A 144,179-nucleotide genomic window follows, 5' to 3' on the forward strand; every position below is an offset into this window, starting at 1 on the left:
CATACTTATCAACTTAAATAATGATCAAGAGCACGAAGAACATTTGAGAAAAGTGCTAGAGTTGTTGAGGAAAGAAAAACTGTACGCTAAGTTTTCAAAGTGTGCATTTTGGTTGGAAGAAGTTCAATTCCTCGGTCACATAGTGAACAAAGAAGGTATTCAGGTGGATCCGGCAAAGATTGAAACCGTTGAAAAGTGGGAAACCCCAAAAACTCCGAAGCATATACGCCAATTTTTAGGACTGGCTGGTTACTACAGAAGATTCATCCAAGATTTTTCCAAAATAGCAAAACCCTTGACTGCATTAACGCATAATGGGAAGAAGTTTGAATGGAAGGATGAGCAAGAGAAAGCGTTTCAATTGTTGAAGGAAAAGTTAACTACGGCACCTGTATTGTCATTGCCTGAAGGGAATGATGATTTTGTGATATATTGTGACGCCTCAAAGCAAGGTCTCGATTATGTATTAATGCAACGAACGAAAGTAATTGCTTATGCATCTAGACAATTAAAGATTCACGGGAAGAATTATACGACGCATGATTTGGAATTAGGCGCGGTTGTTTTTGCATTAAAGACTTGGAGGCACTACTTATATGGGGTCAAAAGTATTATATATACCGATCAAAAAAGTCTCCAACACATATTTAATCAGAAACAACTAAACATGAGGCAGCGTAGGTGGATTGAGTAATTGAATGATTACAATTTCGAGATTTGTTACCATCCGGGGAAGGCAATGTGGTAGCAGACGCTTTGAGTAGAAAGGACAAAGAACCTATGCGGGTAAAAGCTATGAATATAGTTATTCGTACTAACCTTACTACTCAAATAAAGGAGGTGCAGCAGGGTGTCGTAAAAGAAGAGAATTTGAAGAATGAAATACCCAAAGGATCGGAGAAACACCTTAATATTCGAGAAGACGGAACCCGGTATAGAGCCGAAAGAATTTGGGTACCAAAGTTTGGAGATGTGAGAAAAATGGTACTTGGGGAAGCACATAAAACCAGATACTCAATACATCCCGGAGCGAGAAAGATGTACAAGGACCTCAAGAAACATTTTTGGTGGCTGGGTATGAAAGCCGATATTGCGAGATATGTAGGAGAATGTTTGACGTGTTCTAAGGTCAAAGCTGAACATCAGAAACCATCATGTCTACTTCAACAACCTGAAATCCCAGAATGGAAATGGGAAAACCTTATCATGGATTTCATTACTAAATTGCCAAGAACTGCAAGTGGTTATGATACTATTTGGGTAATAGTCGACTGTCTTACCAAATCAGCACACTTTCTGCCAATGAGAGAAGATGATAAAATGGAGAAGTTGGCGTGATTATATTGAAATGTCCCGTTCATATTGATTATAAACGTTGGGTATTAATTGATTTGTTGCAAGGTTTTGACCTCTATATGAGACATTTTTCAAAGACTGCATTCGTTTTTAAAAACAAACCATAACCTTTATTTTACCAACAAGGTTAAAAGGACACCACCTAGATTATCAGAAATGATAATCTAAAAAATATCACACTTACACACTACCAATACATATTGGTTTAAAATATTAATATGTTACAACAAAGTAAATTTCGAATGCAGTTTTAAACAATATTATACAAGCATGCTGACTCCAAATCTTGTCCATATATTAGCATGCAATAGCGTAAGCTCTTAATAATCACCTGAGAATAAACATGCTTTAAACGTCAACAAAAATGTTGCTGAGTTATAGGTTTAACCTATATATTTATCAAATCGTAATAATAGACCACAAGATTTCATATTTCAATATACATTCCATACATAGAGATAAAAATCATTCATATGGTGAACACCTGGTAACCGACATTAACAAGATGCATATAAGAATATCCCCATCATTCCGGGACATCCATCAGACATGATATAAAACTTGAAGTACTAAAGCATCCGGTACTTTGGATGGGGTTCGTTAGGCCCAATAGATCTATCTTTAGGATTTGCGTCAATTAGGCGTGCACTAATTCTCAAAATTAGTGATGTTCCCTAATTCTTAGGCTAACAAGCAAAAGGGGTATATCCGGCTTCGATCATTCAACCATAGAAAGTAGTTTCATGTACTTGTGTCTATTTTTTAAAACATTTATAAAGCTGCATATATTCTCATCCCAAAAATATTAGATTTTAAAAGTGAGACTATAACTCACTTTCACAGATTTTTACTTCGTCGGGAAGTAAGATTTGGCCACTGGTCGATTCACGAACCTATAACAAATATGTACATATATATCAAAGTATGTTCAAAATATATATAAAACATTTTTAATGCGTTTTAATGTTTTAAATATTTTCAGTCAGCTGTCCTCGTTAGTAACCTACAACTAGTTGTCCATAGTTAGATGTACAGAAATAAATTGATATATATTATCTTGACCCAATCTACGACCCAGTGTATACACGTCTCAGGCTAGATCACAACTCAAAGTATATATATTTTTGGAATCAACCTCAACCCTGTATAGCTAACTCCAACATTACTGCATATAGAGTGTCTATGGTTGTTCCAAATAATATACAGGGTTGAGGTTGATTCCAAAAATATATATACTTTGAGTGTCATATAGAGTGTCTATGGTTGTTCCAAATAATATATATAGATGGGTCGATATGATATGTCAAAACATTTTCATACGTGTCTATGGTATCCCAAGATTACATAAAATATTAGAATACATGTATAATACAATATAAGTTAGCTAGGATATGAGTTACAATATTTCCCGTAGCTACAACAATAAAAAAATATCCAATCTTGTTTTACCCATAACTTCTTCGTTTTAAATCCGTTTTGAGTTAATCAAATTGCTATGGTTTCATATTGAACTCTATTTTATGAATCTAAACAGAAAAATTATAGGTTTATAGTCATAAATATAAGTTACAAGTCATTTTTGTAAGAGGTAGTCATTTCAGTCGAAAGAACGACGTCTTGATGACCATTTTGAAAAACATACTTCCACTTTGAATTTAACTATGATTTTTGGATATAGTTTCATGTTCATAAGAAAAATTATTTTCCAAGAAATACAACTTTTAAATCAAAGTTTATCATAGTTTTTAATTAACTAACCCAAAACAGCCCGCGGTGTTACTACGATGGCGTATATCCGGTTTTACGGTGTTTTTCGTGTTTCCAGGTATTAAATCATTAAGTTAGCATATCATATAGATATAGAACATGTGTTTAGTTGATTTTAAAAGTCAAGTTAGAAGGATTAACTTTTGTTTGCGAACAAGTTTAGAATTAACTAAACTATGTTCTAGTGATTTCAAGTTTAAACCTTCGAAAAAGGTAGTTTTATATATATGAATCGAATGATGTTATGAACATCATTACTACCTCAGGTTTTTGGATAAAACTATTGGAAATGAGAAAAATAGATCTAGTTTCAAAGGATCCTTGGATGGCTTGAAAGTTCTTGAAGCAGAATCATGACACGAAAACAAGTTCAAGTAAGATTTCCACTCGAAATAAGATTGTTATACTTATAGAAATTGAATCAAAGTTTGAATATGAGTATTACCTTGTACTAGAAAGATATCTTACTATAAATAAGAAATATTTCTTGAGGTTGGATGATCACTTTACAAGATTGGAAGTAAGCTAGCAACCTTGGAAGTATTCTTGATTTTATGAAACTAGAACTTATAGAATTTATGAAGAACACTTAGAACTTGAAGATAGAACTTGAGAGAGATCAATTAGATGAATAAAATTGAAGAATAAAAGTGTTTATAGGTGTTTTTGGTCGTTGGTATATGGATTAGATATAAAGGATGTGTAATTTTGTTTACATGTAAATAAGTCATGAATGATTACTAATATTTTTGTAATTTTATGAGATATTTCATGCTAGTTGCCAAATGATGGTTCCCACATGTGTTAGGTGACTCACATGGGCTGCTAAGAGCTGATCATTGGAGTGTATATACCAATATTACATACATCTAAAAGCTGTGTATTGTACGAGTACGAATACGGGTGCATACGAGTAGAATTGTTGATGAAACTGAACAAGGATATAATTGTAAGCATTTTTGTTAAGTAGAAGTATTTTGATAAGTGTCTTGAAGTCTTTCAAAAGTGTATGAATACATATTAAAACACTACATGTATATACATTTTAACTGAGTCGTTAAGTCATCGTTAGTCGTTACATGTAAATGTTGTTTTGAAACCTTTAGGTTAACGATCTTGTTAAATGTTGTTAACCCATTGTTTAATATATATAAATAGATGTTAAATTATTACATTATCATGATATTATGATATATTAATATATCTTAGTATGATATATATACAGTTAAATGTTGTTACAATGATAATCGTTACATATATGTCTCGTTTCGAAATCATTAAGTTAGTAGTCTTGTTTTTACATATGTAGTTCATTGTTAATACACTTAATGACATGTTTTCTTATCATTTATCATGATTAAACATAGTGTATTAATATCTTAATATGATTCATATGTATTTAGTAAGACGTTATAACGATAATCATTATATATACCGTTTAGAGTTTCTTAATTCAATAAACTCAATTTTATGTATATAACTTATTGTTAAAATACCTAATGAGATACTTACTTATCATAATATCATGTTAACTATATATATAATCATATATATGTCATCATATAGTTTTTACAATTTTTAACGTTCGTGAATCACCAGTCAACTTGGGTGGTCAATTGTCTATATGAAACCTATTTCAATTAATCAAGTCTTAACAAGTTTGATTGCTTAACATGTTGGAAACACTTAATCATGTAAATAACAATTTCATTTAATATATATAAACATGGAAAATTTTGGGTCACTACAGTACCTACCCGTTAAATAAATTTCGTCCCGAAATTTTAAGCAGTTGGAGGTGTTGACGTATCTTCTGGAAATAAGTGCGGGTATTTATTTTTTCATCTGATCTTCTCATTCCCAGTAGAACTCGGGTCCTCTATGAGCATTCCATTGAACTCTAACAATTGGTATCTTATTTTGCTTAAGTCTTTTAACCTCACGATCCATTATTTCGACGGGTTCTTCAACGAATTGAAGTTTTTCGTTGATTTGGATTTCGTCTAACAGAATAGTGAGATCATCTTTAGCAAAACATTTCTTCAAATTTGAGACGTAGAAAGTGTTATGTACAGCCGCGAGTTGTTGTTGTAATTCAAGTCGGTAAGCTACTGGTCCAACACGATCAATAATCTTGAATGGTCCTATATACCTTGAATTTAATTTCCCTCGTTTACCAAATCGAACAACGCCTTTCCAAGGTGCAACCTTAAGCAAGACCATCTCTCCAATTTCAAATTCTATATCTTTTTTTTAATGTCGGCGTAGCTCTTTTATCGACTTTGGGCGGTTTTCAACCGTTGTTGAATTTGGATGATCTTCTCGGTAGTTTCTTGTATTATCTCCGGACCCGTAATCTGTCTATCCCTCACTTCACTCCAACAAGTTGGAGACCTGCACTTTCTACCATAAAGTGCTTCAAACGGCACCATCTCAATGCTTGAATGGTAGCTGTTGTTGTAGGAAAATTCTGCTAATGGTAGATGTCGATCCCAACTGTTTCCGAAATCAATAACACATGCTCGTAGCATGTCTTCAAGCATTTTTATCATCCTTTCACTCTGCCCATCAGTTTGTGGATGATAGGCATTACTCATGTCTAGACGAGTTCCTAATGTTTGCTGTAATGTCTGCCAGAATCTTGAAATAAATCTGCCATCCCTATCAGAGATAATAGAGATTGGTATTCCATGTCTGGAGACGACTTCCTTCAAATACAGTCGTGCTAACTTCTCCATCTTGTCATATTCTCTTATTGGCAGGAAGTGTGCTGATTTGGTGAGACGATCAACTATTACCCAAATAGTATCAAAACCACTGGCAGTCCTTGGCAATTTAGTGATGAAATCGATGGTAATGTTTTCCCATTTCCATTCCGGGATTTCGGGTTGTTGAAGTAGACCTGATGGTTTCTGATGCTCTGCTTTGACCTTGGAACACGTCAAACATTCTCCTACGTATTTAGCAACGTCGGCTTTCATACCCGGTCACCAAAAATGTTTTTTGAGATCCTTGTACATCTTCCCCGTTCCAGGGTGTATTGAGTATCTGATTTTATGAGCTTCTCTTAGTACCATTTCTCTCATATCTCTAAATTTTGGTACCCAAATTCTTTCAGCCCTATACCGGGTTCCGTCTTCTCGAATATCAAGATGCTTCTTCGATCCTTTGGGTATTTCATCCTTTAAATTTCCCTCTTTTAAAACTCCTTGTTGCGCCTCCTTTATTTGAGTAGTAAGGTTATTGTGAATCATTATATTCATAGCTTTTACTCGATTGGGTTCTATGTCCTTTCTGCTCAAGGCGTCGGCTACCACATTTGCCTTTCCCGGGTGGTAATGAATCTCAAAGTCGTAATCATTCAACAATTCAATCCACCTGCGCTGTCTCATGTTCAGTTGTTTCTGATTAAATATGTGTTGAAGACTTTTATGGTCGGTATATATAATACTTTTGACCCCATATAAGTAGTGCCTCCAAGTCTTTAATGCAAAAACAACCGCGCATAATTCCAAATCATGCGTCGTATAATTCTGCTCGTGAATCTTCAATTGTCTAGACGCATAAGCAATTACCTTCGTTCGTTGCATTAGTACACAACCGAGAATTTGCTTTGAGGCATCACAATATATCACAAAATCATCATTCCCTTCAGGTAATGACAATATAGGTGCCGTAGTTAACTTTTTCTTTAACAATTAAAACGCCTTTTCTTGTTCATCCTTCCATTCAAATTTCCTCCCTTTATGCGTTAATGCAGTCAAGGGTTTTGCTATTCTGGAAAAATCTTAGATGAACCTTCTGTAGTAACCAGCTAGTCCTAAGAATTGGCGTATAGTTTTCGGGGTTTTTCACTTTTCAACAGTTTCAATCTTTGCTGGATCCACCTGAATACCTTCTTTGTTCACTATGTGACCGAGGAATTGAACTTCTTCCAACCAAAATGCACAGTTTGAAAACTTAGCATACAGTTTTTCTTTCTTCAGCAACTCTAGTACTTTTCTCAAATGTTCTTCGTGCTCTTGATCATTCTTCGAGTAAATAAGTATGTCATCGATGAAAACAATGACAAACTTGTCAAGGTATGGTCCACACACTTGGTTCATGAGGTCCATGAACACAGCTGGTGCGTTAGTCAACCCAAATGGCATAACCATAAACTCATAATGACCGTAACGCATTCTAAAAGCAGTCTTCGGAATGTCATCCTCTTTCACCCGCATTTGGTGATATCCATAACGTAAATCGATCTTTGAATAAACCGACGAGCCTTGTAGTTGATCAAATAAGTCGTCGATTCTCGGTAATGGGTAACGGTTCTTGATGGTAAGTTTGTTCAACTCTCGGTAGTCGATACACAACCTGAATGTACCATCTTTCTTCTTGACAAACAGAACAGGAGCTCCCCATGGTGATGTACTTGGTCGAATGAAACCACACTCTAAAAGTTCCTGTAACTGACTTTGTAATTCTTTCATTTCATTGGGTACGAGTCTGTATGGAGCACGAGCTATTGGTGCAGCTCCTGGTGCAAGGTCTATTTTAAATTCAACGGATCAATGTGGGGGTAATCCCGGTAATTCTTTCAGAAATACATCGGAAAATTCTTTTGCGACGGGAACATCACTGATGTTCTTTTCTTCAGGTTTAACTTCCTCGATGTGTGCTAGAATGACGTAACAACCTTTTCTTATTAGTTTTTGCGCCTTCAAACTACTAATAAGATTTAACTTCGCGTTGTTCTTTTCTCCGTACACCATTAAAGGTTTTCCTTTTTCACGCATAATGCGAATCGCATTTTTGTAACAAACGACCTCTGCTCTTACCTTCTTCAACCAGTCCATGCCAATTATTACATCAAAACTCCCTAACTCGATTGGTATTAAATCAATCTTAAACGTTTCATCACCCAGTTTAATTTCTCTATCCCGACATATATTATCTGCTGAAATTAATTTACCATTTGCTAATTCGAGTAAAAATTTATTATCCAAAGGCGTCAATGGGTAACTTAATTTAGCACAAAATTCTCTACTCATATAGCTTCTATCCGCACCCGAATCAAATAAAACATACGCAGATTTATCGTCAATAAGAAACGTACCCGTAACAAGCTCCGGGTCTTCCTGTGCTTCTGCCGAATTAATATTGAAAACTCTTCCACGACCCTGCCCATTAGTATTCCCCTGATTCGGGCAATTTCTAATAATGTGGCCCGGTTTTCCACATTTATAACAAACAGCGTTGGTATTACTTGCTCCGACACTATTTATTTCGGCATTACTTGTTCCGACATTATTTGTTCCTTTAGTTCTGTTAAACTTTGGTCCGTAGACCTCACACTTTGTCGAGATATGACCATTTCTTTTACACCGGTTGCAAAATGTCGTGCAAAACCCTTGATTATTTTCTTCACACCTATGACATGGCTGTTTTTGGTTTTTGTTGCCGTTGTTGTTATTGAGGTTGTTGTTGGGATTGTTATTATTGTTGAAATGGTTGTTGTAGTTGTTGTTGTTGTTGGGATGTTTGTTGTAGTTATTGTTCTTATTGCGGTTATTGTTGCGATTGTTGTTGCGGTTGTTGGGATAGTTGTTGCGATTGTGGTTGTAATTGTTGTTGTTGTTGTACTGGTGACTCTTGTCACCGTTTTCCTCCCACTTCCTCTTGAGTTATTTCGTGTTGGCTTCTTCGGCCGCCTGCTCTTTAATTCTTCCCTCAATCTGATTTATGAGTTTATGAGCCATTCAACTTGCCTTCTGTATAGAAACGGGCTCGTGGGAACTCACATCTTCCTAAATCCTTACTGGTAACCCTTTTACAAATGCGTCAATCTTCTCTTCTACATCTTTGAATGCTCCCGGACACAATAGGCACAACTCTGTGAATCGACATTCATATGTGGTAATGTCGAACCCTTGTGTTCGTAACTCTCTAAGTTCTGCCTTGAGTTTATTGACTTCGTTTCTAGGACGGTACTGCTCGTTCATTAATTGCTTGAATGCTGACCACGGTAGTGCGTAAGCAGTATTTTGTCCTACCTATTCAAGATAGGTATTCCACCATGTTAACGTCGTACCTGTGAAGGTATGCGTAGCGTACTTAACTTTGTCCTCTTCAGTACAATTACTTATGGCAAACACCGATTCGACCTTCTCGGTCCACCGTTTCAATCCAATTGGCCCTTCGGTTTCATCAAATTCTAAAGGTTTACAGGCAGTGAATTCTTTGTAGGAGCATCCTACACGATTTCTTGTGGAATTAGTTCCACTACTAGATCCAGAGTTATTGTTATTTTGCATCACAGCCTGTACTGCGGCTATGTTTGCTGCAAGGAAACACGGAAGTCTTCCTCACTCATGTTCAAATTCTGACGAGTTGCTGGTGCCATTTCCTTCAAAAATAGCCAAAAGAATCGAGTTAATCATACAGAATATTAAGAGTAGTCAATAGTATTTCGTAGCATAATATGAACTCATTTATAAAAGCTTTTTCTTTATATTAGCGTTTTATAAGTTTAACTTCGGGTACTAGCTGTAGTGACCCGAACTTTTCCATGTTTATATATATTAATTGAGATTGATATTTACATGATTAAATGTTTCCAACATGTTAAGCAATCAAACTTGTTAAGACTTGATTAATTGAAATATGTTTCATATAGACAATTGACCACCCAAGTTGACCGGTGATTCACGAACGTTAAAACTTGTAAAAACTATATGATGACATATATATGGATATATATATATATATATAGTTAACATGATACTATGATAAGTAAACATATCATTAAGTATATTAACAATGAACTACATATGTAAAAACAAGACTACTAACTTAATGATTTTTAAACGAGACATATATGTAACGATTATCGTTGTAAAGACATTTAATGGATATATATCATATTAAGAGATATGCATACATGATAATATCATGATAATATAATAATTTAAAATCTCATTTGATATTATAAACATTGGGTTAACAACATTTAACAAGATCGTTAACCTAAAGGTTTCAAAACAACACTTACATGTAACGACTAACGATAACTTAACGACTCAGTTAAAATGTATATACATGTAGTGTTTTAATATGTATTTATACACTTTTGAAAGACTTCAATACACTTATCAAAATACTTCTACTTAACAAAAATGCTTACAATTACATCCTCGTTTAGTTTCATCAACAATTCTACTCGTATGCACCCGTATTCGTACTCGTACAATACACAGCTTTTAGATGTATGTACTATTGGTATATACACTCCAATGATCAGCTCTTAGCAGCCCATGTGAGTCACCTAACACATGTGGGAACCATCATTTGGCAACTAGCATGAAATATCTCATAAAATTACAAAAATATGAGTAATCATTCATGACTTATTTACATGAAAACAAAATTACATATCCTTTATATCTAATCCATACACCAACGAACAAAAACACCTACAAACACTTTCATTCTTCAATTTTCTTCATCTAATTGATCTCTCTCAAGTTCTATCTTCAAGTTCTAAGTGTTCTTCATATATTCTACAAGTTCTAGTTACATAAAATCAAGAATACTTTCAAGTTTGCTAGCTCACTTCCAATCTTGTAAGGTGATCATCCAACCTCAAGAAATCTTTATTTCTTACAGTAGGTTATCATTCTAATACAAGGTAATAATCATATTCAAACTTTGGTTCAATTTCTATAACTATAACAATCTTATTTCAAGTGATGATCTTACTTGAACTTGTTTTCGTGTCATGATTCTGCTTCAAGAACTTCGAGCCATCCAAGGATACGTTGAAGCTAGATCCATTTTTCTCTTTTCCAGTAGGTTTATCCAAGGAACTTAAGGTAGTAATGATGTTCATAACATCATTCGATTCATACATATAAAGCTATCTTATTCGAAGGTTTAAACTTGTAATCACTAGAACAAAGTTTAGTTAATTCTAAACTTGTTCGCAAACAAAAGTTAATCCTTCTAACTTGACTTTTAAAATCAACTAAACACATGTTCTATATCTATATGATATGCTAACTTAATGATTTAAAACCTGGAAACACGAAAAACACCGTAAAACCGGATTTACGCCGTCGTAGTAACACCGCGGGCTGTTTTAGGTTAGTTAATTAAAAACTATGATAAACTTTGATTTAAAATTTGTTATTCTGAGAAAATGATTTTTATTATGAACATGAAACTATATCCAAAAATTATGGTTAAACTCAAAGTGGAAGTATGTTTTCTAAAATGGTCATCTAGACGTCGTTCTTTCGACTGAAATGACTACCTTTACAAAAACGACTTGTAACTTATTTTTCCGACTATAAACCTATACTTTTTCTGTTTATATTCATAAAATAGAGTTCAATATGAAACCATAGCAATTTGATTCACTCAAAACGGATTTAAAATGAAGAAGTTATGGGTAAAACAAGATTGGATAATTTTTCTCATTTTAGCTACGTGAAAATTGGTAACAAATCTATTCCAATCATAACTTAATCAACTTGTATTGTATATTATGTAATCTTGAGATACCATAGACACGTATACAATGTTTCGACCTATCATGTCGACACATCTATATATATTTCGGAACAACCATAGACACTCTATATGTGAATGTTGGAGTTAGCTATACAGGGTTGAGGTTGATTCCAAAATATATATAGTTTGAGTTGTGATCAATACTGAGATACGTATACACTGGGTCGTGGATTGATTCAAGATAATATTTATCGATTTATTTCTGTTCATCTAACTGTGGACAACTAGTTGTAGGTTACTAACGAGGACAGCTGACTTAATAAACTTAAAACATCAAAATATATTAAAAGTGTTGTAAATATATTTTGGACATACTTTGATATATATGTATATATTGTTATAGGTTCGTGAATCAACCAGTGGCCAAGTCTTACTTCCCGACGAAGTAAAAATCTGTGAAAGTGAGTTATAGTCCCACTTTTAAAATCTAATATTTTTGGGATGAGAATACATGCAGGTTTTATAAATGATTTACAAAATAGACACAAGTACGTGAAACTACATTCTATGGTTGAATTATCGAAATCGAATATGCCCCTTTTTATTAAGTCTGGTAATCTAAGAATTAGGGAACAGACACCCTAATTGACGCGAATCCTAAAGATAGATCTATTGGGCCTAACAAACCCCATCCAAAGTACCGGATGCTTTAGTACTTCGAAATTTATATCATATCCGAAGGGTGTCCCGGAATGATGGGGATATTCTTATATATGCATCTTGTTATTGTCGGTTACCAGGTGTTCACCATATGAATGATTTTTATCTCTATGTATGGGATGTGTATTGAAATATGAAATCTTGTGGTCTATTATTATGATTTGATATATATAGGTTAAACCTATAACTCACCAACATTTTTGTTGACGTTTAAAGCATGTTTATTCTCAGGTGAATACTAAGAGCTTCCGCTGTTGCATACTAAAATAAGGACATGATTTGGAGTCCATGTTTGTATGATATTGTGTAAAAATTGCATTCAAGAAACTGATTTCGATGTAACATATTTGTATTGTAAACCATTATGTAATGGTCGTGTGTAAACATGATATTTTAGATTATCATTATTTGATAATCTACGTAAAGCTTTTTAAACCTTTATTTATGAAATAAAGGTTATGGTTTGTTTTAAAAATGAATGCAGTCTTTGAAAAACGTCTCATATAGAGGTCAAAACCTCGCAACGAAATCAATTAATATGGAACGTTTTTAATCAATAAGAACGGGACATTTCAGTTGGTATCCGAGCGTTGGTCTTAGAGAACCAGAAAATTTGCATTAGTGTGTCTTATCGAGTTTGTTAGGATGCATTAGTGAGTCTGGACTTCGACCATGTTTTCTTTAAAAATGATTGATTAACATTTTTGTTGGAAACTATATATTTTTAACATATGAATATTATGTGATATATTAATCTCTTATCGTGTTTGATATTATGTGATAGATGTCTACCTCTAGAACAAGTCCCATTGACTCACCTAATAATAATGAAGAGTCAAATGTAAATTGGAATGATTCGTGGACTGATTCACAAGTTCCCGAAGAGGAACCGGAAGAAGAGTCGGAACCGGAAGAAGAATCGGAACCGGAAGAAGAATCGGAACTGGAAGAAGAAATAGAACCGGTGGGGGAAATAATAAAACGGTTAAGTAAAAGAGAATCCTCAACCAACCGACCAAGGTTAATTATGGTCAATGGTGTTTCCGCCAAGGAAGCAAAATATTGGGAGGATTACCAATTCTCCGATGAATCGGATTCCGACGAGAATTCCGATGATGTTATAGAAATTACCCCAACTGAATTTAAAAAGGCAAAAGAAAATAATAAGGGAAAGGGCATAAAAATAGAGAAATCTAATTCCAACCCCGATGAACTTTATATGTATCGTCAACCCCCGAAGTCCTTAAGTTGTAACAATGACCCGGGAACCTCTAAACCACCAGGTTTTTCTAAACCAATGTGGATAACGACGGCTCGTATTAGGGGAACATCATATATCCCTAGAAACTTGGCAAAACGAACCAAAAACGAACAAGAAGAAACGAGCGAGTCGGAATAAGATAGTTATATTCGTGTGGTGTAATATATGTAATATAGTGTGCTTATGCTTTATGATATATGTAAAAAAAAAAAAATTGCTTGTATTAATAAGTATTTTTTTTATGAATCTAACTCTTGTCTATTTTACAGTATAAAAACACAAAATGGATAGACAACCCAATATTTTAAGAGACCTACCCGGAGACATGATTGATGAAATCTTGTCTAGAGTCGGTCAGAATTCCTCGGCACAACTATTTAAGGCGAGATCAGTTTGTAAGACATTCGAAGAACGTTCCAAGAATGCCTTGGTTTATAAAAGGCTTTCATTCGGAAGATGGGGGATATCACATTGGGAAACCCATAAGTTACGATGTGTTTACTTTGACGCATATATTGCGGGGAACCCAAATGCTATTTTACGCAACGGGTTAAGAAATTATTTTGACTCAGTATATCCGAATATAGGACTTCGTGATTTAGAAAAAGCGGCTAACATGCACCATAAAGAAGCATGTTATGCTTACGGGTTAGTAATGTTCGCTTCTCACCAAAGTGAGAACAAGAACATTGGGCTACAACTATTAAACAAAACGTTCCCACAAGTGACGAAGTCGGTAATTGGGGTAAGAAATGAGGTTTTTAGGTTATTACGAGACTGTTGGTCATTACGTAACCCTCGTCCCTTTGATGACGTTACAACACGCTGTCTTATCAACGGCCATAACGGTTATGTTCCACAAGACCAAGGATGGGAAGTAGTCCTAGTAAAACCAGAATGCATGACTTGTTTCTGGACGTATGAATTACGTGTCTTTATTGCCTTTGCTGAACGACTTGTGTACTAGCTAGAATTATCTTCACAACTATCTTGTATCAAAGTTATTGTGTGCTATATTTCATGCTTTATGTAAAATAAGCGGTATTGTAAGTTTGTAAAATATTGTATAAAAGTTTGAACGCGAAATATTATTATAATCAGTTTTTCATATAGAATTGTAGTAGTTGAATTGTATATTAGCTACTAAGTATGAACTTAACGGGTAGGTACTACCCGAATTTAAACTTATAAAACGCTAATATGAAGAAAAAGCTTTTATAAATGAGTTCATATTATGCTACGAAATACTATTAACTACTCTTAATATTCTGTATGATTAACTTGTTCCATTTAACTATTTTGAAGGAAATGGCACCGACTACTTGACACACCGTGAATATGAATGAAGAGGAATTCCGTACTTTTCTAGCTTCAAACATAGCCACAGTACAGGCTGCGCTACATACCAACAATAACCTTGGATCTAGCAGTACAGGAAATCGTGTAGGATGCACCTACAAAGAATTCACTGCCTGCAAACCTTTGGAATTTGATGGAACCGAAGGACCGATCGGATTGAAACGGTGGACCGAGAAGGTCGAATCGGTGTTTGCCATAAGTAAGTGTACTGAAGAGGACAAAGTGAAGTACGCTACGCATACCTTCACAGGTTCTGCGTTAACATGGTGGAATACCTATCTAGAGCAAGTGGGACAAGACGATGCGTACGCACTACCGTGGTCAGCATTCAAGCACTTGATGAACGAGAAGTACCGTCCCAGAACCGAGGTCAATAAGCTCAAGACAGAACTTAGAGGGTTACGAACCCAAGGATTTGATATTACCACGTACGAAAGATGATTCACAGAATTGTGCCTATTGTGTCCGGGAGCATTCGAAGATGAGGAAGAGAAGATCGACGCGTTTGTGAAAGGATTACCGGAAAGAATCCAAGAAGATATAAGTTCACACGAGCCCGCCTCCATACAACAGGCATGTAGAATGGCTCACAAACTAGTGAACCAGATTGAAGAAAGAATTAAAGAACAGACTGCTGAAGAGGCCAATGTGAAGCAAGTCAAAAGAAAGTGGGAGGAAAACAGTGATAAGAATCACCAATACAACAACAACAGCAATTACCACAATAATCGCAACAATTATCCCAACAATCGCAACATCAATCGCAACTACAACAAACGGCCCAACAACAACAACAACAACAACAATAGCAACTACAACAATCATCCCAACAACAATAATAACCGCAACAACAACAACAATCAGAAGCAGCTATGCCAAAGGTGTGAAAAGTATCACTCGGGGTTCTGCACCAAATTTTGCAACAAGTGTAAAAGAAATGGTCATAGCGCGGCGAAGTGTGAGGTCTACGGACCAGGGGTTAATAGAACGAAAGGAACAAATGGTGTCGGAATGAGTAATGGCGGAGCAAGTAGTGTCGGAGCAAGTTATGCCAATGTAGTTTGTTATAAATGTGGAAAACCGGGCCACATTATTAGAAATTGCCCGAACCAGGAGAACACGAATGGACAAGGCCGCAGAAGAGTTTTCAATATTAATGCGGCAGAGGCACAGGAAGACCCGGAGCTTGTTACGGGTACGTTTCTTATTGACAATAAATCTGCTTACGTTTTATTTGATTCGGGTGCGGATAGAAGCTATATGAGTAGAGATTTTTGTGCTAAATTAAGTTGTCCATTGACGCCTTTGGATAGTAAATTTTTACTCGAATTAGCAAATGGTAAATTAATTTCAGCAGATAATATATGTCGAAATCGAGAAATTAAACTGGTTAGCGAAACATTTAAGATTGATTTAATACCAGTAGAGTTAGGGAGTTTTGATGTGAAAATCGGTATGGACTGGTTGAAAGAAGTGAAAGCAGAGATCGTTTGTTACAAAAATGCAATTCGCATTATACGAGAAAAAGGAAAACCCTTAATGGTGTACGGAGAAAAGGGCAACACGAAGCTACATCTTATTAGTAATTTGAAGGCACAAAAACTAATAAGAAAAGGTTGCTATGCTGTTCTAGCACACGTCGAGAAAGTACAAACTGAAGAAAAGAGCATCAATGATGTTCCCGTCGCAAAAGAATTTCCCGATGTATTTCCGAAAGAATTACCGGGATTGCCCCCACATCGATCCGTTGAATTTCAAATAGATCTTGTACCAGGAGCTGCACCAATAGCTCGTGCTCCTTACAGACTCGCACCCAGCGAGATGAAAGAACTGCAAAGCCAATTACAAGAACTTTTAGAGCGTGGTTTCATTCAACCAAGCACATCACCGTGGGGAGCTCCTGTTTTGTTTGTCAAGAAGAAAGATGGTACATTCAGGTTGTGTATCGACTACCGAGAGTTGAACAAACTTACCATCAAGAACCGCTACCCACTACTGAGAATCGACGACTTATTTGATCAACTACAAGGCTCGTCTGTTTATTCAAAGATTGACTTACGTTCCGGGTATCATCAAATGCGGGTGAAAGAAGATGATATTCCAAAGACTGCTTTCAGAACACGTTACGGTCATTACGAGTTTATGGTCATGCCGTTTGGTTTAACTAATGCACCAGCTGTGTTCATGGACCTTATGAACCGAGTGTGTGGACCATACCTTGACAAGTTTGTCATTGTTTTCATTGATGACATACTTATTTACTCAAAGAATGACCAAGAACACGGTGAACATTTGAGACAGGTGTTAGAAGTATTGAGGAAGGAAGAATTGTACGCTAAGTTTTCAAAGTGTGCATTTTGGTTGGAAAAAGTTCAATTCCTCGGTCACATAGTGAACAAAGAAGGTATTAAGGTGGATCCGGCAAAGATAGAAACTGTTGAAAAGTGGGAAACCCCGAAAACTCCGAAACACAAACGCCAGTTTTTAGGACTAGCTGGTTACTACAGAAGGTTCATCCAAGACTTTTCCAGAATAGCAAAACCCTTGACTGCATTAACGCATAAAGGGAAGAAATTTGAATGGAATGATGAACAAGAGAAAGCGTTTCAGTTATTGAAGAAAAAGCTAACTATGGCACCTATATTGTCATTGCCTGAAGGGAATGATGATTTTGTGATTTATTGTGACGCATCAAAGCAAGGTCTCGGTTGTGTATTAATGCAACGAACAAAGGTGATTGCTTATGCGTCTAGACAATTGAAGATTCACGAACAAAATTATACGACGCATGATTTGGAATTAGGCGCGGTTGTTTTTGCATTAAAGACTTGGAGGCACTACTTATATGGGGTCAAAAGTATTATATATACCGACCACAAAAGTCTTCAACACATATTTAATCAAAAACAACTGAATATGAGGCAGCGTAGGTGGATTGAATTATTGAATGATTACGACTTTGAGATTCGTTACCACCTGGGGAAGGCAAATGTGGTAGCCGATGCCTTGAGCAGGAAGAACAGAGAACCCATTCGAGTAAAATCTATGAAAATAATGATTCATAATAACCTTACTACTCAAATAAAGGAGGCGCAACAAGGAGTTTTAAAAGAGGGAAATTTAAAGGATGAAATACCCAAAGGATCGGAGAAGCATCTTAATATTCGGGAAGACGGAACCCGGTATAGGGCTGAAAGGATTTGGGTACCAAAATTTGGAGATATGAGAGAAATGGTACTTAGAGAAGCTCATAAAACCAGATACTCAATACATCCTGGAACGGGGAAGATGTACAAGGATCTCAAGAAACATTTTTGGTGGCCGGGTATGAAAGCCGATGTTGCTAAATACGTAGGAGAATGTTTGACGTGTTCTAAGGTCAAAGCTGAGCATCAGAAACCATCAGGTCTACTTCAACAACCCGAAATCCCGGAATGGAAATGGGAAAACATTACCATGGATTTCATCACTAAATTGCCAAGGACTGCAAGTGGTTTTGATACTATTTGGGTAATAGTTGATCGTCTCACCAAATCAGCACACTTCCTGCCAATAAGAGAAGATGACAAGATGGAGAAGTTAGCACGACTGTATTTAAAGGAAGTCGTCTCCAGACATGGAATACCAATCTCTATTATCTCTAATAGGGATGGCAGATTTATTTCAAGATTCTGGCAGACATTACAGCAAGCATTAGGAACTCGTCTAGACATGAGTACTGCCTATCATCCACAAACTGATGGGCAGAGCGAAAGGACGATACAAATGCTTGAAGACATGCTACGAGCATGTGTTATTGATTTCGGAAACAGTTGGGATCGACATCTACCGTTAGCAGAATTTTCCTACAACAACAGCTACCATTCAAGCATTGAGATGGCGCCGTTTGAAGCACTTTATGGTAGAAAGTGCAGGTCTCCGATTTGTTGGAGTGAAGTGGGGGATAGACAGATTACAGGTCCGGAGATTATACAAGAAACTACCGATAAGATCATCCAAATTCAACAACGGTTGAAAACCGCCCAAAGTCGACAAAAGAGCTACGCTGACATTAAAAGAAAAGATATAGAATTTGAAATTGGAGAGATGGTCATGCTTAAAGTTACACCCTGGAAAGGCGTTGTTCGATTTGGTAAACGAGGGAAATTAAATCCAAGGTTTATTGGACCATTCAAGATTATTGATCGTGTCGGACCAGTAGCTTACCGACTTGAGTTACCTCAACAACTCGCAGCTGTACATAACACTTTCCACGTCTCGAATTTTAAGAAATGTTTTGCTAAGGAAGATCTCACTATTCCGTTAGATGAAATCCAAATCAACGAAAAACTTCAATTCATCGAAGAACCCGTCGAAATAATGGATCGTGAGGTTAAAAGACTTAAGCAAAACAAGATACCAATTGTTAAGGTTCGATGGAATGCTCGTAGAGGACCCGAGTTCACCTGGGAGCGTGAAGATCAGATGAAGAAGAAATACCCGCATATATTTCCAGAAGATTCGTCAACACCTTCAACGGCTTAAAATTTCGGGACGAAATTTATTTAACGGGTAGGTACTGTAGTGACCCGAACTTTTCCATGTTTATATATATTAATTGAGATTGATATTTACATGATTAAATATTTCCAACATGTTAAGCAATCAAACTTGTTAAGACTTGATTAATTGAAATATGTTTCATATAGACAATTGACCACCCAAGTTGACCGGTGATTCACGAACGTTAAAACTTGTAAAAACTATATGATGACATATATATGGATATATATATATAGTTAACATGATACTATGATAAGTAAACATATCATTAAGTATATTAACAATGAACTACATATGTAAAAACAAGACTACTAACTTAATGATTTTTAAACGAGACATATATGTAACGATTATCGTTGTAAAGACATTTAATGGATATATATCATATTAAGAGATATTCATACATGATAATATCATGATAATATAATAATTTAAAATCTCATTTGATATTATAAACATTGGGTTAACAACATTTAACAAGATCGTTAACCTAAAGGTTTCAAAACAACACTTACATGTAACGACTAACGATGACTTAACGACTCAGTTAAAATGTATATACATGTAGTGTTTTAATATGTATTTATACACTTTTGAAAGACTTCAATACACTTATCAAAATACTTCTACTTAACAAAAATGTTTACAATTACATCCTCGTTTAGTTTCATCAACAATTCTACTCGTATGCACCCGTATTCGTACTCGTACAATACACAGCTTTTAGATGTATGTACTATTGGTATATACACTCCAATGATCAGCTCTTAGCAGCCCATGTGAGTCACCTAACACATGTGGGAACCATCATTTGGCAACTAGCATGAAATATCTCATAAAATTACAAAAATATGAGTAATCATTCATGACTTATTTACATGAAAACAAAATTACATATCCTTTATATCTAATCCATACACCAACGACCAAAAACACCTACAAACACTTTCATTCTTCAATTTTCTTCATCTAATTGATCTCTCTCAAGTTCTATCTTCAAGTTCTAAGTGTTCTTCATATATTCTACAAGTTCTAGTTACATAAAATCAAGAATACTTTCAAGTTTGCTAGCTCACTTCCAATCTTGTAAGGTGATCATCCAACCTCAAGAAATCTTTGTTTCTTACAGTAGGTTATCATTCTAATACAAGGTAATAATCATATTCAAACTTTGGTTCAATTTCTATAACTATAACAATCTTATTTCAAGTGATGATCTTACTTGAACTTGTTTTCGTGTCATGATTCTGCTTCAAGAACTTCGAGCCATCCAAGGATCCGTTGAAGCTAGATCCATTTTTCTCTTTTCCAGTAGGTTTATCCAAGGAACTTAAGGTAGTAATGATGTTCATAACATCATTCGATTCATACATATAAAGCTATCTTATTCGAAGGTTTAAACTTGTAATCACTAGAACAAAGTTTAGTTAATTCTAAACTTGTTCGCAAACAAAAGTTAATCCTTCTAACTTGACTTTTAAAATCAATTAAACACATGTTCTATATCTATATGATATGCTAACTTAATGATTTAAAACCTGGAAACACAAAAAACACCGTAAAACCGGATTTACGCCGTCGTAGTAACACCGCGGGCTGTTTTGGGTTAGTTAATTAAAAACTATGATAAACTTTGATTTAAAAGTTGTTATTCTGAGAAAATGATTTTTATTATGAACATGAAACTATATCCAAAAATTATGGTTAAACTCAAAGTGGAAGTATGTTTTCTAAAATGGTCATCTAGACGTCGTTCTTTCGACTGAAATGACTACCTTTACAAAAATGACTTGTAACTTATTTTTATGACTATAAACCTATACTTTTTCTATTTAGATTCATAAAATAGAGTTCAATATGAAACCATAGCAATTTGATTCACTCAAAACGGATTTAAAATGAAGAAGTTATGGGTAAAACAAGATTGGATAATTTTTCTCATTTTAGCTACGTGAAAATTGGTAACAAATCTATTCCAATCATAACTTAATCAACTTGTATTGTATATTATGTAATCTTGAGATACCATAGACACGTATACAATGTTTCGACCTATCATGTCGACACATCTATATATATTTCGGAACAACCATAGACACTCTATATGTGAATGTTGGAGTTAGCTATACAGGGTTGAGGTTGATTCCAAAATATATATAGTTTGAGTTGTGATCAATACTGAGATACGTATACACTGGGTCGTGGATTGATTCAAGATAATATTTATCGATTTATTTCTGTACATCTAACTGTGGACAACTAGTTGTAGGTTACTAACGAGGACAACTGACTTAATAAACTTAAAACATCAAAATATATTAAAAGTGTTGTAAATATATTTTGAACATACTTTGATATATATGTATATATTGTTATAGGTTCGTGAATCAACCAGTGGCCAAGTCTTACTTCCCGACGAAGTAAAAATCTGTGAAAGTAAGTTATAGTCCCACTTTTAAAATCTAATATTTTTGGGATGAGAATACATGCAGGTTTTATAAATGATTTACAAAATAGACACAAGTACGTGAAACTACATTCTATGGTTGAATTATCGAAATCGAATATGCCCCTTTTTATTAAGTCTGGTAATCTAAGAATTAGGGAACAGACACCCTAATTGACGCGAATCCTAAAGATAGATCTATTGGGCCTAACAAACCCCATCCAAAGTACCGGATGCTTTAGTACTTCGAAATTTATATCATATCCGAAGGGTGTCCCGGAATGATGGGGATATTCTTATATATGCATCTTGTTATTGTCGGTTACCAGGTGTTCACCATATGAATGATTTTTATCTCTATGTATGGGATGTGTATTGAAATATGAAATCTTGTGGTCTATTATTATGATTTGATATATATAGGTTAAACCTATAACTCACCAACATTTTTTTGACGTTTAAAGCATGTTTATTCTCAGGTGAATACTAAGAGCTTCCGCTGTTGCATACTAAAATAAGGACATGATTTGGAGTCCATGTTTGTATGATATTGTCTAAAAACTGCATTCAAGAAACTGATTTCGATGTAACATATTTGTATTGTAAACCATTATGTAATGGTCGTGTGTAAACAGGATATTTTAGATTATCATTATTTGATAATCTACGTAAAGCTTTTTAAACCTTTATTTATGAAATAAAGGTTATGGTTTGTTTTAAAAATGAATGCAGTCTTTGAAAAACGTCTCATATAGAGGTCAAAACCTCGCAACGAAATCAATTAATATGGAACGTTTTTAATCAATAAGAACGGCACATTTCACTATCTACCCGTTAAGTTCATACTTAGTAGCTAATATACAATTCAACTACTACAATTCTATATGAAAATCTGATTATAATAATATATCACATATAAATATTCTTCAAACTTACAACATCGCTATATTACATATAACATGAAATATAGTACACTTTGATACAGGACGATTTTGAAGATAAATCTAGTTAATACGCAAGTTGTTCAGAAAAGGAAATAAAGACACGTAATTCATAAGTCCAGAAACAAGTCCTGCATTCTGGTATTACTAAGACGACTTCCCATCCTTGGTCTTGTGGAAAATAACCGTTATGACCATTGGCTAGACAGCATGTTGTAATGTCGTCAAAAGGACGAGGGTTTCGTAATGTCCAACAACCCCGTAATAATCTAAAAACCTTGTTTCTCACCCCAACTACTGAATCCGTCACTTGTGGGAAGGTTTTATTTAAAAGTTGCAATCCGATGTTCTTTTTCTCACTTTCGTAAGAAGCGAACATCACTAACCCGTAAGCATAACATGCTTCTTTATGTTGCATGTTTGAAGCTCTTTCTAACTCACAAAATCTTATGTTGGAATATGTTGAGTCAAAATAGGTTCTTAACCCGTAGCGTAAAATTGCATTTGGGTTCCCCACATTTAATGCTTTAAAGAAAACACGGCATAACTTACGGTCTCCCCAATGTGATATACCCCACCTATCAAAGGAAAGCCTTTTATAAACTAAGGCATTTCTGGAAAGTCTTTCAAATGTTTGACAAGTTAATTTCTCCACAACTAAATGTACTGATGAATTCTGACTGACTCTAGACAAGATTTCCTCAATCATATCCTCTGGTAGGTCTTCTAAAATATTCGGTTGTCTACCCTTAACGTCCATTTTGTTTTTATACTGTAAAATAGACAAGGATTATATTGGTAAAAGATAATTAACAAACAATACAAGCAATTTTTACATAGAACATAAAAGTACAAGCACACTACAATACATATAATATACAACATGATTACAACCCTCTAATCTGAATCACCGGTTTCTTCTTCTTCGGACTTGGTTCGTTTTTCTAATTTTCTAGGGATATATGGTGTTCCTCTAATATGAGCCGTCATTTTCCACAATGGTTTAGAAAAACCTGGTGGTTTAGAGGTTCCCGGGTCATTGTTACATTTTAGGAAATACGGATGTTGCCGATACATATAAAGTTCATCGGGGTTGGAATCAGGTTTCTCTATTTTTATACCTTTTCTCTTATTATTTTCTTTCGCTTTATTAAATTGGGTCGAGGTAATTTCTATAACATCATCGGAATCCTCATAGGAATCCGATTCATCGGAAAATTGGTAATCTTCCCAATATTTTGCTTCCTTGGCAGAAACACCATTGACCATTTTTAACGTTGGTCCGTTGGTTGAGGATTTTCTTTTATTTAATCGATTTACTGTAGGTATCAATATTTCTTCCTCCAAAACCTCTTCTTCTTCCGATTCCTCCTCTTCCGGTTCCTCTTCTTCCGGTTCCTCCTCTTCTGATTCCTCTTCGGGAATTTGTTAATCTTCCTAAAGTATATTCGACTCTTCATTATTATCAGGTGAGTCAATGGGATTTGTACTAGTGGTAGACATCTATCACACAATATCAAACATATTAAGAGGTTAATATATCACATAATAATTACATATAGTTTCCAACAAAAGTGTTAAGCAATCCTTTTTAAAGAAAACACGGTCGAAGTCCAGACTCACTAATGTATCCTAACAAACTCGATAAGACACACTAATGCAAATTTCTGGTTCTCTAAGACCAACGCTCGGATACCAACTGAAATGTCCCGTTCATATTGATTATAAACGTTCCATATTAATTGATTTCATTGCGAGGTTTTGACCTCTATATGAGACGTTTTTCAAAGACTGCATTCGTTTTTAAAAACAAACCATAACCTTTATTTTACCGACAAGGTTAAAAGGACACCACCTAGATTACCAGAAATGATAATCTAAAAAATATCACACTTACACACTACCAATACATATTGGTTTACAATATTAATATGTTACAACAAAGTAAATTTCGAATGCAGTTTTAAACAATATTATACAAGCATGCTGACTCCAAATCTTGTCCATATATTAGCATGCAATAGCGAAAGCTCTTAATAATCACCTGAGAATAAACATACTTTAAACGTCAACAAAAATGTTGGTGAGTTATAGGTTTAACCTATATATTTATCAAATTGTAATAATAGACCACAAGATTCCATATTTCAATATACATCCCATACATAGAGATAAAAATCATTCATATGGTGAACATTTGGTAACCGACATTAACAAGATGCATATAAGAATATCCCCATCATTCCGGGACATCCATCGGACATGATATAAAACTCGAAGTACTAAAGCATCCGGTACTTTGGATGGGGTTCGTTAGGCCTAATAGATCTATCTTTAGGATTCGCATTAATTAGGCGTGCACTAATTCTCAAAATTAGTGATGTTCCCTAATTCTTAGGCTATCAAGCAAAAGTGGCATATTCGGCTTCGATCATTCAACCATAGAAAGTAGTTTCATGTACTTGTGTCTATTTTGTAAAACATTTATAAAGCTGCATGTATTCTCATCCCAAAAATATTAGATTTTAAAAGTGGGACTATAACTCACTTTCACAGATTTTTACTTCGTCGGGAAGTAAGACTTGGCCACTGGTGGATTCACGAACCTATAACAAATATGTACATATATATCAAAGTATGTTCAAAATATTTTTACAACATTTTTAATACATTTTAATGTTTTAAATATTTTCAGTCAGTTGTCCTTGTTAGTAACCTACAACTAGTTGTCCATAGTTAGATGTACAGAAATAAATTGATATATATTATCTTGACCCAATACGACCCAGTGTATACACGTCTCAGGCTAGATCACAACTCAAAGTATATATATTTTTGGAATCAACCTCAACCCTGTATAGCTAACTCCAACATTACTGCATATAGAGTGTCTATGGTTGTTCCAAATAATATATATAGATGGGTCGATATGATGTGTCAAAACATTTGCATACGCGTCTATGGTATCCCAAGATTACATAATATATTAGAATACATGTATAATACAATATAAGTTAGCTAGGATATGATTTGTATAGAATTGTTACAATATTTCCCGTAGCTACAACAATAAAAAAATATCCAATCTTGTTTTACCCATAACTTCTTCGTTTTAAATCCGTTTTGAGTGAATCAAATTGCTATGGTTTCATATTGAAATCTATTTTATGAATCTAAACAGAAAAATATAGTCATAAATATAAGTTACAAGTCATTTTTGTAAGAGGTAGTCATTTCAGTCGAAAGAACGACGTCTTGATGACCATTTTGAAAAACATACTTCCACTTTGAGTTTAACCATGATTTTTGGATATAGTTTCATGTTCATAAAAAAAATTATTTTCCCAGAAGAACAACTTTTAAATCAAAGTTTATCATAGTTTTTAATTAACTAACTCAAAACAGCCCGCGGTGTTACTACGACGACGTATATCCGGTTTTACGGTGTTTTTCGTGTTTCCAGGTTTTAAATCATTAAGTTAGCATATCATATAGATATAGAACATGTGTTTAGTTGATTTTAAAAGTCAAGTTAGAAGGATTAACTTTTTTTTGTGAACAAGTTAAGAATTAACTAAACTATGTTCTAGTGATTTCAAGTTTAAACCTTCGAATAAGGTAGTTTTATATATATGAATCGAATGATGTTATGAACATCATTACTACCTCAGGTTTTTTGGATAAACCTACTAGAAATGAGAAAAATAGATCTAGCTTTAAAGGATCCTTGGATGGCTTGAAAGTTCTTGAAGCAGAATCATGACACGAAAACAAGTTCAAGTAAGATTTTCAATCGAAATAAGATTGTTATAGTTATAGAAATTGAATCAAAGTTTGAATATGAGTATTACATTGTATTAAAAAGATATATTACTATAAATGAGAAAGATTTCTTGAGGTTGGATGATCACTTTACATGATTGGAAGTAAGCTAGCAAACTTGGAAGTATTCTTGATTTTATAAAACTAGAACTTATAGAATTTATGAAGAACACTTAGAACTTGAAGATAGAACTTGAGAGAGATCAATTAGATGAAGAAAATTGAAGAATGAAAGTGTTTGTAGGTGTTTTTGGTCGTTGGTATATGGATTAGATATAAAGGATGTGTAATTTTGTTTACATGTAAATAAGTCATGAATGATTACTAATATTTTTATAATTTTATGAGATATTTCATGCTAGTTGCGAAATGATGGTTCCAACATGTGTTAGGTGACTCACATGGGCTGCTAATATCTGATCATTGGAGTGTATATACCAATAGTACATACATCTAAAAGCTGTGTATTGTACGAGTACGAATACGGGTGCATACGAGTAGAATTGTTAATGAAACTGAACAAGGATGTAATTGTAAGCATTTTTGTTTAGTAGAAGTATTTTGATAAGTGTCTTGAAGTCTTTCAAAAGTGTATGAATACATATTAAAACACTACATGTATATACATTTTAACTGAGTCGTTAAGTCATCGTTAGTTGGTACATGTAAATGTTGTTTTGAAACCTTTAGGTTAACGATCTTGTTAAATGTTGTTAACCCATTGTTTAATATATCTAAAGAGATGTTAAATTATTACATTATCATGATATTATGATATATTAATATATCTTAGTATGATATATATATATATATATATATATATATATATAGTTAAATGTTGTTACAACGATAATCGTTACATATATGTCTCGTTTCGAAATCATTAAGTTAGTAGTCTTATTTTTACATATGTAGTTCATTGTTAATACACTTAATGACTTGTTTACATATCATTTATCATGATTAAACATAGTGTATCAATATCTTAATATGATTCATATGCATTTAGTAAGACGTTGTTATAATGATAATCGTTATATATACCGTTTCGAGTTTCTTAATTCAATAAACTCAATTTTATGTATATAACTCATTGTTAAAATACCTAATGAGATACTTACTTATCATAATATCATGTTAACTATATATATAATCATATATATATCATCATATAGTTTTTACAAGTTTTAACGTTCGTGAATCACCGGTCAACTTGGGTGGTCAATTGTCTATATCAAACCTATTTCAATTAATCAAGTCTTAACAAGTTTGATTGCTTAACATATTGGATACACTTAATCATGTAAATAACAATTTCATTTAATATATATAAACATGGAAAAGTTCGGGTCACTACATATATTTAAAGGAAGTTGTCTCCAGACATGGAATACCAATCTCTATTATCTCTGATAGGGATGGCAGATTTGTTTCAAGGTTTTGGCGGACACTGCAACAAGTATTGGGGACTCGTCTAGACATGAGTACTGCTTATTATTCACAAACTGATGGGCAAAGTGAAAGGACGATACAGACCTTTGAAGACATGCTACGAGCATGTGTTATCGATTTCGAAAACAGTTGGGATCGACACCTACCGTTAGCAGAATTTTCTTACAACAACTGCTACCATTCAAGCATTGAGATGGCGCCGTTTGAAGCACTTTATGATAGAAAGTGCAGTTCTCCGATTTTTTGAAGTGAAGTGGGGGATAGACAGATTACAAGTCCGGAGATAATACAAGAAACTACCGAAAAAATATCCAAATTCAACAACAATTGAAAACCGCCCAGAGTCGACAAAAGAGCTACGCAGACAGTAAAAGAAAAGATATAGAATTTGAGATTGGAGAGATGTTCATACTTAAGGTTTCACCTTGGAAAGGCGTTGTTCGATTTGGTAAACGGGGGAAACTAAATCCAAGGTGCATTGGACCATTCAAGATTATAGATCGTGTCGGACCAGTAGCTTACCAACTTGAGTTACCTCAATAACTCGCGGCTGTACATAACACTTTCCACGTCTCGAATTTGAAGAAATGTTTTGCTAAAGAAGATCTCACTATTCCATTAGACGAAATCCAAATCAACGAAAAACTTCAATTTACTAAAGAACCCGTCGAAATAATGGATCGTGAGGTTAAAAGACTTAAGCAAAACAAGATACCAATTGTTAAGGTTCGATGGAATGCTCGTAGAGGACCCAAGTTCACCTGGGAGCATGAAGATCAGATGAAGAAGAAATATCTGCACCTATTTCTAGAAGATTCGTCAACACCTTCTACACCTTAAAATTTCAGGACAAAATTTATTTAACGGGTAGGTACTATAGTAACCCGAACTTTTCCATATTTATATATATTAAATGAAATTGATATTTACATGATTAAATGTTTCCAACATGTTAAGCAATCAAACTTGTTAAGACTTGATTATTTGAAATGAGTGTCATGCAGACAATTGACCACCCAGGTTGACCGGCAATTCACGAACGTTAAAACTTGTAAAAACTATATGATGATATATATATATATATATATATATATATATATATATATATATATATATATATATATATATATATATATATATATAGTTATATATATATATATATATATATATATATATATATATATATATATAGTTAACATGATATTATGATAAGTAAGTATATCACTAGGTATATTAACAATGAGTTATATACATAAAAATGAGACTACTAAGTTAAGAAACTCGAAATGATATATATAACGATTATCGTTATAAGTCTTACTAAATACATATGTATCATATTAAGATATTGTTACACTATATTTAACATGATAAAATGATAATTATATATATCATTAAGTATATTAACAATGAACTACATATGTAATACAAGACTACTAATTTAAGAATTTCGAAACAATATATATACATAACGATTATCGTTGTAATAGTATTTTAACATATATATATGATGTTAAGATATATACATACACCATGTTATCATGTTAACATAACAATTTAACATCTCATTTAAGTATAATAACAATGAATTAATTACATTTAACAAGATCGTTAACTTAAAGGTTTCAAAACAACACTTACATGTAACGACTAACGATGACTTAATGACACAGTTAAAATGTATATACATGTATTGTATTAAGATGTATTTGTACACTTTTGAAAGACTTCAAGACACATATCACAGTACTTCTCCTTAACAAAAATGCTTACAATTACATCCTCATTCATTTTCATCAACAATTCTACTCTTATGGACCCGTATTCGTACTCGTACAATACACAGCTTCTAGATGTATATACTATGGGTATATACACTTCAATGATCAGCTCCTTAGCAGCCCATGTAAGTCATTAAACATGTGGGAACCATCATTTGGCAACTAGCATGAAATATCTCACAAAATTACAAAAATATTATAAATCATTCATGAATTATTTACATGAAAACAAACTTACACATCCTTTATATCTAATCCATATACCAAAGACCAAAAACACCTACAAACACTTTTATTCTTCAATTTTCTTCATTTAATTGATCTCTCTCAAGTTCTATCTTCAATTTCTAAGTGTTCTTCATAAATTCTATAAGTTCTAGTTTCATAAAATCAAGAATACTCTCAAGTTTACAAGTCTACTTCCAAGCTTTCTAATCCATTTCAAGTGATCATCTAATCTTAAGAAATCTTTCTTATTTATAGTAAGATATCTTTATAATTCAAGGTAATACTCATATTCAAACTTTGGTTCAATTTCTATAACTATAACAATCTTATTTCGAGTGATAATCTTACTTGAACTTGTTTCGTGTCATGATTCTACTTCAAGAACTTTCAAGCCATCCAAGAATCCTTTGAAGCTAGATCAATTTTTTTCACTTCCATTAGGTTTACCTACTAAACTTGAGGTAGTAATGATGTTCATAACATCATTCGATTCATATATATAAAACTATCTTATTCGAAGATTTAAACATGTAATCACTAGAACATAGTTTAGTTAATTCTAAACTAGTTAGCAAATAAAGTTAATCCTTCTAAATTGACTTTTAAAATCAACTAAACACATGTTCTATATCTATATGATATGCTAACTTAATGATTTAAAACATGGAAACACGAAAAACACCGTAAAACCGGACATACGCCGTTGTAGTAACACTGCGGGCTGTTTTGGGTTTGATAATTAAAGACTATGATAAACTTTGACTTAAAAGTTATTCATCTGAGAAAATGATTTTTATTATGAACATGAAACTATATCAAAAAATCATGGTTAAACTCAAAGTGGAAGTATGTTTTTCAAAATAGTCATCAAGATGTCGTTCTTTCGACAGAAATGACTATCTCTTTAAAAAATGACTTGTTACCTATATTTCCGACTATAAACTTATACTTTATCTGTTCAGTTTCATAAATTTCAGTTCATTATGAAACCATAGCATCTTGAATCACTCAAAATGGATTTGAAACGAAGAAATGACGGGTAAAATAAAATTGGATAAATTTGCTAGTTTTAGCTACGAAAATTTTGTAACAAATCTAGACTAAACATATCCTAACTAATTTATATTTTATTATACATATTATGTAATCTTGGGATACCATAGACACGTATACAATGTTTTGACATATCATATCGACCCATTTATATATATATTTTGGAACAACCATAGACACTCTATATGCAGTAATGTTTGAGTTAGCTATACAGGGTTGAGGTTGATTCCAAATTAATATATATACTTTGAGTTGTGATCTAGCCTGAGACTTGTATACAGTGGGTCATGGATTGATTCGAGATAATATACATTGATTTATTTCAGTACATCTAACTGTGGACAACTAGTTGTAGGTTACTAACGAGGACTGCTAACTTAACAAACTTAAATCATAAAAACGTAATAAAAAATGTTGTGAATATATTTAAATCATACTTTGATATATATGTACATATTTGTTATAGGTTCGTGAATCGACCAGTGGCCAAGTCTTATTTCCAACGAAGGAAAAATCTGTAAAAGTGAGTTATAGTTCCACTTTTACAATCTAATATTTTTTTTGGGATGAGAATACATGCAGCTTTATAAATGTTTTACAAAATAGACACAAGTATGCAAAACTACATTCTATGATTGGATTATTAAACCGAATATCACCCTTCAAGTCTGGTAACCTAAGAATTAGGGAAATGGCCCCTAATTGACGCGAATCCTAAAGATAGATCTATTGGGCTTAACAACCTCCATTCAGGTTATGGATGGTTTAGTACTTCGAGATTATTATACAGACGAGAGGTTCTGTTTTGGGGATATTCTATGCATTAAGTTAACGTCGGTTACCAGGTGTTCAACATATGAATGATTTTTATCTCTATGCAGTTTGCGAAATGCCTGATATGAGATGTGTTATAAAAATGAAATCTTGTGGTCTATTATTATGATTTGATAATATATAAGTTAAACCTATAACTGACCAAAATTTTTGTTGATGTTTTAAGCATGTTTATTCTCAGGTGATTATTAATAGCTTTCGATGTTGCATACTAAAATAAGGACAAGATTTGGAGTCCATGATTGTATGATATTGTGTACAAACTGCATTCAAGAAACTTGTTTTTGATGTAATATATTCTTATTGTAAACCATTATGTAATGGTCGTGTGTAAACGGTATATTTTAGATTATTATTATTTGATAATCTACGTAATTCTTTTTAAACCTTTATCGATAAAATAAAGGTTATGGTTGCTTTAAAAATGAATGCAGTCTTTGAAAAACGTCTAATATAGAGGTCAAAACCTCGCAACGAAATCAATTAATATGGAACGTTTATAATCAATATGATCGGGACATTTTAGAATATGCCCCTTTTTGCTTGGTAGCCTAAGAATTAGGGAACATCACTAATTTTGAGAATTTGTGCACGCCAAATTGACGTGAATCCTAAAGATAGATCTATTGGGCCTAACGAACCCCATCCAAAGTACCGGATGCTTTAGTACTTCAAATTCTTTTTTATAATGTCCGAAGGATTCCCGGAATGATAGGGGATATTCTTATATACATCTTGTTAATGTCGGTTACCAGGTGTTCAATCCATATGAATGATTTTTGTCTCTATGCATGGGACGTATATTTATGAGAAATGGAAAGGAAAATCTTGTGGTCTATTAAAATGATGAAAATGATCGATTATGTTAAACTAATGAACTCACCAACATTTTGGTTGACACTTTAAAGCATGTTTATTCTCAGGTATGAAAGAAATCTTTCGCTGTGCATTTGCTCATATTAGAGATATTACTTGGAGTCATTCATGACATATTTTAAAAGACGTTGCATTCGAGTCGTCGAGTTAATCAAGATTATTATTAAGTCGATTATAGTTGGATATATTATGAAATGGTATGCATGTCGTCAACTGTCGAGGTAATGAAAGTTTGTCTTTTAAAAACAAATGCAATGTTTGTAAAATGTATCATATAGAGGTCAAGTACCTCGCGATGTAACCAAATGTAATGTATTCGTCCAGATGGATTAGGACGGTTCCTTTCATTTGGTATCAGAGCGGTGGTCTTAGCGAACCAGGTCTTGCATTAGTGTGTCTAACTGATAGTTATTTAGATGCATTAGTGAGTCTGGACTTCGACCATGTCTGCATGTCAAAAGTTTTGATTATCATTTCGTGTCGAAAATGTGACGACCCGGAAATTTTCGATCAAATTTAAACTTAATTTTTATATGGTTTCGAAACGATAAACAAAGTCTAAAATATTGAGCCTCAAAATTTTTGAACTGTTTCATGAAATCATTTGACCTTCGACCAGTTCTGACGATTCACGAACAACTGTTTGTAATTAGATACATATATATTTAAATATATATATATATATATATATATATATATATATATATATATATATATATATATATTTATATACATATATATATATATACATATATACATATATACATATATATATATACATATAATAATTTGAAATATTATTTGATATAATATATGATTTAATTGTAGGAAATAAATATGCAAAATAATATGCGATGTAATAAAAACTATTATGTTATTAAATATATATACATATATATATTTATATGTATATATAAATATTACTAGTAAATAGATAATGTTATATTTTTTCTTTTGTTTAAAAAGATATAATTAATGTATTTCTTTACTTAATAAAATTTGTTAATTAATATTATATATATATATATATATATATATATATATATATATATATATATATATATATATATATATATATATATATATATATATATATATATATATATATATATATATATAAGTGTATATTGAATATGAATGATTTCGAGTAGATTTAGTCAACGGTGGTAATACTCCGTTGACATTTCGTTAGTGTTCATATAGATCTAAAACGAGTTCATGAAGATTTAAAATAAAAGTTGGACTGTAAATCGATTACGAAGATTTTAGATTTGACGAAAATATTTTTTACCTTTTTAGTTTAAATTTTAGTACTCCGTACATATTATTTGGTACATCAAATAAATAATTATCGAACCCTTTTGATCAGGTTCCAAACAGTTAATGACTGAAATAATTAAATTTATTTAAACTAAAAATTTGGAATTTTTAGGAACACTTCTATACGTTAGCTGTTTAGCAATGGACACGATATAGCCAACCGGGAAAAACTGTCGGTACATATAAACAAATTCACCCGGCTGCTATACTGTGTGAAAAGTGTTACATGTTACTGTTTTTAGATGTTTCATCTCACTCTTTCTATTTTATATGCACATACATTAATATGCATATATACACAAGTATATCCATATCTTTTTAACCATCACACACCAGAAACCCACTCAAGAGAGCCACCATTCCATCGATTTTTTTCTTTCTTGCTGTTGCGATGGCCGAAATCATCACCAAGCCAACACCAAAACTACTACTCGAATGATTTTGTAAAGTACTACTGCTACATCCTTTTTGATTTTGCTGTATCTGCAACCAATCGAACACCACAAACCCATGTAGACCACCATCATCAAGTCACCATAAATAGCTCGATACCTATTTCTATTTTCTTGCTGTCTAAAACCGTAACCCACTTCAACCCATCAAGCCATCATCACCACCATGATCATTATTTCCCTACTGCTATTGTTCGTTTAAATCGCCAACAAGACCCATCTTCACAAATGATTAACCACTGCCGGTTAGTTCCTATTTTGTTACATAAACCACCACCTTCATCATGTCATGATTTTCGTACCCTAGTTCACTGTTATTTCTGTTTGATACTATTATTCGAAAACCACCTTTGTTAGTCACCGAGACCACCTGCAACCACACCATCATTACTACTATGCTATTACCTATTTCTATTTTAATAACAACCAAAGATCACCACCACATTTCGATCACTATTACACGTTCACCACCTCATTTTTCTATCTCTCGTTCGATCACAACTAATCACCACCTTCAAACAGCTCACCACCATCTTCATCTAAATATATTTTTTTTTCCTTTTCCTTCTTCATTTCTATTTCAGACGAACCTAAACCAATCATCACTGCAACTTATGTTTTCCGGTTTCGATTGAACACAAACCCACTTATTTTCTTTTTGAACGTACGTACCCTACAAGTTCAATATTTCGAATACTTGTAATCTATCTTGATATATCTGTTGGAAATAAAAAGCATTATCAAAATGGAGACAAAATGAATTGCATGTGGAGTGATTCACAAACTTTATGGTAGACCAAGTTAGTGGAACAATGAGCTGGACGTCTTTTAGCTTCAATACCTAAACAACTAATTGCAGAATCTCGCTATTTGATTGTAAGTGGGCCGTGAATTTAAACAATGAATTGATGGGTCGTGTCCCAAAGTGTTTCCATTGGGCTAACATGTTTATTAGTTTCTTGAGCTGTGAACTTAGTTAATAATTGGGCCAATATGCAATTTATGTTTCTGTCAGCCGAAAATGTTATTTATATTGGCATGATGATGTTAATAGATGATATACAACTAGGAAGATGATAATGATTATCATAAACGAACATTACATGATGATTATGATATTGATTGTCGTCGATGATAGCATGTATTAAGATGGTGATGATAGGAACGCGACATGAATGATGGATGATGATAGTGTCAGTAAGAGGAAGCATGATGATGATGAGAGTGACGTACTAACATGATAATGATTCATGATTTATGTATAGATTATGAAAATGATGATGCTTGTGAAGACGTTTCTGTTATTACTTGATTATATTTACAATAGTGATAGTGATTATGACGTTATACGGGATGATGATAGGGTGAGGTCACAATGATGAAATGATTAGGATTTTAATTTTGATTATGATCATGATCATGACATGATAAAATTGAGTGATGAGGTTAATGGATTATGGGGATGACAATAATCGAATGACATAAAAAGATTATGGTAATTTAGTTAAGTAAGAAGAATATGGAGTCAGTTAGATAGGTTTAATAGGATTAAACCGGGAATTAAATCAGAAAAAGTGTGATCAGAGGAGTGGCTAAGGACATATCGGGTTAGCGGAAGGTCGCGGGTTCAAACCCGGACTTGGGCATTTTTTTAAGGGCTATTTCATTGAGGTAGTTTACTTATTACTCATTATTATTATTATTATTATTATTATTATTATTATTATTATTATTATTATTATTATTATTATTATCATTTCTATTAAAAATTATTATCCTTGATATTAAAATGATTAATAAAATTATTGTTATTATTATCACTAACATTAATATTAGAATTAACATTATTATTATAATTATCATTTAGGTTATTATTATTAATATCATTATTATTCGCCTTAACAATATCACTATTAGCATTTTTATTATTATTATTATTATTAATAAATCATTATTATTATAAAAACTATCATTTTAAAACAAATAAATATTTTGTACATAAAATATACTTATTACGTATATTGAATTTTTATTAAAATTTCACATTAATATATATATCAAACCTATTAATATTATTTATATAAATACGTACAAATAACAAACTATCCATTTTTTTAAATATAACATTAAACAATTTTGTATATAGATATGAATATATTAATCTAACTATATAAATATTAACCATTGTGAATATATACACAAATTAAACATACATAATATATAAATTAAAGATATAATAAATGAATTTGTTCAGTTACGATTATATGTTTTAATATATATGAAAATAATATAGGCTCGTGAATCCGAGGCCAACCTTGCATTGTTCAATGTTGTCATATGTATTTTTACTACAAAATACAGTATTGTGAGTTTCATTTGCTATCTTTTTTAAATGCTTTTGCAATATATATTTTTGGGACTTAGAATACATGCGCTGCTTTTATAAATGTTTTACGAAATAGACACAAGTAATCGAAACTACATTATATGGTTGAATGATCGAAGCCGAATATGTCCCTTTTACTTGGTAACCTAAGAATTAGTAAACCAGTCTACTAATTGACGCGAATCCTAAAGATAGATCTATTGGGCCTAACGAACCCCATCCGTTGTAGCGGATGCTTTAGTACTTCGATGTTGTTTTATCATGTCCGAAGGATTTCCCGGAATGATAGGGGATATTCTTATATGCATCTTGTTAATGTCGGTTACCAGGTATTCACCATATGAATGATTTTTTGTCTCTATGCATGGGACGTATATTTATGAGAACTGGAATTGAAATTCTTGTGGTCTATTAAAATGATGAAAATGAATGATTATGATAAACTAATGAACTCATCAACTTTTTGGTTGACACTTTAAAGCATGTTTATTCTCGGGTATGAAAGAAATCTTCCGCTGTGCATTTGCTCATATTAGAGATATTACTTGGAGTCATTCATGACATATTTCAAAAGACGTTGCATTCGAGTCGTTGAGTTCATCAAGATTATTATTAAGTCAATTATAGTTGGATATAATATGAAATGGTATGCATGCCTTAAACTTCCAATGTAATGAAACTTTGTCTTTTAAAAATGAATGCAATGTTTGTAAAATGTATCATATAGAGGTCAAGTACCTCGCGATGTAATCAACTATTGTGAATCGTTTATAATCGATATGAACGGGTCCTTTCAGAAAATTACCTGCTTATCATTCTTAGAGAATCACTTGCTTATCATTCTTAATCTAGACATATCTTACTGCCTGGATTGCATGAATAGTGTATAGACAAAATTCATATCTTAGCGTATCTACTACGTCATATCTTAGCGTATCTGTTACTGTAACTTAGCCTGACATATTCCGTAAACTCCTCCGTAATCTACGAAATCTTTTGTTCTATATATATATAGATATTCTATGTAATTAGAATACCATCCAATAGCCGAAAATCATTTCATATCGAAAAATCCTTTACTCAATCGTACGAAATGAAACTCGTCACTAGTTCAAGTTCTTCAGAACCCGACAGCTATTCTGATATGGAGTTTCACCTAAGCTCTGAAAGCAGTGTCACCAGAATAAATCAACCAATCATTCATCCCCAATTCATCGGCACCAACTGTACCATCAGTAACAGTACCAGTACCATCAACAATCCATGCCTCAACATCTCATTCTGTACCTCGAGTATAATCATCATTCTATGTGTCGTTCTATATCAAATATCTTCGTTCTTCCTGGCGATTATGTAATCTCTAATGTTTTAGAGATTATGTATTCTAGTTCTAACGGTAAATCAAATGAGATTAATATTATATTAACTCATTAAATCCATAATTACATCTGAAGAAAATATATATGTAAGTATATTTTTATAAAGATTGTAATTAAAACTTCTTTCGTACAAACTGTTAATGGTGAAAATATTTTAACGGGTAGGTAATACTCGAGAAATATTTAGATTTCACATTAATAAATTACACTATACATTATTCGAAGCTGATTCAACAGTCATTTACTATTCTACTTACATCCACAGATATACGAATCCGTTCACCACAGAATAACCATTTTCATTCAATTTTATATTTGAATTTTGACCTATCAAAATCCAACAAGTGGCATAATGAAGAAAACATTGGACAAAATAAAATTTGTTAGAAACAAACAAATCAACTATGAGAAATTTTGTTAAGAATCCACGCTAACTGTTCCTAGCTAACTGATTACATTTTATTTATCGCAATTTATTTCTCGCAATTTATATTCTCGCAATTTTATTTATCGTCATTTAAATTCTGTTATTTATTTTACGCACTTTAAATATCGGGACACGTATACAAGGTTTTGACATATCATATCGACGCATCTATATATATTATTTGGAATAACTATAGACACTCTACGTATTAATTAGCTATACAGGGTTGAGGTTGATTCTACAATAATATATATACTTTGAGTTGTGATCGAGTCTGAGACATGTACACGGGTCACGATACGTATTAATTAATTTGAATATTATATATTAAACTATATATGAATTATTGGACTGTTACTGTGGACTATCGACTGTGGACTAATAACATTAGACAATTAAAATGAATTAAAATATTGATTATAACATATGAAACTGAACATTTCTTCAAGTTTGCCACTTGATCTCATCTTAAACCTCATTTGTATCTTGACGATTACAATCTGCGTTCAAACCTTTCATGATTCTTGAAAACACCTCAATCTGGAGGATGAACCAACAGCACTTCATCTACGTAAGAAGAGATTGATGCATATAGTTATGCACTTGAAAACTATATGTGCATATAGTTATGCACTTGAAAACTATATGTGCTAATCTCGGAACTTGAGTAAACGTTTAACACGTATATGTGCTAATTCCTTCAGTGTTATTATTACCCAAAATAACTTGGCAATTCCTTTCAAAGTAGCAAATTTTGTCACAGCTCCAGCAAGTCAACTTCGACTTTTCGTTCGAAACAACCTTATTATCATCTTGATTTATATGTAAGGTCCTTTATTGTTACCAGGGAACCTTTTATATTTCACCATACTACCATCAGCGTTTAATCATCTAAAAACACAATTCTCCTGAAACCACCTCGGATTGATAACCGATGATTCAGATATCGTAGCATTAAATGCAGAAGAAACAGAAAAATTGTAAATGGTCTAAACGGCCAAAAGTTTGATGATAAGGAAAGGAGTATTAGGAACGCTCGATAGAAAATTTGGTACTGAAAAACAGATTGAGCAAACTATGAAGGAGACCAAGGCCAAATACATGGACCATACCATATATTCAAAGAGACCAGGTAATTCTGGATTCGATGAAACCTTCAACGAATATCTAGCTCCGTACTCATATTAAAATCTTGCAAAAAAATCTTTCTTCAATAACCATCGAACTTAGAAATTCTAAAATATCATCATAAATATCTTCGATATTTCTGAGGATATTTTCATAAATATTCTCATTCGAAATTATTTATTTCTTCGTGCTATCTTTATTACATCATAAAGGAAACTACTTTAGTTTCTAAATTTCTTTAAAATTCGAGTTTAAAATTATGAATGTTTTTGAAGTAGTGTTGGGGATTGATGCATGAGTTAGTATAATATAATGACACTTGATCAACGTGATTATATTACAATAGGTCATGCTGAGTTTCTAAATGGAACGTGATGATTCACAGATCATAACGTCATCATGTGCCATGTTACACGACTCTTGTATTCTACTTAATCTCTAAACATATCAAGAAAATATTTTCTTGATGATTCGGTCTTTTTCGGATATTCTGGTAATTTAACAAATCAAGATCGTGCCATTACAATTTTCTTCTTAGAACATTAACTATATTCATTCCGAATTTTATATCTACAAATTCTGGACCATTATTCGCTTGACTTAGAGTCGAGAAGAGAATAAAAAGGCAAAGAGCTCCGAAATATAAGGGAGAATATAAAACCCGATAACAACATATAAATTACAAACCGTGTATATCAATGTTTATCGCAACATAAAGACACGGGAGAATTAAAAACACTATAACCCCAAGGGCGAAGTAGAAGTAAACATATTCCTTCAGTGGAAGTTGGAAAAGGAGAATGATTGTTGCGATAGTCAGGATAAGGACAAGGATCAGAACTGGATTAAGTATTTTCACAATCTTTTGGATGTATGAACTAAGAAAGAAAGTATAGGAATGGTGATAATAATGGAACTGAAGAGTTTAATTTATAAAGGAAAAATCAGACGTAACAATCGAGACAGATGACCGCATTTAATTAAAGAGATCCTAATTCCCTCAAATCCTGAAGAATCAGATCTTATAGATTTCGAAGATTTTCTTTGATTCCTTGAATCCCGGAAATCTACCGTAACTACATCATCGGTTAAGACACATATGCATTTACTAATTTCACTCTTTTGTGATAGCTTCACTCGTACTCTTCACAAAAATCAAATTGTTTTATCTATATTACTCAATAATGATAAAACTCTAATTACCAGCTCATATTCGTCATGAAAAAATTTTTATTGTTAGCCATGACCACCACAATCAAATTTCGGGGACGAAATTTCTTTAACGGGTAGGTACTGTGACGACCCGAAAATTTTTGACCAAATTTAAACTTAATCTGTAAATGATTTCAACACGATAAGCGAAGTCTGTAATGTTGAGTCTCATAAATTTTGAGCTGTTTCATGTATACATTTACCCTTCGACTGCTCTCGACGATTCACGAACCACTATTTGTAAATAAATACATTTATATTTAAAATATATGAATTTGAAATATAAATTTAAAATATTATATGACGTAATTGTTAGAATTAATAATGTAAAATAAAATAATATATAATAACTATTATTTAAAATATAACTATATATGTAAATAATGTATAACGAATATATATATAGTTTTAAATTTATTTTGTAAGCAACAAAAACGCTCAATTTGTCATTCGATCGATAATAAGTAAGTTAAAATCAAACTTATATTATTTTAAAATAAATTGTGATTCGAAAATGAGTTTTACAAATTATAGACTTATTAAAAATGTATTTAGGAACTATTTGTTGAATTTTAAAACTTTTTATATTTTACTTGGGGTTGGGAGTGAATAATTAATGTAATTTTTATTTAATAGTTAAGGACCAAATTTCATACCATAATGATCAAAATAAATAAATATAGTTAATTTAAAATTTTGGGATTTTTAGGAACACTTTTCTATATTAACTGTTTAGTAATGAACACGATATACTCCTCGGGCTAAAAGTGTCAGTAGAGTGCATACAAAAAAAGAGGCTACCATTCTATAGTAAACACGTTTAATTTTCAATTCAATGAATTAACTATATTATATTTAATTGATACAGTTTCCTTGTTGCCATCTCACTATCTAATCTATATTACAATATAATATATATGTACACAACATAAGTAAACATAGACCATCATCACTCTTTGATCTTCTCTTGTAGCCAAGACCCAACCAAGGTCACCATCGTTTCTACACAAAATCGCCACCACAACTCCAACATCATCAAATGTTTATTGCTTCTTACTATTTTCCATACATGACCATGTACCAACACCAACACTATAACAACCATCACTAAATAAACTGCTTTTGTTCAACGTATATGTTTCTGATCAAGCAAGAACAACCTATGAACTACACTTCCATGTTAATGTTATGCCGTATATTACTCGATCAAGTAAGCTACTGTAACCAAATTTATTTTGAATCGAAGAATTTTTTTCTGTTTTCGTTTGTTTTCCTTGTTATCGAAATCAAACTCAACATCTTTAATATTAACAATTTCTGTTTATATCCAAATATACCCACACACAACTGTCATACCCCGTCCTAATTCGTCTGGACGAAGTCACCAACATCTGGTTCCATTGCGATGATCGACTCCAAATAATGTCTTTACAATGAGCAAATGCACAGCGGAAGATTTCTTTCAAACCAGAGAATAAACATGCTTTCAAGTGTCAACCAAAAAGTTGGTGAGTTCATAGGTTTATCATAAAACAATAAAATTCATCATTTTGATAGACCACAAGATTTAAATCCTGCATGGTACAAATGGGCCCTAATCCTATACCCACCTGTAATGTACATGCGATATCTTTTAAATACAGTACACCTTTCTCGTGTACGTAATCATCTTTCATAAATCTTAGTAATCGTACACATATCTTGTGCACAAAAATAACATACACATAACCTGTGTATAAAATCATTCTCTCGATACATAACATTCATATCAATTGGTGGCAATTATCATGTCCACATAATTCAATGGTGGCAATTATCATATCCACATAATTCAAAGGTGGCAATTATCATGTCCACATAATTCAATGGTGGCAATTATCATGTCCACATAATTCAATAATAATCCGCAGAACTTCTGTCTACATAACAATTCATTCGAGGAATGTTTTGCTTGTGTCTATCTCGTCAAACATTTATAAAAGCATTTCATGTATTAGCAGTTCAAAATATATTTCAAAAGCATTTAATAAAGTAGTTGTAAAAATAGCGCATGTATTCTCAGTCCCAAAAATGTAAAGAGTAAAAGGGAGCAAATGAACTCACCTAATGTATTTTGTAGTAAAAATATATATGACTATATTGAAAAAAACTGAATAATGCAGGGTTGGCCTCGGATTCACGAACCTATATCATGTATTTATATATTAACACATATAATGGAAATAGAAAAAAAATTATGTATTATAAGTGATTTAGTGATTTAATTGTTGTCTTAATTATGTGTTTCATTAATAACTTACTTAAATGTATTATTTTGTATACTTTAAATAACTAAAAAATTTAATATAGTTTTGTTAAGTATATTTTTATATGATAAATTTTAATTGTAGTAATGATAATAATATTAGTAGTAGTATTGATAATAATACTAATAATAATGATATGATTTTTATAAAAATAATAATGATACTAGTAATTATAAATAATAATAATGTAAAAATTATAATATTAATGTTAAAACTAATAATAATAGTGATAATAAATTAATAATGATAAAAATAATGGTAATATAATAATAATAATGATAATATTGAAAATGATACTTTTAATGACGATTCTAATAATAATGATAATTCATTTAATCATGTCTTAATTATAGTTATAGTCATAACCAAATCTTATATTATTTTAATCATAATCTATATTATTTTCATGTCCTGAATATCTTTTAAATCATAAGCTTAACACTAATCCACGTAATCTTAACGTTTTGATAATATTTAATCATAATTATTATAATAATCATAACAATATTGATACTTAATATTATCATACTTATAATAATAATAATAATAATAATAATAATAATAATAATAATAATAATAATAATAATAATAATAATAATAATAATAATAATAATAATAATTAAAATAATAATACTTGTAATAATGTCAATTACTAATAATAAACATAACAATAATAATCATAATAATAATAATAAAAATGATAATATTAATATTAATAATAATAATAAGGAGGCTACCTTAAATGTTTTCCAAAAAGAATGGCAACAACCGGACTCGAACCCATGACCTCCCGCTTAACCCGAAACACTCATAAACATCTGAGCTATCCAGTTTTTCTAATTATATTCATCCAACACTTTTATTTAACCCTTAGATTCGTCACGACCCAATACATTACAGGATTACGGCCCAACATGCCCACACCCATATACAGCTTTTATTGGAATAAAAAAAAAATTATATGCACACTCCTGGTTTCGAACCCAGGACCTCTAGATACTCACAAACACCGCTAAACCATCCTTCCATCCCTGTTTTTCTGAATTATAACCCAATTAAATTTTATTATACCCTTTTCTGTTTCATCGTCTTCTTCAAAAACCAAAACCCAGGACTGTTCATCATCATCTATATCTTCATTCTAATTATATCAACTCATCATCGTTATCATCTACTTTTATTATGTATATCACTATCTATATCATTATCATGGATCGATCATCATCAACATCAAAGATCATCACGTATCAACTTCCATCATCTAACATCGCCATCGACTAATATTATCATCACCTTCATACGATCATCAACAATACCGTATATCCTTATCATCAAAGTTTTACCATGTATCCTTATCATTATATCGCTATCGTTAACATCATAAAAAGAAGAAAAAAAAAATAAGGCTGTGGTGATCATTAAGCGAAAAATAAAACCATAGCAACGAACACCAGTTTCATAAATAGTTTTTGATGAGTTTGAAAACGAATAGAAACTGATGGAATAGCAGCTGCAACAGATAATGAAACAATTCGTTCATCTCCTATTCACTGTTCATCGTCTTCTCCATAGTCATCTCACGGTTGCAGGTGATGTTTTTTCAAGTAAAAACAAGTCATAGCAGCAGCGGTATGTAACAAACAGAAGCATGAAACACTAGTTATAATAGTTGGTTGATCGAATAAAAAAATATATATAATAGTTATACGGTGGTCTAAGTGGTTGTTTCTCCAGCTGTTTATAGCTATAAAGGAAAATAGAAAAGAGACATGTGATCATAGCAGCAGCAAGAAAAGGCTGTGAATTGAACTCGTTCAGCATTTCGAAACAACAAAATAATATATATATATATATATATATATATATATATATATATATATATATATATATATATATATATATATATAGTAACAGTGGGAATTAAACGGGATTATGGTGTTTTACGGTTGTTCGTGATGATCCTTGTAGTTAAAACCAAAAATGAATGGAAACAGAAAAATGGAGGTGATATAGTTTCGAGCAAGGTTGGTGATGGCTTGTATGCTTAGCCTATCTCTGTAAATATATTATGTGTATATATATATATATATATATATATATATATATATATATATATATATATATATATATATATATATTATATCTTTATTATTTGTTTTATGGTTAAGTCAAAAAGAAGCACAGTAATCCCTATTACAAATCTGTGAAACTTTCTTGTTTGAGTTGTATGAATGTGTCTATCATTTGTCAAAAGTAATTAGGTTGATAGATAAGTTTAACTGAAAGTAAAAGTGAAAGAATATAATGTCCCCTTTGTTTAAATCAGACAAATAGAAAAGGAAGTGGGTGTGATGATCGTGCTTTTCTAATTATCTCAATTATATGCATGTATTAGTGGAAATGGGTTAAGTGATTTCATTCACTTCAATGACTAGGTTCCTTCACTAGTTAACATTGTATATATATATAAATAGATAAAGATATTGATAGATATTTAGTGGAAGCTGGTTTTTTTTTCAATATGTAGGTAACCATATTTATTTATTAATATATACACTCCGTAAGTTAGAGTTGAAAAGAGATGCAACAAATTCAAACACTAATCGTGCATCAACTAATTCAATTAAAGCACAGTGCATTTCATTCAATTCTCATCAATCATCAACAGTTTAGTATTCGTGATTTTAATGAGCCTCTAATTTATATAACTCATTTTCGAATCACCATTTTTAATTTTAAATCACAAAAGTTAGAATTTTAATTTTCTTAATATCGATCGAATGACAATTGAGTGTTACTGTCATTTACTAAATAGATTTGAAATGACAAAATATATATTTAATATACATTATTTATATATATGTATTTTAAATAATAATTATCATAATATCATATTTTATTTTATTTTACATAATTAATTTTAAATACAACACATATAATACTTCAAATTATATTTCAAATTAACATATATATATATATATATATATATATATATATATATATATATATATATATATATATATATATATATATATATACCCACATATCTTTCTACAATTAAAGGTTCGTGAATCGTCGAAACTGGTCGAAGGTAATTGAATACATAAACATAGTTCCAAAATTTTCGAGACTCAACTTTACAGACTTTGCTTATCGTGTCGAAATTATATAAGAATAAAGTTTAAATTTGGTCAGAAATTCCCGGGTCGTCACAGTACCTACCCGTTAAAGAAATTTCGTCCCGAAATTTGAGTGAGGTGGTCATGGCTAACAATAAAATTGTTTTCATGACGAATATGGGTTGATAAATAGAGTTTTATCATTATTAAGTAATACAGATAAAACAATTTGATTACTCGAAGAGCATGAATGAGGCTATCACAAAAGAGTGAAATGAGAAAGACAAGTTTCATCATAACTTTTGACTAGTCATGGTTGAATTTAGAAAATAAGGTGCGTCTTAACCTTTGACGTGGTCACGTTTGAATTCCGGAATTCAAGAGATTTAAAAGGAAATCTTCGAAATCTAAAAGATTTGATTCTTCGGCGAGTAAGGAAATTAAGATCTCTATAATTAAATGCGATGATCTGTATCGATTGCTTTGTCTGGCATCTTCACTATAAATGAACTTCTTCCGTTCCCTTATTTTCATCATTCCTATACTTTCATTCTTAATTCTAACTTCTAAAAGGTGTGGAAAATGCTTCATCCAGTTCTACTCCTTGATATTTTCTTAATTATCATTTCTGTTATCCTTCTTTTCAATCTTCCACCAGAAGAATCTGTTTACTTCTACTATTATCTTGGGGTGATACTATTCTTAATTATACCGTATCTTTATATTGCTATTCGTATTAATATCCACGGTTTGTAACCTCCGTGTTGTTATTGGGCTTTATATTTTCTCTTATATTTTGGAACTCTTTGCCTTTTTATTCTCCTCTCGACCTCTAGTAAAGCGAGTAATAGTCCAGAATTCGTAAGTATGGAGTCTCGAATGAACTTAATGTTCTAAACGAGAAAGAACGTAATAGCACAATTTGATTTGTCAAATTACCAGAGTCACTGAGAATAGAACTATCAAGAATATATTTTCTTGATATGTTCAGAAGTTAATTTGAATGGAAGAGTTATGTAACATGGCACATGATAACGTTATGATCTATGAATCATCATGTTCCATATAGAAACTCAGCATGACTTACTGTAATATAATCATGTTGATCAAGTGTCATTATATTATACTAACTCATGCATCAGTTCCCAACATTACTTCAATAACATTCATAATTTAAGCTCGAAAGTTTACAGAATATAGAAACTAATAGTTTCTATATGATGTAACACTGATAGCACGAAGAGATTATTGATTTCAGATAAGAATAGTTATGAAAATATCTTCAGAAATATGGAGGATATTTATAATGAAAGATACGATGATATCTTGGAATTTCTAATACCGAAGGATGGTGAAGAAATTTTTTTTTTTCCGCAAGATTTTGGAATCAGAAGTAAGGTATTCGCTAAAGATTTCATCAGAAACAGTATTATCAGAATTCTTAATGTACAAGTTTAGTCCTTGTAATTTGTTCAGAGACTCCTTCCTAGTTTGCTCAATCAGTTTTTCAGTTTCAAACTTTTTCTGAGCTTTGCCAACATACAATTCTTTATCATCAACTTTTGGTTGTTAAGGCCGTTTACAGTTTTTGGTTGCTTCATTCAACTTTTCAACATTCCGAGTAGTAATTTGCAGACTAGGTGCTTTTCAGAATTTCAGAATGGAAAATCTTAATTCCAAGAGATAAATGCTATATGTATACATTTAACTGTTGATGTAGAGACATTGCAAGATTCAAAATACTGATTGCTATTTCCCGGTAATTGGTATGGTAATTCTCGTTATCAGATGCAGATGAGTAGATGATAGGGTTTCAATGAATATAATAACTTTTCATAAAGTCAAAGATCAACGAAGTTGTTGGTAAGTTTACTGTTAATGTGGTGGGATATAAACGGTTCCCCGGTAACGATGACGAAAGGCGAACTTATATATCAAAGTTATAGTAGAGTTCATTCGAATGAGAAGTTGAAGTTGATTTGCTGAAGCTGTGACAAAATTGGCTAATTTGGAAAGGGATTGTAAAGTAATTTTCGGTAATAGTAACGCTAAAGGAATTAGCACAGCTACGTGTTAACGTTTACTCAGGTTTCGAGAGTTTTTCAAGTGCTTAACTATATGAATCAATCTTTTCTTCTGTAGATGAAGTGCGGTTGGTTCATCCTCTCGATTGAGGTGTTTTCAAAAATCATGAAAGGTTTGAACGCAGATTGTAATCGTCAAGATACAAATAAGGTTTAAGATGAAATCAAGTGGCAAACTTGAAGAATTGTTTAGTTTCATATGTTATAATCAATATTTTAATTCATTTTAATTGTCCAATGTTGGTAGTCCTCAGTTGATAGTCCACAGTTATCAATTCAACAATTCATATATAGGTTAATATATAATATTCGAATTAACTAATACGTATCGTGACCCGTGTACCTGTCTCAGACTCGATCACAACTCAAAGTATATATATTATTGTAGAATCAACCTCAACCTTGTATAGAGAACTCGATCATTACTGCATATAGAGTGTCTATGGTTATTCCAAATAATATATATATATGCGTCGATATGATATGTCAAAACCTTGTATACGTGTCCTGATATTTAAAGTGCGTAAAATAAATACAGAAATTAAATGACAATAAATAAAATTGCGAGAATTAAATTGCGATAAAATAAATTGCGATAAATAAAATGTAATCAATTAGCTAGGAACAGTTAGCTAGAATTTTTGTTAGCGTGGATTCTTAACAAAATTTCTCATAGTTAATTTGTTTGTTTCTAACAAATTTTATTTCTGTCCAATGTTTTCTTCATTATGCCACTTATTAGATTCTGATAGATCAAAATCCAAATATGAAATTGAATGAAAAGGGTTATTCTGCGGTGAACGGATACGTATATCGGTGGTTGTAAATAGGATAGTAAATGACTGTTGAATTAAATTTGAAAGAACGTACAGTGTAACTTATTAATGTGAAATCTGAATATTCCTCGGGTATTACCTACCCATTAAAATATTTTCACCATTAACAATTTGTACAAAAAAAATTTTTAATTACAATCTTTATGAAAATATAGTTACATACATATTTTCTTCAGATGTAATCATGGATTTAATGAGTTAATATGATATTAATCTCATTTGATTTACCTGTCAAAACTAGAATACATAATCTCTAAAACATTAGAGATTACATAATCGTCATGAAGAACGAAGATAATTGATTTATAATGATACGTAGAGCGATGATTATACTCGAGGTACAGAATGAGATGTTGAGGCATGGATTGTTGATGGTATTGGTGCTGTTACTGATGGTATTGTTGGTGCCGGTGATGTTGTTGAAGCAGGTAAATTTTGCACCATATTCTCCAAATTGATTACTCGAGCGCGAAGTTCGTTGACTTATTCTATTATTCCGGAATGATTGTCGGTCGGAACGAGCGGATGAATAAGGTTTAGAATTTTGGATAGAATATAATCATGATGAGTTATCCTGGAAATAAGAGAGAAAATGGTATTTCGGACAGGTTCGCCGGTAAGCGCTTCAGGTTCATTGCTGAGAGGTGAATTTGGTTGATGGAAATGATCACTTTTTTTTTGTCTCCAATGATTAAGTAGGCTACTAACCCATCAGATGAATTGGTTGATTCATTCTGGTGACACTGCTTTCGGAGCTTAGGTGAAACTTCATATCGGAATAGCTGTCAGAATCTGAGAAATTCGAACTGGTTGAGGGATTCATCTCGTTATATCAGATGAAGGATTTTTCGATAAGAAATAGATTATAGGATGTAGATTAGTACTTTGCAATACATAATTTACATATGCATATATAATACTAAAATCCCATAAGTTACGGAGAAATCTACGGAAGCTATCAGGCAAAGGTAACAATAACAGATACGCTAAGATATGAATTTATCTATACACAGTCTATGCAATAGAGGCAGTAAGACATGTCTAGACTTTAAGGATGATAAGTAAAACTTTTGACATGCAGACACGGTCGAAGTCCAGACTCACTAATGCATCTAAACAACTACTAGTTAGACATACTAATGCAAGACCTGGTTCGCTAAGACCATCGCTCTGATACCACATGTCATACCCCATCCTAATCCGTCTGGACGAAGTCACCAACATCTGGTTCCATTGCGATGATCGACTCCAAATAATGTCTTTACAATGAGCAAATGCACAGCGGAAGATTTCTTTCAAACCTGAGAATAAACATGCTTTCAAGTGTCAACCAAAAGGTTGGTGAGTTCATAGGTTTATCATAAAACAATAAAATTCATCATTTTGATAGACCACAAGATTTAAAACCTGCATGGTACAAATGGGCCCGAATCCTATACCCACCTGTAATGTACATGCGATATCTTTTAAATACAGTACACCTTTCTCGTGTACGCAATCATCTTTCATAAATCTTAGTAACCGTACACATATCTTGTGAACAAAAATAACATAGACATAACCTGTGTATAAAATCATTCTCTCGATACATAACATTCATATCAATTGGTGGCAATTATCATGTCCACATAATTCAATGGTGGCAATTATCATATCCACATAATTCAATAATAATCCGCAGAACTTCTGTCTGCATAACAATTTATTCGAGGAATGTTTTGCTTGTGTCTATCTCATCAAACATTTATAAAAGCATTTCATGTATTCGCAGTTCAAAATATATTTCCAAAGCATTTAATAAAGCAGTTGTAAAACCATCGCATTTATTCTCAGTCCCAAAAATGTAAAGAGTAAAAGGGAGGAAATGAACTCACCTAATGTATTTTGTAGTAAAAATACATATGACTATATTGAACAACTGAATAATGCAGGGTTGGCCTCGGATTCACGAACCTATATCATGTATTTATATATTAACACATATAATGGAAATAGAAAAAAAAAATTTATGTATTATAAGTGATTTAGTGATTTAATTGTTGTCTTAATTATGTGTTTCATTAATAACTTACTTAAATGTATTATTTTGTATACTTTAAATAACTAAAAATTTTAATATAGTTTTGTTAAGTATATTTTTATATGATAAATTTTAATTTTAGTAATGATAATAATATTAGTAGTAGTATTGATAATAATACTAATAATAATGATATGATTTTTATAAAAATAATAATGATACTAGTAATTATAAATAATAATAATGTAAAAATTATAATATTAATGTTAAAACTAATAATAATAGTGATAATACATTAATAATGATAAAAATAATAGTAATATAATAAAAATAATGATAATATTGAAAATGATACTTTTAATGACGATTCTAATAATAATGATAATTCATTTAATCATGTCTTAATTATAGTTATAGTCATAACCAAATCTTATATTATTTTAATCATAATCTATATTATTTTCATGTCCTGGATATCTTTTAAATCATAAGCTTAACACTAATCCACGTAATCTTAACGTTTTGATAATATTTAATCATAATTATTATAATAATCATAACAATATTGATACTTAATATTATCATACTTATATTAATAATAATAATAATAATAATAATAATAATAATAATAATAATAATAATAATAATAATAATAATAATAATTATTAAAATAATAATACTTGTAATAATGTCAATTACTAATAATAAACATAACAATAATAATCATAATAATAATAAAAAAAAAATGATAATATTAATAATAATAATAATAATAATAATAATAATAATAATAATAATAATAATAATAATAATAATAATAATAATAATAAGGAGGCTACCTTAAATGTTTTCCAAAAAGAATGGCAACAACCGGACTCGAACCCATGACCTCCCGCTTAACCCGAAACACTCATAAACATCTGAGCTATCCAGTTTTTCTAATTATATTCATCCAACACTTTTATTTAACCCTTAGATTCGTCACGACCCAATACATTACAGGATTACGGCCCAACAGGCCCACACCCATATACAGCTTTTATTGGAATAAAAAAAAAATTATATGCACACTCCTGGTTTCGAACCCAGGACCTCTAGATACTCACAAACACCTCTAAACCATCCTTTCATCCCTGTTTTTCTGAATTATAACCAAATTAAATTTTATTAAACCCTTTTCTGTTTCATCATCTTCTTCAAAAACCAAAACCCAGGACTGTTCATCATCATCTATATCTTCATTCTAATTATATCAACTCATCATCGTTATCATCTACTTTTATTACGTATATCACTATCTATATCATTATCATGGATGGATCATCATCAACATCAAAGATCATCACGTATCAACTTCCATCATCTAACATCGCCATCGACTAATATTATCATCACCTTCATACGATCATCAACAATACCGTATATCCTTATCATCAAAGTTTTACCATGTATCCTTATCATTATCTAGCTATCGTTAACATCATAAAAAGAAGAAGAAAAAAATAAGGCTACGGTGATCATTAAGCGAAAAAGAAAACCATAGCAACGAACACCAGTTTCATAAATAGTTTTTGGTGAGTTTGAAAATGAATAGAAACCGATGGAATAGCAGCTGCAACAGATAATGAAACAATTCGTTCATCTCCTATTCACTATTCATCATCTTCTCCATAGTCATCTGACGGTTGCATGTGATGTTTTGTCAAGTAAAAACAAGTCATAGCAGCAGTGGTATGTAACAAACAGAAGCAGGAAACACTAGTTATAATAGTTGGTTGATCGAATAAAAAAAATATATAACAGTTATACGGTGGTCTAAGTGGTTGTTTCTCTGGCTGTTTATAGCTATAAAGGAAAATAGAAAAGAGACATGTGATCATAGCAGCAGCAAGAAAAGGCTGTGAATTGAACTCGTTCAGCATTTCGAAAAAACAAATATATATATATATATATATATATATATATATATATATATATATATATATGTATATATATATATATATATGTATATATATATATATATATGTATATATATATATATGTATATATAGTAACATAAAAGTGGGAATTAAATGGGTTTATGGTGTTTTACGGTTGTTCGTGATGATCCTTGTAGTTAAAATTGAAAATGAATGGAAACAGAAAAATGGAGGTGATATAGTGTCGAGCAAGGTTGGTGATGGCTTGTATGCTTAGCCTATCTCTGTAAATATATTATGTATATATATATATTACATCTTTATTATTTGTTTTATGGTTAAGTCAAAAAGAAGCACAGTAATCCCTATTACAAATCCGTGAAACTTTCTTGTTTGAGTTGTATGAATGTGTCTATCATTTGTCAAAAGTAATTAGGTTGATAGATAAGTTTAACCGAAAGTAAAAGTGAAAGAATATAATGTCCCCTTTGTTTAAATCAGACAAATAGAAAAGGAAGTGGGTGTGATGATCGTGCTTTTCTAATTATCTCAATTATATGCATGTGTTAGTGGAAATAGGTTAAGTGATTTCATTCACTTCAATGACTAGGTTCCCTCACTAGTTAACGTTGTATATATATATATATAAATAGATAAAGATATTGATAGATATTTAGTGGAAGGTGTTTTTTTTTCAATATGTAGGTAACCATATTTATTTATTAATATATACACTCCGTAAGTTAGAGTTGAAAAGAGATGCAACAAATTCAAACACTAATCGTGCATCAACTAATTCAATTAAAGCAACAGTGCATTTCATTCAATTCTCATCAATCATCAACAGTTTAGTATTCGTGATTTTAATGAGCCTCTAATTTATGTAACTCATTTTCGAATCACCGTTTTTATTTTTAAATCACATAAGTTAGAATTTTAATTTTCTTAATATCGATCGAATGACAATTGAGTGTTACTGTCGTTTACTAAATAGATTTGAAATGACAAAATATATATTTAATATACATTATTTATATATATGTGTTTTAAATAATAATTATCATAATATCATATTTTATTTTATTTTACATAATTAATTTTAAATACAACACATATAATACTTCAAATTATATTTCAAATTAATATATATATATATATATATACCCACATATCTTTCTACAATTAAAGGTTCGTGAATCGTCGAAACTGGTCGAAGGTAATTGAATACATAAACATAGTTCCAAAATTTTCGAGACTCAACTTTACAGACTTTGCTTATCGTGTCGAAATTATATAAGAATAAAGTTTAAATTTGGTCGGAAATTCCCGGGTCGTCACAACAACCACCACCGTGACCATTATGAATAACCTACCACTTCAAACCCTCACGCTTTTACTACTATCTTTCTGCTACACTTCGCTAACTGTTTTCCCTTTAGATCAATGAAACCAATAACCAACACACTCCCTTGTTGTTCTAGCTAATGTCATGAAAGTCAAACCCACACCCACGAAAACATAAAACCTCTCGCTCTCTCTTCTCTCGCTCTTTACAATCCTTCAATATAAACCATTCGAACCACTTCAACAATCGCCACTCATCTTGATCACCACCACCATCAGACTGTTTCTGTGTTAATCGAGACCCAAAACCAAAACCACTTATTAAGTAATCAAGTATGCTACAAGTTTTCTGCTTCTTTACTATTTCTGTTAAACAAACAACTCCAGTATGATATTTAAAATCGCCACCACTTCATCACCATTATGAAACCACTCAAGCCACCTTCATTACCGTCAACTAGTCACCACCCCTTCACCTTCTCCTTCTTCTTCGTAAACCTGCAAAACCATATGTAAACCCATTTATTATTTTACTTCTTCATCTCTTCATTATTCTCTAAACAAAATATAAGGAATGAAGAAGAATACTTTATTGTTTGTTGGTTCTTTTACCTAGCGGCCGACATATACTAAATAAACAAAACCCCATTTGATTTAAAGATATACTATGATGATAAAGATATTTTAAGAAGATAAGGATGAATATAATAATTAGGGACTAGTGGTACTACAACTCATCTGTTTCTTTACTTATTGAACCGAAAAATCAAACTCACAGTATCCTCTTTGCATCAGGCCATAATCCATGGTTTAAAATTATTGGGCCAGTAGTTATTAATTGGGTTTAGATAAAATTATTTGGCCAGAATATATAAATAGAAATGAGTTAGATATTGAAGTGGTAACAAGTATGATCGCATGTCGGGTTACTGCTAAATGTTGTTCCCCAGTTATTACGCTCTTCGTTCCTCAAACAGCAACAATAATGACAATGAGGGTGAGGTGATAATATGATGATGTTGCTCGATGATGGTGATGTGTGATCATGATAATGATTTAATTATGTTATGATGATGAGACTACATAGAAATGATGATGATGATGATGAAGTACACGATGTTAATGATGATGGTATACGAGGACGATGGTGAACAATCAAAGAAGAAGATTACAGAGTGAAAGGGGTAAATAAATTTAAGTTAGGGAATTAAATAGAAAAGCAAGGATAGCATAATGGTTAAGGTTGTTATTGGGTTAGCGGGATGTCGCGAGTTCAAACCCGGACTTGGGCATTTTTTTTAGGACTACTTCTTTGAGGTAGTATTTCTATTACCATTACTATTATTTTTTATCGTATCATCATTAGTATTAATATAAGTATTATTATTATTAATATTATCATTTTATGAATTAATAAAATAAGTATCATTATTATATTTATCATTTTTATTATTACTATTATTATATTTATTATTATTATTATTATTATTATTATTATTATTATTATTATTATCAATGTTATTATCATTTTTAGTATCATAATTATTATTATTATCATTATTAAATATATTTACTAATATTATTATTATAAAATAATACAACTTTTTATTTACTATTATTAATATTATTTTATCAAATGACTTTTAGTTACATAACACTATAGTTAATACGTATAACATATCTATATTAACATTTTATAATAAATACTAATTATTTATTTAAAGTACATAAAATAGAAATATTTAAATTAGTTATTAATGAAACATGTAATTTATTAAATATAATAATTATATCACTAATATATATATATATATATATATATATATATATATATATATATATATATATATATATATATATATATATATATATATATATATATATATATATATATATATATTTGTTCGATTACCATTACATGTATTAATATACATGATTAAATAATAGGTTCATGAATCCGAGGCCAACCCTACACTTGTTCAATGACATCATATGTATTTTTACTACGAAATACAGTATTGTGAGTTTCATTTGCCTTTTTACCCTTTATATTTTTGGGCTAAGAATACATGTGCAATTTTTTATAAATGTTTTACGAAATAGACACAAGTAATCGAAACTACATTATATGGTTGAATGTAATCAGTTAGCTAGGATCAGTTAGCTAGGAACAGTTAGTGTGAATTCTTAACAAAATTTCTCATAGTTGATTTGTTTGTTTCTAACAAATTTTATTTTTGTCCAATGTTTTCTTCATTATAACAAAGTTAGCTAGGAACACTCGTTGGATTCTGATAGGTCAAAATCCAAATATGAAATTGAATGAAAATGGTTATTCTGTGGTAAACGGATTCGTATATCTGTGGATGTAAGTAGAATAGTAAATGACTGTTGAATCAGCTTAGAAGAATGTACAGTGTAACTTATTAAGGTGAAATCTAAATATTTCTCGGGTATTACCTACCCGTTAAAATATTTTTACCATTAACAGTTTGTACGAAAGAATTTTTAATTACCATCTTTATGAAAACATATATACATATATATTTTCTTCATATATAATCATGGATTTAATGAGTTAATATGATATTAAGCTCATTTGATTTTCGGTTAGAACTAGAATACATAATCTCAAAACATTAGAGATTACATAATCGTCATGACGAATGAAGATAAATGAGGTATAACGATACGTAGAACGAAGATAATCGATATAGGATGTCATGTAGTACGATGATTATGCTGGAGGTACAGAATGAGATGTTGAGGCATGGATTGTTGATGGTACATGTGTTGTTACTGATGGTACTGTTGGTGTCGGTGATGTTACTGAGGCTGGTAAATTTTGCACCATATTCTTCAAATTGATTACTCGAGCGCGAAGTTCGTTGACTTCTTCTATTATTCCGGGATGATTGTCGGTCGGAACGAGCGGATGAATAAGATCTAGAATTCGAGATAGTATATAATCATGATGAGGTATTCTAGAAATGAGAAGAAAATGGTATTATGAGCAGGTTCGCTGGTAAGTGCTTCAGGTTCTTCGTCAAGAGGGAAATTTGGTTGGTGGAAAGTATCGCCTTCTTCTCGTCTCCATTGATTGAGTTGACTACGAACTCAGCCCCAATTAATCCAGAATTGATGATGGCTGATTGGTTGATTCATTCCGGTGATGCTATTTCCGGAGCTTAGGTGAACATCCATGTCAGAATAGCTGTCGGAATAACTATCGGAATAGCTATCGGAATCTGAGGACTCGAACTGGTTGAGGGATTCATCTCGTACGATCAGATGAAGGATTTTCGATAAGAAATATATTATAGGATGTAGATTAGTACCCTGTAATACATAATTTACATATGCATATATAATACTAAAATCCCATAAGTTACGGAAGAATCTACGGAAGCTGTCAGGCAAAGGTAACAATAACAGATATGCTGATATATGAATTTATCCATACACTGACTATGCAATAGAGGCAGTAAGACATGTCTAGACTTTAAGGATGATAAGCAAATAATTTTTGACACTAAATGATAAGCAAAACTTTTAACACGCAGACACGGTCGAAGTCCAGACCCACTAATGCATCTAAACAACTATCAGTTAGACACAATAATGCAAGACCTAGTTCGCTAAGACCACCGCTCTGATTCCAACTGAAAGGACCCGTTCATTTACATTATAAACGATTCACAATAGTTGATTTCATTGCGAGGTACTTGACCTCTATATGATACATTTTACAAACATTACATTCGTTTTTAAAAGACAAACTTTCATTTACATCGAAAGTTGACGGCATGCATACCCTTTCATAATACATCCATCTATAATTGACTTAATAATAATCTTGATAAACTCGATGACTCGAATGCAATGTCTTTTGAAATATGTCATGAATAACTCTAAGTAATGTCTCTAATATGAGCAAATGCACAGCGGAAGATTTCTTTCATACCTGAGAATAAACATGCTTTCAAGTGTCAACCAAAAGGTTGGTGAGTTCATTAGTTTATCATAAACAATAAAATTCATCATTTTAATAGACCACAAGATACTCATAATTAGAAAACAATCTGTGCAGGTCTATTCCTGCTGTAAAATCATTCATATGAAGAACACCGGAACCTTTTAAACAACTCACCAACGGTAGCTAATGCGTAGTGCAATGACAAAATCATCTCACCATGGTAGTTAATACAATATAATTCTTACAATGGGGGCTAATGCGTACGCAATGCAAAATCATCCCTCCGAGGGTAGCTGAAACTGGGGCTAATGCGTACGCAATGCAAAATCATACCTCCATTACTAACTACAAAGTCGACTATAATACAATACAATACAATACAATACAATACAATACATCGGGGGCTAGTGCATGCGTGCAATGCAAAATCATCCCGCCGATGGTAGTTAAAACGGGAGCTAATGCGTACGCAATGCAAAATCATCTCTCCATTAACTACTAAATTTAACCTCTGAATCCAAATAATTCTATCATAGAATGCAGTTTTGAATATTTGTGTCTATTTCGTCAATCATTTATAAAAGCAGTTCATGTATCCTCAGTTCAAAAATATATCTTAAAAGCATTTAGGAAACAGTTATAAAAACAGCGCATATATTCTCAGTGCCAAAAATGTAAAGAGTAAAAGGGAATCAAATGAACTCACTAGATTGTATTTTGTAGTAAAAATATATATGACGGTAATGAACAACTGAACAATGCAAGGTTGGCCTTGGATTCACGAACCTATATCATTCGTATATATATATTAAAACATATACTTGAAGGGACAAATATGTATATTATTAGTAATATAAGTTTTAATATTAATAACTTAGGTGTTTCATTATATTCATTTTACTTATTTTAATAAATAAGATATTACTATAGTTTACTTTTGTGTTATTGAATATATTGTTATATGAATATCATTTGCTAGTTATATTAATGAAAATATTAAGATATGGATGATAATACTATTAGATTTAATAATAATAATGATAATGAAAATAATAATTTTGATAATAATACATAATACTTAATGATAATAATTATTATTATACGATCTTATTACTAATGATAATCTTTATAATAATACTTTTGTTAATAATAATAATAATAAGTCTACAATGATACTAATACTAATATTAATGATAACAATAAAAATAGTTTGTGTTATTTTAGTAGGAACAATAATAATAATAATAATTATATTCGTAATAATAATAATAATAATAATAATAATAATAATAATAATAATCATACTTTGTATCAATAATAATAATGCTACTACTTAATACTAATATTAATAAGATTACACATTTTCGTAATTATAAGTAAATAATATTTTTTACTTGTATTAGTAATAATGATGACAATAATAATATCCTTAATACAAATAATAATACAACAATAACAATAATCAGATTAATAATAATAATAATAATAATTATAATAATAATAATAATAATAATAATAATAATAATAATAATAATAATAATAATAATATAATAATAATAATAATAATAATAATAATAATAATTATAATAATTATAATAATAATAATAATAATAATAATAATATAATAATAATAATAATAATAATAATAATAATAATAATAATAATAATAATAATAATAATAATAATAATAATAATAATGAAAATTGAAGCTAACTTCAAGAGAAATCGGCCCAAAAAAATAAACTGCCCCATTAGGGACTCGAACTCGTAACCTCACGTTACCCTGCTAAGCCCCTTAACCATTCCGCTACTCCTACTTTTCTGATTTTATACGAACCCGAATATATATAACCCGTGTATCCGTCATCTCCTTCTTCTTCATATAATTTGATCTACCACCGTACCAATTTTAACAAACATCACAACCAAAATTTTTATACTTCAAATAATTATAACCGATTAGTATTAAATGTTTGTATCATTAGAAAACACAAAAAAAAAAACAAAAAATTGGGCACAAGGCCTGCTGTGTTCGCGACTGCCCAAGAAGAAAGAAAAAAAAATGATTTTTGCATTTGATAAATTTATAGCCTATGGTTCTAAAATGAAATATTTTGCTAATCGTATTTAGAAACTGTTGGAATCGTCATTTGAACTAAAAACACAAACACGAACTCAAATTTGATTGAAGAACATTAGTTGACTTTTTAGTTTTAAATCTTTAACTCTCAAATTCTCACTCAATTTAAAGAATTGATACCTCTAATTTTTCAGAAAGTTAATTTATAGTAATCCTAACACAACTACATTTATAAATTTTTAAATGAAATTCGAATTCGAGTTTTTGCTGTTTCAAAATTTAAGAACATGAACTCAAAATCAAATATCAAATTCAAGATTGTTTTGGACAAAAATTATAACATGAATTAGGTGTTAAATCATTCCTAGAAACTCTAGGATTCGACAATTTAACCTAAAACCTCTAAACTATTTCGAATTTCTTGATGAACAAAAATGTTGACTTTTCAATTTTAAAGTTTGACTAGAAATTTCAAAGTTTATAGAAAGAATTGAGGGTTGAAAACTTACAGATAGCTTAGTTAGATCATCCTTAACACTCTTGCTTTACTAGATTTTGAGAATTCATTCTCAATTGAATTATAAAAAAAATTGTTCGTGTACAGGGGACTGAATTGGGTTCTTTGTATCTGCTTCTCCTTAAAATGGATTAGGTATTACATGGAGTGTAATTGAGGGATTAATACAGTAAACAGAATCGATTGAGCTTGTTTTGTAGCAAGGATTTGTCGACAATATCTCAATCAGAAGAAGAAAAAAAAATTAAAGCAGATACCTGGTTCGTACATATTAGGTTTTATATAATATATTTTATTTTATATTTAATATATATTAATAATTAATATATAAATAACAATAATACAAATAATAATAAAAATTGTATTAATAATAATACTAATAATACCAATTACTAATACTACTAATATTAATAATAATAAGAATATTGATAAAGATACTAATAATAATTGATAATTATATGATAATATTAATAACAATAATGATAATTATAATGAAAGTAGTAAGTTTAATAATAAATAATAATAATGATTACTATAATAATAACCCAAAAATCATAATTCTCCTACTGACTCTAATAATAATGGTTTTAATAATGATAATAATAATATTAGTATTAATAATATTATAATAATTAAAATGTATCAAATTTCGTATCTATAGCTTATAAATAACAATATTGTTGATATCATTATTAGAATTAATATAATATTATTATAACAATTATATTTATACATATATATATATATATATATATATATATATGTGTGTGTGTATCATTACTTATGTAATACATAATATATTGCATATTAACTTCTATTGAATATTTATTATTTATACATTATAAATATATTACAATATTATAATTATCATACATAAAATATTTATAGTTTCATTTTTAATAATATCTTTTTATCTTGTGTAACATTTTACATAACTAACTCAATTGACGAAGTTGTATTTCAATTTATTATATAAAGTGATAGTTATATATATATATATATATATATATATATATATATATATATATATATATATATATATATATATATATATATATATATTTAATAATATCTTTTTATCTTGTGTAACATTTTACATAACTAACTCAATTGACGAAGTTGTATTTCAATTTATTATATAAAGTGATAGTTATATATATATATATATATATATATATATATATATATATATATATATATATATATATATATATATATATATATATATATATATATATATATATATATATATATATAATTACAACAATCGTTCGTGAATCGTTGAGCACAGTCAAAGGGTAATTGATTACATGAATATAGTTCCACAACTTTTTGAGACTCAACATTACAAACTTTGCTCATCATGTCGAAATCATATAAAGATTAAGTTTAAATTTGGTCGAAAATTCCGGGTCGTCACAAATATAACATAATAAACACTAAAAATGTAGTTCCAAAATGCTTTTAATTTTGTTCCGCAAACTTTCATATCGCAATGAGTGTTATCGCGTCAACACTGTTACCGTTAAACTTGTAGCAGAATAACGGCTATATAGAATCCCGAAGCATTTTATGCATTTTGTGACCGTTAAATTGATCTGTTGCACTCTTAATTCACCTATAAATACCAGTAAATCATTATTTAGCAAAATTCACATTGCCATCATATTTGCTTTCACATTCTTAACACATCAATCATCAACTATTCTTTCTTTTTTAGCAATCTTTGCAACTTTGCAACTGCCAAATATGAAGATTCAAGAACTTAGCCAAAAGGATAACCCCAAAAGCTTCATTGCTTCAAGGCTTAGAAGCCCAGAAGCTAAAACTCCTTCCTCTTCCAACAATAAGGCTGTGGTGGCTTCCTCAGCCACATATACGGAGAAGAAACGTAAGTTTGTTTCTTCAACTGTTCCGGATCCAAAACGCACTCGATCAAGCACAGAGGACTTGACCGAGACTCCAATTATTTCATATTACTCTTCTGAAACAAAAACTCATAAGTTTATTTGTCTCTTTTATTCGCTTTATCGATTTGACAATTTATTATTGCATGTATTTGCTATTCAATAATGCATTCATTTTTATATGCATTTTTTTTGCAGCTGAGCAATCCAGCACTCCTCTAGAGTCCGACCATCTCTCGCTCACCAAATATGATGATTCATTTCGCACTCCTCCCAACCCCATCAGCTCAGTTAAAATTGATGGGTTTCTCGGATATCTATGCGCTTCTTCATCTGCTGCGGAGGAGCAATATCAGAAAATGAAGCTTGCGATTTCTGATGATCTGCGTCACGAATTTTCAAAGCTTAATTTTGTTGATGCACATAACTGTTTTATGCAAAACTTTTACATGGTCTTCAACTCGGCCGCTGATATGATTGCTCGCCAAGAGCAATTTTATAGCTTCTTAAAGAGAGAAAAGCTCAAACTTGAAGAGGAACGCAAAAGAGCAGCTCATGCTCAAAAACAACGTTCCAATCTTTCCGCAGACCTCAAGATTGCAAACGAGGCTGTGGAAGAGCTTAAAAACAATTTTCTGCAAAGGCAATTGAAGAGAAAAATCTTTCATCGACCCTTGAGGCCGAAAAAAGATCTTGAAGAGCGTACTTCTGAGTGCGATGAAGAAACTTCCGCTAAAGTTGCTTCACAATTAGAGCAACGCCAACATTTGCCCTTGTTTGCGTAAAAAGTTATGGACTCTCGTCCTGTTTCTGAGCGATTTGATGTTTACATTGCTGCACTTCAGCAACGTGAACGCGTTAAATTCTTATCTCGCCTTGCTGAAGTCTGTGAGATACCAGATTCGCTGCCAGATGATATAACGGAGATGGTCTGCTGCAGTAAAGAGGCAAGCCAAGGCGAAGATTAGTGAGATTCCCATCCCGCAGGTTATTGCCATCAGCAAAAACAAAAGTGCAACGACCGAGGACATTATGAAACTCGACCTTAGCAAAGTTGATGAGGAACAAGCGCAGTAATTTTGCACTTTTTATGTTATTTTATAACAGTTCATGCAGCTGTCTCTGCATTTTATAAATAAAATAAAGTTCCATTAATCGTATTCAATTGCAATTGTTTATTTTTATAGCGCTTTGCTTCAATTTATGTTCGTAATCGCTAGACTTGTCCTTTGCAATTTCAATATTCGTTATTGTGCACATAACAAATATTTACTTTCACGAAACAATCTCTTTATCGTATAATCAATATACATTACGAATCTTCTAAGTCCGCCAAAATGATCCTTAGGCAAAAAAGTGCGTTTAAAATACGCCGAATGTGATATAGCGAAGCATCTAAGTTGGGAAAATTCACAACTTAGGAAAATTATATATAGGTTCCATCATTTCGCTAACACTTTTACAGAATATGTTCCAATGTAGCGGTCTTTTCCTTCGCTATTACAAATTTTACGTGTTCAATAATATTGTACATGGACTTTAACCATTTTGCAAATATAAGTATTAAACTGCCAATCAAAGTATCATTTCATTTCAAAGAAGTAAACAGTTATCATTTATTTTGCCAAAATTTGCATATACACTTCTGATTGCAGGATTACAGCATTTCTGAAATTTGTTGCGTGTAAATCACTGCGCAATAAACTTATGCGTAATATCATTTTAACAGCATACCGTGCCATGCATTAGGTAGGATTCTTCCTTCAATGTCCGCGAGCGTGTAGGAACCAACCGCATTTATTGCTATTATTTGGTAGGGACCTTCCCAATTGGGTCCCAATTTACCAACATTTTCAGCATCGCTTTCTTCATTGCTACGCAAAACCCACTCGCCAACATCAAAGGCTAAAGCACACTGATATCAGCTAAAAAGTCACGTTTTTACCCTCGATATTGAGTCCCAAGAAGCGAAAAGTTCCAAACTTTATCGGTAAAATAATTGCTTTTTCAGTTAAATTTGTAGATTAACTAATTACGAAGACGATGCAAAAAGAATCAAGAGAATCAGAGCTAAAACGATGATTCTAGAGAGAAAATGGTGAAAGACAAGAAATCAAGTTATGATGCAGGAAACAAGCTGACCAGGGCAGACCAAACGACTTGCCAAACGGCCTGCCACAATGGGAAACGGCCTGCCAAATGAGCCAAGCAAATGGGCATAAAAAATGGGTTGCCTCAGCAAACGAGCCCAGTAAACGGCTTGCCAAACAGCCTGCCAGCCGTTTGCAGGCATATTTCACTTCTATTTAAAGGCTTTTTGTCATCCATTTTCAACACACCTCTCCTCACTCTCTCACTACAATACACTTTCTCACAATAGAGCTTTCAAGGCTTTCTCACCTCCGAGCGGGAAATTAAGTACCCGGAGGCGAACGTCGAAGATTGTACTAGGAGTGGTCTGGAGGATATCAGCACTTGTAATGATCCAGATCTCATTTGTAACGGCGAATGCTTTCCTTAATTTAATAAAGTTATCTTGTTACTTTAAGTTGCTTTCATATTGCATGCTTATCTATCCGTTACAAATGTTTATTATATGTTGAATATCTTATCTGAAACTTATGCTATTGTTATGCTGAAATCTTGATGGTTTAGAAGTCTAATTTACGGATCACCCTTTACACTTATTCACATGGCTATAACCTAGTATTAGGACATGATCAACCCTAGGATACGAGGTAAGTAGTTATGTGTGCTTAACGTCACAATAGGGATATAGTACCTACGTACGATTAATCACTTATCCGTCAAAGAAGAGCTGCCCATTAGGTTGTGATTATAGTAGGCAGTATAGAGTTCAGTGAGCACTGGCTTGCTCAAAAGCATGATTCACGTCAAAAGCAATGTTCTTGAGATGTTGTAAGATGATCCGGGGTTGAGTAAGTGATCGCAAAAGAAGAGACCTCTAATCCAATTAGCAGTACCTTAGAATACCTAAGATTGTACATATGTTAATGTTAAGGCATAGCTTAGTGTTAAGTGGAGGAATGTTACTATATTTAGACCAACTAGGATTAAGAAAAGCCGAGACTTTCCTTTCAGGATATACAACTTTATTCATGTACCTAGGATTCTATTCATAAGGTCGTTTAAACCTTCTAAGGTTAACGTTGGAAGTAGGGATATCCGTCTTAGCCAGAATCTTCAAAGCCTAAACTCTTAGTGACAAATCGATTAGGTTCATAGCCTAGTTGATTGAGGTTTAGTGTTTATTCTAGGAAGTTAAACTCTTGTAATAGTGAAAGGACCCGTCCTAATCCACCTGGACGAAGTCATCAATATTTGGTCCCATTGCGATGATCGGCTCCAAGTAATGTCCTTATATTGAGCAAATGCACAGCGGAAGACTTAATTTGTACCTGAGAATAAACATGCTTTAAAGTGTCAACCAAAAGGTTGGCGAGTTCATAGGTTTATCATAACAATCATTTCAATATATTAATAGACCACAAGATTTCCGTTTATAAATATATGTACACTCACAAGTGTATAAAAGTATTCTATAAGTTGTAGGCACCCGATAACAAGCCTTAACGTTCATGTTTTACCCTCTGAAGTACACCAGATCAGGTGTGTTTAAAATAACCTCGAAGTACTAAAGCATCCCATAGTCAGGATGGGGTTTGTCAGGCCCAATAGATCTATCTTTAGGATTCGCGCCTACCGTACATAGACAAGTAGTTTAATGTTACCAAGCTAAGGGTATATTTATGGTTTAAACCCACATAGAATTAGTTTTAGTACTTGTGCCTATTTCGTAAAACATTTATAAAACAGCGCATGTATTCTCAGCCCAAAAATATATATTGCAAAAGCAATTAAAAAGGGAGCAAAAGAAACTCACCTAATGTATTTTGTAGTAAAAATACATATAACGGCATTGGACAAAAACAGGGTTGGCCTCGGATTCACGAACCTATATCATTTATATATATATATTAAAACATATACTTGTAATCGAACAAATATATGTATAATTCTTAGTGATATCATTTTTATATTAATAGTTTATAGGTTTCATTATTAAAATATAACTTTTATTATGTTATATGTATCAAATATTTTATATGTATATATTTCATTTGTTTGTTAAAACGTAATTATATTAATACTAAAAAAATATTAGGAATGATTAAAATAATGGTAATGATAATACTAGTGTTAACCATAATGATAATATCAATAATACTTGTTAATGTTAATAAATGATAAATTTTATAAATATACCTATATTAGTAATAATATTAATAATAATAGTAATAATAATAATAATAATAATAATAATAATATTTATAATAATACTTATGTTAATAATAATAATAATAATAATAATAATAATAATAATAATAATAATAATAATAATAATAATAATAATAATAATAATAATAATAATAATAATAATAAGAATAAAACTATAAAAAGGGCTACCTTAATGTATCCAGGTTTTAAAAATAACAAAACATCGCTGCCCAGGCTCGAACTCGAGACCTCTCATATAACAAACAACCCCCTTAACCATTGAACCATCTGTTTCTTGCTGTTTTAATTCACACGATTATATATTTAATATGTAAAACGTTGTTTAATCAACTTCATCACATCATAATTATATCATCTCGTTATCATGTATCATACATCTCTAATCATCGTGATCATTATCAAGTAATCACGTAATTGTCTTCATAGTTTGGAAACAAGAGTGCGTTTGTATTATCCTCGAACCAGAAATCAGAAATGATGGGCTTATTGATGGGCTTGCAAGTCTTGGCCCATGTTTCTTCTCAAGTCCAAATATCAAGAATGGCCCAATCATTAAACAAGGGTTTCGGTTCTTTTTTAAAATATCTAGAAGTAATATAACCGAAATGCTTATGTGGGTCTTTGTTTTGTATTTTAATTTCCTCACCGTCTATTTAAAATAGTTAACTCCAGCTGATTTACTTTATTGTCGGCCATATTTGTAAAAGGAAATAAAGAGACCGTAAAATCATTCCATGTTTCATTATCTCCCATCGTTATTACAAAAAAAATATCAAGCAGGTGCTGTAGTCGTTTGCATAGTTCGAGAAAGTAGAAGAAGGCGTAGCAGGAGTTGATGTTTAAGGTGAGGGTGAAGGATGGTTCGAGCATGGTAGTTTTGAAGTTGATTTTCGATGGAGAAACAGAAAGACAGCAGCTGCACAGCAGCCGTTTTGTGAATGATTTCGATGGTCATGGTGTTTGTGACGGTTTACAACACAAGATAGAGAGAGAGGGATAAATAGAGAGAGAGATGAAGAAAGAAACTGAGATGGTGGTTTTTGTTTCGACTGGGTTACTTAATAAACCGAATAAAGCTATAGCAACCTATGTTGGTTTCGATGGTAGTTGTGTTGGGTTTTTGATAAACACAATTGGGTTTTTGGATTCGATAGTTAACAACGAACAGTCATGATGGTTTGATGGGTTTGTAGAGGGTGTTGTATGGTGGATTTTAAAGGTCGTTGTGGGTTTAGTGAGGTGAGCCGAAAGTGATGAAAGGTGGTGATTATGAGGTGACGATTGATGGTTGATTAGAAGTGAGTGGTAGTCGATCACTCTTGATGGTGGTGAGTTTTAATAGCGGTTGGTAATGGTGGTTATAGGTGAACAGAAACGGTGAAGGCAAAGTGTTCGTGGAGTTAAGTGGTAAGCGAGAAAGAAACAGAAAGTGAAAGATATCTTTTCTATATGCATGTGGGTATCATTTATAATATGAGATAGTTAGAAGAACAGTTGTCTAGTGAATTCAGTCAAGCCTTCATTCCCATCACAATTTGTATTATTGTATCTATGATTACATAATTTAAGGGATTTGTAAAATATCACTTTAAGACTAAGTTGGCAAATGAATCACGAGCAAACAGATAGCAAGGAGAAAGAAACAAAAGAGAATTATTAAAAATAAATAAATACTGATTTTTAGATATTTCCATTTATCTTAATATAAGTACTACCAATATATCTATAATATTTTAACTTGTATGTAAATTTAATATGTAGAAATTATATCTTATCATCCATGTAACATTTATTATTTATATTATATATCTTATAAAAAAAACATTCATTAGATATTAAATATATATATATATATATATATATATATATATATATATATATATATATATATATATATATATATATATATATATATATATATATTAACAATTGTTCGTGAATCGTCAGGCATGGTCAAAAGGTAACTGATTATCCGAATATAGATTTCAAACTTTCTAGACTCAACATTACAGATTTTTGCTTATCGTGTCGGAAACATATAAAGATTAAGGTTTAAATTTGGTCGGAAATTTTCGGGTCATTACAGTACCTACCCGTTAAAGAAATTTCATCCCCGAAATTTGATAGAGGTCGTTATAGATACAATAGGAATGTTTTCATGACGAATATGAGGTAATAATGGAGTTTTATCATTTTTGAGAGATATAGATAAAATGATTCGATAATGTGAAGCATTCGAGTGAAGCTATCACAAAAGAGTGAAATGAGTAAATAAATATATTCATTTCAACCGATGACGTAGTTACTATTGATTTCCGGGATTTAAAGAAAATCTTACGTAATAAGATTTGGTTCTTTAGTGATTAAGGAAATCTGGATCTTCTTTGATTATGTGCAATAATCTGTTTCGATTGCTCTGTCGGATATTTCACTATAAATCTACCCCTTCGTTTCCTTATTTTCCACAACTCACATCTTCTACTCTTTCTCCTTACTTCCTACTTTAAGACATTCGCCAATATGCTCCATCCCATTCTGATCCTTGATATACTCTTAATTTTCACATCTGTCATTCTTCTCTTTCATCTACCACCGGAAGAATCTATTTACTTCTATTATACCCTTGGGTTTATAGTGTTTCTAGTTCTCCCGTGTCTTTATATTGCTATTTGCATTGATATACACGGTTTGTAATTTCAGGGTTTATTATCGGGCTTTATATTCTTCATTATTTTTCGAAGCTTTATGCTTTCGTTTTCTCTTCCCGATTTTGAGTCAAGCGAGTAATGGTCCGGAATTCGTAGGTATAAAATTTGAAATGAATATAGCTAATGCTCTAAGAAAGAAATGGTAATGGTACGTTTTTGATTTGTCAAGTTACCAGAAAATCCTGGAAATGACCGAATCACCAAGAAAAACTATTCCCTTGGTATGTTTAGAGATTAGATAGAATGTAAGAGTCGTGTAAATGGCACATGATGACGGTACTGGGAATCATCATGCTTCATTAGAAACTCAACATGATTTACTGTAATATAATGACGTTGATCAAGTGTCATTATATTATACTAATTCATGCATCAGTTCCCAACACTGCTTCAAAACATTCATATTTTAAACTCGGAGGTTTCAGAATTTAGAAACTAACACAGTTTCTTTTATGATGTAACGCAGATATTACGGAGAGATAAATGATCTCAGATAAAAATGCTTATGGAAATATCTTCAGAAATATCAAGGATATTTATAATGAAAGGCACGATGATATCTTAGATTTTCTATCATCGATGGATGACGAAGAAGATTTGTCTGTGAAGGTTTAGAATAAGGAGTAAGGTGTTTGCTAATGATTTCAGCAGATACTGAATCATTTGGATCCTTTTAAGGTAGGTTCAGTCTTTGTGATTTATCCACAGCCTCTTTCATACTTTGCTCAATCCGTTTTCCAATCCAAAACCTTCTCTTTTTCTGAGCTTTACCAACACACTGTACTTTGTCGTCAAACTTTTGACTGTTAAAGTCGTTTACAGTTTTTGCTGCTTCATCAGCATTTCAAGAACTAGTTCGCAGTTCAGCGTGTTTTTCAGAAACTTCACATTCGAAGTATGTAATTCTTAGGGATAGACGTTATAGGTATAACTGGAGAAGTTCTGCGAGATTTTCAAAATACTGATTGCGAATTACGCCAAAGAGATGACGAGCTGCTGGTACATCTGCTGATGATGTCGTGGAATATAAAAGGTTCTCCGGTAACGACGGCAAGAGGACAACGTATATATATATATATATATATATATATATATATATATATATATATATATATATATATATATATATATATATATATATATATATATATATATATATATATCGAGGTTTTAATAAGACTAGTTTTACTGAGAAGTCGAAGTTAACTTGCTGAAGCTGTGACAAAATTGGTTACTTTGAAAAGGGATCGGAAGGTTGTTTTTGCTAATAAATGGTAAAGGATTCAACACGGGTACGTGTTAAACTATGAATTTGGGTTCGAGAGTTTTTCAGGTGCATAAATCTTTTCTTCCGTAGATGAAGTGCGGCTGGTTCATCCTCCCGATCGAGGTGTTTTCAAAAATCATGAAAGGTTTGAACGTGGATTGTAATTGTCGAGGTACAAATGAGGTTTAAGATGAAATCAAGTGGAAATCTTGAAGAAATGTTTAGTTTCATATGTTATAATCAATATTTTAATTCATTTTAATTGTCCAATGTCATTAGTCAACAGTCGATAGTCCACAGTAACAGTCTAATAATTCATATATAGTTTAATATATAATATACGAATTAATTAATACGTGTCGTGACCTGTATATGTCTCAGACTCGATCACAACTCAAACTATATATATTATTGTAGAATCAACCTCAACCCTGTATAGAGAACTCGATCATTACTGCATATAGAGTGTCTATGGTGATTCCAAATAATATATATAGATGCGTCGATATGATATGTCAAAACATTGTATACGTGTCCCGATATTTAAAGTGCGTAAAATAATTACAGAAATTAAATGACGATATATAAAAGTGCGATAATTAAATTGCGATAAATAAACTACGATAAATAAAATGTAATCAGTTAGCTAGGAACAGTTAGCTTGGATTCTTAACAAAATTTTTCATAGTTAATTTGTTTGTTTCTAACAGATTTTATTTTGTCATATGTTTTCTTCATATGCCACTTGTTAGATTCTGCGAAGTCAAAATCCAAATATGAAATTGAATGAAAATGGTTATTCTGCGGTGAACGGATACGTATATCGGTGGTTGTAAGTAGGATAGTAAATGACTGTTGAATCAGCTTCGACGAATGTACAATGTAACTTATTAAGATGAAATCTAATTATTCCTCGGGTATTACCTACCCGTTAAAAAAAATTCACCATTAATATTTTGTACAAAAGAACTTTTAATTACAATCTTCATGAAAACATATATACATATATATTTTCTTCAGATGAAATCATAAATTTAATGAGTTAATATGATATTAATCTCATTTGCTTTTCGGTTTGAGCTAGAATAAGAAATCTCTAAAACTTTTTGAAACCACATATTCTTCGCAGAATATTAATGAAGTTATGGATCAATACTTCATCGTTCATTATTGTTGGTACTCCTTAGTATCAATGGTGCGTATGATGTTGATGTTTGTGGGACAGATTATGATGTCGAGACGTGTGATACGGATGTTGTTTGTTAGTGGTGATGATGGTATTGTTGATGTTATTGATGGTGGTGCTGATTATGCTACTGGTGCTGCTGCTGGTGTTTGCAACCTTCGCACCATGTTCTCCAAAGCCGTCACGCGAGCGCGAAGTTCGTTAACTTCTGCTTGTACACCGGGATAATTGGCGGTTGGAACGAGTGAATAAACAAGAATTGTAATATGGGATAGTATATAATCGTGACGAGATACTCTAGAAATGAGAGAGAAAATGGTGTTTCAAATAGGTTCGCCGGTAAGTGCTTCAGGTTCATCGCCAAGAGGGCAATTTGGTGGATGGAATGGATCACCTTCTTCTTGTCTCCAGTGATTTAGTATATTACGAACCCATCCTCAATTCATCTAGAATAGATGATGGGAAATTGGTTGATCCATTCCGGTGACGCTGCTTTCGGAGCCCGAATGGAAATCCATATCGGCATAACTGTCGGAATCTGAAGAATTCGAACTAGATGCGGATTCCATCTTGTATAATGGGGAAAATGAATTTTTGGTATGGAATAGATTATAGGAGTTAGATTTGGTACTCTTCAATACATAATTTACATATGTATATATAATACCAAAATCCCGTAAATTACGGAGAATCTTTGAAAAGATATCAGTCAAAGTGCGCAATAACAGATATGCTAAGATAAGAATTCGTTTATACACTATCGATGTAGTAAATGCAGTAAAATGTGTCTAGACTTATGAATGATAAGCAGGTAATTTCCTAAGGATGATAAGCAGATGATTTCCGACTAGAAATGATAAGCAAAACTTTTGACATGTAGACACGGTCGAAGTCCAGACTCATTAATGCATCCTAACAACTACTAGTTAGACACACTAATGCAAGACCTGGTTCGCTATGACCACCGCTCTGATACCAACTGAAAGGACCCGTCCTAATCCACCTGGACGAAGTCATCAATATTTGATCCCATTGCGATGATCGGCTCCAAGTAATGTCCTTATATTGAGCAAATGCACAGCGGAAGACTTAATTCGTACCTGAGAATAAACATGCTTTAAAGTGTCAACCAAAAGGTTGGCGAGTTCATAGGTTTATCATAACAATCATTTCAATATATTAATAGACCACAAGATTTCCGTTTATAAATATATGTACACTCACAAGTGTATAAAAGTATTCTATAAGTTGTAGGCACCCGGTAACAAGCCTTAACGTTCATGTTTTACCCTCTGAAGTACACCAGATCAGGTGTGTTTAAAATAACCTCGAAGTACTAAAGCATCCCATAGTCAGGATGGGGTTTGTCAGGCCCAATAGATCTATCTTTAGGATTCGCGCCTACCGTACATAGACAAGTAGTTTAATGTTACCAAGCTAAGGGTATATTTATGGTTTAAACCCACATAGAATTAGTTTTAGTACTTGTGCCTATTTCGTAAAACATTTATAAAACAGCGCATGTATTCTCAGCCCAAAAATATATATTGCAAAAGCAATTAAAAAGGGAGCAAATGAAACTCACCTAATGTATTTTGTAGTAAAAATACATATAACGGCATTGGACAAAAACAGGGTTGGCCTCGGATTCACGAACCTATATCATTTATATATATATTAAAACATATACTTGTAATCGAACAAATATATGTATAATTCTTAGTGATATCATTTTTATATTAATAGTTTATAGGTTTCATTATTAAAATATAACTTTTATTATGTTATATGTATCAAATAATTTATATGTATATATTTCATTTGTTTGTTAAAACGTAATTATATTAATACTAAAAAATATTAGGAATGATTAAAATAATGGTAATGACAATACTAGTGTTAACCATAATGATAATATCAATAATACTTGTTAATGTTAATAAATGATAACTTTTATAAATATACCTATATTAGTAATAATATTAATAATAATAGTAATAATAATAATAATAATAATATTTATAATAATACTTATGTTACTAATAATAATAATAATAATAATAATAATAATAATAATAATAATAATAATAATAATAATAATAATAATAATAATAATAATAATAATAATAATAATAATAATAATAATAATAATAATAATAATAATAAGAATAAAACTATAAAAAGGGCTACCTTAATGTATCCAGGTTTTAAAAATAACAAAACATCGCTGCCCAGGCTCGAACTCGAGACCTCTCATATAACAAACAACCCCCTTAACCATTGAACCATCTGTTTCTTGCTGTTTTAATTCACACGATTATATATTTAATATGTAAAACGTTGTTTAATAAACTTCATCACATCATAATTATATCATCTCGTTATCATGTATCATACGTCTCTAATCATCGTGATCATTATCAAGTAATCACGTAATTGTCTTCATAGTTTGGAAACAAGAGTGCGTTTGTATTATCCTCGAACCAGAAATCAAAAATGATTGGCTTATTGATGGGCTTGCAAGTCGTGGCCCATGTTTCTTCTCAAGTCCAAATATCAAGAATGGCCCAATCATTAAACAAGGGTTTCGGTTCTTTTTTAAAAATATCTAGAAGTAATATAACTGAAATGCTTATGTGGGTCTTTGTTTTGTATTTTAATTTCCTCACCGTCCATTTAAAATAGTTAACTCCAGCTGATTTACTTTATTGTCGGCCATATTTGTAAAAGGAAATAAAGAGACCGTAAAATCATTCCATGTTTCATTATCTCCCATCGTTATTACAAAAAAAATATCAAGCAGGTGCTGTAGTCGTTTGCATAGTTCGAGAAAGCAGAAGAAGGCGTAGCAGGAGTTGATGTTTAAGGTGAGGGTGAAGGATGGTTCGAGCATGGTAGTTTTGAAGTTGATTTTCAATGGAGAAACAGAAAGACAGCAGCTGCACAGCAGCCGTTTTGTGAATGATTTTGATGGTCATGGTGTTTGTGACGGTTTACAACACAAGATAGAGAGAGAGGGATAAATAGAGAGAGAGAGATGAAGAAAGAAACTGAGATGGTGGTTTTTGTTTCGACTGGGTTACTTAATAAACCGAATAAAGCTGTAGCAACCTATGTTGGTTTCGATGGTAGTTGTGTTGGGTTTTTGATAAACACAATTGGGTTTTTGGATTCGATAGTTAACAATGAAAAGTCGTGATGGTTTGATGGGTTTGTAGAGGGTGTTGTATGGTGGATTTTAAAGGTCGTTGTGGGTTTAGTGAGGTGAGCCGAAAGTGATGAAAGGTGGTGATTATGAGGTGACGATTGATGGTTGATTAGAAGTGAGTGGTAGTCGATCACTCTTGATGGTGGTGAGTTTTAATAGCGGTTGGTAATGGTGGTTATAGGTGAACAGAAACGGTGAAGGCAAAGTGTTCGTGGAGTTAAGTGGTAAGCGAGAAAGAAACAGAAAGTGAAAGATATCTTTTCTATATGCATGTGGGTATCATTTATAATATGAGATAGTTAGAAGAACAGTTGTCTAGTGAATTCAGTCAAGCCTTCATTCCCATCACAATTTGTATTATTGTATCTATGATTACATAATTTAAGGGATTTGTAAAATATCACTTTAAGACTAAGTTGGCAAATGAATCACGAGCAAACAGATAGCAAGGAGAAAGAAACAAAAGAGAATTATTAAAAATAAATAAATACTGATTTTTAGATATTACCATTTATCTTAATATAAGTACTACCAATATATCTATAATATTTTAACTTGTATGTAAATTTAATATGTAGAAATTATATCTTATCATCCATGTAACATTTATTATTTATATTATATATCTTATAAAAAAAACATTCATTAGATATTAAATATATATATATATATATATATATATATATATATATATATATATATATATATATATATATATATATATATATATATATATATATATATATATATATATATATATATATATATATATATATATATATATATATATATATATATTAACAATTGTTCGTGAATCGTCAGGCATGGTCAAACGGTAACTGATTATCCGAATATAGATTTCAAACTTTCTAGACTCAACATTATAGATTTTTGCTTATCGTGTCGGAAACATATAAAGATTAAGGTTTAAATTTGGTCGGAAATTTCCGGGTCATTACAAATAGTCCCCCATCAGTAGTCTGTTCTTCATACATATCCCTTTTTATCTTTCTAGTTTATATTACCTTTAGTTAATCTTAATCTATCACTACTTGTCACTAGGGTTAGCTATATAGTCACTTTTATCCCACATTACTGAGAAAACACATAAAAATACGAACATGAGTTATACTTACCACTTACTCATTAAAAAGAAGACAAGTAGGTGAACTATAGCTAGGAAAATCAGCTAAATATAAATAATAAAACCATTACTCTCTTTTGGTAGCTAATTATGATGTTTTGCGACCTGACGACACCGCACAAATAAAACCGTCCATTTTGGCCATATCATAAGCAGATAGTAAGTTTTTGGCGTCGCTGCCGGGGATTGAATTTTCTGTTTGTTATGGTAATAGTTGATTCTGTCAGGATATCTGAGATTCTTGAGTGGTGTCTAAGAAAAAAAATTATACACGGACTTGTATGTTGAATTTTTCGAACAGTCTCCAATTATATTGGAACCAAAAGGATCCTGCCTCTCCGTTGTCGGCCTGACCACTTGTTTGACAGATAAATTGATAAGGAACACACATGCTTAACAAACAGGGAGTTTTCGGTATAGGATTTAAAGTCGCCATTATAGTAAACCCTTTTTTTAACTATAAAAATAAAATATTAATTATGATATTAATTTCTGTAGATTCTAGTTCAAACATAACCGATTACGAAGAAAGTGCGAAAGGCAGTTGCTCTCCTACAACATCGGAAACCAGAGAAGATTTTCTTTATAAACATAAAAATGAAACGAATCTAAACCCTGATTAGTCACATCAAGAATTAATTCTTGATCCTTGTAGTCCAAGAAGCCGAATAACTTCATCCGACTTAGAGATTTCATTGCTTTTGGATAAATTTTACTCAAATGAACCAGGATTTTACCCTCATCACAATCTAAAAGGGAGTTTTAGTCTTAATGAACTCCTCATTATGGAAGATGAAATACGGGAAGAATACCCAACTATTTTCATATATCCGGACTTGTATGAATATGTTTCAAAAGAGAAATGACGCATTGATAGCCCAGATCCTCCATTTACTGGAAATATGTTAAACCCTAGCAGAATATTAGACGTCTATAGAGAATTCGTTAGGCACCTCTATTCCTCGGATTTCCGGTTTTCAAAATTTCAAATAAATCTACTAAAAGAGCTACGTGATCAAGTTCGTTCTCTTCACAAACTGTTAAAGGAATGTGGGGATGACATTTTTGTCAAGTATCGGATGCAGAAATCAACCTCAAATTTGATTTAGAGTCATTTGTCAGATTTCTACATCATATCAATGATAAGGAGTTTTCTCAAATTCATATCAACCATTATGTCGCCGCAATGATTTATGAATTAGAATTTTGGATTGAAAGCAAAAAACCTAACCCTATATCAAAATATGGAGATCGAGATTTCTTCTACTTTAATCCGCCCTCATTTCTCATCAAAAGATTAATCGAAGTTTTTTTGGATTCAACCGAGGAAAGAATACATCAGAATTTCATCGCAAAAAGAAAGGAAATGTATTCTAAACTCTTGCAGATCCTCACTATGTAAAAATTTTCATTTACAACCCCGCAAAGAAAGGTCATTCGAGAAATATCTGAAAATTTTAAATTTACTATCGGTGATCCTGACTGCGCGGAAGATCTTTTATTTCAAGACACAGTGTCTAAACTTCTTTTCGAACTTAATTATCGAGATACTGGACCAAGAGATGGAATTTCAAACGTTAGGAAAGTTAGAAGGACTTTGGTTAAACTTATGGACGACATCGGAGATTTACAAAAGCGTGAGCATAAAATGCTAAGTGATTTTGAAATATTTTCAGTATACCCCGCTGATTTACTCTGGATGGTCAAAGAAGCTTTAAATTTATCTTTCTTTCCGCGTCATTTCTGGAACTTAGTTGTGGACTATGTGTAATTTGTGTTATTAATAAAATAAGAATTTTTATTTTACTCCATCCAGTTGTCTTTTTCTTTTAATTTTTAGTTTAATTAATAAAAAAATAACCGGCTTAAAATCTGAAGCGAAAATTTTATAGATCCTCTATTAATCTAGTGATAAAATTTAAAATTTTAAATCGCGAGTCAGGTCGGGAAAATAAGTCCGTGCGCCACACGGGCCCAACCTTTTCTCCTTTTCTTTCTTCTTTCCCTTTCTTTTTTCCATTTTTTTCTCTTCTTCTTTCCTCCACCCTCTCGTGGCCGACGGTTCAAGAACACACACACATCAATTTTTGACCAAATCAAGCGATTCAAAGCACTAATCTAAGTCTCTCGTGCCTTCTAAACACGTTTCACCTGCCAATTTTGCACAAAGTTACTCTTTCACGGTTAAAAATCAAGTTTTTACTCGAAGTCAAATTTTTTACTTTTGTAAAAATTCATGTTCTATGCCCAATTTTGATTCCTTACATGCTTAGTTAGACAATGTGATTGATATGCGTTAGTTTTTAGGACCGATTGAGGTATTTTAGTTCACTTTTAGCTTTCGATTCATGAATTTGAGTTTTAGGCTAGAAATTGGTGAAATTTTTAGAAATTGGATATTTTGCTAGCGCACTTAGACTTAGTGATTCATCTAGTACACTTAGAAACTAGTTTTGGAACAATTTAGGATTGTTTGTGTAATGACCCGGATTTTTCCGCTAATATATATAAGATTAATATTTACAAAATTAAATGTTTCCAACATGTTAAGCAATCCAACTTGTTAAGACTTGTCTATTTGAAATGAATTTCATACATACGTTTGGCCACCCAGTTTGTCTGACGATTCACGAATGTCATAACGTGTAATAATTATTTAATGGAATATATATATGGATATATATATTTATGAATTTTTAAAATGATATTTAAGTATCTCATTAAGTATATTAACAATTGGTTATATATAAAATGAGACTACTAACTTAAAGACTTCAAAACAATATACATATATGTAACGTTTTTCGAAGTCTTAAACCCTAATTTAAACTAAATGTATATGTATTATATTAAGATGTATTAATACACTTTTGAAAGACTTAAATACATATATCAACATACTTATACTCAACAAAGATAGCTATACTCATAATCTCGTTCAATTCTATCAAGAATTCTACTCGTATTCATTCGGTATTTATACCCGTATCATACCCAGTTTCTAAACGTATTTACTATTGGTATATACATACCAAATCATTGATCTTAGCAGCCCTCAATCAGTTGTTAGACATGTATAAATATTATGGAGACTTGTGGGAACCATCCTTTGTCATTAACCATGACTTATTTGTAGTAAAACAAAACTATACATATCTTATATCTATATCTATATTCACGTATGTATGTATGTATGTGTATATATACACATCTCATTTCATTTACATCTTCATTTTAACTCACTCTTAAACAAATACTCAAAGTATTCAGCAACCTTTCATCATATATTTCATAAACCATTTTAAGAATCAAGCCTTAAACATCATAAGAAATTCCTTTCAAGAACACTTCAATAATCCTTCCAAGTTTGCAAGATTACTTCCAATCTTTGTAATCAAAACCAACAACACTTCAAAGATCAAGAACATCCTTTTAATCTCAGCAACTTTGTTCAATTGATTTGAGGTAGTAACCTTATTCATAATCCTATTCGATTCATATTCATATAGCTATCTTATTATGAGTTTATAACTTACAATAACAAGAACATAGTTTAGATTAATTCTAAACTTGTTTGCAAACAAACTTAATCCTTCTAAATTGACTTTTAAAATACTTCAACACATGTATTATGACAGTATGTCAAGCTAACATAAGGATATAAAACTTGTAAACACGAAGACCACCTTAAAATCGAATATACGCCGTCTTAGTCGAACGGGGGCTGTTTTGGGTTTAATTATAAACCTATCTTAAACTTTGAATTAAAAGATTTCCTTTGGTGAAAAATCTTATTTTATATGGATATGAAACATATCCAAAATCCATAGTTAAACATTAAGTGGAAGTATGTTTTTCAAAAGGGTCATCAAGATGTCGTTCTTACGACGGATATGACTATCTTCTCTTATTTGACACCTAAGCTATATTTTCGACTATAAACATATACTTTTTCTTTTCAGATTAATAAATAACGGTTCGATACAAAACCATGGCAAGTCGAATCACTCAAAACGGATTTGTAACGAAGAAATTATGGGTAAAACAAAATTGGATATTTTTGTTTGTTTTTAGCTACGGTTTTGATTAATAAAAATGTATGCTAACCTTATCCTAGCTAACTTACCTTGTATCCTACATGTATTTATACATGTCTTGTTCCCAAACTTATGGAAATACAATTTATAATAGTCGTGATTAAGGCACCATATATATATATATATATGACTTGATCACCTTGGATTCGTATACAAAGTTTTGACATATCATTTTGACTTTTTCTATATATATTATTGGAACGAACTATAAGACACCATTGGCAGTAATCTCGAGTTAGTTGTGCGTCGAAGTGGATTCCAACATAATATATATACTTTGAGTTGTGATCGAGCCTGAGACATGTATACAATGGGTCGCGGATTGCTTCAGACAATATACATATTATGTGTCTTATTATATTAAGACAATATATTATAGTGTTAGTAAATTCTAACACAATATACGCATTTATATTTATATATATATTTATACTGTTGGACTATCGAACTATTGGAATACGAACGTTGGACATCTAACAATGGACAATTAAAATTATCACAAGTATCATAAGTATGGAATATTAATTATATATATATATCTTGACACAAGAATGTTATTATTAGGTTCGTGAATTTTTCAAAGGCCAAGTCTTATTACCATCTATTCGAAAATCATCACAAGTGAGTTATTGTCCCATTTTTACTATCTAAATTATTTTGGAATGAGAATACATGCAAATTTATAAATGTTTTACAAAATAAGCACAAGTTCATGAAACTACATTCTACGGTTATTTTGTTATACCGGATATTTGTACTTATAATTATTATGCTTGGTAACCTAAGAATTAGTGAAAAACACTAATTGACGCGAACCTAAAGGTAGATCTACGGACACCAACACCTCCCATTTTCGAATAGTGAAAATGCTTTAGTAATTCGAAGGGTTCTTGTCATACATTTGAATAGTGGAATGTATGATGCCAGATATCTTAAGCGCTCCATATTAAGGTCGGTTACCAGGCGACTCATCGTATGAATGATTTTTGTAGTTGTAATGATCCTGCGCATTTAATTAAATGAAATCTTGTGGCTTATTAAATATTATGATTATTAATTAGAAATTAAACCTATGACTCACCAACATTTTTGTTGACATTTTAAGCATGTTTATTCTCAGGTGAATATTAAAAACGCTTCCGCTGTCGTATGCCAACCCAAGGTCAAGATTTGGAGTCGGCATAATTGTTTATATTGTTTAAACTTGCATTCGGAGTGTTGTTGTAATATATTTGATCATATTGTAATGGGTTGTGTAAAAACTTATTTATTTGTGGAGATTGTCTTTGATAGACAATCTAAATTATGTCATTAAGACCTTTATTCAATAATAAGGGTTATGGTTGTTTTTAAAAAATGAATGCAAGATTTGAAAAACGTCTCATATAGAGGTCAAAACCTCGCAAAGAAACCAATTAATATGAAACGTTTATAATTAATATGAACGGGGCATTTCAGTTGGTATCTGATAGTGCTCCAAATGAACATATATTTAGTAGCAATATCCTCCCAATATGTAAATTATTTAGTTGTAATTTTCCTATTTTAAGTTGTAATCGTTTATATTAAATAAGTGCGAAGACAAAAGGGCGAAAACGACGATTTGAAGACGCAAATGACCAAAAAGCTCAAATGTACAAGATACAATCCAAGTGGTTCAATTTATTGATGAGAAACGTCTAAAAATGACAAAAGTACAAGTTTCGGAACGCAAAGTACAAGATATTAAATTATACGAAAACACGTTCGAAAATCCGAAACCGGGACCTGAGCCAACTATCAATGCCCGACGCTACGGACCAAAAATTACAAGTCTACTATGCACAAGAATATAATATAATATTTAAATAATTATATAAATTATTTATATTTTTTATATTATATTAAATAGTGTCGGCAGACTAAAAAACAAATGAATGTGAGCTGGTGCCAGACACCATGCGATCGCATGGCCATAAGGCACATATCCCATGCGATCGCATGGCCCGAAAAAGTTGGTCAGGTCCTATAAATAGCCAGCTTATTCGACGAGTTTTAAACATAATAATAATAATAATACTCCTCTAATAATATATATATATATATATATATATATATATATATATATATATATATATATATATATATATATATATATATATTATAGTATAGGGTAGTTTTATATTAGATTAGTTTGGGTTATGTAAAGGCTATTTTACGGGTTTTAAAGTCGAAGCTCTGTCCGTGTCACACTACGCGATAAATAATCAATGTAAGCTATGTTCTCCTTTTTAAATTGATGTCTCTTACTTAAGTTATTATTATGCTTATTTAAGACTAAGTAATCATGATGTTGGACTAAAAATAATTAAAATTAGGTAATTGGACTTTGTACCATAATTGGGGTTTGGACAAAAGAACGACACTTGTGGAAATTAGACTATGGGTTATTAATGGGATTTATATTTGTTTAACTAAATGATAGTTTGTTAATTTTAATATAAAGATTTACAATTGGACGTACCTATAAATAACCATATACACTCGATCGGACACGATGGGCGGGGTATTTATATGTACAAATAATCGTTCATTTAACGGGACACGGGAATGGATTAATAGTCGCTAGAATTATTAAAACAGGGGTGAAATTATGTACAAGGACACTTGGCGTAATTGTTAACCAAGTATTAAAACCTTGGGTTACACGCCGTCGATATCCTTGTGTAATTATTAAACAAAATATTAAGACCTTGTTACAGTTTAAGTCCCCAATTAGTTGGAATATTTGACTTCGGGTATAAGGATAATTTGACGAGGACACTCGCACTTTATATTTATGACTGATGGACTGTTATGGACAAAAACTAGACGGACATATTGAATAATCCAGGACAAAGGACAATTAACCCATGGGCATAAAACTAAAATCATCACGTCAAACATCATGATTACGGAAGTTTAAATAAGCATAATTATTTTATTGTATTTTTCATCGTACTTTTATTTACTCGCTATTTTATTTAACGTCATTTATTTATTGTCATTTATTTTTCGCTACTTTAATTATTGTCATTTATATTTTGCATTAGGTTTTAATTGTAACTTAAAATATAAAATCGACAAACCAGTCATTAAACGGTAAACCCCCTTTTATATATTATTAATATAATATATTTTGTACAAATATAATTGTTTAAAAATATAGTGTAAAATAAGCCAGCTCCCTGTGGAACGAACCGGACTTACTAAAAACTATACTACTCTACGATTAGGTACATTGCCTATAGTGTAGTAGCAACGTTTAGGTATATCCCCTCTGTAAATAAATAATTAAAACTTGTGTAGTTTGTATCGCTTTTCGTACTAAAAATATATAGTATTTTCGTACCCCCACGCTGCACACATCAAGTTTTTGGCGCCGCCGCCGGGGAATCGGTGAAACGCTATATTTTTAATATATATTTGTAAAAATATAATTGTATATAATTTTTAGAAAAACAATATAAAATTAAAAAAAAACCTGGAACCCAGACCCATGCGATCGCATGAGCCGGGTGCCTTAAAACCATGCGATCGCATGAATCCAACTGACACGCCAGGTTTGAATCTGCAACTGCATTAATTACGGGGTATATTTTAATTATTATTATTAAAACCCTAATTAGGGTTTATTAGTTAATTAATATTAATTAGTTTAGTTTTATTTATTTAATTTGTATTTTTAAGTTTAATTAGTTTTATAAATTATAAAATTAATACTTTTATAAAAATAATAATATAAAAATAATATTTTTATAAAAATTGTACTTTTTACAACTTTAAGATTATTTTTATATTTTGTATCTTTTTGTTTGTTTTAGCTTAATATTTGTATTTTATCGCTCGTACTTAGTTTTAAACTTAGTTTTTGCCGTAGTTATTTTTATTTCTAGATTTTTAGGCATTGCCGTAAAATCTCTTAAGTGCTTTTTCTTTAGACTAAGATTTAGATGCTTTAGAATTTTGCGACGCCGTTTTTATATTTTAGTACCTTTTTAAGTTATTGCCATTTGGGATATAGTATTTCTTTTAAGCTTTAATATTTTTAGGCGCAACTTTTAATTCTTAGTTTTTAGTTCCTTTTAAGTTCCGACGCGTTACTTTCTTATTTTTATTTTTTGACCTTTTATTTTTCAACATTTTTCGACGCGCTCTTTTTCTTTCTTATTTCTCGCCATTCTAGTTTTTAGGACTTAGAATTTTCTCTATTTCTTCTCTAATAATTCAAAACGAAAAATTATTTTAAGCGGTTAAATTGATAGACATCCAAATTTTTTGCTTCGTAGTAATAGTTGGATTTGTTAGTGGCTGAGTTGTGAGCTTCCGATTTAAAGGGTTCTGGCTCCCTGCTGCATCTATTGGCTATTCGAAACGTGGGCAAAAGCAGAAAAGTCTATTAATTTGATAACTTATATAATTTTTATTTTTATAACTAATAGGATAATTAAGTAAATGCACCACATTGTAGCTAAAATTTGGTAATACGCGCATTATGGAAAATCTCGAGAATATTTTGGAAACTCTTTATGACATCCGAAATCAATTTAATCAATACTCTCAAACGGGTGTTGATGACAATTCGTTCGGTCAATCTTGGATCATGAATGACGAAACAATAACTGGTTGTGAAATCTGTGGAGATTATCACTCAACATGGGAATGTTTTTATTACGTTCCTATGGAAAATTACGCACCCATGGAACCTGAATGGAATGATTATAAGGAATACAATTCAAATTGGGATTATTCCCAAGAATATTTCCAAACTCAACAACCAGAGGACGAGGAAAATTATGTGTCTGAAAATTTTTTAGATTCTATGAAAATCAAACTCGAAAAATTTGACGCTCAAAATGAACAAATGAGAGAGTTTGCAAATAGGCAAGCTGAAACTCTATCAGATTACACACGTATTAATCTGAGGAGTATTGTGCAAGAAAATCCCATATCATCAAATTTTGATGAATTCGAGAGCTCCGAAATCACCAATTATCCCGATGATACTTTTTATTCAGCTTTACCAATTTCACAACATATCGACACATTAGCCTCTACCGACGAAATCAACGATCCATCAATGGATGAAGAAGAAGAAGTAAGGGTGACAAATTGGTACTCTTGGAAAAACGATAACGTTGAAAATTTTACCCCCAAGACCAAAATGGTGGGACCGATTAATGAAGAAGAATTTGCTTTGATCCCGAAATTCACCATTCCACAACCTTCCAACCCAATATTCTCGATAGACGAGTCATCTACCAAAGATGAACTACAAGTTGTAATAGATATTGACACCTCGAATTTCACCCAATTGGGTAATAGAGGTGAAAACTTTGATCTCGAGAATAAACGGAAGGAAATGTTAGGAATTATCCACCCTATAGAAATATGTATGTCGGTGTGTATCGATCCATTTGACCAAGAACCAGAAAAGAGATATATCCATTTACTTAAAGCTACACTTAAAAACGAATTAAGTAGTGACGATCGGGTGGGTCTAAACTTTAAACCCATTGATATATTTTATACCACCCGAGATGTAAATAACTGGCTCACTATTTTAATTCGTGGAACTTATTCTACCGACTTCACATGTCGTCAGCTAAGTATGGGAAGTCTAACCCCACTTAACGTTAAATTCGGGGTTCGGGTTAGTGCATAACTCGTTAATAAACATGCATAATAAGTTAGGGTAAAAGACGCATTTTCAAAAATTAGCAAACAATTCAGAAAAGCAACCGTTTTTGAAGAAAAACATGTGTGATAAAACAAGAAGGAATGAACGATGAGGTGCGCCATCTATCATTCGACGAGCGTTGTAATTACAAACTGGGTATTTTTAATCACTTTTCTACACTTATCACCCTCGTGAATTTATAATTATAGTCTGATTTCATGCAAATGAGGGCATTGCATGATCTCAAGTGTGGGGAAGGGTTATAAATTCTCTCGGGTTTGCACTTGATTTATTTGCCAAATTTTGTGAAAATTTGAAAAATTTTCGAATAAATGAATTCAAAATCATGTTTATACATATTTATGAACGATGAAAACTAGGTGTTAATACCGAAATTATCGTTACCTCGGAAAGGACATAAATTGAGAAACACCCTAAAACGCTTGAATTCATTTAAAATGGAATAAAGGAGAATAAAAAGGCAAAGAAAGAAACTAAGTGTGGGGAGAATGTACCAAGTTATTCAATTAAAAACTATCTATCACATGTTTTTGTAAAGTTATTGCAGGTGCTTTTATTTTAGACTAAATTAACTGGTTTACCCGATTTTCTGTAAGAAAGATGGATCTACACGATGAATCAATTCCATCATTAAAAGGAAGTAAAGTCTTTCGAAAAAGAAACGCGCTTCTTGATTTAGGTCATGAAGTTGTCGTCCAGACCAGCTGTAGGTTGACGAAAAATCTAGAAAAGTCATCTCTAAAATCAGCAGGAAATCCACGGACCTCAGCATCAAACAGGGTCGCCAAGTGGTCAGACTTATCCTAGCCATGAGAGGATCTGTCTCGTAAAATGGGGAGGGCGCCGTGCAAATTATCTTGATAAGACTAATGAATCAGACCCCCAGAAAGGATAATCTCCTTTAAAGATTAAAAATCAGCATTTAAGCCTGATATTACTCAATCCTTGAGATTGACTTTAAAGATTGAGAATTACAAACTCATGGAATTCAATGATCTCTAAACTCGAGCTTGAACGAGAAAATATTTTGATCAAATTAAAACCGATTTGTTTTCTGAAAACCCAATTTTAATGCGTTCATTACCATTGAACATAAAATCCTAGGAATTCACCTAGAATTCATTAGGTCACCTGAACCAAATCGGGTGTCAACCGTAAGAACGGTGGTTGCATAGCATGGTCAAAGACAGGACCTTGTGCCAGACCGAAAAACTATAGGGTGATCTTTACTATTGCTCCTACAAAGGATAGTAATTGCATCCGACATGTTGTAGACCATGAACATCTGCATGTCATTAGACATCGCCTTAACAGTTGCTTGTTCAACGCTTTCCTTTACAACTGGACGGTAGTTTACCGAAAGGTAATATATGGAGCAAGTATACTGGATGTGTGCTTTCCTAATACAAAGTTAGCAAGTGGGTGACACAAAACCGCAAGTTTTAAGCTAAAATTTTCAAATTTGAAACCCACAAAACCCACAAAAACAATTTGCAAACACCGGTGAAGGGTTATTCCGAAAAACTTATCTAGGATAAAAGCTAGATTGAATTTTTAAAAGATCAAATGTTTTCATAAAGATCCAATTTCCTTAAAGGATCTAAATTTTCATAGTCATGTGGGACTGTAAACCACACCGTTACTATCATTGTTTATACAGCCGTATCAAAATCACTAATGTATAAAGTGTGAAGAATAAAGAAGTGATTCGTGTGATTTAATTTCAAGTTCTGTATTGCTTGAGGACAAGCAACGTTCAAGTGTGGGGATATTTGATAGTGCTCCAAATGAACATATATTTAGTAGCAATATCCTCCCAATATGTAAATTATTTAGTTGTAATTGTCCTATTTTAAGTTGTAATCGGTTATATTAAATAAGTGCGAAGACAAAAGGGCGAAAACGATGATTTGAAGACGCAAATGACCAAAAAGCTCAAATGTACAAGATACAATCCAAGTGGTTCAATTTATTGATGAGAAACGTCTAAAAATGACAAAAGTACAAGTTGCGGAACGCAAAGTACAAGATATTAAATTATACGAAAAGACGTTCGAAAATCCGAAACCAGGACCTGAGCCAACTATCAACGCCCGATGCTACGGACCAAAAATTACAAGTCTACTATGCACAAGAATATAATATAATATTTAAATAATTATATAAATTATTTATATATTTTATATTATATTAAATAGTGTCAGCAGACTAAAAAACAAATGAATGTGAGCTGGTGCCAGACACCATGTGATCGCATGGCCATAAGGCACATATCCCATGCGATCGCATGGCCCAAAAAAGTTGGTCAGGTCCTATAAATAGCCAGCTTATTCGACGAGTTTTAAACATAATAATAATAATACTCCTCTAATAATATATATATATATATATATATATATATATATATATATATATATATATATATATATATATATATATATATATATATATATATATATATATATATTAGTATAGGGTAGTTTTATATTAGATCAGTTTGGGTTATGTAAAGGTTATTTTACGGGTTTTAAAGTCGAAGCTCTGTCCGTGTAACACTACGCGATAAATAATCAATGTAAGCTATGTTCTCCTTTTTAAATTGATGTCTCGTACTTAAGTTATTATTATGCTTATTTAAGACTAAGTAATCATGATGTTGGACTAAAAATAATTAAAATTGGGTAATTGGGCTTTGTACCATAATTGGGGTTTGGACAAAAGAACGACACTTGTGGAAATTAGACTATGGGCTATTAATGGGATTTATATTTGTTTAACTAAATGATAGTTTGTTAATTTTAATATAAAGATTTACAATTGGACGTACCTATAAATAACCATATACACTCGATCGGACACGATGGGCGGGGTATTTATATGTACGAATAATCGTTCATTTAACCGGACACGGGAATGGATTAATAGCCGCTAGAATTATTAAAACAGGGGTGAAATTATGTACAAGGACACTTGGCGTAATTGTTAACAAAGTATTAAAACCTTGGGTTACACGCAGTCGATATCCTGTTGTAATTATTAAACAAAATATTAAGACCTTGTTACAGTTTAAGTCCAGAATTAGTTGGAATATTTGACTTCGGGTATAAGGATAATTTGACGAGGACACTCGCACTTTATATTTATGACTGATGGACTGTTATGGACAAAAACCAGACGGACATATTGAATAATCCAGGACAAAGGACAATTAACTCATGGGCATAAAACTAAAATCATCACGTCAAACATCATGATTACGGAAGTTTAAATAAGCATAATTATTTTATTGTATTTTTCATCGTACTTTTATTTACTCGCTATTTTATTTAACGTCATTTATTTATTGTCATTTATTTTTCGCTACTTTAATTATTGTCATTTATATTTTGCATTAGGTTTTAATTGTAACTTAAAATATAAAATCGACAAACCAGTCATTAAACGGTAAACCCCCTTTTATATATTATTAATATAATATACTTTGTACAAATATAATTGTTTAAAAATATAGTGTAAAATAAGACAGCTCCCTGTGGAACGAACCGGACTTACTAAAAACTATACTACTCTACGATTAGGTACACTGCCTATAGTGTTGTAGCAAGGTTTAGGTATATCCCCTCTGTAAATAAATAATTAAAACTTGTGTAGTTTGTATCGCTTTTCGTACTAAAAATATATAGTATTTTTGTACCCCCACGCTGCACACATCAGTATCCGAGCGTTGGTCTTAGAGAACTAGAAAATTTTTCATTAGTGTGTCTAGCGGATTTTTTTTTATGCATTAGTGAGTCTGGACTTCGACCGTATTTGTTTTAAAAATGATTGTTTAAAATAATTATTGGAAACATAAGATTATTAATATGTAAATATTATAAGATATATTATTCCCTTAACATGCCTGCTATTATGTGATAGATGACTTCATCCGATCATATAAGCATCTCTAGTGATTCAAATTTCATTTACTTATCAAGTGATTCGGAGGCTGAGTCAAAGCATACGACTTATGAACCAACGGAAAAGTTAACTTTTGGTACTACCATTAAAGAGGAAAATTGTTGGGAAAATTGGGAAGATTCACAATTGCCAGAAGAGGTTCCAGAAGAGGATCTAGAAGAAGATCCAGAGGAGGAACCCGAAGAAGAGGATCCTGAAGAAGTTGTGAAAATTACCAAACCACAACGTGATTTGGGAAAATCCTTGCCTGTTATACCCGATCCTAAACCCGATGAACCTATTATGACCCAAAATGTTTGTGATCATCCACCTGAACCATCTAAGAAACTAGTTTATAAAATGACCGCTCGTATAACGACTGGTGGTTCTGTTCCCAAACAATTAGCCGAAAGAACCAATTGGGAGGAATTGGAAAAAGAACTATCCAAACGAAAATCCAAACGTTTGGCCGAGAAAGAAACAACGTCAACATCTAAGAAATCTCGCCGTTCTTGAACCATCGGCAGCTATCCTGTATTTCATGCATTGTGAAATATGTAGTATACTGTATGTTTAAGTTTGTATGAAAGTTTGCGATGTAATTTTCCTTATGATTGTATAATAATAAGAATAAGCATGGAAGGTTTATTATTATTATTACAACTTATTATTACGTAGTAACGTAATAACTTACCATAGTTTTTCATATTAGAATTTTAGTAGTTAATTTGTGTGTTAGCTGCTAAGTATGAACATTATTACAGTTATAAAACGCTAATATGAAGAAAAGGCTTTTATAATAATAAGTTCATATTAAGCTACAAAATACTTTTTGGCTACTTCTAAAAATTCTATATGATTAACTCATTCGGCTATTTTTGAAGGAAATGGCTCCTCCAGCTACTAGACAAAAACAATTGAACACAGAAGAACTTCAAGCTTTCGCTGCAAATATGGCTGCAGTGGTGAATGCAATGAACAACAATAACCAATCAGGTTCCAGCAGTGGAGGAAATAATGGCAACCGGGTAGGATGTTCCTACAAAGATTTTATGTCCTGCAAACCCAATGAGTTTGAAGGAACCGAAGGACCCGTTGGACTAAAGCGGTGGACAGAGAAGGTTGAAGCCGTGTTCGCAATCAGTAACTGTGCAGAAGAGGATAAAGTTAAGTATGCCACACATACTTTCAGGAGTACTGCTTTGACATGGTGGAATACCTACATGGATTACGTAGGACAGAATACCGCCTACGCACTTCCATGGTCCGCTTTCAAACACATGATGAAGGAAGAGTACCATCCCAGAACCGAAATCAACAAGCTCAAGGCAGAGCTTAAAGCACTGACAACCTAAGGGTTAGACGTCACCACCTACGAGCGACGTTTCAATGAACTGGCTTTAATGTGTCCTGGATCATTTGAGGACGAAGAAGTAAAAATTGAAGCATTCATAAAAGGGTTGCTGGAACAAATCCAAGAGCATGTAGGTGCTAATGACCCTGCAACAATGCAGAAAGCGAGCCGTATAGCCCACAAATTAATAGGCCAAATTACAGGAAGGATAAAGAAAGAAGCAGCCGAGGAGGCCATAATGAAACAGGGAAAAAGAAAGTGGGAGGAAAGCAGTGATCAGGGTCACAGTACAACAACAACAATCAAAACAACAATTACAACAACAATCGCAACCTCCCCAACAACAACAATAATCGCAACAACAACCGCAATAATAACCACAACAACCATCCCAATAATAATAACAACAACAACCGCAACCAACACTACAACAACACAACCCCAATCCCAACAATAACAACAACAAACGTCTCAACAACAATAACCCTAACAACAACAACAACAACAACAACAACAACAACAACAACAACAACAACAACAACAACAACAACAACAACAACAACAACAACAACGACAACAACAAAAAGCAAAGAACTATATGCCCAAGGTGTGATACGTTTCATCCGGAGTGGTTTTGTAGAGAGTTATGTACCAGGTGCAACAGGAATGGCCATATTGCGGCAAAGTGTGAAGTCTACGGACCAAATAGAAACAGAGGAGCAAATAATGCCGGAACAAATAATAACGGCGTTGTTTGCTATGGATGTGGAAAACCGGGCCATACCATAAACCAGTGCCGGAATGGAAATAGGCAAGGCCGTGGGAGAACCTTCAACATTAATGGGAAGAAAGTACAGGAAGACCCGGAGCTTGTTACGGGTACGTTTCTTATCAACAATACACCTGCTTATGTTTTATTTGATTCGGGTGCCGATAGAAGTTATATGAGTAGAGAATTTTGTGCCAAATTAAATTGCCCGTTAACGCCTTTGGATAAAAAGTGTATAGTTGAAGTAGCAAATGGTAAACTAATTAAGGTTGATAAAATTTTCCGAAATCGAAAAATTAGTTTAGTTAGCGAAACGTTTGCAATTGATTTAATATCGGTGGAATTGGGAAGCTTCGACATAATTATTAGAATGGACTGGATGTCCAAGGTGAAAGCTGAAGTTATTTGTCATGAGAAGGCGATTCGCATTTCGAGAGAAAACGGGTTACCCTTAATGGGGTATGGAGAAAAGGGTAATGCCAAATTAAATCTTATTAGTAGTTTGAAGGCGTGCAAACTAATAAGAAAAGGTTGCTATGCCGTACTAGCACACCTCGAGAAGGTTGAAAAAGAAGAAAAGAAAATCGATGAAGTTTCTGTTGCAAGAGAATTTCCTGAGGTGTTTCCGGACGAATTACCGGGATTACTTCCACACCGATCCGTTGAATTTCAAATAGATCTTGTAGCAGGAGCCACACCAATAGCTCGTGCTCCATATAGACTTGCGCCCACCGAAATGAAAGAATTACAAAGTCAGCTACAAGAATTATTAGAACGTGGTTTTATCCGACCGAGTACGTCACCATGGGGAGCTCCAATTTTGTTCGTTAAAAAGAAAGATGGGTCTTTTCGCATGTGTATCGATTACCGTGAGCTGAACAAAGTAACCATCAAAAACCGATACCCTTTACCCCGAATCGACGATCTATTTGATCAACTCCAAGGTTCGAGCGTATACTCCAAAATCGACTTAAGGTCGGGTTATCATCAACTGAGGGTTAAAGAAGCCGATATACCAAAAATAGTCTTCAGAACTCGTTATGGCCATTACGAATTCATGGTTATGCTATTCGGTCTAACCAATGCACCCGCAGTTTTCATGGATCTCATGCACCGAGTATGTAGTCCATATTTCGATAAGTTTATTATTGTCTTTATTGATGACATTCTTATCTATTCGAAGAATAACCAAGAACACGAACAACACTTGAGACTTGTGTTAGAATTGTTAAGAAAAGAACAGCTTTATGCAAAATTCTCTAAGTGCGCTTTTTGGTTAAATGAAGTACAATTTCTTGGCCACGTAGTCAGTAGTATTGGAATCAAAGTTGATCCCGCCAAGATCGAAGCCATCAAAAATTGGGAAACCCCGAAAACTCCAACGCAAATACGTCAATTTTTTGGGTTTAGCCGGTTATTATAGGAGATTTATTCAAGATTTCTCCCGAGTAGCCAAACCTTTAACTGCCTTGACACATAAGGGGAAGAAGTATGAATGGACTTCCGAACAAAAGGGTGCCTTCCAATTGTTGAAAAAGAATTTGACTACGGCACCTATTTTATCGTTACCTGACGGAATGGAAGATTTTGTTATCTACTGCGATGCATCAAGAATGGGTTTTGGGTGTGTTCTTATGCAACGGAAGAATGTGATTGCATATGCTTCTCGACAACTCAAAATTCATGAACAAAACTACACCACACACGATCTAGAATTGGACGTCGTTGTTTTTGCATTAAAGATGTAGAGACATTATCTATATGGGGGCAAGTTTATCGTATACACCGACCACAAAAGTCTCCAACATATTTTAAATCAAAAGCAACTAAACATGAGGCAGCATAGATGGGTTGAGCTGCTAAATGATTATGATTGTGAAAACCGTTACCACCCGGGGAAAGCGAATGTGGTTGTTGATGCCTTGAGTCAAAAGGAAAGAGAACCTATTCGAGTAAAAGCTATGAACATGATTATTCATACTAATCTTACTACTCGAATAAAAGAGGCACAACAGGAGGTTTTGAAGGAAGGAATTTTTGTAAGGGAAATACCCAAAGGATTAGAAAAACAGCTTAATATTCGGGAAGACGAAACCAAGTATTTAGCTGAAAGAATTTGGGTACCAAAGAATGGGGATTTGAGGAAAGTGGTACTAGATGAAGCACATTAAACCAGATATTCAATACATCCCGGAGCGGGGAAAATGTACCAAGACCTCATGAGAAACTTGTGGTGGCCAGGAATGAAGGCCGATATTGCCACATATGTAAGAGCATGTTTGACTTGTTCTAAAGTCAAAGCTGAACATCAGAAACCATCGGGTCTACTCCAACAACCTAAAATCCCAGAATGGAAATGGGAAAACATTATCATGGATTTCATTGCTAAGTTACCGAGAACCACAGGTGGTTATGATATGATTTGGGTAATAGTCGATCGTCTTACTAAGTCAGCACACTTTCTGCCAATAAAAGAAGAGATAGTATAGAGAAATTAGCATGGTTATACCTGAAAGAAGTTGTTTCTAGACATGGTATACCAATATCTATTATCTCTGATCGTGATAGCAGATTTACTTCCAGATTCTGGCAGGCATTACACGAAACGTTGGGAACTCGTCTAGATTTAATTACTACCTATCATCCACAAACTGATGGACAGAGTGAAAGGACGATTCAGACACTTGAAGACATGCTACGAGCATGTGTTATTGATTTTAGAAGCAGTTGGGATCGACATCTACCGTTAGCTGAGTTTTTCTACAACAACAGCTATCATTCTAGTATTGAGGCGGCACCATTCGAGGCATTTTATGGTAGGAAGTGCAGGTCTCTGATTTGTTAGAGTGGCGTGGGGGATAAATAGATTACAGGTCCAGAAATTATCCAAGAAACCACCGATAAAATCATTCAGATTCAGCAACGATTGAAAACAGCCCGGAGTCGACAAAAGAGCTATGCGGATGTTAGAAGAAAACCTTTAGAGTTTGAGGAAGGTGATATGGTTATGTTTAAGGTATCACCTTGGAAAGGTGTTATTCATTTTGGAAAGCGGGGGAAATTGAGCCCAAGATACATTGGGCCATTCAAGATTGAAAAACGCATTGGGCCGGTGGCCTATCGACTTGAGCTACCTCCACAATTAGAAAAGATTCACAACACCTTTCATGTTTCAAACCTGAAGAAATGCCTAGCTATCGAAGATCTCATTATTCCTTTAGACGAGATTAAAATTGACGAGAAACTAAATTTCGTTGAAGAACCCGCCGAAATTATGGATCGTAAGGTCAAACGACTCAAACATAGTAAGAAACCAATCTTTAAGGTTCGATGGAATGCTCGTAGAGGACCTGAATTTACTTGGGAACGAGAAGACCAAATGAAGCTGAAGTACCCACATTTGTTTTCCGATATCGAACGTTAACTACGTACTATTCTAAATTTTGGGACGAAATTTAATTTAACGGGTGTGTAATGTAACGACCCGGATTTTTTTGCTAATATATATAAGATTAATATTTACATAATTAAATGTTTCCAACATGTTAAGCAATCCAACTTGTTAAGACTTGTCTATTTGAAATGAATTTCATATAAACGTTTGGCCACCCAGTTTGTCTGACGATTCACGAACATCATAACGTGTAATAATTATTAAATGGAATATATATATGGATATATATATTTATAAATTTTTAAAATGATATTTAAGTATCTCATTAAGTATATTAACAATTGGTTATATATATAAAATGAGACTACTAACTTAAAGACTTCGAAACAATATACATATATGTAACGTTTTTCGAAGTCTTAAACCCTAATTTAAACTAAATTTGAAAGACTTAAATACATATATCAACATACTTATACTCAACAAATATAGCTATACTCATAATCTCATTCAATTCTATCAAGAATTCTACTCGTATTCATTCGGTATTTATACTCGTATCATACCCAGCTTCTAAACGTATTTACTATTGGTATATACATACCAAATCATTGATCTTAGCAGCCCTCAATAAGTTGTTAGACATGTATAAGATGGAGACTTGTGGGAACCATCCTTTGTCATTAACCATGACTTATTTGTAACAAAACAAAACTATACATATCATATATCTATATCTATATTCACGTATGTATGTATGTATGTGTATATATACACATCTCATATCATTTACATCTTCATTTTAACTCACTCTTAAATAAGTACTCAAAGTATTCAGCAACCTTTCATCATATATCTCATAAACCATTTCAAGAATCAAGCCTTAAACATCATAAGAAATTCCTTTCAAGAACACTCCAATAATCCTTCTAAGTTTGCAAGATTACTTCCAATCTTTGTAATCAAAACCAACAACACTTCAAAGACCAAGAAAATCCTTTTAATCTCAGCAACTTTGTTCAATTGATTTGAGGTAGTAACCTTATTCATAATCTTATTCGATTCATATTCATATAGCTATCTTATAATGAGTTTATAACTTACAATAACAAGAACATAGTTTAGATTAATTCTAAACTTGTTTGTAAACAAACTTAATTCTTCTAACTTGACTTTTAAAATACTTCAACACATGTATTATGACAGTATGTCAAGCTAACATAAGGATATAAAACTTGTAAACACGAAGAACACCTTAAAATCAAATATACGCCGTCTAAGTCGAACGGGGGCTGTTTTGGGTTTAATTTTAAAAACCTATCTTAAACTTTGAATTAAAAGATTTCCTTTATTGAAAAATCTTATTTTATATGGATATGAAACATATCCAAAATCCATAGTTAAAAACTAAGTGGAAGTATGTTTTTCAAAAGGGTCATCAAGATGTCGTTCTTACGATGGATATGACTATCTTCTCTAATTTGACACCTAAGCTATATTTTCGACTATAAACATATATTTTTTATGTTTATATTAATAAATAACGGTTCGATACAAAACCATGGGAAGTCGAATCACTCAAAACGGATTTGTAACGAAGAAATTATGGGTAAAACAAAATTGGATATTTTTGTTTGTTTTTAGCTACGGTTTTGATTAATAAAAATGGATGCTAACCTTATCCTAGCTAACTTACCTTGTATCCTACATGTATTTATACATGTCTTGTTCCCGAACTTATGGAAATACAATTTATAATAGTCGTGATTAAGTTCTACGACAATATATTATAGTCTTAATAAAGATCATAAGGCACCATATATATATATGACTTGATCACCGTGGATTCGTATACAAAGTTTTGACATATCATTTTGACTTCTTCTATATATATTATTGGAACGAACTATAAGACACCATTGGTAGTAATTTCGAGTTAGTTGTGGGTCGAAGTGGATTCCAACATAATATATATACTTTGAGTTGTGATCGAGCCTGAGACATGTATACAATGGGTCGCGGATTGCTTCAGACAATATACATATTATGTGTCTTATTATATTAAGACAATATATTATAGTGTTAGTAAATTCTAACACAATATACGCATTTATATTTATATATATATTTATACTGTTGGACTATCGGACTATTGGACTACGAACGTTGGACATCTAACAATGGACAATTAAAATTATCACAAGTATCATAAGTATGGAATATTAATTATATATATATATATATATATATATATATATATCTTGACACAAGAATATTATTATTAGGTTCGTGAATTTGTCAAAGGCCAAGTCTTATTACCATCTATTCGGAAATCATCACAAGTGAGTTATAGTCCCATTTTTACTATCTAAATTATTTTGGGATGAGAATACATGCAAATTTATAAATGTTTTACAAAATAAGCACAAGTTCATGAAACTACATTCTACGACTGTTTTGTTATACCGGATATCTGTACTTATAATTATTATGCTTGGTAACCTAAGAATTAGTGGAAAAACACTAATTGACGCGAACCCTAAAGGTAGATCTACGGGCACCAACACCCCCCCCCCCATTTTTGAATAGTGAAAATGCTTTAGTAATTTGAAGGGTTCTTGTCATACATTTAAATAGTGGAATGTATGATGCCAGATATCTTAAGTGCTCCATGTTAAGGTCGGTTACCAGGCGACTCATCGTATGAATAATTTTTGCAGTTGTAATGATCCTGCGCATTTAATTTAATGAAATCTTGTGGCTTATTTAATATTATGATTATTAATTAGAAATTAAACCTATGACTCACCAACATTTTTGTTGACATTTTAATCATGTTTATTCTCAGGTGAATATTAAAAACGCTTCCGCTGTCGTATGCCAACCCAAGGTCAAGATTTGGAGTCGGCATAATTGTTTATATTGTTTAAACTTGCATTCGGAGTGTTGTTGTAATATATTTGATCATATTGTATTGGATTGTGTAAAAACTTATTTATTTGAGGAGATTGTCTTTGATAGACAATCTAAATTATATCATTAAGACCTTTATTCAATAATAAGGGTTATGGTTGTTTTTAAAAAACAAATGCAAGATTTGAAAAACATCTCATATAGAGGTCAAAACCTCGCAAAGAAACCAATTAATATGAAACGTTTATAATTAATATGAACGGGGCATTTCAGTTTGATTGAAAATTGAAGTTTTGATAAAAATGTACTAAATTAAGCGTTAGGTTTTTCCTAATATTAAAACGTTTTTAAAACTTAGGATTACTTGAAAATTAGTCTAATTTAAGGTATCATTGAATTAAGAATGAAATTGGAACCTAGTCTTTGATTTTTCTTATTTTGTACGTATCGATCAAAATGAATATTTTTTGAGAAAAATGGTCTTAAATCTTGACTTAAGGACGTTATAGCAAAAGTTTGATGCTTAAAAATATTTAAGGTAATTAGAAATGGTCATTGGAATCATGGTATGCTTTAAAACCATCTTACTTTGATCAAAATTGCTTATTACGACTAACTCACTATAATTATTATTTTTAACATTAGTTGTTGCAATCACGGGTACGCTCTGAATTTTGCTTAGAATTAAGTTTATAGTAAGTTTAGATATTGTTTGCAGTAATTTTGGCTATAATTGACGATAACAGGGATATGGAAAATGCATTTTTATAGCCCTCATTTCGAATTTTTTTCGGAAAAAATATAAGCATTTTTCATTTTTAAGTGTTATTATAAGTCTTATTATTTTGGAACATAACCTACATGGTTTGACTCTTGCAGATGGCTAACTATCTTTCAGAAGAATACAAGTTGCCCCGCTCCATTCACGGGCAAGATAACCTGGAAAAATACGAGCCATTTATGCGTAATTGGATAAATAGGCAAAAGAGTCCCAACAAATATATCAACTGGGAAATAATGGAACAGTGCGGGTGGGCAGATGAGCTTAGGGAAATCTTAAGTTTTACGGCGCATCGAAATGATGGAATTTAACATAACAACAAGTTTATATGTCAACATAATCACAAAGCCATTTTATGATAGTTAAACAAAGCGGAAGCATGATTATCAAGAAAACAAGTTTATATGTTTAACCATTTTGATTGAATTCCATGTTAATATCAAGTCTTGAAAATATGCTTACATATAAGAACACAAAGAGAAGATATATATACCTCCTCAAGCTAGTTGAGGTTCATTTTCTAATGTGCAAGATGATGATGAAGATGATGAATGAAAGCCTCTAACTTGAAGCCTCAAGTGTGAAAATACCCCAAGCCTTTTGTGGACCAACACCACCTTTAATTTAGTTAGGATTTTGACACTCAATAAACTAGAATACCAAGCAAAAGAACCTCTCTTTTTCCTTGATAAATTTCGGCCAGCAGCTATTTTGGGAGAGAATAGAGTATTTCAAACTTGCATCTACAAATGAACAAGTCAATCCTTGGTATAAGAGTTCCACATGCACTTAAGAGAATGTGTTGTATTAAAAGTAACAAGAATAAGCATGGGTGTGCCTCCTTGGTGTCCCAAAAACGTCCACATGGGAGGGGGGAGGGGTTTAAAAAAAAGGTTTTTATAAAACTTGATATAAATCCATGCATTTTATTAAGTTACTTGTATATTTTATAAACCATTTTATAAAATATAACACAACATAATTATTTAAACCTATAAATAATTAAATCCATATCATATATAAATTATCCAAATAATTTATCTCAAGTGATTATATTTTATAAAACCCATTTTCTAAAATCCAAGTGTCGCGTATTTATTTAACGATTCAATCGTTAAGATTAAATACGTATAAGGTATCGGTAAGCTTGTTATTGGGTATGACCCGACTTGGATCATAACATATTAGCCACATTAATTTAATATGTCTCTCGGGCATACGAAATACCTTCAATCTCCCACTTGCACGAGAAACATAAGAAATTAATGCAAGTGACGGATACCACCTAACAACCGTCCATCACCCCCAATATGTTATGACTTTGTGCCATTCAATAACATCGTCCCTTTCGAGTTCCCATCTCGAATATGAATAGGTGAATCTTTTCATTATATCCTTTCATCCTAGATGTCATGTTAAATCCAAGAGACACAGAGTGATCACTCTCTTCTAGATTTAACTTTATCAGGCCTTAGACATCTGACTCTCAACGAATAAGAGGGACAAATTCCATCTTGACTACATACGTCCTAAATATATACCTTGCATCATACCTGAGCTCTTCCTTATGAACTACCATATTTCAGAATAGCGAAGGAAAGAATCAAGGCACAATACTTGGTAAATATCCGAACCCAATATGTATCTCAGGTCAGAGGATACAATGATATTCGCCTTTACTCAAGATTACATGTGATCAACCACAAAGGCTCCATTTAGTAGATCTTGATGGCGGGTCTTCCAATATTTGTATCCCACAAATATCTATGAACCTTGGTTGCAACCTTGCCTCACATTCATCCCGTGAATGTATACCAATCCAAGTTCATAATAGTCTAAACCTCACACTTGTTCCCACAAATGTGATCGACTACGGAATTTAGAATAATTTCTTATTCATGGATAAAATATGCAAAATAGGAACCTGACTCAAGATTAATAAATTAACACTATAATTATATTAATGAGTTTGAACCACTTTGTTCCGTTACAATACATAAAACAGATCACAACCAATCACTAGAATATCGAAGCCCTAATGCACTAACATGTCCTTGATGTTTTGCACCATGTAAGAGCTTCGTGAGTGGATCCACTATATTAAGATCTATGTGAACTTTGCGAATACATATCTTTCCCTTTTCAACTTCATCCCTTATGTAGTTGAATCTCCACTTAATGTGACGGGTCTTTTGGTGAGCACGAGGTTCCTTCATTGTCACAAAAGATCTCAAGAGGGTCCTGAATGGAAGGGACTACTCCTAATTCGTCGATGAATTTCTTCATCCATGCAGCTTCCTGAGCTGCCAATGAGGCGGCAATGTACTCTGACTCTGTAGTGGATAAGGCAACAACATCATGTTTTGAACTCTTCCAAGAGACTGCACATCCATTTAATGTGAAGACATAACCGGATTGTGATCGAGAATCATCTCGATCAGTTTGGAAACTCGCATCCACGTAACCTTTTACAGCGAGTTCCTCCTCACCAGACCCATATATTAGAAACATATCCTTAGTCCTCCTAAGGTATTTTAATATACTTTTGACAGCAATCCAATGACTATTTCCTGGGTTATTCTGGTATCTACTTGTCAGGCTATGAGCGCATGATACATCCGGTCTAGTACATATCATTGCATACATGATTGACCCAATAGCATATGCATATGGGACTTTCTTCATTCTCTCTTGTTCATCTTTCGTGGTAGGGCACTGAGATGAACTGAGAAGCGTTTCTCTTTGAATAGGTACCAAACCTTTCTTAGAGTTCTCCATCTTGAACCTTTTCAAGATCTTTTCAATGTATGCACTTTGATTCAAACCTATCAGTTTCTTGGATCTATCCTTGTAGATCCCAATTCCCAAAATGTATTGTGCTTCTCCAAGATCCTTAATAGAGAAGCATTTACTTAGCCAAGTTTAAACACCTTGCATTGCCGGAATATCATTTCTAAATAACAATATATCATCCACATATAGTACCAGGAACATGGTAGTGCTCCCACTAGCTTTCTTGTATACACAAGCTTCATCACCATTTTTAATGAAGCTAAATTTCTTAGCCTCCTCATTAAAACGATGATTGCACATTCTAGATGGTTGTTTCAATCTGTAGATTGACTTCTTTAACTTGCATACCTTTTTAGGATATTTCGGATCAACAAAACCTTCAGGTTGAACCATATAGACATCTTCCTCAAGATGTCTATTCAGGAAAGCGATCTTGACATCCATTTGCCATATTTCTTAATCATAATGAGCAGCAATAGCAAGTAATATCCTAATAGACTTTATCATTACCACAGGTTAAAAAGTTTCATCATAGTCAACCCCTTGAGTTTGAGTGAAACCTTTTGCTACAAGTATAGCTTTATATGTATCCAAGTTTCCATGTATGTCAGTTTTCATTTTGAAAAGCCATTTACAATCAACTAGCCTAGAGCCAGCAGGTTGTGCAACAAGTTCCCAAACTTGGTTGTCATACATGGATTGCATCTCAGCGTTCATGGCTTCCTGCCATTTATCTTTATCAATCCATGATAAAGCATCTTGGTAGTTTGTTGGTTCATCCAAATCAACCACATAGCAACCGTCCATGAGAAACCCATATCTCTTAGGAGGATTACTAATCCTACCAGATCTGTGAACGTCTTGTACACTTTGATCATCCATTTGATCATTCTCAACATTTTCATGTTGAGTGCTAGTGTCAACCAATTGTGTATCATCTACTTGATCTTGAACCTCCTCAAGATCTATCTTCCTTTCACTATTACCTTCCATTAGGAACTTAGTTTCAAGGAATTCAGCCTTCCGAGCAACAAATACATTCTGCCCGGATGGATCATAGAAATAATATCCCATATCATCCTTGGGATATCCTATGATGATACACTTCGTGGATCGAGCATTCAACTTATTAGGGACGTAACGCTTAGGATAAGCTTCACATCCCCATACCTTTAAGTATGATAGAGATGGAGGTTTTCCAAATCACATCTCATGAGGAGTTCGTTCCACTTTCTTGGTTGGGGCCATATTTAAAATACGAGCCGCGGAGCATAGACAATAACCCCAAAATGATAGAGGTAACGAGCTTCTTGGCATCATAGATTGAACCATATCCATTAGGGTTCGGTTCCTCCTTTCGAAAACTCCATTAAGTTGGGGTGTTCCAGGAGGATTGAGTTGCGAGATTATCCCACAACTTTTAAGATGATCTTGAAAAGCATCGCTTAGGTATTCACCTCCTCTATCGGTATGAAGTACCTTGATTGTCTTATTGAGTTGATTTTGTACATCGTTTTGATATTCCTTGAATGCTTCAAAGGTTTCGTCCTTGTGTCTTAACAAGTAGACATATCCGAAACGACTGAAGTCATCAATGAAAGTGATGAAGTATCTTTCACCTTTCCTAGTCATGGGCTTAAAGGGTCCACATACATCCGAATGTATTAATTCCAATAAGTCTTTAGCCCTTTCATAGGTCCCTTTGAAAGGTGCTTTAGTCATTTTGCCTTGTAAATAAGATTCACATACATCAAATGAGTCCAGTTCATTTGATTTCAAAAATCCATTCTTTTGAAGTGTATGCATTCGATTCTTGTTTATGTGACCAAGGCAACAATGCCATAAGTAGGAATCACTCAAATCCCTTTTGAGTTTCTTGGTGTTTGCATGGAACATTGAGCTATTGTATGATGTGTCATCATGAACCAATTCATAAATACCATTCTAAGGCGAAGCCTTGAAATAGAACACATTATCTAAAGAAACATGGATATCATCATTAATGAAATTAAGATTAAAACCACATTGTTTCAAACGGGATACAGAAATAATGTTTCGAGATAAATCGAGTGCATACAAAACATTTTTCAAAATAAGCTCCAAACCACTTGGAAGCTTCAAAATAAAGTCTCCTTGAGCTACTACTTGCACCTTAGCTCCATTTCCTATGAAGAGACTTGATGTTCCCACTTCTTGTCTACTTCTTTTGAACTCCTGTATAGAATTGCAAATGTGAGTTCCACATCCTGGGTTTAATACCCATGTATTAGAAGAAGTAATACTAAGATCAATGTATACCATATATACATTACCTGAGGTTTGCCCTGCATCCCTCTTTTCTTTCAACTCCTTTAGGTAGACCGGGCAGTTGCGTTTCCAGTGACCCATTTCACCGCAACCAAAGCACGGATCTTCCTTGGGGTTAGCTTTACCGGCAACCTTTTGCTTCTTTTTATTGTTGGTTAGGGTAACCATCTTTCCCTTTCCCTTGCCCTTGCCTTGGTAGGCGGGTCCTTTCCTCTTAGCCGTCTTTGGCTTAGAAGTGTTATTGTTTTTGGACCCGCCTTCATTGATCATAAACATGGGTGAAGCCCTTTTACCCATGCTCGCTTCGGCCGTCTTAAGCATGGCATGTAATTCGCCAATGCTCTTATCCCATCCATTCATGTTGTAATTCATTACAAATGTGTCAAACCTCTTTGACAAAGAATTATGGATAAGGTCCGTGGCTAATTCATTAGACACGTTGCAGTTTAGACGATTAGCTCGATCAATTAGGCTCTTCATCTTAAGGACATAAGATGAAATGGATTGGGAGTCATCCATCCGACATGCATGAAGCGCTCGAACCGTTTCGAAGCGCTCGACACGAGCTTGTTGAAGGAACATCTCCTTCACTTGTGTGATCATGTCATATGCACTATGATGCTCGAAATCCTTTTGGAGTTCTGGTATCATAGTCCTAAGCATGAGGCAAGAAACTTGCACCGAATCGGTGCAATATTTCTCCCAATAAGCCATGCCTTCCGTATCATCCTCGTCCGGTTGATCGGGAATGGGGTCTTCCAACACATACGCCCTATCCTCTAGTTTGAGAACAATTCTTAGATTGTGAAACCAATCCATGAAGTTCATATGGTTGAGTTTTTCCTTTTCGAGGATTGACCTTAACGATAGGTTGTTAAAGTTGATTGGTGCGTTTGGAATGTTGTTGTTATTGGCGGCCATCTACAAAATTTAACAAAGTTGTTTAAGTATCATTTTTAATTTACCAATCAATACCCTTTAAATCCAATTGATATTTATTAAATTTTAGAATCCAACGATAAACCAAATTTCAGTTAGGTGACCTTTATCCCGTCATTTGATTTAGCTAGGTAGTCATTATATGACAATTGCAATCCTTTTGCAACTTCTAAGTTATGGAATCATGCCATCCTTTTGCATGGCATATTTATTCCATCAACGCCTATTTGTTCGTCATGCTTCGGTGACCCTAAGTTCATGATTCCCAAATCAAGTCATCCTACTTGTGTAAAAGTGTAAATTTAACATACAAGTGGTTAGGTGACCTTTATCCCACAAGTGTGCGAAATTCACCCTAATCATATTAGTTTGCTCATAACGGTTAGGTGACCTTTATCCCATTATGAGTTCCCTAATTATTTTTAAGTGTCACACAAAAGGATGGCGTTTAACTTGTTTGCCTTGTTAATAAGGGATTTTAAGTTTTCATAATTTCTAGTTTAAGGAAACTTTTATGCCATACACCAACATGCATTTAGTGTATGGAACATATGAAAAACCATTTTCATGTCTTGTAATTAAGCCAATTACTTGATATAAACCATTTTATATATATGATCCTTATCATGTTCTTAATAACCGTTTATTAATGTCCTTTTAGCCATTTTTAATTTAACCATTTAAATTGTCATTTTGCATGTCGTTAATAATGTTTAATTTAACCAATTAAATTGTCATTTTGCTTGTTGTTAACTTGTGATTTACTTGTAGCAACCAAACATATAAACACAATAAACAACCATGCATGCAAAACAAATATGTTCACAATCAAGCCATTTTAGTAGACATTTGTTTAGCCGAAAACAAATGCCACCGGTTAAGGGTTATTACACAAAGTAGGAGATTTCAAATCTCCCACTTAATCTTGCATCTTCCTTGTCTTCATCTTGCATCTTCATTTTTACAAAAATATATCCTAATACATTTTTTTTCTAAAAAATGAAAATGCAACCTAATCTATTTTACATACCAAATATAAAATAAATTACATGACCAAATTAATATTATTACAAACCAAATGAATGAATTAATATTACATACCAAATGAATAACAAATCAACTAAACAAGCATCCATACAAACACAAGGTCATGGCTATGATTGTGGACATCAATATATTAACCAAATGGCAAACCCAAAACCACTTTTGGAACCTCCCAAATTCGGCCAAAACAATGTACCCACCCAAATCCATTAATTTTTGCATTCTACATTCATGCATGTTAATAGAATGCAAAGTTGGTAGGTTTTAAAGACCATATATAAGAAGCATATTTTATAGACTTCGGCTCTAGATATCATTGATGGATTCAACATAACAACAAGTTTATATGTCAACATAATCACAAAGCCATTTTATGATAGTTAAACAAAGCGGAAGCTTGATTATCAAGAAAACAATTTTATATGTTTAACCATTTTGATTGAATTCCATGTTAATATCAAGTCTTGAAAATATGCTTACATATAAGAACACAAAGAGAAGATGATGATGAAGATGATGAATGAAAGCCTCTAACTTGAAGCCTCAAGTGTGAAAATACCCCAAGCCTTTTGTGCACCAACACCACCTTTAATTTAGTTAGGATTTTGACACTCAATAAACTAGAATACCAAGCAAAAGAACCTCTCTTTCTCCTTGATAAATTTTGGCCAGCAGCTATTTTGGGAGAGAAGAGAGTATTTCAACTTGCATCTACAAATGAACAAGTCAATCCTTGGTATAAGAGTTTCACATGCACTTAAGAGAATGTGTTGTATTAAAAGTAACAAGAATAAGCATGAGTGTGCCTCCTTGGAGTCCCAAAAACGTCCACATGGGGGGGGGGGGGGGGTTTAAAAAAAAGGTTTTTATAAAACTTGATATAAATCCATGCATTTTATTAAGTTACTTGTATATTTTATAAACCATTTTATAAAATATAACACAACATAATTATTTAAACCTATAAATAATTAAATCCATATCATATATAAATTATCCAAATAATTTATCTCAAGTGATTATATTTTAGAAAACCCATTTTCTAAAATCTAAGTGTCGCGTATTTATTTAACGATTCAATCATTCAGATTAAATACGTATAAGGTGTCGGTAAGCTTGTTATTGGGTATGACCCGACTTGGATCATAACATATTAGCCACATTAATTTAATATGTCTCTCGGGCATACGAAATACCTTCACGAAAAACTCACAGCGCCGGGCAAAAGCTGCTTGAGATTAATGAATGGGTATATCAGGAACCGTTTGCCGAGTTTATGGCAACATGGAATTTCGAAGCAAACGTCTACCCAGAGGAGTACAACAGCTGTCTTTGCATCCATTTTAGCCACCAAAACAACATGCATCACCTAAATCTTTCACAGTTCGCCATTCACCTAGAACTGTATAAGAGAACTCACGTTAACCGCTCAGTGTTCAAAGGGTACACTACTTTGAACCCAATCGATCATCAAGTCTTTTGGAAAATCTACACCTCCGACCAGGAAGCCTGGAGGTCAAGTAAAAAGGCCTCCAGTTTTATTAACCCCATTCATCGCATTCTCTACCACCTCATCGTCAAGACTCTTCATCCAAAAACCCAACATAGCGGAGCTGTCACCATTAATGACATGCGCCTTATGCACACCATGATCCATAACCAAAACATGCAGGTTACATATCTTCTAGCTCAGGCATTCACGAACGAAAGGAACACGCTGAGTTCAGTCACACCAGTCTTGGGAGCCGTTGTCACCATACTCCTTCGTCGGATGCATATTTTGGGTAGTATTGAGGGATTGGGTTATCAAATGATTACTGAGTCAGAGGAGATCAGGTATAGATTGCTGCACATGTGGCTGTTCATTCGGGTACATGATCAGCATTTGAAACTTTTAGCTAATCTGGCAAACCTAGATTCGGTAGATCGGACAGTGCCTGGTGTGACAATTAGAGGATTTAGACCTGACTTGAGGACGATGGATGGTAGGAGGCGACGAGGTTCGCAGGAGCCGAGGAATGAGGATGATCCCACAATGCATGGTGGGCCCACTGATACTGACACCCACTGACGCTCATCAGTACGTCAGGAGGATAAGCCACGCTTTGAGCCATATCATTATCACATGGGGGATTTGCCTGGGCAGGAGAGATGGTTTGCTGAGGCTACTATCTTTCAGAATCTGAATCACTTCACGCATTATGCAGGCAGGCAACTTAATGTCCCACCATATCCTCACCAATATCCGTTAATGTTCGCCCATAGAGACCCTGGAGATGCAGGGCCTAGCTATCAGTATCCAAGACCTCCGTCTCCTCCTTAGCAGCACTACACTCAGCACACTGTCATCCCATCTCCACCAAGGGAGCAGAGCACAGGGTATGAGGATTTCACCAACATCATTTTTGGCCAAAACCACGTCAGCACCCACAAAGACACATCTACCTCTCAGACTAATGCATGGGATCACGCTGCAAGCCAGAATATGGCTGAGAACGTTACACAGGGTATGAGAGTAATGGGTATGAACCCTGATTGGGGTCGAGATCTGCAGGAAGGACAGGGTTGGCGTACGAGGGCTATGATTCACACCAGCACCTCATCACTCACCAGACTGATTGCTCGTTCAGACGAGGTTTGTTTCAGAATATCTTCAGGAATGAACACTTCAGAATTAGCATGATAGTTTACCACCGATGAGGAAATGGCCGACGAAAGACAATCAGCTCTAAGACATCCAAGATAGCCCCGCACGAGTGTATCATACTCTCTTCCGCCACACCAACCAGATTAGCCATGATTCTCCCTATCTCTATTTCATTTTATGATAACCTGTGATGTTATGATACATTATTACGTTATTTCTGCACGCCCGATTTTGTGCATAACTACTTTTTACGTTTAAGTTTGTATAATATGGTAGAATAAAATTGCATGAATAAACGTCACAAACAAACGATGATCGAGACCATATAAGGTGGAAAGCACGACTTGGAGCAAGGATGCATTGAACGAGAAATGGCGCCAGCGCGAGATTAGAAGAAACCATAATCGGCAAACCATCCGTACACGCCTTGCGACCATAGGGGAGTACTATGCCTTCACCACTATTTCAATAGAATATACGCAATATACTAGACCACTTTAAACACTAAGTGTGGGATTAGCAACCCCATCAACATCAATTTTTAATAACAAAATGTCTTTTTCAAAACCTAAGTGTGGGATACGCCGTATCCTTAACATTGAGGATAATGTTATTTTAAAGTGTGGGATAGCAATATTGCACATAATGATTCTCGCAAAAATCCTCAATTATTTATTAAACTAAATTTTTTCACAAAAATTTAAAATTTTTCGAGCCATAAAACACTTAAGATTACAAAATTCTATAAATGATCAAAACGTTTTGTTACAAAATAGACAAAAGAGTAAAATAAGGTCAAAACTTTTTGCGAAAACCAAACCAAATTTTCCAAAAGAGCATTGCATAACGAAAGGCGCAATTCGACCCATTATAATTGCTGTGAGGCACCTCAAATAAGGCCTAATAAGCACTCATTTTTAGTGCTTCACTATATTTCCGTTGAGTGCCGATGTTAGCATCTCTGAATCAGAACTTGCTCTCGATATACATTTCAGAATAAGACCTTTTGACAATAACTGCTAACTTAGAAACCTCGGCTAGTCGTGAAGGCAAAACACCCCCATCAAATACCTTCATTTCCATTTTCACTCCAAGCCACGAAAATTCCATCCACCACTACTTATTCGTTTCATTCGCTTCATATAAAATCCCAACAAAATCTTAAATTCCGGGAATTCCTCTATAAAACCGCATTAGAAAAAATGTGAGCATCCAAGTCAAAGAGACCGCCGATAAAAGGAGACCTCGAAGAGAAAAGCAAAAGTTGATTTAATATATATATATATATATATATATATATATATATATATATATATATATATACGTATATATATATATATACGTATATATATATATATATATATATACGTATATATATGAATAAAGGTTCTGAAAAAAGAGCGGAACCAGAAAGATTCGAGAAAAGAACTCCTAGCAGTAAAAAAGAAGGATGCTCAACCTGAAATTCCCGACAAAAAGCTAAAAGGATTATCTAAAAGTCGATCCTTAAAAAAACTCCTATCTATCCAACCCTTTACACCCTTTAACCTCCAAAGTCACCATCTCTTCACGATATAAGTTGAGTCTATAACTGAAAATTCTCGCAAATAAGTGATGGAGATTTGAGTCTTGATCAAGCCTATGACGAGGAATGCAAACATGACTGGCTATGAGCAATTTTATTTCTTAGAACTATAAGACACCCGATACACTTTAGTGAATTGAGTGACCCTAGTGAGATAGCCTCAGTTATGTAACCTCCTCTCATGCTTGCGAAAAAAGGTTGGGAATAACAAAAAGAGTAAAACCAAGTTTTTGCTCCTACGTCTTGCGAAACAAAGATCACTTGATCACTATGAATAAAAATATTCGGTGCTAAATGCTCAAAAGTTTGTTTGAGGATAATCAAAGTATAAATGTGTGATATTTGATATCGGCTAAAAAGTGACATTTTTACCCCCGATATTGAGTCCCATAAAGCATTAAGTTCCAAAATTTGTCGGCAAAATAATTGCTTTTCGGCTAAATTTGTAGATTAAGTAATTATGAAGACGATACAAAAAGAATCAAGAGAATCGGAGCTAAAACGAAGATTCTAGGGCGAAAATGGTGAAAGACAAGAAATCAAGTTACGATTCAGGAAACAAGCTGACCAGGGCAGGCCAAACGGCTTGCCATACGGCCTGCCAAATGGGCCAAGCAAACGGGAATAAAAAACGGGCTGCCTCAGCAAACGGGCCCTGCAAACGGCTTGCCAAACGGCTTGCCAAATGGCCTGCCAGCCGTTTGCAGGCATATTTCACTTCTATAAAAAGGCTTTTTTTCATCCATTTTCAACACACATCTCTTCACTCTCTCTCACTACAATACACTTTCTCACACTAGAGCTTTCAAGGCCTTCTCACCTCCGAGCGGGAAATTAAGTACCCGAAGGCGAACGCCGAAGATTGTACTAGGAGCTCTCTAGAGGATGTCAGCACTTGTAATGGTCTAGATCTCGTATGTAAACGGTGAACGCTTTCCTCAATTTAATAAAGTTATCTTATTACTTTAAGTTGCTTTCATTTTGCATGCTTATCTATCCGTTGCAAATGTTTATTTTATGTTGAATATCTTATCTGAAACTTATGCTATTGTTATGCTGAAACCTTGACAGTTTAGAAGTCTAATTTAAGGATTACCCTTTTCACTTATTCACGTGGCTATAACCTAGTATTAGGACCTGGTCAACCCTAGGATACAAGGTAAGTAGTTATGTGTGCTTAACGTCACAATCGGGATATAGTACATACGTACGGTTAATCACTTATCCCTCAAAGAAGAGCTGCGCATTTAGGTTGTGATTAGAGTAGGCGATATAGAGTTCAGTGAACACTGGCTTGCTCAGAAGCATGATTCGTGTCAGAAGCAATGTTCTTGAGAAGTTGTAAGATGATCTGGGGTTGAGTAAGTGATCACAAAAGGAGAGACCTCTAATCCAATTAGCAGTACCTTAGAATACCTAAGATTGTACATCTGTTAATTTTAAGGCATAGCTTAGTGTTAAGTGGAGGAATATTACTATAGTTAGACCAACTAGGATTAAGAAAAGCCGAAACTTTCCTTTCAGGATATACCACTTTATTCATGTACCTAGGTAACTATCCATAAGGTCGTTTAAACATTCTAAGGTTAACGTTGGGAGTATGGATATCCGTCTTAGCAAGAATATTCAAAGCCTAAACTCTTAGTGACAAATCGATTAGGTTCATAGCCAAGTTGATTGAGGTTTAGTGTTTATTCTAGGAAGTTAAACTCTTGTAATAGTCCCACATCAGTAGTCTATTCTTCATACCTATCCCTTTTTATCTTTCTAGTTTATATTACCTTTAGTTAATCTTAATCTATTACCACTTGTCACTAAGGTTAGCAATATAGGCACTTTCATCCCACATTATTGAGCAAACATACAAAAATACGAACCTGAGTTATAATTACCACTTACTCTTTAAAAGGAAGACAAGTAGGTGAACTATAGCTAGGAAACCCAGCTAAATATAAATAATAAAACCATTACTCTCTTTTGGTAGCTAATTCTGACATTTTGCGACCTGACGACACGGCACAAATAAAACCGTCCGTTTTGGCCATATCACACGCACCTTTTTGTTATAATATTTCGCAATCTGTTGCTTATTATTCGCTTCTTTTATTGCAGCCATTAATCTGCGTTCCTCCACAAAGTTTAAATTTTCACACAAAGCATCATTATTCGTAGTTTCATCAAAATTGGTCACCCTATGTGTTGGCACAAGTATTTCTACAGGGATCATTGCCTCCGAACCATACACAAGACTAAAGGGTGTTTCGCCAGTACTTTTCTTAAATGTTGTGCAATGTGCCCATAGCACGTTGGATAATTCATCAATCCATCTAGTGCGTTTTTCATTTAATCGCTTTTTAATGCCGCAAACAATATCGCGGTTAGTAACTTCGAATAGCCCATTGGCTTGCGGATGCGCAATTGATGTAAATTTCAGCACAATGCTCAATTCTTCGCACCAACTTTTAAAGGGATCTTTTGCTATCTGCGCCCCATTATCACTTACAATTTCACGAGGAATACTAAATCGACAAATGATATACTCCCAAACAAAGTTTTGCACTTGCACTCCTGTGATTGTGCGCAATGCTTTCGCTTTCACCCACTTGGTGAACTAGTCGATTGCAACAATTAAGAACTTCACGTTTCCTGCGCCTGCAGGAAATGGCCCGACAATATTGATTGCTCCTTTATAGAATGGCCATGGTGAATTCACTGGAATCATATCATGCCTTGATTTCTTGTTCTGCGGCGCCTTTGGCAACTTTTGCACCTTATAACTATTTTTGCCACATCGCGATACAGGTTTGGCTAAAAGTAACCCAACCGCATGATTTTAGACGCAATAGTCTTATAGCCAGAATGCAGTGTACAAGAACCGCTATGCACCTCTTCAATGATCATCTCTGCCTCTACGGGCCCAACACAGCGCATTAGTAGTCCGTAGTAAGATTTGCGGTACAAGATGTCATTTTCAATGGTATACATCGGTGACCTTTCGCGCACTACTCTTGCTTCATTTTTATCTTCTGGCAGCGTGTTATTACGCAGATTTTCAATAATTGGATTCATCCAATTTGGTTGCACTTCCTCAATGACCGTAACAATTAATCCGCCATCAATTGCTTTGTTGGGCAACTCTTCCAAACAAACTTGCTTTTGAAAATGCGAAAAAGTTAAGGCAGCAAGTTTACTTAACGCATCTGCCTTTTTGTTTTGGCTTCTTGAAACTTGTACGAGCTCAAAGTGCTTAAACTTCTCCGCAGTCTCCTTTAGCAATTTCAAGTATTTCTGCATTGAGAGCTCATGCGCATCAAAGGAACCATTAAACTGGTTTGAAACCAATTGCGAATCAACATATGCATGCAACTTAGCAATGTTCAGTTTATGCGTAATGTTTAATCCAGCAAGCAATGTCTCATATTCAGCTTCATTATTTTTTACATCAAAATTGAAACGCAATGCGTATGTATGTTCCTTGCCACTTGGGCTTGTTAAAATTAAACCCGCGCCTGCGCCTTCTGCACATGACGCACCATCAGTAAATAATTCCCATGTTTCACCCTGCGCAGGTTGCAACTCTGTTCGCTGATGGATTACTTCCAATTCGCCTGTCATTTCTGCAAGATAATCCGCCAAAACTTGTCCTTTAACAGATTTTTTCGAAAGGTAAGTTATTTCATAAGACCCAATTCAATTGCCCATTTGGCAAGCCTTCCAGATATTTCAGGCCGATTGAGAACATGTTTAACTGGCAAATCAATTAAGACATGAATAGGATGCCCTAGAAAATATCTCCGCAACCTTCTTGAAGTTAGCAGCAATGTGTAGAAAAAATTCTCCATTGGCGCATAATGAATTTCACTTCCTGTAAGTGCCTTACTTACAAAATAAATTGGTTTATGCGTTTTCTCGCGTTCCGTTACCAATACTGAGCCAAAAGCTTCATTCGCAATTGAAACATAAAGATATAGAACTTCACCTTTTATTGGCGCAGTTAGCGTAGGTAGCGTTGCTAATAGTTGATTCATTTCTTAAAATATGCTTTCGGCTTCCGCAGTCCACACAAAATTCTTCTGATTCAAATATCCTTTAAGTGTATTAAAGAATGGCAGTTGTCGCTCCTCAGCTTTTGACAAGAACCTAGTCAAAGTTGCCAATCCTGTTAAACTTTGCACTTCTTTTATTGTTTTTGGCGCACTCATGTTTTCAATCGCAGATATTTTCTTGGGATTAGCTTTAATGGCCTGTTCAGTGATATAATATCCCAAAAACTTTCCTTCTTTTTCGTCAAAACTGCATTTGGATGGATTTAGCTTCATATTAATTCTGCGTAGATTTTGAAATGTTTCCACAATATCTTGCAACATTTGATCTTGTGTTTTGCTCTTGATTAGCAAATCATCTACATACGCTTCAAGATTACACCCAATTTGACTTTTGAATGTGCTATCTATCAAGCGTTGATATGTAGTGCCAGCATGCTTAAGTCCAAATGGCATCTTGATATAACAATATATGCTTTTGCCCGTATGAAACGCAGTTTTATCTTCATCTTCCTCCGCCATTGGTATTTGATGGTATCCTTTGTAAGCGTCCAAAAAGCACTTAAAAGGATATTCATTTAGTGATTCAACCTTCCAATCTATTTCCGGCAGCGGATAATTGTCTTTAGATCAGGCTTTATTAATATCTTTAAAATCAATGCACATCCGCCCTGATCCGTCAGGCTTTTTTACGAGCACCGAGTTTGCAACCCATGTTTGATATTTTACTTCACGCAGAATGCCTACTTTAAAAAGTTTAGTTACTTCTTCGCATAACCATTGCATGCGGTCTGGAGCCATGCCTCTACATTTTTGAATTATCGATTTTAACGTCGGATTTGCATTAAGACTGTGTTTCACAATCTTTCGCGGAACACCGGTCATGTCTTGCTCACACCACGCAAAGACACGCATATTTGCGATAAGCAGTTGCACTAACTGCTGTTTAACATCCGCATCTAAATTGCTGCCAATTTTGATTGTTTATTCTGGATAAACGCGATTTATGACAACCAAATTATCCTCTGCATCGGCATTTTCAATTATTGCGCCTTGTGTGTTAATATTTGCACAAATTGGTTGTATCATTGCAGAGCTCATTATTGCTACACCCTTGCATGTTGCAAACTTTATCATTCCATGTATGGTTGATGGAATGATGCCAAATTTTGATAGCGCAGAGCGTCCCAACAACATGTTATAGCGCGAAGCAGACCGCATAACATATAAATATAGCCATGCTTGGCGCATTAACTTTGCATTTGTTTCATTGACGAGCTCTATTTTGAGCGGTAATTGCCCAACCGACCATGCAGATTGATTACTCCAAAATTATACAGTTTTTTAATAACATTTTGAGGAGTTATCTTAATATTTTTGAGTCATTTTAATGCCAAAACATGCTAAAATGGGTAAAAATGGGAAAAAAGTATTTCTAATGATTTTATCAAAGTTATGTATTAAACAGGATCAAAAATAAAGAAAATTGCAAATCGGCTACATGAAGCCACCGGCAAGGATACAAGGAAGCCGCCAGCTTAGAGCTGAATACACCATAATGTTCCAGAATCGATGTAAAATTGAAAGAACTTGTGGATCAAGAAAAAGGCAAAGGAAGCCGCCGGCTTCATCCTGAAGCCGCCGGCCTGGTTGACACGGTTTCTCAATTTATCGACCAAGTTCAAGTAAAAATGGAAACAAAGACAAGACAAAATCAGAAAGATTTGGTGGATCTACAAAGCCGCCAGGCTTCCCTGAAGCCTTCGGCTTAGTGATGACGGCTAAAAGATTTTAGCTTGTGAATTAAGTTTAACTTGCAAAAGGAGTCACCGACTCAAGGCAAGCCTCCGGCTTCCCACTGAAGCCGCCGGCTTGGCCACCAAACTTAAACAGTATAAATACAGGCCTCTGGTCTCAGTTTTCAAATGTATTAGTTTTCGGAATTCAATAATTCTGGTTAGGTCATTTTTTTAGGGTTTTCTCTAAACCTTTAGGTTAGATTTAGTCTTTGTAATCAAGATTCAAGTTTTAATTCAAGTTATTTTACATCTACCTTCTTTTTAAGGTATGATTCTATCCTTATTTTATTATTTTATTTATTTTATTTACTGTATTCTTTTCTGTTCGTCTTCTGCTATGAACTAAACTTTCATAGTGGTTACGTGGACGAAGATTGAACTTCATCTGAGAATCAGATGAAGCCACCGGCCTCACCCTCAAGTCGTCAGCTTGATGGGAAGGAAGCCGCCGGCTTCAGTGCTTCATCCGTATAGTTTCTGGTTCTTTCCCAGATCTATATGGTCGAGTTTCTGTGATGATATTTGAACTGTTTCGAATCTGTTTTTGCTTAAATATACTTGTTTGTCATGCTTAATGATTAGATAACATGATTTTAGGGTTGATTAGTACTTGATCCAAAGATCTATTATCCGATTCACGCTACTTGTTTAGATCTAGACCATCAAACTTGTTAAATTGAATTGCATGCAACTAAGTTAAACAGCATAATAGTGATAAACTTGTTTAGTTGGAATTACACTTATATAATAGAGTTTGATATTGTTAGGCTTAGTCGAAGATCCTCTATTTGGATGTGTTTAATTAATGATTGCATGAAAATTAAGTAGTAATTGACTTTCAGCTAGTAACTTGAGTTGATCTACTTGATGTTTAATAGCTTATATAATTTGTCAGTCTATTTGCATGTTAATCCGCATCATAAGATCGATATGTATCATGTAATTGAATTGAATGCTAAGAATTGAGATATTAGTCATGCACATCACATGTCTAGTATATGCTTTAAGTCCTGCTTATTAAATGATATGCAACACTTGTCTTAACCGGCTTAGGGATAATAATTGGTCTATGATTGTTATCTTGATTTGTGTTAATATAAGGTATGAAACTTGCTTAATATGATTCTCGTATTAGTTATTCGTTCATGTAGCTACTTTCGTTTATAATTGTTTAATTTGAATCTTTATTTTCTTGCTTTATTTGTTATTTTGTTTATCTTAAATCATTTCTTTCCTAATAGATAAGAATCTATCCAATAAAAGACATAAAAAATATTCTTAGTTCTTTAATAAGAACTAAGCTATAAACAACTCTTATCCGCATCTACGCTCTCTTGGAACGATAACCTAAAATACCACCTCTGATCGGGTTTTGTTGCTCGTTAGGGTGTTAAAAGTGTATTAATAAAGGTTTTATAAATTTAAAAGTTTGAAAGGCAAATTAAGCACTGCACACTTTTGCGCATCACATGCAGATTCTCTAGCGAAACCAGATAGCGAAACTGCAATAGGTATCAGCTCCGCTTTGATGATTTCTGGCAACTTGCAAAAGCATTGTTCATATATGATGTCTATACTATTTCCCATGTCTACATGCACTTTCATAATTGTAATTCCAGTGTTCGCGATTTTGCATGATACAATTACAGGTGAATCAATCATGCCATAACTTTGCGTTGGCGAAAACGTTATTGGCGGGAGTTTCCATTTTTCAAGTGTTTCCGCAGCTTTTCTTTTATGAGCTTTCTTTCTCTTGTGGACCATGCCTACTACTTTTGTTTCTTGCATTTGCTATTTATTTGCGCGGATCAGCTCATTTCTGCACAAACTTGGCTGTGTCAATTGTTTTCGCTTTAATTTTGAAAATCTTTTAGGTTTTGAATCATTTTTAAACTTGTTGTTTTGCCGACGCTGAAGCCTTAACAATTTTTCAGTTTGCCTATCAACCGATGTGATGACCCGTCCAAATCCATTTGGACGAATATATCATTCATCGATTTCACAGTGAGGTACTGACCTCTACATGATACGTTTTGTAAACATTGCATTCTTTTGAAAAGGCACACCATAAATGAATATCTAATTCCAAGGTTTTTGACTTTTGATGATTTCTACATATAGACAATCACCGTAAATAATAGTTTACAATACTACATCCGTTGATAATGCAGTCAAAATAAGATACATGGTGATGATTTTGTGAATGCAACGTTTTCTCGAACAAAGCATGTATGACTCCATGCACATAGCTTGTATAACATATAAGCAAACAACAGAAGACTTCTAGGAACCTGAGAATAAACATGCTTAAAAGTGTCAACACAAAGGTTGGTGAGTTCATAGTTTTAATGTTGTGCATAATCTGTATATAAAGGTGGATCACAAGATTTTAGTTATTTCATCCAGAAACATTTATCAAAATATTCTACAAGATTGAGCACCCTGGTAACTGATGTGTGCACCAGCGTATACAAAATAGTTATATTTTTGTTGCGAAATACTATTAAATACGATACAATTTTACACAAGTTATTTATTTATTATTAGAGTGGATATACCTAAACCTTGCTACAACACTATAGGCAGTATACCTAATCGTACAGTAGTGTAGTTTTTAGTAAGTCCGGTTCGTTCAGCAGGAAGCTAGCCAAGTTTAACACTATAATTATTTTATCCTATAATTATAAAAAAAAAATATATATATATATATATATATATATATATATATATATATATATATATAAGTAGTAATAATTATTATAAAAGGGGGTTTTTACCGTTTAATGACCGGTTTGTCGATTTTATGTCTTAAGTCGCAATTAAAACCTAATGTAAAATATTAAAAATAAATATAACTTAATTTAAAGCATAAAGTAAATGACGATAATTAAAATACGATAAATTAAAGTGCGATAAATAAAATGATAGTAAATAAAATTGCGATAATTAAAAGTTCGATAAATAAAATTACGATAAATAAAATTGTGGTAATTAAAAAGTACGATAATTAAAAGTGCGATAAGATATAAAATAAAAGAATTATGCTTATTTAAACTTCCATAATTATGATGTTTGACATGTTGATTTTAATTTATTACCATGGGTTAATTGTCCTTTGTCCGGGATTATTTGATATGTCTATACGGTTTTGTCCATAATAGTCCATCAGTCATAAATATAAAGTGCGAGAGTCTTCGTCAAATTATCCTTATACCCGAAGTCAAATATTCCAACTAATTGGGGATTTGAACTGTAACAAGGTCTTAATACTTTGTTTAATGAATACACCAGGTTATCGACTGCATGTAGTCCAAGGTTTTAATACTTTGTTAACAATTACACCAATTACCCTTGAATGTAATCCACCCCTGTTTTAATGAGTCCATTAACTATTAATCCATCCCCTGTCCGGTAAAATGAACGATAATTCGTATCTATAGATATCCCGCCCACCGTACCCGATTAAGCGTATGTGGTTATATATAGATACGTCAAATTGTAACCTTTATATTAAATTAACGAGTATCGATTAGTTAATATAAAGCCCATTAATAGCCCATAGTCCAATTTCCACAAGTGTCGTTCTTTTGTCCAAACTCCAATTATGGTACAAACCCAATAACCCCGTCTTTAATATTTAGCCCAACATCACGATTACTTCGGCTTAAATAAGCATAATAATAACTTAGCTACGAGACATTACTTTAAAAAGGTTGAACATAACTTACAATGATTAATAATAATGTAGCGTTACACGAACAGAATTTTGACTTACACACTTACAACATTCGCTAACATAACCTTATTATTATTAAATTAAAATTATAATTATAATTAAAATATAAATATATATATATCAGAGAGTGAGAGAGATTGAATTATGTGTATATATTTCGGCCAGAACTCGCGAACTTTATAGGACCTCAGCTGCTACAGGAACTCATACGACCGCATGAGTTTTGTTCTTCCAGGCCATGTGGTGGCATGGCCGCCTTCTCCTGGTCACAAAGCTTTGTTTTCTTGTTGCCGACGGTTTTATTAAATATAATATATATATATATATATATATATATATATATATATATATATATATATATATATATATATATATATATATATATATAATTTTAAGAATTATTTATATATTATATTATATTTATGTGCATAGTTGACTTGTAATTTTCAGTCCGTTGCGTTGCGCGTTAATAGTTGGCTCAGGTCCCGGTTCCGGATTTTCAAACATCCTTTCGTACTATTTAATATCTTGTAATTTGCGTTTTGCGGCTCGTACTCTTGTAACTTTTAGACGTTTCTCATCAATAAATTGAACCACATAGATTGTACTCTGTACTTTTTAGCTTTTTGGTCGTTTGCGTCTTCAAATCGTCGAATCTGTCTTTTGTCTTCACCTTTTATTATTTAAACGAATATCACTTGTAAATAGAACAATTGCAACTAAAAGCTTGTCTTTCTTGAGGGATAATGCTATGAAATATATATTCATTTTTAGCATTATCAAATATTCCCACACTTGAGTGTTGCTTGTCCTCAAGCAATATAGTCTTGAAATAAAAATACTTGAATCACTTCTTTATTCTTCACACTTTGTACATCGGTGATTTTAATACGACGGTATGAACAATGATAGTAACGTTGTGGTTTACAGTCCCACATGACTATGAAAATTTAGATCCTTAAGGAAATTGGATCTTTATGAAAACATTTGATCTTTTGAAAATTTCAATCTAGCTTTTACTCTAGATTAGTTTTTCGAAATAACCCTTCACCGGTGTTTTGCAAATTGTTTTTGCGGGTTTTGTGGGTTTCAGATTTGAAAATTTTAGCTCAAAACTTATGGTTTTGTGTCACCCACTTGCTAACCTTGTATTGGGAAAGCAACACGTCCAGTATACTTGCTCCGTATATTACCTTTCGGTAAACTATCGTCCGGTTGTAAAGGAAAGCGTTGAACAAGCAACTGTTAAGGCAATGTCCAGTGACATGCTTTTAATTATGGTCTATATCGTGTCGGATGCAATTACTATCCTTTGTAGGAGCAATAGTAAAGATCACCCTATAGTTTTTTGGTCTGGCACAAGGTCCTGTCTTCGACCATGCTATGCAACCACCGTTCTTACAGTTGACACCCGATTTGGTACAGGTGACCTAATGAATTCCAGGTGAATTCCTAGGATTTTATGTTCAATGGTAATGAACGCATTGAAAATAGGGTTTTCAGAAAACAAATCGGTTTGTAATTTGATCAAAATATTTTCCCGTTCAAGCTCGAGTTTAGATATCATTGAATTCCATGAGTTTGTAATTCTCAATCTTTAAAAGTCAATCTCAAGGATTGAGTAATATGAGGCTTAAAAGCTGATTTTTGATCTTTAAGGAGATTTTCCTTTCTGGGGATCTGATTCATTAGTCTTATAAGCTAATTTGCACGGTGCCCCCCCATTGTACGAGACAGATCCTCTCATGGTTAGGATAAGTCTGACCACTTGGCGACCCTGTTTAATGCTGAGGTCCGTGGATTTCCAGCTGATTTTCGAGAAAAGTTTTCAAGGTTTTTCGTAGACTCTACAACTGGTCTGGACGACAACTTCCTGACCTAAATCAAGAAGCGCGTGTATTTTTCTCTCGGAAGACTTTACTTCCTTTTAAATCAAGTGGCACAATTTTTTTAAATATATTATAAGAATTTGGGTAGAACTGATAAAATTGTCCAAAACAAAAGTATCTTCAATTATTTGTACAAAAATATATGATATATGTTTTAAATAACTTGGTAAATTTTTCCCACGCTTGGCTTTTATTTTCCTTTCTTTGCCTTTTTATTTTCCTCTATTTCATTTTAAATGAATTCAAACGTTTTGAGTTGTTTCTCAATTTATGTCCTTTCCGAGGTAACAATAATTTAGGTGTTAACACCTAGTTTTATCGTTCATAAATATGTATAAACATGATTTTGAGTTCATTTAGTTAAAAATTTTGAAAAATTTCACTAGAATTGGGTAGTCAGTATATAAGACTAGGGCTATTCTTTATTATCAGAGAGCACTAGATTCTAATATAACTACTGCGTTACTAGTATTTTTAATGGTAACCAAGTGTTTAAATTTAAAATTTTAAAAATCCGAAAGAATTTAACCCCTTCCCACACTTACGATCTTGCAATGCCCTCATTTGCAAGAAATCAGTAACAATTTAAATTATTGAGAGTGATTAGCGTAGAAAAATGATTAAATTTTACCAAAGTTTCCAAACATATTGGCGTTTGTTTGTTGAATGATAAATGGTGCACATCATTTGTTCATTCCGTCTGTTGTTACATCACACTTGTTTTTCGTTTTGTCGTCAAAATTAGTAGCTTTTGCTGAACTTAATGCTAGTCTTTGAAAGTGCGCTGTTTTACCCTGTTTTATACATAAGATAAACTACAAACATACATAATATTTTTATTATTATTATTTTTTTTATAAAATCGTTATTTATTAAAACAATTTAAATGAATAATTTTTTAAAATTTTGTTTCCTTTTACTTTAGGTAGTTTCGGTATGTTTACCTAGTCCGTCCCTCGACAAAATTTAAAATTTATCGTTAAAGCGATTGTTTTAAAAACAAAGATTTTTGGGTTTTTTTATTATTATTTTCTTTTTTGGTATACTTTAGATTAATAAAATTAAAAATAATGATAATAAAATTTCTCGTCCCGCCCTTGGGTAAAGCAATTTCGATTCAACGACCTAGTCTTCAACTCACGACGAATTTTAAATATCAAATTTTTAACATAATGAAATAAAGTAAAAAAACATTTATTCACACCAAACTTAAATTTAAAATGCATAAAATTAAAAATTCATTTTAATATTATTAATATTTTTATACATTTTACAAACTTATATTAAAAATATTAATTTTTAAAATATTTAAAAACTTAAATATATTGGTTTTAAAAATTTACAATAATAATTTAATATTAATTTAAAAACAAGATAAAAATTAAAAATCTTTTTGGTCTTTTATCCCACTTTAATCAATCAAATATTATCAAAAATATACTCTCCTCTTTTTGGGTAAAGTAATTTCGGCTATATTACCTAGTTTTACTCCTGACGAATTTCTGAAATATTTTGGATTGATTGATTAAAGATATTTATACCTTAAGAATAAACGGTAAATTTCGCAGTGATGTAATAAATTTTTGTATGATATCAATAATTTCGGTTTCACATACCTAATTTTATTGAATATCAATTTAATACTTCATAGCGAAATATTCAGCGTTTATTATCAAAAGGTTAAAAGTAAAAAAATAAAAACAAAAATAAAAACTGTACATACTTACCTATTAGAAAGAATACTCAGAGACCTGCTTTAGCTGACTCATAGGAGAGTCGTGTGATTTGATTTTCCATAGCTACATAAGCATAACCTCGATTCTTCAATAACTTTTCTTCTAAACACATGAACGGTCCTTCTCTGCATAGAGTAACAAATTCGGTATTTGAATATGTTTGATTGTTTGAACATTTACCTTCGTGTGACCATTTTCCGCATTTATGACATCTTTCAAGGTGTCGTGCTCTTCTTTTTGTTGCGGATTTTGATTTTCCTTTACCAAAATGTGTCTTATGATGATCTTTCTTGAGTTCTTTCCTTACTTCGTCCATTTTTCCTCTTATGAATTATATCAGTTCACTCGGGAAAGTGTTATTATTACGTTTAGTAATCATAGCGTGTAGTAGTAGACCATGGTTCAGATCACAGGAATTCTTCATCTCGTAAAACCTAAAAGAAATAAAAATTCAGAATGGAGGGAGAAGACTAGTTCTTTAGGGTCTGCTAGGGAAAGACCATTCGGATTCCATTCTCAAGAACTACACGAAAACAGAAAATCTAACTCTAACAGAAATATATATTATCCTTAAAAATACTTGATTCTCCCCACACTTAGTTAGCTGTGGTGTTGAAATTGTGATTAACTTCATTATCAACTTCCATTGGACCATGTATGTAATGTTTAACTCTGTAACCATTAACTTTAAATTCAATCCCATTTGAATTTATCAACTCTATTGTTCCGTATGGGAAAACTCTTTTGACTATGAATGGTCCAGACTATCTTGATTTCAATTTTCCAGGAAATAGCTTGAATCGTGAATTGAAAAGAAGAACTCTGTCTCCTTCTTTAAATTCTTTTGAACTTCTGATTCTTTTATCATGCCATTTCTTTGTTCTTTCTTTATAGATTAACGAATTTTCATATGCTTTATGTCTTAATTCTTCTAATTCGTTTAGTTGACTTAACCGTAGACGTCCGGCTTCATGTAAATCAAGATTACATGTCTTCAAAGCCCAAAATACTTTGTGCTCAATTTCTACTGGAAGGTGACACGCTTTTTCGTAAATAAATTTAAAAGGTGTGGTTCCAATTGGAGTTTTGTAGGCTGTTCTAAAAGCCCAGAGTGCATCCTCTAATTTAATGGACCATTCCTTCGGATTTGATCCTACGGTTTTCTCTAGAATACGTTTTAAAGCTCGGCTGGTATTTTCAACTTGTCCACTTGTTTGTGGATGATAAGTGGTTGAGATTTTATGAGTTATTACTCCATATCTTTTGAAACTTTCTCAAGTTGATTATTACAAAAATGAGTACCCCGATCACTTATTAAAGCTTTCGGTGTTCCAAACCTAGCAAAAAGACGTTTTAAGAAGTTGACTACAACTCGTGCATCGTTAGTTAGGAGAGCTTGTGCTTTCGCCCATTCAGATACATAATCAATGGCAACGAGAATGTAGAGATTATTATGAGATTTTGGAAATGGACCCATAAAGTCAATACCCCAAACATCAAATACTTCACATACTTGAATGACATTTTGTGGCATTTCATCACGTTGACTTATTTTTTCGGCCCTTTGACAAGCATCACAGGATTTACAAAGAAGGTGCGCGTCTTTGAAAATTGTAGGCCAATAGAATCCAGCATCGTAGACTTTTCTTGCTGTAAGTTGAGGCCCATAATGCCCTCCTGTTGGTCCTGTGTGACAATGGTTTAAGATTTGACTAGCTTCATCTCCAAATACACATCGGCGTATTATTCTATCGGGACAACTTTTAAACAAATGTGGATCTTCCCAAAAATAGTGTTTTATATCACTAAAGAATTTCTTTTGTTTTTAGTACGACAACCCTTTTTCAAGGAATCCACATACTAAGTAGTTTGCATAGTCTGGAAACCATGGAATTTCATTATAATCTATCTTCAATAGATATTCATCAGGAAAGTTATCTTGTATGGTCGATTCGTTTAGAACTTCTAATTCAGGATTTTCAAGACGAGAAAGATGATCAGCGGCGAGATTTTCTGCTCCCTTTTTATCTCGAATTTCAATATCGAACTCTTGTAAGAGTAAGATCCAACAGATTAATCTTGGTTTAGCATCTTGTTTTGAAAATAGATATCTAAGAGCAGGATGGTCGGTATAGACCACCGTTTTAGCTAGAACGAGATATGAACGAAATTTGTCAAAAGCAAAGACAATAGCAAGGAGTTCTTTTTCAGTAGTTGTGTAATTCGTTTGTGCTCCTTGTAACGTCTTACTAGCATAATAAATAGGTTGAAATCGTTTTTCAATCCTTTGTCCTAACACGGCTCCCATTGCAAAATCACTTACATCGCACATGAGTTCAAATGGTAGATTCCAATTTGGAGTTATCATGATCGGCGCATTAGTGAGTTTTTCTTTAAGAATATTAAAAGATTTGATGCATTCATTTGAAAAGATGAATGGAGCATCCTTTTCTAGGAGTTTATTCATAGGAGTGGCAATTTTAGAAAAATCTTTTATGAAACGTCGGTAAAAACCGGTATGCCCTAGAAAACTCCTAACTCCTCTAACATTGATGGGATGTGGAAGTTGAGCAATTACATCTACTTTAGCTCTATCCACTTCAATTCCTTCCTTTGAAATTTTATGACCAAGAACGATGCCTTCTCTAACCATGAAATGGCATTTCTCCCAGTTAAGAACTAGATTTGATTGTTCGCATCTAATAAGCATTCGTTCAAGATTAACTAGACATGTTTCAAAAGTATCACCGAAGACTGAAAAGTCATCCATGAAAACTACCACGCATTCTTCTATCATGTCGTAAAAAATTGTCATCATGCACCTTTGAAAGGTTGCAGGGGCGTTGCAAAGTCCAAATGGCATGCGTTTGTAAGCAAAAGTACCATAAGGGCACGTGAACGTGGTTTTCTCTTGGTCCTCGGGTGTGATTGGAGTTTGAAAGTATCCGGAGAAACTGTCAAGAAAACAATAGTAACTGTTCCCGGCCAACCTTTCCAACATTTGATCAATGAAAAGTAGGGGAAAGTGATCTTTTCTGGTGGCGTCATTTAATTTTTTATAATCAATACAAACACGCCATCCTGTTACAGTCCTAGTAGGAATAAGCTCATTTTTTTTCATTTGTGATGACAGTCATGCCACCCTTCTTAGGTACGCATTGAACTGGGCTTACCCATGGACTATCAGAGATTGGATAAATTAAACCTGCATCAAGTAGTTTAATAATTTCTTTCTTAACAACATCTTTCATATTAGGATTTAGTCTTCGTTGGCATTGCACATAGGTTTTATGACCTTCTTCCATAAGGATTTTATGTGTGCAATACGAAGGACTTACTCCTTTAATATCATGAATCTTCCATGCAATAGCTGGTTTATGAGCTTTTAACACAGAAATGAGTTGAGATTTTTCATTTTTCGTAAGAGAGGACGATATTATTACAGGTAATTCAGATTTACCATGTAAATAAGCATATTCCAAATGGTTTGGAAGTGGCTTTAACTCTAATGTCGGTGGTTCTTCTATCGATGATTTATATCGATATCTGTCTTCTTCTTTTAACATTTGAATTTCTTCTGTTGTTGGTTCGCATTAATTAGCCATAAGTGCGGCTAACATTTTAGCTTCATCAATTGGTTCAGTTCCTTCTCCCAAAGAACATTCTCCTGTTCCTTGTAATTCTGGAAATTCTTCTAACAATTCTGCATGTGAATCTATATTTTGAATATAATAACATGTATCATCTGCAGATTGCAGTTGTTGCATGGCTCTATCAACAGAAAAGGTAACACTCTCATCCTCTATACTTAGGGTCAGTTTCTTACCAAACAAGTCTATTATTGCTTTAGCCGTGTTTAAGAATGGTCTTCCTAATATGAGAGGAACTCGAGAATCTTCTTCCATGTCCAGAATAACAAAATCTACTGGAAAAACTAAAGTACCAACTTTAACTAGAATGTTCTCCATTATCCCTCTAGAATATTTTACTGATCGATCGGCTAATTTTATTCTTATTCGTGTTGGTTTCAATTCTCCAAGGTCTAGTTTAGTGTATAATGAATATGGCATTAAATTTATACTAGCACCTAAGTCTGCCAATGCTTCTATTGAACTAAGACTACCCAGAAAATATGGAATTGTGAAACTTCCTGGATCTGAGAGTTTTTCTGGTAGTTTATTCAACAACACTGCAGAACAATTAGCATTCACAGTAACAGCTGAGAGTTCTTCCATTTTCTTTTTATTTGTGATTAGATCTTTCAGGAATTTAGCATATCTTGGCATTTCTGAAATCACATCAATGAAAGGAAGATTTACATTTATTTGTTTAAACATATCCAAGAATTTGGATTGCTCGGCTTCAAGTCTTTCTTTTCTCATTTTACTTGGGTAAGGAAGTGGTGGTTGGTATGATTTAACATAAGGCTTAGCCTTAACTGTATTATCTTCATTAACCTTTTCAACTACCGGTTCTGATTCCTTCTTTTGTTCAGGTTGTGGTTTTTGTAGAGTAGGAATAGAGTCATCGGAAATTACAGGTATTTCAGGTGGTTTAAGTGTAATACCACTTCTTGTGGTAATAGCTTTAGCTGTTTCATTCCGGGGTTAGCATTTGTATCACTAGGTAGACTTCCCGGTTTTCTTTCACCTATTAACCTTGCTAGGTTGCTTACTTCTTGTTCCAGATTTTGAATAGAAGTTTGTTGATTTCTAAATGCTTGAGCATTTTGTTCATTGGCTTGTTTTTGAGATGTGAAAAACTGCGTTTGAGATTCAACTGGCTTTGACATCATATCTTCTAAATTTGGCTTTTTATCATCGGTTTGTGGTGGTTTAATTGGAAAAATAGGTCTTTGCTGATTGTAGTAATTGTTAGATACTTGTTGATTGCTAGGACCTTGTTGGTTGTTGTATGGAATATTTCGGTTATAATTCTGGTTTTGATTGTAGATTAGTCTTGGTGGTTGATAATTATTCTGATAATTATTTTCAGACCTTTGGTTCATGTATGAAACATTCTCTCTTTGTTCCATTGTTTGTTCAATACTGAGACAATATTTTGTCAAATGTGGTCCTCCACACTGCTCACAACTAATTCGTATTGAGTGAATATCTTTAGTAATCTTTTCCATTCGTCTCTCAACAGCATCTATCTTTGTGGAAATGGAATCAAAGTCATGGCTAGAATCGGCTCTAGCTGCTTTAGATGATCTAGCGATATCTTTTTCTTGATGCCACTCATGTGAGTGGGAAGCAGTGTTATCAATAATATTGTAAACTTCAGTTGCGGTTTTCTTCATAATGGAACCACCAGCTGCTATATCGATGTCTTTTCTTGTAGTGATGTCGCATCCTTGGTAGAATATTTGTACTATTTGATAAGTGTCTAAACCATGTTACGGACATCCTCTCAATAACTTTCCAAATCTTGTCCACGCCTCATATAAAGTTTCATTTGGCTTTTGCGTGAATGTAACAATTTCTCCTTGAAGTCTCACGGCTTTAGATGCCGGAAAGAATTGTTTAAGAAATTTTTCAACTAAGACATCCCATGTATCAATCGCCCCTTCAGGTAATGATTCTAACCAATCTTTGGCTTCTCCCTTTAAAGTCCAGGGAAATAACATGAGATATATATGTTCATCCTCCACTTCTCGGATTTTAAATAGAGTACAAATCCTATTAAAGGTACGAAGATGTTCATTTGGATCTTCCTTCGGCGCACCACTAAATTGGCATTGATTAGTTACCATGTGTAGGATTTGTCCTTTGATTTCATAATCTGGCGCATTAATGTCTGGTTGAGTAATTGCGTGACCTTGGCCAGTGCGCTTAGCTCTCATTCGGTCTTCCATACTTAGAGGTTCCAGATTTTCCATGATTGAGTTTGTTGAATCTGAATCACTAGAGGATTCTGATTTAATGGTTTCTTCCTCGACAATATCTGGATGAGTGATTTGTGGTTCAGGAGGAATGATTAGTGGTTCAGGATCTCTGAATTGTCCCTGAATATCCTCCGGATTCTCAATTGTGAGGTCGGGTTCAAAAAATGGATTATCGGAAATTTGAATTGGAGTACTTGGTCGACTAGATGATGATTCTAAAGAAAAATCAACGGCGACATTGTTGGCTAGATGTCTTGATCGAGTTACAGGTGGTGAACATATGAAAGGTGGTGAACGTTTTGCTCGGTGCATTCACTGAATATCCTATTAGTTTTAAAAGATAAAAATTATATAAGTTATCAAATTAATAGACTTTTCTGATTTTGCCCACGTTTCTAATAGCCAATAGATGCAGCAGGTAGCCAGGACCCTTTAAATCGGAAGCCCACAACTCGCCACTAACAAATCCAACTATTACTACGAACCAGAAAATTTTGGATGTCTATCAATTTAACCGCTTAAAATAATTTTTCCGTTTTGAAATTTTAGAGAAGAAATAGAAAATTTTATGTCCTAAAAACTAGAGCGTCGAGAAATAAGAAAGAAAAAGAGTGCGTCGAAAAATGTCAAAAAATAAAAGGTCGAAAAATAATCGTCGAAAAATAAGAAAATTTCAGCGTCGAAACTTAAAAGTCTAAAAACTAAAAATTAAAACTTACGTCTAAAGGTATTAAAGCTTAAAAGGAATTCTATATCCAAAAAGACAATAACTTAAAAAGTCCTAAAATCTTAAAACGGCGTCGCAAAATTCTAAAGCACCTAAATCTTAGTCTAAAGAAAAAGCACTTAAGGGATTTTACGGCAAGGCATAAAAATCTAGAAATAAAAATAACTACGGCAAAAACTATAGCTTAAACTAATTACGAACGAAAAATGCAAATTATGTATTAAACTAATAAAAAGATATGAAATATAAAAATAAAACTTAAGTTATAAAAATACAATTTTTTATAAAAATATTATTTTTATATTACTATTTTATAAAAGTATTAATTTTTATATATTAATAAAACTAATTAACACTTAAATTACAAATTAAATAATAAAACTAAAACTAATATTAAAAGCTAATTAATTAATTAAAACCTAATTAGGGTTAAATAATAATAATTAATAATACTCCGTAATCCTAATCGATTGTACCAAGTACCAGACCTGTCAAATCAATCAATGCGATCGCATGGATTTCGTGTTATATGCTCATGCGATCGCATGAGACTGGATACCAGGCCAGAAAGTTGGGCTGCTACAGTGATCTGCCCGTTTAAGTTTTAATTACTTTTTTTTATGTTTTATATTTTTGTAAAATATTTATATAAAACTTATAAATAAGAAAAATTCACTTATTAGTTTTTATAACTTTTCACAATAAATAGAAATATAAACTTTTTAAATTTAACTAAACTTAAAAATATAGATATATATTTTTCTTTTTCTTTTATATTTTTGATTGTATTATATAAAACGTATTTTTATAAAAATGAATTAAAGGTTAATAAAAATCTTTTTTTTAGCGTTTCTATTCGGCATTTAAGAGATCCCCGGCAGCGGCACCAAAAATACTTGATATTATGCGAGGTGTATACGAAATAGTTATATTTTTGTTGCGAAATACTATTAAATACGATACAATTTTACACAAGTTATTTATTTATTATTAGAGTGGATATACCTAAACCTTGCTACAACACTATAGGCAGTGTACCTAATCGTACAGTAGTGTAGTTTTTAGTAAGTCCGGTTCATTCTGCAGGGAGCTAGCCAAGTTTAACGCTATAATTATTTTATCCTATAATTATAAAAATATAAATATGTATATATATAAAAGTAGTAATAATTATTATAAAAGAGGGTTTTTACCGTTTAATGACCGGTTTGTCGATTTTATGTCTTAAGTCACAATTAAAACCTAATGTAAAATATTAAAAATAAATATAACTTAATTTAAAGCGTAAAGTAAATGACGATAATTAAAATGCGATAAATTAAAGTGCGATAAATAAAATGACAGTAAATAAAATTGCGATAATTAAAAGTGCGATAAATAAAATTACGATAAATAAAATTGCGATAATTAAAAAGTACGATAATTAAAAGTGCGATAAGATATAAAATAAAGGAATTATGCTTATTTAAACTTCCGTAATTATGATGTTTGACGTGTTGATTTTAATTTATTACCATGGGTTACTTGTCTTTTGTCCTGGATTATTTGATATGTCCATACGGTTTTGTCCATAATAGTCCATCAGTCATAAATATAAAGTGCGAGAGTCTTCATCAAATTATCCTTATACTCGAAGTCAAATATTCCAACTAATTGGGAATTCGAACTGTAACAAGGTCTTAATACTTTGTTTAATGAATACATCAGGTTATCGACTGCATGTAGTTCAAGGTTTTAATACTTTATTAACAATTACACCAATTACCCTTGAATGTAATCCACCCCTATTTTAATGAGTCCATTAACTATTAATCCATCCCCATGTCCGGTAAAATGAACGATAATTTGTATATATATATATCCCGCCCACCGTACCCGATTAAGCGTATGTGGTTATATATAGATACGTCAAATTGTAACCTTTATATTAAATTAACGAGGTATCATTTAGTTAATATAAAGCCCATTAATAGCCCATAGTCCAATTTCCACAAGTGTCGTTCTTTTGTCCAAACCCCAATTATGGTACAAAGCCCAATAACCTCGTCTTTAATATTTAGCCCAACATCACGATTACTTCGGCTTAAATAAGCATAATAATAACTTAGCTACGAGACATTAATTTAAAAAGGTTGAACATAACTTACAATGATTAATAATAGCGTAGCGTTACACGAACAGAATTTCGACTTACACACTTACAACATTCGCTAACATAACCTTATTATTATTAAATTATAATTATAATTATAATTAAAATATATATATATATATATATATATATATATATATATATATATATATATATATATATATATATCAGAGAGTGAGAGTGATTGAATTATGTGTATATATTTCGGCCAGAACTCGCGAACTTTATAGGACCTCAGCTGCTACAGGAACTCATGCGACCGCATGAGTTTTGTTCTTCCAGGCCATGCGGTCGCATGGCCGCCTTCTCCTGGTCACAAAGCTTTGTTTTCTTGTTGCCGACGGTTTTATTATATATATAATATATATATATATATATATATATATATATATATATATATATATATATATATATATATATATATATATATATATATATATATATATATATATAATTTTATGAATTGTTTATATATTATATTATATTTATGTGCATAGTTGACTTGTAATTTTCGGTCCGTTGCGTCGCACGTTAATAGTTGGCTCAGGTCCCAGTTCCGGAATTTCGAACGTCCTTTCGTACTATTTAATATCTTGTACTTTACGTTTTGCGGCTCGTACTCTTGTAACTTTTAGACGTTTCTCATCAATAAATTGAACCACTTGGATTGTACTTTGTACTTTTTAGCTTTTTGGTCGTTTGCGTCTTCAAATCGTCGAATCTGTCTTTTGTCTTCACCTTTTATTATTTAAACGAATATCACTTGTAAATAGAACAATTGCAACTAAAAGCTTGTCTTTCTTGAGGGATAATGTTATGAAATATATGTTCGTTTTTAGCATTATCAGTAACTAAGCTTTAACGTTATAATAAGTACCCCTATTTTAACATACATGCAACCAACATGTACAATACACGCAATCCAACGTGTACTAACCTCAAATAGTATACATCTGTTTTATAGTTCAGGCTAGGGTTTCTATACCTGAAACAGACGGGGATGTCAAGCCCTATGGATCCATATATAACTACTCGCGCAGACCAGTTCTTATAACCGGCAGTTACTAGTTACCAAAGCTAAGGGATTTTCTGTTCAAACTCGGTGTAGAATTTAGTATGTACTTGTGTCCATTGTTTTTAAAATAAAGTGCATGTATTGTCAGCTCAAAAATATAGATTGCAAAATTAATTAAAAATGGAGCAAATGAAACTCACCTTAGCAGCACATAAGGTCATTCATCGAAATGTGAACGAAACTCAAAATACAAAGTAACCATAGATTTCAACCTAGAGAACATATGTTGGTCAATAAATGTCTAACAAGCTAGGTCGGGTCATAGTGTATCACAATCCTAATGCTCGAGACTGACATACAAAAGTTAACCAAAGTCATCTCAAAAAGTCAACCTGACCCAATATGATCTTTAAATCTATACATGTTTATTATATTAACATAGTATAAGTCTTGATAATTGAACGAATTTATAGTTTATCAAACTCAAAATATTATTTATTTCAGGAGCTATATTATATTTGAATGATCATGGCAATTAAATATATTTTAACATTTCATATAGTTTCCCAATACTTGTAAAATCATACTATAGTTTTTATAAAGCTTTAAAATATGATAAAAGAGTCAACTTAACAATTGTTCAACGAGACGTGTCTTATATAAGAATTCATTTACTCGACTAATAATATTTGGAAATTCAATTTATCAATCTCATAAACAAGTTGTTTAAATATCAATTTACAGTTTCAAATACAATTTTAATTAGTATTAATCATAATTCAGTTGACCATAACTTTTAATCCATTTATCGAAAACACACGATTTCTAAATGAAAAGTTATTAATTTTTCGACAGCTTTCCAACGACATGCATATCATATACCTTATATCAATAACATATGTATCAAATTCGTGATTCATCATAAACTATCTAACGACAAAATTAAAGCATACAAGCGTGCATAAACATATATACTCGAGTACTAGACATGGATACACTATTAATATATAAAAGATAAGATATAAATGCTTACGTATCAATATTGTGATTCAATATTGCAGGAAAGTACGTAGACGTAACGGAGATGATAAACACTAGTTTGACTCACGAGCAATACCCTCTATCCATACCCATAACTTCCATAGCTATAACCCATAATTTCCTTAGCTCTACGTCTCTCGAAAAACCCATTTTAGAAAACATGCGAGCAGAACCTCGTCGTAATATTTTATGTAATAATAATACTAATAATAATAATGCAACTTAATAATAATACTAAGATTAATAATAATAATAATAATAATAATAATAATAATAATAATAATAATAATAATAATAATAATAATAATAATAATAATAATAATAATAATAATAATAATAATAATAATAATAATAATAATAATAATAATAATAATAATAATAATAATAATAATAATTTATATATATATATATATATATATATATATATATATATATATATATATATATATATATATATATATATATATATATATATATATATATATATATATAGGGGTAGGATCAATGGGGAAGTAACCAATCGGGGGGAAGCGGGGGGAAGCAAAAAAAAAAAATTCGTTTTTTTGAAAAAAAAATTTCCGGCATCAAGATCACACGAAAATATGAACATTTAGAAGAGACACCTAGTGATGAATGTTATTATTTAGGCGGGAAAACGATCGACAAAAATAACATTCAATATAATATTGTTCGTGAAGAATATCAACGTTTTTCTTCATGTTTTGTGAAGTAAAATTTAGCCCAATTTAGAGTTTAGGGTTTAGGGTTTAGGGTTTGGTGTTTTGGGTTTATGGAATAAACCCAAAACACCAAACCCTAAACCCTAAACCCTAAACCCTAGACTCTGAACCGTTCGTGTTAAAAACTCAATCTAAATCCAAAATCTAAACCCTAAATCTAAACCCTAAACCCTAAATTTCTAAACCCTAATATCTAAACCCTATAAACCCTAATATCTAAACCCCAATAGCTAAAACCTCAAAATGCGCTCCAAAAACACGATAATTGTTATATATTACTTCTTCGAGCGTTTTCCCGCCAAAATAAAAACATTTATCAAAAAGTGTCTCTACTAAATGTTCATATTTTCATCTCATCTATAATGTTCGTGAACAAAGTTTTTTCAAAAAACGAAAAAAAAAAGTTTTTGCTTCCCCCCGCTTCCCCCCGAATGGTTACTTCCCTCTTGATCCTACCACTATATATATATATATATATATATATATATATATATATATATATATATATATATATATATATATATATATATATATATATATATATATATATATAAATTATTATTATTATTGAGAGATTAGAGAGATATTTGTGTGTGTGTGCTCGAGCAAAAACCGTCGAATTTATAGAAGTGGCCTACCTTCAGACCCCCATGCGATCGCATGGTTTCTGTGTGTAATGGCCATGCGATCGCATGGCCTAGGATACCAGCTCATTTCCCTTTTGTTTGCTAGTTCGTCGACATAATATTTAAATATAATTATATTTATAATATATATAATTTATATTAATTATATATATATTATATTATATTCTCGTGTATAGGTAACTTGTAATTTTAATTCCGATAACTTGTACGTTGACGCTCGACTAATGTCTCGGTTCCAGTTTTTCGAACGTCGTTTTGTACGCTGTAAAATCTTGTATTTTACGTTTCGCGACGTGTACCTTTGTCAAAATATAGACTTGCATTACCAATAACTATATTACCCGATGTGTATCTTGTACGTTCGAGTGTTTTGGTCATTTGCATCTATAAATTAACGTCTTAATATATAATAATATTATTTTAAATCAAAACGTTTTATATCTAAGTTAATATTATATTTTATAACATTTGTAAAATATATATATATTTTCATTTTGAAATAGTGTTTTACTGTAGCAAAATGATTTTTACTATAGCAAATAGTGATTTTCGAAAACACTGTAGCTTTTCGGGTACTGTAGCAATTCGAAAATACTGTAGCAAATTAGTGTTTTTATTTGTTCATCTTAAACGTTTTAGTTAACTTATCTAAATATCAATCGAATCAATAAACGAATGTTACTATCGTTTACTAAATAACTTGAAATTATATATATATATATATATATATATATATATATATATATATATATGTATATATCTTTATTTAATATACATAAATCAGTCTTTAAATACACATTGCAAGTTATTTTAATAATTAATATTCCAACTTATTGTATATATATATGTGTGTGTGTGTGTATATATATATATATATATATATATATATATATATATATATATATATATATATATATATATCAATTTACAAATAGATGTTCGTGAATCATCGGTCAATAGTCAAAGGTTAACTGAATATATAACATTAGCTCAAAAATTTTGAGAATCAATATTACAGACCTTGCTTATCTTGTCGAAATCATATAAAGATTAAGTTTTAAATTTGGTCAGAAATTTCTGGGTCGTCACAACCGCGTTATCATTTAACCATTTCATTTTTCTTTCCAAACCAAAAATCAAATACTGTACGTGTATGGACCTGCAAATCATTTAACGAGAACATGATTACAATTGAATTCATAATTAAATCATTCGATTACGCGAAATAGATTTATCAAATTCAATTTTAATTAATGTCCCACGGATGGCGCCAATTGATCAATCCTAAATTAGATGCAAGATCTAATTTAGAAATTGTGTGCAATGAGGGGTGGATGGTGGTTTTGATAATGTTTTTGGGACCTTATGATCGTCTTTCACTTGTATTCAAGTGATCAATCACCATGTCCCGATCTTGATTGCATTACCTTAGCTCGATTATGATTGATACTTGGGCATAGTCACAAGTGAATCACAAACATCAGAGAAATTGCACAAAATCAACAACTTAAAATGAGAGGTCAAGCTCCCTATTTATAGGCTTAGGATATTCTCGGAATCAATGTTCGCGCAGGAGTAGCAGATCCACAATGTTTATGCGGGACATCTTCGCAATCTTAATTTATGCGCGGATCCACAATGTCATAGCGCAGTACGCAGTTACTTGTCTGTTTGCGCGGTTCTATTTGCATTTGTATTCAAATTGCCTTTTGCACTTAAAATATACATATATATGCCTATATATATGATTAATTTGCCATTTTTCAAGTGTTTCCGCAGCTTTTCTTTTATGAGCTTTCTTTCTCTTGTGGGCCATGCCTACTACTTTTGTTTCTTGCGTTTGCTGTTTATTTGCGCGGATCAACTCATTTCTGCGCAAACTTGGCTGTGTCAATTGTTTTCGCTTTAATTTTGCGAACCTTTTAGGTTTTGAATCATTTTTAAACTTGTTGTTTTGCCAACGCTGAAGCCTTAACAATTTTTCAGTTTTCCTATCAACCGCGTTATCATTTAACCGTTTCATTTTTCTTTCCAAACCAGAAATCAAATATTGTAGGTGTATGGACCTGCAAATCATTTAACGAGAACATGATTACAATTGAATTCACAATTAAATCATTCGATTACGCGAAATTTATCGAATTCAATTTTAAATCAAGTCCCGCGGATGGCGCCAATTGATCAATCCTAAATTAGATGCTAAGATCTAATTTAGAAATTGAGTGCAATGAGGGGTGGATGATGGTGTTGATAATATTTTTGGGACCTTATGATCGTCTTTCACTTAGATTCAAGTGATCAATCACCATGTCCCGGTCTTGATTGCATTACCTTGACTCGATTATGATTGATACTTGGGCGTAGTCACAAGTGAATCACAAAGACCAGAGCAATTGCACAAAATCAACAACCTAAAATGAGAGTCCAAGCTCCCTATTTATAGGCTTAGGATATCCGCAGAATCAATGTTTGCGCAGGAGTAGCAGATTCGCAATGTTTATGCGGGACATCTTCGCAATCTTAATTTATGTGCGGATCCACAATGTCACAGCACAGTACGCAGTTACTTGTCTATTTACGCGGTTCTATTTGCATTTGTATTCAAATTGCCTTTTGCACTTAAAATATACATATATGCCTATATATATGATCAGCCCTCACTTTGCGTCGGGAATCCTTTTTGAATATAGCTTATTATGTTTAGTTCGTAAAATTATTTTGTGTTTAACGGTTATGTCGGTGAAACATAATTCGAGTCCAACAAAGAGATAATGTCCGTAAAAAATCTAGGTGGGTTTAGTGGGGAATTTTATGAAAAATTGAGAAGTTACCGTTTGGCCCCATGAAGTTAACCTTTGCACCCTTATAAAGTTTTGTTTTTTTCTCAAAATAATTTACATTTCGGCCCCTAATTTTTTCAATGGTTGTCAAATTTGTAGTGTGAAGTGCTTATGTGTACAACAATTTGAGCTTGAGGTACAAACATTTTAAGTGCGAAGGTGCTTATTTTTACCTTTTAGATAAAGGGTGAATTTATATGGATATGAATGAACATTCATTAAACCGATTAATCCGACGGATATGGATGGATGATTTGAAATTAAATGGATATAGATATTGATTAAAATTTTAAATGACCATAGATGTGGATATTGCATCACTAGATCCATATCCGATTCATTACCATTCCAAGTTGTGGCGGCAGAGGTCCTACTACCCTCTCAAGAGTAAACACAAAAAGCCAAAAAATTTGGTCACCCAAAGCATGACAAACTAACCATACCACAAAAATTCTAGCCATGCCACCGTGCTCGTCGCTTGCTAAATAAAAAACGATGAAGTCGAGCCTACAAAAAAAATTTGGCTGCAAGAAATTAGAAGATGATGGTCATCATCGAAAAGAAAACCAAAGTAGAACCACCACCATACCCCACCAACCACCCATAGCATTCATCTCCTGAGGGGAGCTACCATATATAGAAAAAGAGAATCAAACGGCTGGAATCGTTCGAAGGGAAGGAAGGAGAAGAAGGAAATGTAAGAAATGAATGAAAGACAAAGACATGATGGGTCAGCCAAACCTCCGGTGAGATGCCTGAGGTCGGACGACAAGGATGACGATCCATATACTAGGAGAGAATAATCTAAAGAAAATAGAGAGATGTTTTCCTAGAGATTTATTACTCCACCAGTCTCAAAATAACTCACATTTTTACTTTTGAAAGTGTTTTTTTTTTCTAACATTGAATTTGAATATTATTGTTTGTTTTTGTGTTATAGAGTATAATATTTGATGAAATTTATATTAATGAACTTAGTTTTAAATGTGTTCTATTGATATAATTTCCATCAAGTGTTATACTCTCTTTATCCAAATTTAATTATTCTCAGACAAGAAAACACTTTAAGGTTATAATAAAACTTTACCTTTTTATTCTTATATATTTATAAAATTTGACAATTGATTTGGGACATTTCAAAAGGCAATACTAGACAATAAAATAGAGACATATGTAGTATAACACAAATAAAAATATTTAAGTCAAAACTAAAAAAATAGAAATTAAAAAAAGATAGTTATTTTGAGACAGAAATACTATATTTTAATTATTGATTATTGCTGTGATATAAAAAGGACGGGCATCTTTTGTTATTAGACTATCAGGTGTCATGACATTGTATTTTGATGTCCATTTCAAAGTCTAGAAAATATTTTGAAATTGATAAAGTGGAGGAGTGGTTCGGTGTCAATTTTTGTGAGTCTTTGTGAAAGAAAATATAATGTGGACTAATAAGAAAATGGAATATAAAAAAAAAACAAAACGTGAATCACAATGCCAGAAGATGGACACTGGAAAATCGACTTCGAAATGGACATTGATGTGGTGTCGAAGGATCGTCAACTTCAGTGTCCATTCTTAAAAACACTAAAAATGAACAATCGACATGTGTCGCTCTTAAAAATGTGTGTTCCTTTACCTCGTTTGAAGCACAAAACCTTTAGGGGCGTTTTGTTTGTTTTCAGAAATGGGTATGAGTTTACATAACGACGAGAAGATATCGGTTTTAGACTATTAATTTTTAAAATGACCTTTTAATGAGTATGATAAAATCCTTATTTGGTGGGTTAAGTTTCACTAACCAAGTTCACATCCAAACCCTTAAACCAAACGCTTATATTCATACACATTCTCCTATTTATATTATGATACCCACCCTATGAAAATCAACAATTTCATACAACACATTACACATTAGTCCGCAATGTGTTAACATTCAACTCATCAAATTTATTATTGATTGAACAAGCAAAATCAAATAAAATTATCACTTCAATTTGTTCTTCTCTTATTATATACAAATCATACATGCCTATAGATTGTTTCTCTTCAAACTTCAGCTCGCAACCTTTTAATTAATGATTTATCTAGTAGCCGGTGGACTAAATGTTGAGCTGTGAAAAGTTTGTTCAAAGTTTTCAAGTGGGAGGTTGTTGAAGGTGTGAAGAATTTAAACAAGGAGCTAGAATTCATGTCAATATCATCACACATATTGACATAATCAACAAGTATCATGGAAAAGACCTGCACACGTTTAGAAATTCTCTTTTTAAACAAAAATTAATGATATGCAAATCTTTAAAAAGAATGTGTAAACAAACTAAAATAAAATGAGTGAGCATATCACCTAGTGTTCGAAAAAACTTGCTTCATTTAAAAGATAGTCGTGATCGTTTATAATGAAGCTTATTACATGTTGATATTAAGCTATATAATTTACAATTTCAAAGTAGGTGGGATCCTTCAATAGGTTTTATTTGTGTGCAATAATGAATTAAAGCACCTAGCATCCTTAGGCACGGTTTGAGTTAGCGTTCCTTTTGTGACATTTACTTTTCTCGAATCTATCATGTTTTTGTTTCGTTTGTATCGGTTTAGGCCTTTCATCAAGGTTTCTTATTTTTAATAGTAAAAAAAAGAAAGGTAGCATCCTATGAACATACATTATTCAAGTAATCAAGTCGTACTTGAATTGAAAGAAAAAAAAAGTAATGATTTGAATTGTACAAGTCCAAAATTAGAATGGACACTTTCACATCACTCGTCCTTAACATTGAGGTGGTGTGGTCCTATTCCTAATCCTGATCCTTCATAGAGGTAGGGTTTGTTAGGTTGAAAGGAATAACGAACACATGTTTGTCAATTTTCGATAACAACATGTCCATGACCATTACTCAATAATCTTTGGAAAGTGAGTCTTTGAATCAGATTGTTGCAGCTGGTGATATTTCAAAAGTTCACTTTAATTTGATCTGTACGTCGTATTGTTGGCGAGTAATGGATGGAATGATGCATGGGTGTGAATGGTAACAAACTGACAATAAATTGATCATGTAGAATAATTACAAAACATAATTAGGTAAAAAGGTAGACGTTTTTCATGTTCGAGCTGCCCAGGCCTTGACGGTTTCCAACTCATCTATGACAGGATTCGGACCTGAAACCTTCTGCAAGAAACTGTAAGACCCTAATTTAATAAGGTATTATTTATTTGTTTAAGTGTTGTTATTTTAGTTATTAAGTTAGAAAGGGACTTAACATGTAAAACTTTAAGTGTGGAGGGTAAAAGTGTAAAATTATATTGAAACCCACTTCAATAAAATGAGAGATGCATCCCATTTCACCTAAATGTAGAAACTTTAGTGTGAGAAACTAGGGAGAAGTGTGTGGTGGCAAAATTGGGAAGAAAGCATCAAATCCTTTGATTTTCTTCCATGCAACTTGATGTTTGTTGATCACTAGTATCACTAATACATTCTAACACTACTAAAACTTTTAATTCTTCATCTTCTTCAAGAAATTGCGGGTTTCCTAACCCTAACTTGAGGTATGAACAATTAATTCTTTAAATTCAAAATTTATGAGTTAGATGGTGTTGTTGTTATTAAAAATTAAGGTTTTAAATTCTTAAAATCCCTAATACAAATTAGGGTTAGGGTTTGAGAAAGTTGGGTTGTGAAGAAGATGAACTAGTCAAATTAAGCTAGTAAACTTGTAAGATTTGTTTTGGGTCATAATCTAAGTTTTTACTTTCATAAGAAATCATTGACTTAGTTAAGAAGTTTATGAGTAAGTCAAAACTTATATGAGTTAGTGATGAGGTTGAAGACTTACAATTTGTAAGTCTTGTGTTCTGACCATAAGGGTGCCAAATGGGTTTAAGAACAAACCCTAGTTAGAAAAGGGTCTTGTTGACCAACATTGAATGTATATGTATATGTATATGTATATGTATATGTATATGTATATGTATATGTATATGTATATGTATATGTATATGTATATGTATATGTATATGTATATGTATATGTGTACGTATATGTATATGTATATGCTTGTTACTAGGTAACTTGTGCTTAAAAGATTGTTAGAGATCTTTTGGAAGTGTTTGTTGATTAGTGTTTGCTTGGAATCAAAGGTGAGTACAATGTGTGTTTACTTGTTAATAAGATTTGTATTGGTATGCGATTGTTTGTATTGTGGATGGTATGATGTGCTTGGTTCACGTTGGAGAACGCACCAAACGGGATCTCGGTTCACATTCAAGAATGCCTCAGGATCCATAGTAGACACATGCGCATTGTGATGATTGATATGATGATAAGGTTCTCGGTTTAGAGAACACATCGGGAACCATATGTGTTTGTGAATTGTATGACTTGATCGGTTTGTGATATGCGAATAATTGTTTATCTTTATGAATATTGTTAACATGTATGCACATATTGCATTCACCAAGCGTTT

The 144,179-nt window shown here is 32.5% G+C and overlaps 2 protein-coding genes across 2 annotated transcripts; both read right to left on the reverse strand.

The window, feature by feature from the left end:
- Positions 1-113,447: 113,447 nt before the first annotated feature.
- On the reverse strand, positions 113,448-115,078 carry LOC139875314 (uncharacterized). The gene is made up of 3 exons (XM_071862656.1): positions 114,334-115,078; positions 114,177-114,271; positions 113,448-114,074 (listed from the first exon to the last, which is right to left on the reverse strand). Exons 1-3 carry the CDS (start codon positions 115,076-115,078, stop codon positions 113,448-113,450), a joined length of 1,467 nt encoding a protein of 488 aa, XP_071718757.1.
- A 56-nt stretch (positions 115,079-115,134) lies between these two features.
- LOC139875316 (uncharacterized) lies at positions 115,135-115,491 on the reverse strand. Its single transcript, XM_071862657.1, has one exon. It carries the CDS (start codon positions 115,489-115,491, stop codon positions 115,135-115,137), a length of 357 nt encoding a protein of 118 aa, XP_071718758.1.
- Positions 115,492-144,179: the final 28,688 nt, after the last annotated feature.

The sequence above is a fragment of the Rutidosis leptorrhynchoides genome, chromosome 11, assembly GCF_046630445.1.
Source record: "Rutidosis leptorrhynchoides isolate AG116_Rl617_1_P2 chromosome 11, CSIRO_AGI_Rlap_v1, whole genome shotgun sequence".
Taxonomy (NCBI): Eukaryota; Viridiplantae; Streptophyta; class Magnoliopsida; order Asterales; family Asteraceae; genus Rutidosis; species Rutidosis leptorrhynchoides.

Excerpts from the sequence above, each read along its gene's own strand:
- LOC139875314 (XM_071862656.1), bottom strand. The coding sequence starts at position 115,078 with ATGACAGGCGAATTGGAAGTAATCCATCAGCGAACAGAGTTGCAACCT. Across the intron at positions 114,272-114,333 it reads AGAGGTGCATAGCGGTTCTT|CCAAACCTGTATCGCGATGT; the intron begins GTACACTGCATT and ends GGTTACTTTTAG. Across the intron at positions 114,075-114,176 it reads CAAGGCATGATATGATTCCA|TTCACCAAGTGGGTGAAAGC; the intron begins GTGAATTCACCA and ends GCAATCGACTAG.
- LOC139875316 (XM_071862657.1), bottom strand. The coding sequence starts at position 115,491 with ATGAATCAACTATTAGCAACGCTACCTACGCTAACTGCGCCAATAAAA.